This window comes from Carettochelys insculpta, chromosome 5 (genome assembly GCF_033958435.1).
Source record: "Carettochelys insculpta isolate YL-2023 chromosome 5, ASM3395843v1, whole genome shotgun sequence".
NCBI lineage: Eukaryota > Metazoa > Chordata > Testudines > Carettochelyidae > Carettochelys > Carettochelys insculpta.
This window is the reverse complement of record NC_134141.1, coordinates 40,064,542-40,208,720: the sequence shown is the minus strand read 5'-3', so window position 1 is coordinate 40,208,720 and position 144,179 is coordinate 40,064,542.

Sequence of the window (144,179 nt, the reverse complement as noted above, 5' to 3'; positions counted from 1 at the left end):
AGTTCAGATCCTGGCTTGGATGTTAAAGGCAAACTACTGTGGAAATTGATGCCCAGAATGCAGTGCTATACTTAAACAAAAAAAAACCCTAGCTGATTTCCTTTATATGCCAGCCTCAGAAAACAGATAGTCAATAGAAATTAGTAAAGAATTAGCACTTTCCACTCACATGTATAACTGCAGTACAGTAGAGTTCATGATAGCTGTCTAGATAGCAATATTCCCCCAGTGATAACTTGGCAATACTGGAGTTGTTAGTCAGTTCTCCCCAGCTGGAGCCGTGTAGGTATATCTATATTATAGTTTAAAACCCATGGCTAGCTGCTAACCAGTGTTGCCTGGCCCTAGATCCTGGACTTCAGCTTGAGCCTGAACATCTATGCTACAATGAAATAGCCTTTTAGCCTTAGCTCTGCAAGCCTGCACCAGCTGACATGGGCCAGTCACAGGTTTTAATTGCAATGGAGGCATACTGTAATGTAGGGTCTTTGCTTTGTGAGACAATCACATATAAAAAAAAGGAATAGGTTGAATATGAGAAGTCTAAAGGGGAGGAAAAGGTATCTGAAAGCAGCCTACACCTGGGTGAAATGCTGCCCCAGCTGATGCCAATGTCCAAACTACCATTTTTTTCACTGGCTATGGTTGAAAGTATGGCAGGACCCCATGCTCTGTCTACCTGATTGTAAAATACATATTGGGAGAGAAACTGATTTTTCACAAGTATTCAAGCTAGTAAAGCCCTGATGTTCATAGAACAGGAAGTTATGACATAAGGGTTGCAATGTCAATTTGAGATTCACTTTTGAACTTGAATAACTATTGAAACACAGGGTTTTTTTCCTCATTTGTGATAGGATGTACAAATCCCATGCTGGAGAAGAAGGGATTAAGGTCTTGCTCTGAGCCCAGGCGTCTCTACCCTGCCACACCTGCAATGCATGCACAGGGTGGAGGGAGAACTTAAAATGGGAACAGTATAGCTCATGTGGAGTCAGCTAGTGAAGGAGAGAAGACCTACCCTCTGAAGCTCTGCAAAAGAAGCCCTGTGGGAGGCACAGTAGCTGGGACCCCTGACTGCTGATGGTCAAGTGGACCATCTGGGGGAAAGGGAATCTGGATATTTGCAAGGTTGGAGATGACTTCATTGGTATCTTTTTGTTTACATGTCTTTGCTGTTTCTTCTGATTTAGGAAGATTGGAAGGAAACAATCTGGGGAGGCAGGTGTGTAGGAAACAGGACTCACTTCCCTATCTCTGGACATTGGATTGGAAATCAATAGAGGGCGTGGACACAACTTTAGGCTATTAACAAGAAGTGGCAGGCAGAGGTGAAGCTGTCACATCCTTACTTGATTTCTTGATCTGTGGGGAGCAGATATTTTCACACAATTATTCAGATCTCTCTATAGGTCTGTGTGAAATTAACTGAAAGAAATGTATTCTAAAAGGGGTTCATGACTGGCTGAAAAGCCAAAGAGTATTTATCAGTGAGAGGCTGTGTCCTGTAGGGTGTCAGAGAGCCCTGTCCAGGGTCTCATTAATACTTTCATTAAGAGAGTAAAAGAGAGTACAGAATTTGTAGATGACACCATGCTGGGAGAGGTTGGAAGTGGTTGAGGGAACAGGATTAGATGTCAAAGTGACATTGGTAAATGGAAGAGTGAGTCTGAAATCAACAAGATGAAACCCAATAAAGGCAAATGTGAGTTACTCTCATCAGAAAGGATTTTGCAGAGGTACAAAATGGGAAATAACCATCTATGCAGTAATACTGCTGAATATAATCTGGGAGCTATAGTGGATAAAAACTGAGTTTAAGTGAACAGTTTCAGAAAACACCAATATTCTGGGGTATAATAACAGAAGTATCATATGTGAAACATGAAGGTAATTGTTCCACTGTACTTCGCACTGACCTGACCTAAAAGGAAAGGTTGAAACTGGCTATTTCGCCAAAAGATCAAGAGGGGACCTGAAAGTGATCTCCAGATACACTAAGGATTGTTAGAAAGAGGACTATGATAAATTGTTTTCCATGTTCAGTGAAGGTAGGATGAGTAGTAGTGGGGTTGACCCACAGCACGGAAAATTTGAGGCTGCATCTACACTATAAGATAAATTCAAATTTAATTCAGATAGCTCAATTTTGGGTGCACTAATCTTGAGATTACAAAATCTCAGTTACCTGGCGGGTACAGCATCAAGCTCAAATTCAGAAGTTCAATTAAAGGCCAGTGTGGAAGTGACAAATCTTAAAATCAAATTTATTAGCCTCTGGAGGTGTCCTGTATGTAAACCACAATGTCCCTCTCAGTGCTCCACTCTGGCCGCTGCTCTCCAGTAACAGGAGAGCCTGATTTTCCAAGCAGGAGCAGCAAGCCTTTAGCTGTGGGCCCATGTTACTTTATGAGAGCCTGAGAAATGGCTTCTTTCTTTCTATGCTATTAGCACTGTGAGCGCATCTATCCATTCAAATAGCCCCCGCAGGGAGTTCGCAGCTCTGTCTGTACACTTACTATTTTTTTCTGCACTGCCTGGTGCCAGTCCCTACCCCACCGTACCATGTGACAAGGCTGTGCTGGGGGTCATGCTTGCCTAACACGCCGAGAAACTTCTTCTCAGTGGTTTACATTTGTGTGTGAAGCCCCTTTCCTCCCCCACAGCTGCCACTCAGTCTGGGTCTTTTCCGCACTGAGCCACATAACATGGATAGGCCCCATCCCAACCCAATAAAAGGATGTGCCTGCTGTTTGGTGCTGTCAATGCTGACAGTCATGCAGGAAAGTGAAGGCTTTGCTGCCACTGTGGGGAAGTCTCCCCCAGTGGTTAAGACACTGGGGGTTTTGCTGCCACCATGGGGAAGGAACAGCTCAGCTGGTCATCCAGCGACACTACCCCCCGCCACTTGGCCCATACTTGGACTTGCTGGTGTCACTGGGAAAAAGCCTCCCCTGGAGGCTAAGGGGCTTGCTGCTGATGAGGAGAGAATACTTCAACTGGTCATCCAGCAACACCTACCCCTTGGCCCATATCTGGGCTTGCTGTTGCTGGCAGAAAACCAACAATTCTTTTTTCTGTGATGATGGGAGGTGGGATGGATGGCCAGTTGAGAATACAGTTGCTGAACCTGTGTTGGCAATATAATATAGGGGGAAACCAAAAATTCTTTCTTCCTACATTCTTTTCAAACTAAAGAAACATTCCAGGCCCCTGCATTATTTTCAGGGATCACATTTTGGAAATGATGGGAGGCAGGATGGATGGCCAGTTGAGAATACAGTTGTTGCACCTGTGTTGGCAATGCAATGTGTGTGGAAACCAAAAATTCTGTATCCTAATTTTGAGTGTCTTCTGCATTATTTCCAATGGATCAACATATTTTCAGGGACCGGGAGGGGAATGATGAAAATGCAATGGGGGGAAGATGACATCAAGACCAGCGAGCATACCCAGAATGCTATGGGGATAAGGGAACTGTGGGATATCTTCCCACCATGCACTACTGCAACAGTCAATGTTAGCCAATGTGTGTGTGGCAGCAAAGACTCAACTTTGTGGGGAGGAAGGTGTGAAGTGAAGATGGTCAAAATTGAACTTACAAATTCCAAGAAAATCGATATAAGTAAATTTGAGTTTATCTCATAGTGTAGACACAGCCTGAGTTAGCTATTGTGAAAAAAACTTTCTAACTATAAAGATAGTTAAGCTTTGGCATAGTCTTCCAACAGAATTTGTGGAATCTCCATCACTGGAAGTTTTTAAGAACATGTTTGAGAGATACCTGGAAAGCATGGTGTAGTAGGGTGTATTTGTTTCTGCCTCAGAATGAGATGCACAAGCTGACCTCTTAGGCCATGTCTAGATGGTGCCCTAACCCAAAACAGGCTATGCAATTTGTACTACAAATTGCCGTAGCTTATTTTGAGTAGATTTCTGAAAAGGTTATTTCAGTATGTGGCACTGTCTAAACGGCACCACACGCCAAAATAAATCTCTATTTTGAGGTATCCCTCTACTCCTCATGTGATGAGGTTTACAGGGCTGCCAGAATAGCTTGCCCAGAATCACGAAAACTGTTTCAAGACAACAGGTGTATTGCATGGACATGGGCAGCTATTTCGGAATACCTTTGCCATCGAGACATAGCCTTAAGGTCCCATTCAGCCCTACTTTTCTATGATTCTATAATTCTGTAAATTTTGTTATGATCTGAGATGTTTGGAGAACTTCTCCAGTTGGGAAATAAATGCAACCGAAGTGAGTAAAAAGAGGAAAAATCTGTATGTGACAAAATCCCACAGAGAAAATGAAAAGTGGAGGAGGACATGCTAGATAGCAGGTTGATTAAAGCAAACTTTAAAAAATATTTACAAACATGCAAGTATCAGGTGAATGACTAATATTTTTCCCGGTGAACAATTGCTTCTTTCACCTTTGCAAATTAAAACTACGGTACATCAATTAATCACTTGTTTTATTTGGCTGGCCTAATGCAGTGTTTTGCTGAAAGATCTGTACTGTGGTACAGTCCTTCACTCCTGCCCCCGCCCCCAATGCCGAAAGCCAGTTCATTAAACTTAACAGATCTCAACAGAAAAAATAAGTAAAGAAAACTGGAAGAAATTTGACTTGCAATGTTTATTAGAAGCTATATTTGGTTCCAATGAAACAGAGGCACTTGGCTTTCAAGAACCACTGGGAGGGAAGGAAGAATTTTTCTATTGTGTGTTTCTGTAAATCAGAGCTGTTAAAAGGCATGGGGGAGGAAATGCGCAGTGGGGAATGCAAGATGAAGAGAAAAATGTGTACTTTAGAGAAGGATCTGCAGTACATTAATCAAAGCTCACAGAGGATTATCATAGTGACTTCTTTCTAAGAAAGTTTAAAAAAAAAGGTGAGTATAGTAGTTTGATTGTTAAACAAAAATACCTGGAGACTGCAAATGTCAGCTGGTTCTAGTTTTTGAAATTTTTGAACAAAACATACTTTTTTTTTTAAAATGTTTTTTGTTTTTTGGTTTAGGTATTGTTTTTCTTTTTTCACATGCACATTTATCTCTAGCACCAACTGTTTAAACTATTGAGAGGTTTCTTTCATAATATTTTCCACCCATATTTTCCTTTGAACTATAGACAAAATGAAACGGCTTTACAGTAAATACTTAAGTTATCCCATATTGCAGGAAATAGCCTTGTAACTACTATTGTTTATATAAACCTGTAAGATTTTCACTTTCTTTAGTGTGAGATATTCATCACCTTCAAAGCAAAATCTTAATGTGTCAGCTGAAATATGCAGTCTAGATAATACTTCATAGACCAGTGCACAACTGAGATGCTAATAGAGCTTGTACCATCCCATGAGAGCAAAATATAAATCAAGCAACAATTCATTCTTGTATATGAGAGTGGTGTATCAAGTAAAAATAGACTTAAGATCAGACCCATAAAACCATTTTGAAGATATTCAGTTTCATTCTAATGCAAAGTGTTAGTGGATGCTTGTCAGCTCTGTATTGGCACTCTACTTAATGGTACTTCTGGAATTTTAGAACCCTCCCCCAGGCTGTGCAGTTGCTGACAAAAGTAAAACTAAAACATAAAATAAATGTAAAGGAAATTAAATCCATCTTCTGTAAAGCTCCAGAATGGGTCACAACTCGGCACTATTGTAGGAAGTTTCCCAGGAGGCAAATGTCTTCCTCAATTGGCAAGCAGAGTTTTGACTACTAGGAGCTAGAGAGAGAAGGATTTAACACACAACCAAAACCCCAACACCTCACATAGCCAGTAAATATTGTCTTGAGTAAAGAAAGTAGGATACACATACTTACGTATTTAATGCTACTTGAGGTGTTGTGTTGTAAGGTTAATGAGAGTGTCAGATGTCTAGAACCTTTGTGTTAGGAGTCTTAGATTACTATTCCTGAAGGCTACATCTACACTAGAGGATCTTTTTTGATAAAAGAGGCATTTTGTCAACAAAGCCCACGAAGCAGCCACATAAAAAATGCATTCTGTCAACACAGTGTTGACAGAACTCAGCACTTTTGTCGACAGCCTTCTGCCTTTCCCCATGAGGCAGAACACCTTTCTCAACAGAATCTGTCCACAAAAAAGCTGTGTACATGCTCCAGGAAGCCCTCTGTCGACAGTGGCTAGGCAGTCCAGCCACTCTCTGGCTACATGATGATTTGCTTTTGTGATCTATTTTTGTGCGTGGATGCATTCTGTTGACAAAAGTTCTGTGGGAAGATCTCTTCCAAAAGCAACTTCTGTTGACACATCATTGTAGTACAGACATAGCCAAAATAAATTTTTGACCAGGAAAAGAAGACAGTTGTTACAGGGGAACATTACAGAGTATTATGGAACAGTTGGGAGCAAAGGAAAGTTTGCTGTTGACACATAACTAGGTTTATCAGAATTCAATTTTTCTATAGATTGAAATCCTCTACTGTGGCACCTTTGAGATTGATCAGTGCTGAACCAGAGAATTTGCCAGGCCATGGGAGGTCAATGTTGTCTAGCAGCATTACTAATACTTTCACTGCTTACTGGGCTCTTAGAAGACATTTGGGGGAAATTAGAGCTAAATAACAGCATAGAACACTGACAGCCAGGACTGGTGGCTCTAAACAAACTTTATGGGACCCTGGGAAATTTGGCCATACCCAGGATGAGTGCAATCTGACTAACTAAAATCATGCTGGAGCCCAGATGATGCCAGACCAGAGACTGCTGGACTAGAGATGTTAAATCTATAGTAAATTTAATGGTTATCTATGTTTATAACTTTCTTCTGACTTTTAAAGTCATTTTAATTCTTTTTCCACAGTGGACTGCAGGGGCACTTCTGCCTGGTCATGGGATTGATGACAAGGGTCCCTGAAGGTGCAAAGTGCAGGAAGGGCTCCAATCCTAGTGGGGCAGTGCAGAGGTCCCCCAGCTAGGATTAGAAGAAGGAAGGCAAGGTCCTGACAGTGGGAAAAGCCACCCCACAGTGGCTACTGCTCAGGAACAGCAGCGGGGGAATGACTGAGCAGGCATGTAGAGGGATTTTTACAGCCATGGGATTGGGGTAGTGAATCCTGGTGGGTGCAAGGAAGGCAACACTCTTTTTCAGTGGATATTTTTTCCATCAATTTCTGTACACCAGGTGAAATGAACCTTCATCTAATCCTGTCAAGCCTACAGGTAAGTGAATAAATCACAGAAGTATAAGGCGGCTCACTTCAGTGACCATGTGATTATGGTGTAGAACAGTAAGCCACGCTGAAATGAATAGGGCTTTCTGTTTAAAAATCAGTGACATGACACATCTTCCTATTTAATAGGAAGAAGAGAATATGTAATGTGCTATTCTTCTGTAAGAGAAAACCTGTCCCCTCGCTGTGCTAAACCCATCAGTTCCCTCAGCAACAGTCTTCTTCTGACTCAGTACCTCCTAATTCACCATTCCATCCCTGCCTCTTCACAGTATTTCTTTAGGCATCTCTAGTTGGCTGCCCTTGTCTGTAGCTTTTCTTCATAGTAGCAACAGTGGTGTCAGGTGTAGTTCTACCTGCAGCCTCTGCTAGCATGCAATGCTGTCTGGCAAGTCATCCTTGTGGTGCCTAGCTGTGGGATTGTTCATCAGACAGGTAGAAGGTTCCAGCTGGTGTTGCCTGGGTGGTTGGCTAGGGAACGACCATCCCCTCTAACTCCTTAAATAGCTGTATCTTCCCTGACTACTGGAAGTCTTTTCCTGCTGGTATGGATGATGAAAGAGTGGAGTCTTCCTGGCTGAAATGTAGGAACAGGGCTTCAAGCTCTGTCCTATGACAAATCAGCTCTTGGCACTGGGCTGGGGTTAGGTAGGCAGGTACTCTAAAGAAGGAAGGCAAGTGAAAATTTCTACGGTACATCCATCCAGTGCAGCAGTGGCCTCTCCTTATCTTCTCTTCTCCTCTTACGTTGCTAGAAAACTTGTCAGGAGAGCAGGCCGGGAAGGAGGAGTATGTAGTGCATCACCCCCTGGAAACCGAAATACACTGGTGGGGGATGCAAAAAAATACTTGTTGTACTTGCAATACTGGATACACCTTGGCTGGTAGAGCAACCCAGAATATCCGTCTTACTCCAGGATACAGCTAAGGAACCTTCCAATCAGCAGCTAAGGTTTATGCCATTCTGAATCTTGCTTCCTTTTCTGTATCCGGTGGTTTCTCCCTGCCCCCTCCCCTCACCCGTGGCCTGGTTTGACTGTCCAAACTTTTGCCTCCCAGGGAGTAACTCAGACTAAATTCCAAAGCCCCAGACATACTGCTCTCTCCTCAGAAAGAGCCTGCTTCTTTGCAGCCTCCTTTCTGTCACCAGCTTACCCGCTTTATAGGATCCCCAGCTGTTTTCGCACAGGTGAGCTCCCTATAATGAGGCCTTTCCTCTTAGCCTAACTGCCCCCCCGCTAGCAATTTAACTGGCCTACTTTAACCCGTTAGGGCAAATGTGGAGAACATACGCCACACCACACTGGTTTGCTTCCGTTTTATTTCTGGAGACCAAACTTCAAATCACAAGCATTCAGGAATTTAACAGAGATGGGGGCAAAGCTTTCCTTCAAGGTGCTGTAAGGCCCATCAGGGCCTTGCATGCACCAATCCAGTTTCAATGGCTTGTTGGGAATATTGTTGACATGTTGATTCATAACAAAACCCCAAGTAAGGAGAAACGTTTCTGGTTAAGTGTTTTGCTGCAAGCTCCAAACTGAGCTCAAGTTCTCCAAAAGCAGAGAAGATTTAGACTGAATCCGTACTGAATTATGAACCCAGCCCAAATTCTGAACCCAACCCAAATTCTGACTGTGAGTTCCAGGGATGAATGCATCCCAAACTATGAGAAACTTGGCTGCTGCAGCTGTGTTACATTGCAGTTGGAGCTTTTTGGTCCACTTAAACTCGAATGACAAATCAAATTATAAGGGGTTAACCCATGGAACAGACAAAAATATTTGTTTCAAACTCAGGTAAATGGATATTGAATAGTCTCTATAGAGTAGCCATAATTTAGGATTTTAATTATAGTTGGAATCTTTGCCAATATAGTGGTATTATTTTGGTCTTTGAGGAGAAATAGTTGTTTGCATATTCAACTATTTGCTGTGAAAAATAATCTTAAACCATGCTTTTTAGACTCTGTTCCATATGCCCTCTCATACCTTTGCCCAGCACATAAACCTGGCTCACAGAATTTCAGATTGAGACTGAAGTTTACTCTCTTTTGTGTCTGAAGCTGTGGGTCTAGGAATCAATGAAGAATAATAAATAAATTAAATCTGGCCAGCTAGCGTCTCAGGGGAAAATACTTGAGCCCATATCTCCAAGGTTATTTTAGGAGACGGATACCTAACTCTCTTCCCTTTTACCTCTGCATAATATATGGACATTGTCAGCTGTTCATTATATTAGAATAAAAGAATTGACACAAATGTCACTCCATACAATCACACCTATTACTAGTAACAGAGAGATAGCTGTTAGTCTATATTCTATCAAAACAAAATGGCAGTCCAGTAACACTTTAAAGACTAACCAAATAACTTCGAAAATGACCTTTCACTTGCAGAAATGCAGCTCCACAAAGAATTGTTTAGCCATTTTACTCAATGTAAATGTTAACACCTCCCCACCATGAAAATATCTCTGAGAAAATAGGACCTCATTGGGTGCATTAAAGAAGACATATTTTAATAACACTCACAACCTCCAGCATCTGATGAAGTGAGTCTTTGCTCACGAAAGCTGATGCTCAAAACTTTTCTGTTTGTCTATAAGGTGCCACAGGACCCTTCACTGCTGTTACAGATCCAGACTAACATGACTACCCCTCTGATACTTAACCTCAGAAGGTGTGTCTATGAAGATTATACTGGTGTAGACAACAGCTCTGAGCAAAACATAATGTTATAAAGAGTTTGTTAACAATAGTAGGAACTGCTTACTAAGCTGAAAATGTGTAGAATTAAGCAAATCTTTTCTAAACATTTTTTCATTATTACTAAAATTTTAGAAAATTTTGCAAGATTTATATTCTCTGCAACTTTGTGTTCTGTGACAGATTGATTGGATCAGCAGTCAAGCTGCATATTAGCACACCATATATTTCTGGACTAATAAGGGTTATTTTGCAATATTAATAAATCTTAATCATAAACTAGTAAGTAAATACTGAAAAAGCAAATATAACAGAAAACAAATGGCAATGGAAACTTCCTTTGATAATTATACCTGTCTGTGTAAAAAATACCATGATTTATTTTATTAGCATTTACTGGAATTCTCAACTGTAATTGTGCATGTAGCAAGCCACAGAAGATAAATTTTAATAGAATTTCCATATATTTACGTGGAACAAATATGGATGGTGCCTTAAAAATGAAAAGTGTCATGCCAAATGCTTGCTTTAGACACTCAGGACTGGGGGTAATTAATCTTTTTTGAGGTAAAGAAAAAAATTAGTCATTCTTTCTAAACTTTTAAATACTTAATTATTGCTTTCTTGAAGTCTTTTGAAATTTCCTGTGCAGATATGCATCATAACAGGGGTTTCCAAAAGCATACACAGGTTACACCAACATTTTTATGGTAGAATGTGATTTCAGATATGGTAGCCAAAGTATTTCATCATACAGAGGACTCTAAAGGGACTTCTTGGCATACAAAGATGTAAAAATAGAGCAGGTAAAAAGAAATTTGTGAATGAATAATGGTAAACTTTGTGGAAGTTGAAGGACCAGCATTTTACAGTTAATATCTTAAAAATAGATGTACCTTTGTAGAAGCTAGCAGTACATGTGGATTTCCAACATCTCAAAGTACCTGGGCATCAGATTTTCCTTAGTGACTGTTAAAATTCTTTTCAGGTAGATATCGGGCTATTGTTCTTAAATACTTTTATTACAGTTGTGTGTAAGAGCTGCGGTCCTATAACAGGACTCTGCTGTACTAGGCACAATGCAAAACACAGAAAGAAAGAGTCCCAACTTTCATGGAGTTTATAATCTAAGAAAAAGATAAGAGACAGCAGCCAAGAGCAGAGGCTGGAAGGCAGTGGATAAGGGCAGCTTCAGACAGCCATTGCTAAGCACAAGCAACATAGGACATTATTTAATTTGGGGCACAGTGGTGGCCCAAATTAGGTACAGGTTGAAGCTGTCTAGTCTGGCACCCTCTCAACCTGCAAAATTGTAATCCTGCATGATTTTAGTTAGCTGGATGATCACTTATCATGAGCGTGGCCAAGATTCTCATGGTCACAAAGTTTGTTTCCAGCCACAAGTCCTGGCTCTCAGTGCTCTGTGCTCTTATTTATCTGTATTTTACCCCCAAATGTCTTCTAAGAGCCTTGTAAGCAGGGGAAATGTTGGCAATCCTGTTAGACAATATTGACCTCCCGTGGTGTGGCAAATTCTCTCGTTTGGTAGTGGTCCTAAGGATGCCAGAATGGAGAAAACAAGAAGACCCTTAGAAAGGCAATATTTATATGAATGTGCACTAGAAATGTACACATTATGCTGACAGCTCAAATTGTGAGATCAACACTATCTATTGGCCAAATCAAATTTTTTATATATATATACATATATATATATATATATAAAAGTATTTTTTATTTTGACCAGTTTTATTAAATGCAAATATTTGCTAAGCAGTTGTGTGGCAGTCCCTCTCTTGATGTTCAATATGAGATATTAATGAAAACTCCAGTTCAAAGTTTAAATATAATAACCCTGGGTAAATATGGCCTGATGCTTTATGACAACTCTGGTCAGTGCCCCAGAAACTACTGGTAGGCTGATGTGAAGGAAGTGGAGTGGAATATTAGTGGTACATATTTTTCCTCTCAGTTACAGTAAAATTACCTGGCACAAAGCAGTTAAATAGCACTTTAAGGACTAGCAAAATTATGCATAAGGTGAGCTTTCATGGCACAGACCCATTTCTTCAGACCATAGCCACACCAGAACAGACCATACCAGAACTGTTCTGATATGGTTATGGTCTGAAGAAGTGGGTCTATCCCATGAAAGCTCACCTCATACATTATTTTGCTAGTCTTTAAAGTGCTACTTGACTGCTTGTTGTTTTGATAATGTACAGACTAGCACGACTCCCTCTCTGTTTCTATTACCTGGCATGCTTTGCCACCATGCACACATTTTCCTTCTATTGGAAAAAGCGCTTTTGTGCCACTGACAAAAAAAGTGCAATTTGCTAATGATTCCCTTTTCCTGTATTTTTCCATAACTATGTTTTTACTGCTCCTGTGATATCTTGCTGTGTGAAAGAAAGGTAATTACATCTAATTAGGAAAGATTATGACTCAGAAAAATAATGAAACTTGATTATGTTTTGTATAAGGCATAAAATCCCAAACCTGCATTTTACACTTGAAATTAGTCTATAACTTGATCAGCAAATAAATGGCAGTGTTTTGAATATTCATCAGAGTATTTGTTTTCCTAAAAATGTGTTAACAGCCATTCCTAAGTTTAATTATTATGAATAGAAAGTCTTTTATCAAAGTGAAAGTAGGGTTTCATTTTTATCACCTTAATTTATATATAGGCAGATAGATAGATCTATATGTAGATATATAGATACATATTAACACCTTTTTGTGGTAATATAGATTAAATGGCTGTGTTGAGATGAAGGATGACTATTGGGAAACAGTTCTGATAAACTAAAATATAATGCATTTTTAATCTACCCTCTAATAGCATTTTTAAATTTAAGGACCCTTTTCACTTTTATTAACGTTACCATCAAAACGTTGAAATCAAAAATGCTGTTTATTTTGGAATTGGTTCTTTTGCACTGTTGTTCCAGCAGAAATGTTCATTTAAGTTACAAATCCATTCAAAAAGATAATTGCTGCATGCACGGCAGCAGTGCCCTTAAACAGCGTATGCCATTTTATAGCAGGGCAGAGGCAGACATACAGCACAGATAAGGGAGCCTCTCTAGTATTTTGGAAGTTGGTATGCTATATGTAAACTGCAAGCAGATCCTAAATGTCCATGACTGGATTATTTAGATAATGAGAAGAAACACATTTTTTATCAGTATACTCTGAGGGCTTTCTTAGTTATATGTTTTTCCATATAGCATTTAGCAATTTAACTTGAGATCATTATATATTATACATTACATACCAATGTTCTGTGTATAACTTTCAATGGCAATTATGCATAAATATTATTTCAGTGCCATGAATATACTGTCAGAACACAAGATTTGAGAGACAGTGAACATTTTTAGTAGTAGTAATTAATCTGAAGTGCATTTATATGCTTGCACTTTCCCTCATAGATTCCCATGCAGTTAGTTCCATTGGCAATAAATTTTATGTACTGAACTGAGAGTGGGAGACATTAAAAGGACAATGCTTTATTACAGTTAATCCCTGTAGTGGTCAGCTGCCCCACTCTGGCTGGAAAGGGTTAAAGCAGGCTGGAGAAAGCCAATTAAGAAAGGACTCAGAGGGAGTCAACCAGAGGATGGTTTGCTGGGGCAGCTCCATTCATAAGGAGCTACTCAGCAGAGCTGTGGGCAGGGAAGTTGCAAGACTGATTCCCTGAGAAGAAGCACCTTGGACAGAGCAGTGCTGGGCAGGTTGGCTGGCTGGCCCTGGCCCTAGCCCAGTTTTGTCCTGACACCTGTCATGCTGTGGCCTAGATACAAGGGGCAAGAATGTGGAAAGGAAAGTGGCCCAGGGAATGGGAAGCAGTAGAGGAGAGTAAAGGAGGACAGGACAAGGCAGCTGCCAGATGCTCCTGGTGTTGGCACCCAGAGTAGTGGATGCAGTTGTACACTGTGGCAAGTGTGAGACTGAGGGCTGCTGATACCGTGGAGTGGGGAAGAGATTGGAGTAGTTAGTACTGCAGAGGGCAGTGTCCTGAAAGGATGCTTTGTTCCTGGAAGCAACATGGGTACAGAGCAGAGGGGTGGCCATAGTGGAGTGACGACAGGTGAGACACTGTCCAGAAGAGGGAGCCCTGCTGAGGGTCTGAGCTAATTCCAGTATGACCAGCAGGAGGCACTGTGCTGGTAAGTCAAACTCTGATTACAATCCCACATGATAAAATATGTGGGGTCAGAGTTACAACAAGTTCAAACAAGATTTTCAAACTATCTGAGAGTGAGAATGATTCTATAGTGCAGTGGTTGGGTGGAAGACTATATTCCAACCCCCTCACTCTAATGCATATTTTGTTGTTTATACCCAGTGGAATAGCCTCAACAGGAGATGTTGAGATAGATCTGACACAGAATTTCCCACAGTTAAGTTTGGAAAAGAAAAACTCAAGTTTAAATTCCCTCCTTACACAAGAGCATTTAACCCATGTCTCTCGCATCCTGTGGGAGTGCTGTAACCTCTGGGCTAAAATTTTATCAGGGGCCACCATCACGTCCTCTTCTTCCTTTAGAATATTCTGTGGATTTTGAGATGTGCCTTAAGCATACCTACTCAGCTGGACTCACAATAAACAAATAGACTGGGGGGGGAATATCTATTTTGTGAATCCTATGGGAGCTTAGGAGAGTACCACTGGCTGGTGTCAGAAATGAGCCACCTTTGTGCATGCATACCCAGCAGCTAGACTTTAGGTACCTTGAGGACTTTAACAGTGAAAACTTAGGCACCTCTAGGAAAAAGGAGCAACTGAATAGATTTTTTTTTTCAATGAATGCCCATAGTGCCTAATTGTTAGAGTTAGGCCACAAAATGAGAGGTAGGTTCCAAAGTGCACTTGGTGAATCCCTCAGTGATTACTCTGGTGAACATTTGTGATAATCTGTCCCTTTATTCCGGTGGCTAAATGGGAGCTGAGCCAGTCTGAAAATCTAACCCACAGTTTCCATATATTTGTCCAGCTGCACTACATTCCTATGTGCAAGGTATTTAATTTTATGTGCCATAAGGTTTGGTACTAAACTGTGAAATACTTGTGTAACTGGGTGCAGTCATAGAAGACCACTTGGGATGTTCCCCTGTGTGCTGATCATACCACTGACATCTGCCTTCCTGGTCTCTGGGTTCCCCTCCTCCCTTACTGGGTCATCCTTGGACAAGAAACAGAGTTGGGATTATCACCCCTCTGCTGCGCAAAGCAAGCACTGATCCACCTCAGGTCTGGGAAGATGCAGGTTCTAGTTCACAACACCCAGGAAACCAACTTCCAAAAGGGATCAAATCCCCAAATAAAATCTGTGTCTCTGTGCAAAATTTTGTTTTGTTTTGTTTTGTTTTTTTTTCTTTCATAGAGAGGGCTCATCAGGTAAGCCCCCCTTATCAATGAAAGAAAGATATGTGCAGAGGTGCTCCCTTCCCCACCCTGGAAACAATTATTTGTAGTGGGCTTGATCATAAATCAAAAAACTTTTATTAAACATAAAAGGTAGGTTTTACGTAGTTATAAATAAAAGCAGAAGATCTAAGTAGGTTACTGTATTGAAAAGAAAAGAAGACACATAGGTCATTCTAACTTCACTAAGAAATGTGTCATGTCAGGTAAACCAGAGCTGTTCTTTTGATTTGGGTCAACAGCTTTTAATAGTTCTCTTTGGCTGTCAGGCACTTTTCCAAGGTAGGCTGAAGACAAAAACTGATAGCTTCCCGTTGCTTAAATCGTCTTTTTCCCACAACAGGCAATTGTTGTTTTATAAATCCCCCCCAAACCCCATGGATAAACAGTGGATGAAAATGGCTTTCAGTACTAGGTAAAAAGGTCACATTTCTTTCTAGCACCAATCATCTTCTAGACTTACAGGACAAACAAGGCTGTTTACAAGTTTCTCGGGTACTGGGGCATAAGTAATGGTTCTCATCAGCACATTTAAAGCTATAAACAGATGGACATTACATATTTCTAACTTAACACAGAAGAATGACACAGGCACCAAAATAGAATATACAGCTCTAGCAGACTGTAACATTAAAATTGATAGATTGCATGAGGCATTTTGTCTCAAGCACCTCCGAGTAATGCATATTTTTATGCACAAGCCAATTTTCATAAAGCATGGGGACCCATCACAACATATACATTAATAACAAAATAGAAATGGATATATTTAATTTAACAAGATATATTTTATATGAAATAATGACATGCTTCCATCCCTGTCACCTGAAAATATTTGTCTTGATAGTCCTTATGGAACTGAATAACTAGTAGCATAGGTCCAAGCTAGACACTATGTGCTAGATCCTCAGCTGGTGAAAATCAACACAGCTGTATTAAAGGCAGTATCCTACAGCTTTGCATCAGAAGGACTGAGATGCAGCAAAATAGCTAGAACTACGGTATTTAAGTAGTAAAGAAACTAGACCAGAGAATCGGAAACCATGACTAATGAAGTCAGTGAAAAGATTTGCTTTGCCTCAGAGAATTTTGGTTAGGTAAGATATGGATAAGTTTGAGCTTTTTTCCCCTCTGTACTGCTGTTCTAGTGTTTGAAAATCTTTATTTGAAAACTCCTTCCTTATTTACCTGTTGAGCACAGCTATAGCATAGATTGATGGATTATATTTAAGGTCTGGTGATGTGTGACAAATGAGGAAAATTAATGTAGAAAGGTTATTTTCATTGATAATATGCAAAACTCCCATTGACTGATGGCCCATGAGCTATTTTCTAAATGTGGGTAGCAATCTTCTGCTGCTTTCCTTTGATGTCTTGAAGCCACAGTTCCACTGCATCATCTGAAGCCTATTGGGCAGCTCTGATTGACAAGCTTCTTACAAGTAACTTATAATTTAATTTTTCCCATGATGAAAAATTGCGGCTGAGAGAACTCAATATCTTTCACTTTAATATTAATACATAACATAAACTAAAGAGTAACTTACTCTCTGCCATAATTTAGCCCTTTAGATACGAATTTTGAGTGTGTGTCACATAGCGTTAATAACTTAAAATGCTCCCTCCTTATGTTGGCATTGCTGATAACTAGATGTCAGTTTATGCCAATTTTATGCAAAACAGTGGTGAACTGATGACCATTCAGAATATAACATAACTGTCAGGTGCCAACAGGCATTTTAACCAAAGGCTTAACAAGAAATATTTCTTGTTAACGTCACTAAATTTTTACAGCTGTGAAACACTCTTCAGGGCTTAACAGTCTGTGTCTTGAGAGCGGCAACCGTGGTGGAGTCTGTAAAAGATTCTGTATTATATAAAACTTTCCCTGCCCTTGCCTGTCAACAGATTTTGTTAGTGATGCATTTTGCTAACAAGGTGCACAGCTATCAATGAGGTGAGGATGTGCAGATTATGTCTCTCTAGTGGCCTGGTCTGGTCTGTATATAAAGCTGGAACCAATTATGACTTCATGCTACTTGCTCCATCAGGCCAGTGAGTCAATCTTTGAGGCTCCTTGAGGAAATGAAGAGTAACCAGAGAAAGAGGGAGGTTTGTTTGAATGCTCTTGTGCCTGGGCAAACTCTTAGATAATGAGAGTAAGGTGTTGCACTGAGCAATATAGACTATAATGGTGACCCCACTCCATTTGTATTAGATTATATTAATGGAAAACAATGGAGGAATGACAGCAAATCTGACAGGAAAACCTCTATTTATAAAGACATATCTGCTTCCTGGGCAAAATCCTGGAATATGCACAGCACTGTAAGTCAATGTGAGATTTAATTGTCCTGTATTTTAAGATTTGACCTCTTTTGTGCCCAGGTACTGACTATTCTCTACTTCATATGAAGGCACTTCCCTGGGCATCCCCAGGAGACCTTCAGCTTTCTGCAAGATCAGGCTGTCAGGGATTTTTTCGTCCCCTGGGCATTATCATCCCCATGAGTCAGGGGAAACAAGCCTTTGGCCATAAAACATCAATGCAGGCATGTGAAAAATCTAAAGTATCAAAGGCTGCCATTTAGCAGCCCACCACAACGGTCACACTGAGTCAGTTAGTTTCCCCGGTAACCTGAACTCATGAATTATTCATGATCAATGGTTCAAAATCATGACCTCTCCTTGGATAAACACCTGGGTTTCCAGAATTTTCTGAGGGTGAGAGGACCTGACTGAAAACAGGTGAATAGAACTCTTGTATTATAATCAGATCATGAATTATTCATAAGGACACTGTATATAAGCAGGAGCCGCCCGCAGTTCAGGGGCCCTTGGGAGTACAGCAAGGATCTGTGCCCCTGCACAGGGAGGTATGGCTGCGAAAGCGGCGTCCACCAGTCCCTTAGGCCAGCTCTTAAGAGCGAAGAGCCTGAGCTGAAATTACTAGCGGCGCCGCTTAACATCGCGGTGCCAAAGAGCTGAAATCACAATGACGCTCACCACACCTCGGCAGTGCCTGCCAGAGCTGATTAAATCATCACAGTGCCTGGCCTACCTGAGTGGCCTGACTGGCACAGAAGCAGCGCCAGCACACCAGCGCCACACTGGCCCCAAGCAACGCATTGCGTCGAGGAGTGGCAAGCGGGTCCCTCGGCCAGTCCTCCAGGTGGCGAACTGGCCCCCACTCTGGTGAGGGTACTGCATACCTGGCAGCGTAACCAGGGGCCCGCCAATGCGTGACATCATCAACGCTCCCCAACACTGACGCTTGCTACGCCTACAGTGACATCTCATCTGGACGTGACTTCTTTCACTGGACTGACAACAAAACATGTAAACTTGATCATTAGGCCTGTGGCATAGCCCGGAGCCATACTACCAACTTTGACACTACATCTATATTTAAAGACACATACGTCACTTTGGGTACCAGGACCCCTAGTAAGGGGACGGGGTCATTCCCCTGCCATGCCCTCTTCTGGGCCAAGGGGAGGGCAGTGCCTGGGGGCCCAACTTTAGGGCTGGGCCCGAAAACCCACATCTAAAAGAGAAAAATAACCTAACTTGGTACACGCACTTAATAATTTATCTTTATTTCCTTACAATAGTTATCATAGTAGTTAATATGTAAGTGTTTTAAGTTTAGACCTGGTATTACATAATAGGATTGTTGTGGTGAAGGCTTTGCCTCACATCATCCAAACTTACCTTTCAATTTGCCTTTGCTCTTTCCTATCCTTCAAGCTTCAAGTACAGGCTGTGGGGCAATAGTATCCCAGTCTGTAGGTTGGCCTTGAGAGCAAATCCGGTGGGGGCTCCAAGGTTCTTCCATTTAGGCTGGAGTAGCAACCCGGTCAGGGATAGTGGGCAGGGAGTAGCGTCCCTGCCTCGTCCCAAAGAAGCATATAGATAAATATTCACGGGTAGGGACTAGCAACCCTTGCCTGCACCTCTACGGAGGCAGCCATAAAGGCTTAAATACCTCTACCTTTTTCCTCAGATCTTACCTAGCTATAATTAACTATTTTGCCTTCCGGCTTAATAAAGATCATAATGCAGGTCATCACCATGGAACGGTTAATAATAGTAAGTCTTTAAAGCTTTTAGTTGACATAGGATTGGTTTTATTTATTAGTTGTTGTTCTTTGCTATATCCCTAAATAAACTGTTACTCTGTTTTACCTTTTAATCAGTGCCCACTCAGTCTTCGTTCTCCGCGCCGGCCACTGCCTGCCGGCGGGGGAACTAAGAGCGATCTAGGTGGAGGTCACGTGCACTACCCCTGTTTCTCTCACTGGTGGGGGGTGGGGTGGGTCTGAAACACACTCCCTCCTTGAGGGTGGGTCTCCAAGGATCCGGGCAAATACCGCGGGGAGCCTTGTTATCCGGTTGCGCTGGCCGGGCGGCTCAGAGCGGGCCATGAGAGGACTCTTTTTTCCCCGCGACACAGGCCACTTGCTTAGAATATTTATTGCAATGATTAAACTGCCCTTAAACTTTAAGGTCAGTGTATTTGTGCCTCAGGCAAGCAGTCTTAGAATTTTACTTTGATAGTACTGAAAATCTTTGTCTGTTCTAAAGATCAGAGCATTTGTTCCCAATAATACAATGAAAAAGAGATTTTTTCCCTCAGCTTTTAAAATATGCAGAAATTACATCTCCATAGAAAGAAACCATCTTTTATAGTCTTATTCTAATCCTTCAATGGCATATTTCACTTGTCACAGGGCTTTTTTGGCAATTTAAGAAATTTATTAAATTAATCAGTTCTTGACTTATAATTTAATAGATATTTCATATCTTTAAACCACAATTTTATTCTACTATTAAAATAGTGAAATAGTGTTCTCACACACAAACCTTAAATTGAAATATTTTTTCCTTGGTCATGCTGCAGACATGCCTGATAACATTATTGAATGAGCTGAATGAACAGGTTTGAAATTAGAAATGTTTGCGGTAATATGTGAAATGTGTAAGAGTTTTTGAATTCCCTCAAATCCATATTTGTTGGAAGAAGAGCTGAAAGATTGCTATACAAGTTCATATGACTTGTTCATTCCAATTAAAAAAAAATCATTCACTTTTGCTTTTCCTGCACATTGTATTAGTTTACTGGTTGATGTATTTGCAAAAATATATTTCAACCACACTTTGGAAAGAATGTACAGAATGTGAATTTTAAATTGTGAGAGTATATGTATTGAAAATTTCTAAGACTTCTATGTAGCCAATTAGAAATATAACATGGTACATAATCGAAACTAATCCATGAACCCAAAATTTTGAGTATCAATTACTCAAAGAACTCTTCAAAAACAACCTACAGTGCCAAATTTTCAAATATTTAAATGAAATTATTTAGCATATAATCTTGATTAATAAATACATTCAAAATTATTTTCTGTATCTAAACACATCACATAAATTAATCCAATCAATTATTCACTGCCAGTTACTCACATAGATCACTAACTTTAGGGTAAATTTGGGTCAAGTAGGAATCTGAAGGATGTTATGGAAAATGTGTAGATACTTTGCTTTGTATTTGCAGTGGGGCAAAGAGCTAAGCTATGAAACAGAATGACTATATTTTGTCAGTGAAGACACACCATCACATCTGGCCTCTTCTAGTGTATCCTATGCTCTCAGGGAATGCCTGTGCTGATGTTTTGAGATGGAATAAATTGTGGCAGAAGGAAGCAGAACAGCAGGTTGGGGAACAAGCACCAGAAACAGGAAGGGTTACAAAAGATCTGTAATCTTGCCACTGAGCGGCCCAGTTGGCTTGCTGGAAAACACTGGCTGAGTCCTTATGTGCTCAGTACTTAGTCCTTCTGCTGCTGCAGCTGAGTGAGCGTGGAACTGGCTGAAAACTCTTCTGTTGTCTGAGCGAGAGTGGTTCAATTTGTGAAATTCAAAAGGGAAGAAAGGAAGGTCAGGGAGCCAGAACTAGCCTCCTGGATTTTTTAAAATAAATAGCTGAAATGCAATCTTGTCCACTGCAAAATCACAAATTTTCCAGAGAATTAAGGCAGATTTGGGTGGGGTTGTTTAAAGTGATTGAAGGAAGGAGTTGGTTCTCTACCAGAAGCAAAAAATAAGCCCCAAAGCTCCTTTTAGGCTGGTGGTGAAATTTGAACAAGGGGTCTCAGAATCTTCTGAGAGCGTCTTGTTCAGCCATTGCCTCGGTTTTGACTGTTATCTTACTGTACAGGTAAATGTCTGTTCTCAGAGTGGTTTGTGAGAGTCTGAGGTATCCAACACTTTCACATCAGTACCCCGGCTAGATATTTGTGACAGGGCATATGTTACCTTGGTGACATCAGGTGGGGAGGAACTGCATACCTCAGGTTTCTGCTTTGAACCTCTTAGAAGTGTTCTACAGCTTTCACTTTGTGTTGCCAGTGCTTGTTTCCTAGAGGAGGCATGTCAGAGACACCACGATACTGAGCCTTTCTGCTGTGAATCTGAGAATCATTCTCCTTTTGGACAGCCTGGATAGTTCATATCTGAATATGTGCAAAAAGAGGTTTAACGGTGTCTCATGACTGCTAGGGGATAAAAGCGTAGCGAGTTCTTCCTACTGGCAGGCTACATTTCAGTTGTCGTTCCTCTACATCAATAATCCCTTGTCTCTCCTTCATCTCATCCCTACACATGAACTTGGTCAGTGCCTATGCCTGTATCAGAAACAAATAAATGATTATCAGAATGACACTACACTTGCAATTCTAGGATATCAGTATCTTCCATGTGGACAATCTATTCCCCAGAGACACTCTCTGCTTTTCTCTTTGCCCCATTGTATTGGGTATTCAAGCAGCAACACAAGGTCTGGAAACAGGAACTGCTACTTTAGAAAGTATTTACAGATAATGTATATATTCTGCAGCTTCTTGCATCCAGCAGCTGTATCCCATCTCATGCATAGTAACAGAGAGTAAGCTGTGCTAGTCTATACCCTATCAAAACAAAAAGCAGTCAAGTAGCACTTTAAAGACTAGCAAAATAGTTTATTAGGTGAGCTTTTGTGGGACAGACCCACTTCTTCAGACCATCTCATGGACTAATTCTTTTCTTTCTTTTCTTCACTGCTGGTCATGTAGTGCTTTAGTGTATGTAGCCCTGCCATAATAAAACAGAAAAAACAACCAAACATGTAATGCTTTGCTGGGGAATATTTCTCAGGGCTTTGTGTTTCAAATAAAAAGCATAAACAAAATGTGATACTTTAATTATAATGTCAGATGGATCAAAATCTAATCAAAGATGATATAGTCAAAGGGGCCTTACCATGGTTATGGCCTACTTTTTTTACTTGATTGTCAGGCTGCAATCACAGAACACATAGGCTATAGATCTGTATGAACTGAACAGGCAAAATGGAACAAATTCTCAGATCTCAGGCAATGGTTGCCCTTGAGCTACATTATACCATTGTGTGATGAAAAAATATAAAATAATACCAAATGGCAGAAAACGCATCCATTCCTCGTCTTGATAAATCATGAGATAAATTAGGGAAAAATATCCTTGAGGAGTTCAGGTGTCTCTGATCTTTGTCAGAGTCTTTGCTCCTTGTGGGTTTCCCTTGTAAACTGTAAAGCCTTCCAATGATTCTGATTATTAATAACAAATCAGTTCCCAAGTGCAGTAATAAATGATAAACAATTTTCAGCATTTTTATTGTTCTGAAAGGGTAGTAAAAGGAATGATATGACGTTTTCCCCACAGATTTACAGAGAGTAATTTAAGTATAAAACAGAGTCAAAATGGCTTCTGCTGAATCTCCTGGATACATGAGGCCACTTGGAGGAACAGAACTAATACCCATATGATTTAATTTATTTGGCCAGTTCCAATCAATTGCTGAGAACTCAAAAGTACACCACAATATGCTGCCTTGAAGTTCTTCTGGGTATCCAGACAGTGGAAAAAACACTTCAACTAGGGGGAAAAATGGCTTGCTATGAGAATGTGTTACACTGAGAGTTTCACCACAGTTTCATAGGAGAAAAGATTATTGTCTTAATTATTGCAGTAAGTATTCTACAGTTCTAAGTAGTTAGGTTTGAAACGGGACTTACGGCATGAGGTTAGCGACTGTATTTTCATCAGGAAAATCAGTACACACCCTTGTTGTTCATTTAAAATGTGACCTATACCAGGACAGCAAGGTGTATTAAGTTGCTGTGCTCCAGTGCAAATGCATGAATATAATCTTCAGTGAGACTGAATAATAGCCATAATTCTGTGAACTTCACGGAAATACATCTTAAAATCCTTGTGTCACTGGTCCCCTACCTTCAAGAGCATGGGTCAAGTTAAAAACAGTAAAACCAGAGAAACATGTACAACGTTGCAAGGATATCTATTTAACATTAGTATTAAACATCCAAATGGTCCACTTAGATAACTGCTTTCTTCTTTGCCTGTGGTACATCTTCTCACCATGAGTAGGTTTGTGACTGTGTAGCATCGTTTTTATAGAAGAATATTCAAGTTCTAACATGCTTCCCTGATCGGACATAAAATACTCCATTCCTACTCTGTTCTGGATCAAGGAAAATAGTACAAAAACTCCCTCCAATGCAGCTTAATGATGCCAGTAATTCACAAATGAAGGTTTCCCAAGAGTGCAATGAAATACGAGTTATGCTTTCCGAACCTTGATTCAGAAATATGTGTTATAGTGTTCATTAAGAACATTCAATGAATTATTATAATTACTATTGTTAAATCCTAGGAATAAAAATAGTTGGCTTTTTCCAATTAATGTTGTAACTTAGTTAACAAAAAGAAAGCAAGGAAGCTCAGTGCAAATTCCCACTCCAGGCTTGAGTCTTCACAGATACTATGTTACTAAGTGCATGTGGTTTTGTTTTGTTTTGTTTGTTGGCATTCCATGATGTGTCCCTGAAAAAAATCAGAGATTACTTCTTATATGGGAAACAGTGTCAACTGGAAGAGCCACTTAGATACCCGCGAATCTTAGTCATCTGATACGTTATAGGGCCCCAATCTAGCAAACCACTGAAACTCATGGTTAATGTTAAGCACATGGTTAAGAGCTTTGCTGAATCAAGACCTAAGATATAGAGGTGGTTTCAAATCATGATTCAGGACATAAGCTGATATCCAGAAGGGCCATGAAGGAAATTTAACCTTCTTGTATAGATGTTAGTGATGAGGTTTTGTTGAACCCATAGCTCTTGGTAAATTTACTCATTGTGAGGTGGTGGCAGAAAACAAATCAATGAGAATGCAGCTGTCTGGCCAATAGATATTGATAGAAGCAGGCAAACAAAAGTGTTTTCACTAAAAGATTCTACTTTATTTCATCTCCAACACTTGCACACATCCACCACAGGTTAGTAGACTACACCAAATTATTCCCAAAACCATATATACCCAGGTCTCGAAGAGGGCTTGAGTGGTTAACAGTAGAAGTTGAGCCTTTTGTCTGCAGAGGAAATAGAAAGGTGTTCAATAATCCTTCAAACTCAGGTTTCTTCCTTCTCTTATATTTATTTTTTTAGTATTACATAACTTGTTTATCAAGAAAACTGTTGAGCAGAAGATAAAAAAGGAATTTTCCAGCCTGCAGTGTGGATTTGCCCATCAGCTGACCAGCTGTATCTCAGCAATAGTTAACTGTTGCCAGACTTCCCATCTTGCACAACTGCATGCTTCAAGAAAAAGCTTAAGTCAGGAGGCCACATAGTCATGTTTGCTCCAGTAGCCACTCATTCCCCCAACCACCTCTTTTACCCTGTCAGTTGTGTTAATATTTCAGAAAGGCCGTTTTCTAACTGCTTTCAGCAATAAACATAACTGATATCCCAGCTACAGGCAATGGTCCAGGCAGGTTACTGGATTAGCAAAATGTACTTTTTACAGGGGTTAGCACCTTCACCAGCAGCATCAGACATTGGTTTCAACAGGATACCAACCTAACTGGACAAATGGTTGGAAACAGGGAAATTCTATGTTAGTAGTAAAATGGAATGTGTCCCCATGTAGTATGGTATGCAACCATGTATTGACTAAAAGCTGCTAGACTTTCGCTATACATAATCACAAAATTAATGAGTTTAAAAATAGAATATATTTGTGATAGAAACAAGATGATAGATTATCTGGACAAGTGGTTCTCAGACTTCTGCCCAGACTCACTGGTGGCCAACAGCAATTCAGTCCATCTCTTTACCAGTGTAGAACTGCTCCTTACAGTATTTAATTATATTTACATGCATACACTAAAAGAGATCTTCAGTGCATATACTCCAGGGGCCCTTGACATAATTTAAAAATACAAATAATTAAAACCCAGACCTAACTATATGGCAACAGCATGATTCAGGAAAATGCAATACCAGCAGATCAATAAACTCCAAAGCTCAAATTACCCTCTGCCTCCAACAATGTTCCTACTTCTATGGTTCCCTCAACTTACAAATGCATAGGGAGAAAGCGGAGCTTTGTAGTGTGACTAAATACCATTTATAATGCTCTGTTTCATACTGGTGAGGGCAAATTCCAAAGCTAATGTACCTAGGGTTACCATGTTTGACCTTTCAAAAAAAAGGACTCACCTGAGACGGAGTGTATCAGTATCTACCAACTCACTTTTCGCTCATCTACACTAGCCCCCTACTTCAAGGGGGGCATGTAAATGAACCTGATCAGAGAATAGCAATGAGGTGCTGCTCTGCCTATGTAGCACCTCATCAGCATAATTCCTGCTGTGTAAACTTCAAAGTTGCTAACTTTGAAGCGGTGGCAAGCAATGTAGCTGTGGGCACTTTGAAGTACCCATGCAACTTCGAAGTTCACTTACACCCAAAACATTGGTTGCTCGGGTACTTTGATGTGCCCGTGTGTACATGGCTTGTCGGTGCTTCTAAGTTAGCAACACTGAAATTTGCACAGCAGGGATTATGTTAATGAGGGGCTGCATGTGCAGCATGGCATCTCATTGCTATTCTCCAATTGGGCTTTTTTACACGTCCCCCTCTGTAGATGAGCCTTTTGTGTAATGTACTATGTATACTATAATACATTAATAAAAAATGAGTTGGTAGATACTGATACAGCTACCCCCCTCTCAGGGGTGTCCTCTTTTTTATATGGTAACCCTAAATGTACCTTTTCATGAGAACTTTTAACCCATTGCTGTGTTTCATCTAGTTTTGAATAAATAAAGACTTCCACTGCTGACAAAAAATTTCATATAAGTCTCACCTATATAATGTGTCTCTGAAACTCAGTCTAAAGTTTTCCTTTGCCACATTCGTCTATATTTAGAGCAATAATCCTGTGAATCTTTTGCATCCTTGCAGAGAACTTTCATCCCCCTTTTCTCACCCTAACATGCTTGTTTGAATATTGGCTAGTAAGACAAATTTTGTGGTCACTGAGTTGCTGGTGTTGCTTTTCTTCTGAATTCCCTGCAGTTTATTGCTCTTTTCCTGGTATTACAGTTTTTGAACTGAACGCACAGTTCTCGGACATACATTTCTTAAAGAGATGCCACTGAAAATATAATATATAATTGCTCTTAGACTGTGTATATTCAAAATATGATAGAAAATGTCATAAAAACGCCCCTCAGTTATTTTACCAAAATGAAGTACTTAGTATTATGTTATTGGTCAACCGATAGGGAACATTTTCATAAGTAAACTTAGGAAGATCAGTATTTTTATACAATTTAAGTTGACATGCTGCTAGAAAGACCTATTGCTTGTTTGTATGTTGTGCCTAAAAAGTCCATTTTCCTTTTATAGACTCATGGAAGGCAAATGACTTTATGCCACTCAACTCAGAGCAGGGAAGAATTTAAAATACAGTGGTGCTTCGAGTTACGCAAGGGGTCCGGTCTCAGGCTCCCTCGCATACTTTGAATTTGGCGTGAGTCGGGAGGTGGCTTTTTGCCCAGTGGAACACACGTTCTGCAGCTGGGGAAGCAGCAGGAGCACCCAGAGCTCCTTTTGAAAGGTAAGTCCTGGGGCTTGCGGGGGGGCAGTTGGGGAGGGTTAAGCCTGGAGGGGGGTTGGGGCCATGGGAGGGGTGTGGGGGCGTTAAGTCTGGGGTGGGTAACAGCTATGGGGGGATGGGACGGAGCTGAGCCAGAGCTGCATGTGTGGGGGGCAGATGAACTGAAGGGTTGAGCTAGAGCCACGAGTGGGGATGGTGAGCCGCAACTGTGCTCAGGTGGTGAGCCAGGCCATGGGGGGTTTGAACTGGGGTGTGGGGTTGAACCACACATAGGGGTGGTGAGCTGGAGCCACGTGCAGGGGGTTTGAACCAGGGTGGGTGGGGTTGAGCTGCAGCCGTGTGTGTGTGTGGGAGGGGACGGGGGATTGAATCGGAGCCGAATGTGTAAGGGTTTGAACTGGGGAGGGGGCGTTGAGCCAGAGCTGGGTGTGGGGGTGAGGGGTGAGCCACAGCCATGCACGGGTGGTGAGCTGGGTGGGGTGGGGAGTTGAACCGGGGCTGTGTGGGACTGGTGGGGGGCGGGTGTTGAACCAGGGCCGGGGGGAACAGATGTTGAGTCGCACTTAACTTGCATTAATGCCAGTTAAGTGCAGCTCGAAATCGTGCATTTCAAGGGACTACTGTAATGCTATCAACACAGCACAATCATTTTTTGCTTCCATCGGCTCTGATGCCACACTGGATACCAAGCAACTATTTTGTAATCTCTAAAATGAAATGATTGACACACAAATTATCTTTGCTTTGACCCAAGAAAAATTGGAAAATGATAGGCTGATCTAGTAGATTTCTCTTCAGAATGGATCTAAAAATAATCTTTAATGATGCCCTTTTATGTGCTTTTCAATGTGCTAAGAACATTGTGACTTATTATTGTAGCATGAATTATGCTAAAATGTAACACTAATGAAGCATGCAAATTTGCCATCAAAACTGACAGAAGTACATGAGCTAGATTTTCATGTATCTAGCTAATTTGATATAGGTTTTTCCATTGAAAAGTTTTTTATATGGTAGTGCCTCAGGTATTTCAATATTTTTCTGTATTTTTCCACTAAATAACTGTGGTACATTAATTCCCAGTCCTGTGACAGGATCTGGGAGGCAGATCCAGGCATTCCTATTGGATTATTGGGGCTTTCATTAATGCAGCATGTCTGGTGTTAGGAATTGAAAATTTACTGACAGCCATACCATATCTGTCTGTACTGTTTTCCGGTAATGACAGTCTGCACACAAAACTGTTTATAAAAGTGTTGAAGTCACATTGTTTGAGACTGTCCCTCTTAAAAACTTTTTTTTGGGGGGAGGGATTGAGGGGATGAGAGTACTGCAAAAGGACAAATTAGAAGGACTTAGGTTGCTGCTGATTTTGGTTAACAATGTAACACTTTTGCTGCACCTCTTTCTAACTAATGCAGTTTTCTGTGTGAAAAAGCAAACTGAATGGCATCTCAGGTTTAGAGCCCAGGACTGCTAGGTAGCTGGCATCTCTATGCGGCCACCTCACTGCATCTGCAGTCAGCTTGCATTTCACTGCCCATGACCCACTGTGGACAGACCACAGGAAGTCCCACCTCAAAGGGTCCAAAAGGCAGCAGCCACCCAGCTCCTGATTGGCTCCCAAGTAAACCAAAAAGGGTATTTGAGAGAGTGCACAGGCAACATTGTGGATCTCTTGTGGCTGCCAGAACCATTCCTGCTCCTGAGGTCCTAACTCTGACCTCAGCTAGATTTGCACATTGCCTCCTGACACGGACCCTGAAATGTGACGTAGATTCTAATTGATATTGACCCTGGCCTGGAACTTAACTACCCACTACTCCCAGCCTCAGGAATGCCCCCCTGTTTTGATTTTTGGTCCTAACTAAAATTTTAAATGAGTCATAACTAAATATTTTCTAAGCACATTGAGATAAAGTATTCTGTAGATGAAGTACAACCTGCTTCTAATTATGCGGCATATAAGGAATCAGATCACCACAATTTTGCTTCTTCAAATTACATTCTTAAATCAGCTTTTAAATAGATTTATGTTGCCTGTGGATACGAAGCAGCAAAGTAAAACTAAATCTTTCTGATTTCCAGATCAGCATTTAAAGTACTATAATTCACATTTAATGAAGAAAAACAGCAAAATAAGCATCCACAGGCATTTAACTAGAGACTTTAGGCACATAATGTTTTTATCCTCTGATAAAACCTCCTTCACCTTGTCTTTTTATTATATGCTGAGGCAAAATGTTAAAAGGGAGTTGGATATTGTTAGCTTGCTATTAAATTAAACAAAGAATGAATATTAGGAATAAATTTTGCTCTATTTAACTAAGGCATGGCTGGAGATTTTCCGGAGTTGCATGAATCATTTTCCATTTAAAGGAAGAAAGTACTTTATTGCAGACAGAACAAGAAATGTTAATGAGGCCATGTGTCCCTCATATAGGATTATAAAGAATAGATCTTGTCAGACAAACCTGATTTTTTTGATAGAATTTCAGTATTAGTGGGTGAAAAGAAAGATGTGTAAGAGTTGGATTTTAGTAGGCATTTGGTAAAGTGTGCAATCCTTCTCTGAAAGCTGCTTTAGATTAGATTGGCTGTGAACATTGTAATACACATTACAGCCTTACTAAAAAGACTATATATAAAAGTTAATGATGAATAGTGAATTATTGTGCAGGAGTGCCTGATAGGGAATGACTGTGAACTGAATGAGTTTAGTCTTATTTAGAAATGGACCACAGCGGTCTAAAAGAAAGGATGAGACAACATGATAAATGGGGAGAAATTTTGAGTGGTCAGCAAAGACAGAAAAAATATAAAGGAGCCTTGAGAGTTTAGAAATATTGGCAGAAAATTAATCCGTATGTAAATTAATCCATATGGAAGAAAACAATGCTCTTGTAGAGAGAATTGCAATATTTGACTGAACACATTCAATTGGAGGAAGAAACCTAGTGGTCAACAATGCTGACAGGTTATACTAGGAGTGATAGACTGGGTGTTAGACAAGAGTTCGCAATGAAATTGGTTGTAAAAAGAGACAGTGAAATTCGGAGAGGCATCTTATCATAACATACGTCAGGGTGTAGCATAGTCCCTCTCAGTGTGGGTGTTCATCTGGTTACCAGAAAGATTATGATTAATTAGATATTAAATCAGTAATTAAAAAGAAAAATGCTTGAAATACTGACTGATTAATAACAGTGATTACGTGGTTACTGGGACTGATTTCTGAGGAAAGATAGAAAGATGTACATATACGTAGGGTTATGTAGGTTAGATGAGGAATAACTTAGATAAGGGTAGTAGTGGGGAACAGTAGTAGTTTACAAATATGATCGGGAGGACATAAATGCTAGAGCAGGAGAGGAATTATTTAGAGTTAGTACAAAGGGCATAAGTATCAATAAAAATGAAATCAAGACAGAAAATTTAGTCAGAATAGCATGAAACAATTCTGGCAAGGGAATGAGAGAGATTTTTATACTGTGCAAAGAGGAGTAGGGGAAGTCTTATTGCTTTGAAATAGTTACAACTACATTTGTAAAAATAGTAGCAAATGTACAATCAGGGATAACTCTTCATTGGCCAAAGCCTCACATTCTGAGTGTAAATTTGTGTATTTTTGAGAAAACTGACTTCGTTTTGCTACTTGTATAACTGAACAAAGTGAATCTCTTTGAACTAGAGGTCAGCTTACCCACGGTGGCAAGTGGAGACTTAACACTGAAGATTCAGATGAGCTAGACTTATTTGCATATCTAAATAATAATACACATTCTCAGGATTATATCATAATAAATGTGTTCCTTTAAAAAACAAAAACAAATAATGCTACTAGGCTATGGAGCTTTTTACCTGCAGATCAAAAGTAGAATTATACAGTGAATGGAAATTGTATTTCATGATGTATTTCAGCATCTTTCCTCATTCTTGTTAGGAATGAGACTGGTAATTTAAAAATTCCCCCGAAAAATTCAGGGGGAAAATGATTGGATTTTGCCTTTTAAAATTTTAGATTATTCTTTTGAATAATTTTTGTTCTGAAAATGTCAAAATGGAATATTTTGATATTGGAACCTTTTCCCATTTTTATCCAAAAAATTGCAGTTAAGTTAACAGAACTATGTACTCAAAAGGGAAATCATTCTGTCAATGTTTTTCTGATTAGTTTCGATGAGAGCTTGAACTCATCCCAGCACAGCAGTGACTGAAATTCATTGTGCAGTGACTTTTTTTTTTTGGTTATCCCGTATGAAATGAGGTAGTTCTTAATGTACAATGAAACAAAACCACAATTAAAAATGGGAATACATGTTACTTTTGTCGTGGTTATTTTTGTGAAGCAGAAAGGCTAAAAACTGAAAATGATAGAAATGGTGTTTGAAATTCCCTAGCATCTCTAGCTGGGGTCTCTGTTAAATTTGATTTAAGATATTTTTGTGGGAGAGACTTAGGAAGTTTGACTGCTGCTGTTCATGTGGCACCAGTTGTGTAGATAATACTATATCAAAATTTTACTTTTCCAATACCAAATTCATTTGCAAACTAGGAATGGGTATAAGAGTAAAAAAAATCTCAGTTGTACTTGTGCTCTTGGATCCTACTACATACAATATGGATGCACCTAAAATAGAATAGGATGAAGTGATCATGGGGGAAAATGTCCCCTCATTTTAGTTCTTTTAGTTTCACAGGATTCTTGTTTCTTCCTTTTCGTATGATTAGAACAATGAACAGGACATACTCTTTGGGCAAAGCAGTTCATTCTAATCAAGTTGTACTCTGTTTCATGCACTGAATACTAGAATGTTGAAATTGCTAGTGTTTATTATTCAACAGAATGGATAAAATAGATATCTTTACAGAAATATGGACTATTTTTGAACATTGTGGCCATGTCTACACTAGCCCAAAACTTCAAAATGGCCATGAAGTTTACTAATGAAGCACTGACATACATATTCAGCACCTTATTAGCATGCCAGCAGCCGTGGCACTTCAAAATTGCTGCGGCTCGTCCAAATGGGTTTCACTTTCAAAAGGACGGTGGAAACTTCAAAATCCCCTTATTCCTACCAGCAGATAGGAATAAGGGGATTTCAAGTTGGTGGGGTCCTTTCAAAAAGGAGCCCTGTCTGGATGAGCTGCGTGGAGGCGAGCCACAGCAATTTCAAAGTGCTGCGGCTCCCTGCATGCTAATGAGACACTGAATATGTATTTCAGTGCTTCATTAGTAAACTTCAAAATGGCCATTTGCATGGCCATTTCAAAGTTTTGGGCTAGTGTAGACGTAGCCACTATGATTAAATATACAATGAACTAGAGTGCCAAGGTTTTTTCAGGTAATAATTTTTTTACCATAAGTATCTGATCATGGGCAGGCAGTATACTGATTTACAAGAATCTTACTCTGAACAAAATATGTGTATATTTCAAAACAATACAATACACATAATATATAAAAGTGATTGTGGGGAATTCAATAAAAGACGTCAGAACGTCTGTTTTACCTAGTAAATTTGCCTGGTTAGTATTCCTTTAATAAAGATAATTGATATTAGACTCAAAGGCCATTTGTACACAGGCCACTTTCTTCGAAAGTGGCATGGTAATACATGGCCAAAATATGCTAATGAGGCATGGATGCAAATTCCCCGTGCCTCACAGCATAACATCACGTGATTTGGAGTCCGGAAGACTGTTCTTCCAGACTCCACAACGCCGTGTAGAAGCATGGCCCCGGGGGAGCTTCCGGAAGGAAGTCCTTCTTCCGGAAACCCCTTCTTCCCAAAATTTTTTGAGAAGGAGGGGCCTCCAGAAGAAGGACTTCCTTCCGGAAGACCCCCCGGGGGCCGCGCTTCTAAACGCCGTTTTGGAATCCGGAAGAACAGTCTTCCGGACTCCAAATCACGTGACATTGTGCTAATGAGGTGCGGGGAATTTGCATCCATGCCTCATTAGCATATTTTGGGCCGTGTGTTACCACGCCACTTTCAAAGAAAGTGGCCTGTGTAGAAATGGCCAAAGATTCTCTGTTGTCTTTCCCACTCCACACACATACATATCCATGCACCCACTCATTTTGCTTTTATTGCTGCATATCTTAAAAATCAGATAATGGTAGTTGATAACAACATCCAAATACTTTGGGTCAAGTTTTTAGAAGGTGATTTAAGATCCATGAGTGTCTGTCATCGTCTTCGTATGTGCACCGTTAGCAAAAATGCATGTGCAAATTGGACGACTGCGGGAAATCATTTGAAGTCACCCAGACTTAGACACAGCTTTTCAGTAATAGTGCTTGCAAATATAGGCTCATAGTTCCAGGCAGATCTTTAGCTTTCCTTTGTATATTTAGTCCTTCATGTGGCTATTGCAGAATCAAGCAAATCACGTTTCTCACAAAAATCCCTGTTTGTTCCTAGTCCAGGAACTTCCGGATTCATTATTTCCAATCTGAAAGTGCAAGTTCTAGAATTAAATAATTTATCCAAGTTTCTTCAAATAAAATAGTCAGTATAAGGCATTCTTGTCAATAAACTCTGGCAGAACTATTGTTAAAGACTGATTGTTCACTGCAGTTTTTCAAATCATCTCTCTACTAAAAGGTAAAATAGCCCTGCTAAGAATAAGGGGGAATTAGTTATTCCTTTTCCTTTCTGATCCTTGTAAGGGCCGCTGAACTATGTAAAAGGTGCTGCTTCAAAACTATAGAGAAGCTGGAGTCATATTCATTACCTTTCCATTTTTCCTAATTTTCCCAATGAAAATGGCTCTGTAAATGTACTGTACTCTGGCTGTCACTGATGATGCCTAAATCATACAACTGCAAAACTTGTACAATATCACCCTAAAGGCACTAGTGGCTTCCCTGCGGTGTTTTTCTTTAATATGGGCATTTTTACTCGTTCCTTTTACATCTAAAGTTTATCTGCTCTGTAAGCCCTCACACCAGAAAATATTTCTTTTATAATATTTTCTCCAGCAAATCAATTAATATAATAATGCTTAGCACTTGTCGTCTTTTGCTAATATTACCTAGTACAGTCAAGATTCATAATGACATATTGAATATTATGTTCTCAGGTAAGTGAACATGCAGATTGCTCCCACCCTCATTACTACAGAATCTTATGTTTCCTGCCTAGTACCGATGTTGCTGTGACATAGATCCCTGTCATATGGAAGTGAAAAAAAAATTACCTAAATTTCACACCAAAGAATCCTATGCAAATCTAATCTATACGCCAATGCTTCTGGCAGAGACAGGACAGAAGCCCCCTCCCCTGTTCATGTGTAAAGGAATAGTAAAGCAAGAAGAGAATGAAATGTGTTAGCTAAGTTAACTAAAAGCTGCCAATTATACCAAGGCTTTGAAGCCATAAAGATGGACCATGCAAATAAGAACTCCAAACAGTTCCCCATACATTTAATATTTTGTACTCTCTGAGTATTTCTGCACTGCAATTAAAAACTCGCAATTACATTGTTGGGAATAATCATGCAGTAAGAACATAAGAAATAAGAACAGCTCATACTGGCCCAGACCAGAGATCCACTTAGCCCAGTTCCCTGTGGTGGCATTACTGGATTTTTAAAATTAAATGTGAAAGGCATTTCTGTCACCATTATTTATAGTGGCATGAAATCATTGTACAAAGTGATGTGTCAAATGAGAGTTGGTAATGCCCCAAATCTGTTCATGTTACTTACATATCTGTGCCATGTTTGTATGTATAGCTATTGGCTCTATAGCTGTATTAGAAATAAAAAGTGTGATCACCTCCCCAGTCAAATGACCTGGGCTAAACAAAGGGACAAATGCCCAGACATCAAATACACATCTCAGGAATTTGAGCCTTGTCATCTGGGATGCAGCCTATAGCAACATATCACAACAGCCCACTTGGTCAAGTGATACTATAGTGCCTATGGAAGAAGAAATGAGTTTTTCCCTCTGCATGGCAATCAGTAAGATGGCCCTGGCAGTGATCATCTTGGTTCTCCTGTATCCAGGAACTAAGCTATGTGAACTGGGATACCACTCCTAATTAAGTGTGCTATCAGAGACTGCCAACAAATCAGCGTATAACATCAATGGCCTGCATCAGTAGCTGTGACTGATGTATGTAGTGTATCACTTTAACATTTTTTTCTCCCACTCTATTCTTTATTTCTTTATTAATAAACCTTTAGATTGTAGATTCTAAAGCATTGGCACAACATGCTGTTTTGGGTAAGATCCAAGTATATATTCACCTGGTACTGTGGCTGGACCCCTTGGCACCTGGAAGAATCTGTATGGATTTGGTGAAATAGGTTTTAACAACCTCTCACCTGAGTAAAGGGGTTGCTGGTATAGGTGGTTGGAGCAACTGGAGAATCTGTGGGTTTGCTTGTGTGGCTTCTGGCTGACCAGTGGAGCTGGCAGAGGTACATTTGTGGCTGGTTTGGTTTGCCTTAGTGAGAAGAAAATCATAGCCTAGGCTGTAAGTGGACTGGTTTTAAGCAATTTTACCCAGGGTTGGTTCCCTCAGCTGTGGCCAGAACCCCCATCATATGGCACCTGTCTTTCGACAGAGGCCAATGCCATAGGTCCCAGGGGGAATGAACAGAACAGGTAACCATCAACGCATCCCTCTCCTGTCATCCATTTCCAGGCTCTGACAAACAGAGGCTAGGGACACCATTCCTACCCATCCTGGCTAATAGCCATTTATGAACCTAACCTCCATGAATTTATCTAGTTCTTTTTTGATCTGTGTTAAAGTCTTGGTCTTCACAACATCCTCTGGCAAGCAGTTCTACAGGCCTACTGTACTCTGCATGAAGAAAAACTTCCTTTTGTTTGTTTTAAACCTGCAAGGGTAAGGGTATAGCAGATGACATAGGAAGCCTTCCTATATTTACATATTGCCTGGGAATGTTGGATAGAAACATCGCAGTTCTCTTGTTGATAAATAACAACTCCCCTGCAGATAAAATTAACCACCTGTAATTTGTCTGATAGCACCTGAATTGTCCTGGGGACACTCTGAATTTGTTTTCTTTTTTTTTTTAGTTTAATTTAGAAATATATCATTAAACTGCCCCAGACATGGTATCAGCAAAATTTAGGCTCCAATTAAATTTTCATACATGCATGATTACTACAGAAAACGAAACCACTTTCCTGAAAGTAAGTTGTTTGTTTTAATATTTTTTATACCATTTTCTCTTCCATGCTCTGTAAGGCCAGTGGAAAAGAAGGGAATCCAACTAGTTTCTAATTTGTCTGTGGTAGATTTATGGAGCATGGAAGGTTTTTCAAAGGATGAAGAATACTTACGCAGGAAGTGGTGAGGAAAACCTTAATTTTAACACTTGTAACTTTTTAGAGCACAGCCACAAGAAAAGAAGATATTCGGCTGATGGCCTTAACTTGAAAGCACACAGCTTTTCTTTGCTTTTCCAGAGTGCTCAGATCTAATTAGGTTCCACGTGGGCTAAAGGCCAAAGCAGCATCAGATATGCCAATAAATGGCAGCATTGCAGAAGGTATCCTCCCATCTACAGAAATGAGAATCAAATATCCTTAGAAGTATGAGATAATGAGAGGAATTAACAGAAAGCTGTCTCCAGTTCATAGACATCTGTTATAAAGAAATGCTCATAAGTTTTCATTTTAATTCCAGGATTGTCATTATGGCTTAGTATGGAGTTGGAAGCAGCAAATAATAAAGTGGGAAAAAATTCTAAAGAAAGGAAAGCTATTTTATTAGGTGGGGGTGACTGTGTGATTTGTACATTGTTTGGGTCAGGGCATGTGTAGAACTGAGATGCTTTATATGCATGTCTGAAGATTGTGTAACAAGTTTAAAGTGTGACCCTTAGGTAGATGATATATCTGACACTCCTCCAGTGGCCAGTCTAGATGTGTAGGGATAAACTTCTGGATGTAGTGGGGCATACTTTTCATATCAGAACCCCAGACTGAGTTAGAGTGAAAATCAGCTGTGTTTCAAGTGAGCCTGTCCTGAGTTTTGAATAGTGGAGTAGGTTTTGGTTTTGGGATGTTTTGAATACTGCCCATATTTTATGGTATTGGGATAACTGGAGCATTTTTACTTTGTGGCAAATTTGTATTCTGCACCATTGGTTTAGTTGCTGTAAAGTATAGCCTAAAAATGCAAAAGTGTGAAATATGAAGTAGCTGAGAAAGGGAATTAACTTTAAAAGGTATACATACACTGGAGAGCTAAGCTGCACAGTGAGTATTCTAATGACCTTGTATTGTTAGAGAGCCCTGGTCCTTATCAATGAGAGTTAATGTGATTATTTTAACCTTGATTTCATTTTTCACATTCCAAAGCCATAATGCAAGTGTGTTGGGGGGAAACCTCTGGCACATTGATCACCTACTGTTTGTCAGGGTTCAACACTGGAAGGCTGCCAATTTTTTTTTTTAAACATGATATCTAGAGGCATGGAGCCCCACAGCTCCCATGGTCTGGGAATGGCAAACCATGGTCACTGGGAGCTGCTGGGCTCCCTGCCTGCAGATGGTCAGATAAACAAACCATCTGGTGGCCTGCCAGTGGCTAAGTCTCACAAGCCACATTCAGCTCATGGGCTGGAGGTTCTTCTTCTCCACCATAACACATTGCCAATTTCTGTTTAAAAATGGAGTGGGAAAGCAGGAGTTTTGCAGGTGAGGTCAATACTGAAGTATGTTGGTAGAACGATATCAACAAGCTATCCCAAAGCCTGCCAGCACTGTTTGCAATTCCACGTAAACCGTAAAGTAGGATCTCTAGTGCAGGGCCTCTATGCAGGAATTCATTCATCCCTAGACAGAAGGTATCATGCTTACTTGAGTTAAAGGCAGTTCCAGGTGCTCCAGAGTTCTATCAAACTATAGAGGGCAAATGGCTGTTTTAAAACATCTTGCACACTACTGATGTAAATTAGATGTCATGAAAAGAGTTGGAGTTGTAATTTATCTGCCTTTTTCCTGCTAATTTAGAAAGCCGGGAGCAAGATGGAAATTAAATGGACTAAATAAATATTGTTTTCACCTTTTATTGTGGACGTATCTTTCTTATGATGAATTGGAGGACCTGGGGATACCAGGAGTAATTATAATCATTGTGATTTCAAACCACTTTCACTTTGATTTATGGCTTGTAAAGCACTGCAGTTCGAGCAAAATGGCATAGTTTTTTTTTTAAATAGCTGTTTATGCAGAGTATATCAGTATTTGAAACTGATCACCACAAAACTAACTAACTAGCCAGACAATTATTAATTAAATCATTACAGGGAAACATTTATCATATGATTGACTAGCTGGGCAATTTAGATTTAAATGAATTGTAAAAATCATGTGCTTTTTTCTCATTTGAAAAACATATGGATGGGATTCCACTTTGTGTTAGATTTGCCAGCTCTGTCAGTCTCATATATTACAGTTACTTGCATTTCAAAGCCAATTTAAAGAAGTTTGTTTTGCTGATTTGCATGGAAGACTGACAAAAACAATAAGACTTTTCGATTGCCAATAAATAAAGGCCCGGATTGCAACATATGTATTAATAAAGTTTGCACATCAACATTATTAGCTGTGTTTGTGGCAGTCTCCAATGGGAGAGGCGACATTGACAATCTGTGGCAAGCTTTTTGAGGAGTGCTTTGTAGAAATTAAATTTACTTCCTGCAGATCTAAACCTTTTTTATTTTTTTTCCCAAAAAATCCTTTTACCTTTTCAATGACAAACTCTTTGATGTAGATTTCCAACGGTATTAAGAAAAAAAATCTTCCTTGAACATTGCTCTGTCAAAATCTAAGAAATAATGATTACTATTACTTACTTAAATCAATTGATTTGTCTACTGCAAGAGACATGTATTTGGTTTTTATATCTATATATCCAACAGGAGTGGTTGCAAACAAGCTTCATAAATTACCTCCAATGTTTGTACTGCAGTGGAATCAGACAGGGGAACTTAGTTCACAGTATCATCTTTGCTTTTATCTCCAGCAACAAGGTACAGCAGCATTTCTAACATGCATTTCTTCACAAGCTCAGCATCTCGGAAAGGGTTTTTCTTTTTAGCTAGTACCAACATTAACCGAAGAGAAGAAGCTGGTTCTTTTTTTTTTTTTTTTTTTGGTACGGCTGCTGATGTGAAAATGATATCTGAAGCATATTACAAAGACTTCAGTTCTTGAATTGTGTTGAATCTTCCAACACTACCAGGAGCATAGGCCAGGTTAAAGTTACTGTGCTGTGATTCAAAATGGTGCTTCATTTTGATGACCTTACAGATGGATAAATTAGCTTGGCATATTGAATACAAATGATTTTGATTTTCAGCGAGGTGAAATAATAAAAAAGTCCACTGTCCAGTCTGGGTCTAAATAATTTGTTTTTGCTGTCAACTTTGTTCTGTTTATGCCCACTCACATTCACTAATGAAAAACGGGTGGCATCGTAGCTCAGTCATACCTGATGCTAGGAATGCAACACTGCTCCCTAGGCTGAACAAAGACAGCTTCTTTGGGTTACAGTTTTATACACAGATACAAACAAATTACACATTTTTCCTGATGTACCAGGCTGCCATCCTCTGATGTTACCTAGACAACCCCCATTACCTTGTACCTGAGGGTTCAATCACCATGTATTAAGCTGTCAGTCTAGATCCTATCCTGAACCTGGGTAAGTATGTTCTAGGTAGCTGTGGTGTGTATATTGATACCAAGAAGTTTTATAACAAGGAGTTGTATTACAACCCCTCTGGAATGTGTTTACAGCCTGTGCTTAGTTCCTGTTAGGTATGGGTATTTCTGTAATATCAGCTCAGTTCCTACCAATTTTTGTGAGCAGGAGCCTAACTCTTGTTTACAGTTTAATTTACCTTTATATTAGTGATGCCTTGACTATTGTGGCCTCACACCAGGCCTGTGAAACACAGGCTTATGTTTCAGGCCCTCATTTTACTATAGATTCTCACAACCCTGACCATAGCCATCCTTTGTCCTCAAAAGGATTTTTGTAAATTCCTTTGAAGACTGCCCTCTGGTGTAATCTGTCTGCACTCTGCCTCTCTTCACACTGCAGAACTTTACGGTTTATGTTTTATCCTTAATTTGTAAATAGGATGGTCTAAACAGTCACAGAAGATGGGATTCACAAAGGTATTTAGATGACTAACGACTATAGATTTAAATATAGTTAGGAGCCTACATACTTTTGAATCCCACAGAGAGGGATTTCCTTAAACAGCAGCCATGTTGCTAATTCTTCTTGGTGCATATTGTTTATTTATTAAAGGAAGCATTCAGCTCATTAATTAGTTTAAAGTTAGACTGGTTAACGTGACATTCAATGAAAAAAAATTTGGACCCTATAATTAGTGGCATTTAATCCTTTTATGCTCTTTATTAGAAACTGTCAAGGGTGGTGGATATACTTTCTCCTCAACAGAACATGTTCCTAATGAAATCTGTGGGGCTTTATATAGGATCAGGGCCTTTACTAGTTCGCAGATAGGAAGCCACTGGGTAGCATCTGGTATCAAGTTTTATCTTGCGTCTGCTATTTTTCTTGCATTTTTGAGAGACTTTGGAAGTTCTGCACTTTTATGATGATTCTCAAATTAGAGTTTTCATCACCTAATGCTTTCTGACATCATTTCAACCAATATCTCCTCATGATTATTTTAAATATGTTTTTCTTCTCAAGATCCTAAAGCTCTGCCTGTGAAACATGAGGTGGTGCAACTACATGCTAACTTTCCTATGCCAGCAAATCATTACCATTTTGGGATGGCTTCCATTACACTGTATTTTTTTCAACAAAGTATTCAGGTATCTTTTCTGTTTCTTTGTTACAAACCACAAAGAAATGGATATAATTCTCTCTTTCTCTTATTAAAAACTCAAGAATGGTGATAATGGTTTCAAAGTACTTGTACTATAGCCTAACATTCCACTTATGTAATTGCACTGTATGCGTTTCATTCTTGTTGTGATTAGGAAGTGACTAGGCACTGTTCAGATTGTAGTACTTAGTGCAATAAATTGGGCTAGTGTTGAAGTCTTGGAAAAATAAATCAGATTGCTTTTTCTTGAGCTTTCACTAAGTAATATCCCCTGCACCCATGTTTAAAAAGTTATCTGTGGGCTTATATTTTGATCATGGGAAACAGAAGCAGAAACAGTAAGATGGAGCCATGAGCAGTTTTTGCCAGGAGGACATGTGTGCTATACATAACTTACCAGGTACCAAGTTTTGTTACAAAGGCAAAATTCAGATCACGCTCCTCCAAAGGGTTCATCAGCTTTCTGAATGACTTTGTGTCTAGTTTTGAGTAAAGCTGCAAAGACCTCCGAGTTAAGATTGAAACAATGCTAAAATCATGGTTTTGCATAGTTTTGACTCAAAACGTGGTGAAACGCCATAGTATAAATGTGGTTGCTGGATATATTTCAATCTGAAATTCAAATTGAAATTGGGGAGTTTGTAACCCTGAGAGCTGCAAAATAAAATGTATTTGCATAAACTCCAGAGAGGGGAAATATCTGAGTTTCACAGAGACTGTGCTAATGAGTAAAAGTAAAATCAATGCTTTTAATTAGGCCACTTGATAAATCTTTGATTTTTTTTGTTAGGTCTTGGTGGTTGTATGTCTTTGACTCTTCTAATTTGTGAGTCTGCATTTTATAGGGGATTTAGCTTTCATGCTTCAAGATATTAGCCTAACCTCCTTTAGCTGAGGCAGAAGGGAGGTTTCAGGAGTGGGAGTTAGTGAGAAACTTATTCTTTAGGGAGGTTGTTCCATAATTCTCCACTGTGGGGTTTTCCTCTGAAGCACTTGATTCCAGCTGCTTGCCAGAGACAGGATAATGGGCTGGATGGGCCATTACTCTGATTCAATAAGACAATTCCTACATTCCTCTCTTGTAGTTGTTGGTGCGAGCAGAGTCGCGGGCAAAAAACCCCACTGACCCTGCACCAGCATACCGTTCGGATCCCCACGGGGCCCCGGACGAGGGTAAAGAGGAGACGGTAGAGGCCCGACGGCCGGCGGAGGCCGCTCCGTTCCTCTGCAGGCCAACCCCACCCACCTCCGGCAGGGGGTCTAGAGAGTTGCGCACTGACTTTGCGCTGTAGTTGAGGGGGGGGGGGGGGCTGGAGGATGCTTAATTCCCTGGCGGGCAGGAGGCTAATTCGCTCGAAGGAGGAAAGGGTGAGACAAGAAGAGGAAGATTGATTAAACCACAAATGCTTTTATTAACAAAAACACCAACATGCGAACAAGCAACATAACATATAAAATAAACCCATACAACAATTCATTATAACATTTGAATTATAAGAAATATCAGCAACAACTTTAACTAAACCTTATTATCTCTATAGGAGTATGTTATTCAAACACTTACACTAACCAGTAACAGGAAATCCATGTAGGGAGTCTATGTGGGTTTTCTTATTGGACAGAAAGGTAAAATGGTTAAAGAAAGCCTTAAGACTTTAAGGGGTTGAGATAATTTTCTCTGAGCAAGGGAAGGCAGAATGGCCTTTTCTCTTTAGACTCTGGGTGGTTAGCTGAGCCACCCTACTGGAGACCTTGAGGTCCAGCCTGTCAAGATCTCCTCCCAGCTGGGTTAGTAAATGAAGGACTTCCCAGTGGGGTTTGGAGAACAAAAATAGGTAAGAGAAATCAGAACTAGGGAAAGGAAAAGGGAAGTTGGGAGGTTAAACCTCTACCGAAACAACTTTCTTACAAACACAATCAACATTTAACCACTTAAACCTTAACTATGGAACTTATTAACCAAGTACGCAGCTGGAGCGAACAACTTTGGCTCCAGGGTTAAGGCAATACGTAGCCTTTTCTTGGCCCTGTAGGGCCGTGGCCTGAGCTACAATCTTTTTAAGTCCCTTTACAGGATTTGAATTGTCTGAAAGAATTCTAGTTGCTGGTGACAGTACCCCAGGCTATACCCGGGGCTTGTAGGGATATTACGTGTCCAGTAGCAATGGTCCAGTCAGGTTCTGCGGTCGTGTCCGGTGGTCCAATCAGGTGCGGTGGTTGTGTCCGGTCATCCAATCAGGTGCGGAGACGTCACGGAGCAGCAAGAGCGATGGTGTTGCTCCGAGAAGGCAAGATGGCGGCCTCTGGGTTAAGCAGCCGAGCGCGCAGTACCTGCCGAGGCAGGCCAGTTCGACACTCGGCTGCCGCTCCACAGAGGCCTCTTAGCCGCCGGGAAGCAGGCCCTGGGTTCGGCTGTCAGGTACGCAGTACCTCGCCACTAAGGCGAGGCCAGTTCGCCACCTGACCGCCTTGCCTTCGGCCTACTTATTGCCCTAAAAGCTCTTTTAGAAAATAGGGGCTGGCTCTAGGCCAGGCAGGAGCTCTTCGCAAAGCAGGAGCTCTTCGCAAAGCAGGAGCTCTTCGTCCGCAGCCAGACCCCCCAGACTGACTCTGAGTGCTGTGCTGCGCCGCCTTTTATTTGGTGTTCTTATGTTTAATTCATGATTCTATTTTAATATTTATGAGTTTGTCCCTGGTTTTCAATAAGGTCCTCCAGGTTATGGAAGTTACTAGAAGGTTTTCGCCAATGTCCAATCAGAGGCCTAGGTTTGAAGCATTTATGAGTTCAGAGTTACCAGGGAAACCAACTGACTCAGAGAGACTGTTACAAGGGCTGCTAAAGGCAGCCTATGGGGTTTTTAGTTTATACCTGTACTTGTAATGTTGTTAAATGGCCAAAGGCCTGTTTACCCTGACCCACGGGGTCGGTAATGGCCGAGGGATGGAAAATCCCTGACAGTAGTCTTTACAGCCATGTGCTCATGGCTCTAATTTGCTCTTTGGTTTGTGCTGAATTCATATCCTAGGCATGATCTGGACAGATATAGAAGGATATTTGCAGTCCATTGCCGAAGTATGACCATCTTTTTCTAGGCTATTGTTAATGTGGAATCACTTAGTGCCTTATTGTGACATTCCCCCATTTGTGGCTGCTGTAGGAATGCCAGCTTCAGACATAAATTGTGCTTATGGCCAAAACCTTCCTACTTGTGCCCAGATGATGTAGTTTGACTTGACATTGGAATAAGGAATTTTCCTTTGTGAGGGCTGAGGGGAAGGAGTTACCTCATGAACTGGGAGCACAAGTGGATCTGCTGTGTGATCATTGCGGTATTCCTAAAGCTGCAGTAGCACTCATGTCATCAAGCCATTTGGAAGAGAAGGAAATGAACTTGGAGGGAATGAATGGGGAATCTGCATTGCATTGCATCCTTCTGCTCCACTTGATTCTCCCCTGAACCATTAAGGCTCATTCCAAACACCATTGTCCCCAGGAGATTGACTGCCTGTGTGAGGCCCCACAAAACCTCACTTTTTTTCCTCAGTTGGTACTGAAGGAAAGCTCAGTATTTGAAGAGAGTGTAGGGTTTGCCCATTAACTGTAAGCAATTTGACAGAAAGAGCCTAATCTCATTTTTCTTTTGTATACAGTATCAAGTGCAATATCTGCCTTGACTAATGGTGTTGATAGTGCATGACAATGTAATTGTACACCGAACATCACACATGTTCTCCCTTTTCCAAAACTAACGAGTAACACTAGAAATAGATATAACAAAACAAGTTTGTTAAGCTCAGCCCTGCGCTTCCTCCACCCATGCAGAGAGTCCCAGGGTGGGGACCAGACTCACATCCACAGGGCAGAAGCTTGGGCCAGAGCCAGAGTCCTGCCATAGCAGAGCTGGGACAGAGCTTCTGACTGACAGAGCCCCATGGGAGACCCAGCAGCACAGGGCACCCCAGGGAATCTGGAGTCCTGGGGGAGTGGGATGCTGTGGCATCTGTGGGCAGAAACTCTGGACTTCCCATGGTTCAGCAAATTCTCTTGTTTTAGACCTGTTAGGTTCCGACCAGGCTAGACCAGGGAGATGCAACCTCCTGTGGTTGTTTGACACTTGCTACGTAGCTAAGGAAGAGAAATGCAATGCCCTTTGCACATGAACAGCTAACACTCTGCAGTATGCCACAAAACATGGTGTCTTTTTTTTAAGAGTTCTTTGGTGAAATGAACTTGTTACTGAAAGACATTTCCTAATTCCCCTCTCAAAGGGGATTAGTAGTGACTTTAAAAAGTATCACTGGTCCTCAGCCCATACAAAGAGGTCAAAAGATCAAATTCTGGGACTCTGCCTCTGAAAGGTTGCTGACCCCTGCCTGACAACATACGAATGGCCATATTGGGTCAGACCAAAAGTCCAACAGCCCAGTAGCCAGGGCCAGATGCCTCAGTGGGAAAGAAGAGATCAGGCAACCATCTGTGACATTATATAACTAATAGAATATGTGTCACTGAGTTAGTAATACAGATATTGTAAGAGCTAACATCAAGTGAGGTTATAAAGATATATTGCTACAATACAAACTAATAGGACCAAGGTTGCAAACAAGGTCACTACAATTTATTTATTGTATTTACATTGAACTTAGAAACAGCATTTTTCATTCTTTGAATTTATTTTGATAAAAAAAAACTTTTGTTGCTGGTTTCTTCTAAAGTTCCAGGAAATATTGGATGATATTATTTCATTAGGAGGAACATAGTGCAGGAATCTGTCAGGCTATATGTCTGCTTGAGATAGTATTGATCTGACTGCTGTGGGCAATTCTTTTCTGACTATAGATAATGTTGTTCCTCAAATGGTCTGTAAGTCCTCTGTCCTTAAAGGTCATACAGTTCTCAGAATATCGCAGGACAAAGTCCCTCAGTTATTTGCATGACCACTATCCTGTAACTATACTGAAGAGGTCTGTTTCAGGTTGGTGATGGCTCAGTAGAGTTAATGAGCTCTGAAGAAAAGGGGCTTAAACCAAAAAGAAGTGAGACTTGCTTGTATAGTAACATTAATTTGTGCTTTTACATTTATTTTTCATTTTACCCTGTAGAAGCTTTCTTCCTGAAGCATGCTATTACATTCCTCATCTACAACAAGCAGGCACTTTTACTACTGAAAGGTTTGTTGGAGATGTTATTCTGAGGATGAAAATGTCAGATCATCGAAATACTAATATAGCTCTTCTCTGCAGAGTAGGATCCCTGGTTTTCCTTAAAGGATCCCTTGCCTAAAGTGGGGGGGAGGGTTATCACTTGCAAGCTGTGTAGGCCCCTCTCCATGGAGGCTCCTTCTTTAATTCATGAAGGAAGGGTTTCATGATGAAGGGTCAGTGAAACCATGACTATATGTATTCTTCTGCTGTCCCCTCATCATCATAAAAGGGGTACCTGGTCTACAGATGTGACTGCAGCACTGATTAGGGTGGCCATCTAGCCCGCATCCCATATTTTGGGCACCATCCCAGCATCCCAATTTATTTTTCAAAAGGGGCTAATTGTCCTATATTCTGCTTTTTTTTAGCAGGTGGCTGCCCCTGGTTCTGGATCCCTGTGCCCGGAGGAGCTGGGACCCAGACCCCTGTGGTGGTGTGGCTCCCACCTGGCTTCCTGCAGCTGATGGAAGCTAGGAGCTTTACTAGTGGGGTGGCAGCCTTCTTCGCAATGCCCCAAGTCATGAGGCAGCTAAGAACCTCATCTGCCCCCCGCACCCCTGCAGTCCTTGCAGCAGGGTGGCAGCCCCCACAGGGCAGCCACTGCCTGACTCCCAGGTAGGGTGGCCATCCGTCCCATTTTGTCCGGGACAGCCCCAGTGTCACATATTTGGCCGAGGGACATATGGTCATGGTAGTACTGATGTGGTGGCAGTGACTGTAGAATGTTCGTTTTGTTTGCCCACACAGGTTGGGGAGGAGGAACTGTTACCCACAATCTCAAAATCTCCTGGTGCCATGGCCTTTAAGAAGGGGAGGATTTTACTGGGATTGAAATGCCCAGCTCTGTAATGTGAAGATTGTGCTCAACTTCTATAGACCTCATATGACTCAGGAAGTGGGAGATGAAGACACTCATCACCTTTCGTGATCTGATCCTTAATGAGGTATATTTGTGTGTTTTTTTTTAAAGACATTGTCTCAGTTCACCTTTTAAACTAGACATAAAATTTAAATAATTACCAGTGCAGACTCTTTTCTGGTGTTCCTTGAGATGGTTTTATATATGTATATTATCATATCTCTTTTTAAAAATATTCTGGGAGTTCTTTATGACTTTATTAAGCAAACACTTCAAGACAATAGACAAGAAGGATATTGTTCTGAGATGAGGGGAGGAAAATGAGAAAAAGGACAGATGGGCACAGGGGGAACTAACAAAAGACAAGCTGGAGAGAAAGAGGCTCATACTTGGTTTTAACGGCTAGATAAAAGGAGAAGCACCTATTATGTGCTCTGAGACAGTGATTATCTCAAGTCACTGATTCTTTCAGAAACTAATCTACTGCTTCACTTACCTTTTCTCTTCGTGCTTGGAAAAAACCCACCAAAAAGCATTAATATCCATTACGGTCAATATCCACACTAAAGGCGCCATTAACTAATCTGTATTAAAAGATTTGCTGGATAAATTTTGTTTCGCAAACACACATTGAACTGATGATTTACTCATTCCTAATACTTTCCTTTTTTAACTCATTGGTTTGATGAATATTGTGTAAATGAAATGTATCCGGGACTGAAATTCAATGTATTCTGGACTTTGATTAGGATCAAGCTACAGACTAGGATTTTGAAAATGCAGATGTCCAAGTCTTGGCTACCAACAGACAAGATTGTCAGCTGCACTGTGTCGAGGATATCTGCCCTTCCCTGAGGCTATAAACTGAAGTGCCAGAGTTACCTACTCACAACATAAGATCTCTAAATTCAGGCCTCAAAACAGGTCAGTCTGGGATCATTATTATTAACCACTATTATTATTATCAGTGTAAAAACCCTCACCAACTGAATGGTTGTTCAGAAAGAATAAGGCAATTATTAAGTGACAGAGAAATGAGCTCTTGTATCTGACACATAATATCTCACTGACACCCATTTCCTTTGAACATAATAAGATTTTTTTCTCTTCGGCTCAGCATGAAATTAAATGAACTATTGTGTCTTTTCTTGGATGACTATGTACTTAATTAACTTGTTCAATGAACTATTGTAAGTTACAGGTAACAGCACCTGATGTACCACTTGTGTGGCATTATAATGTGTACAATATTCATTTTAGATATTTTTGTTTTTCATGAATATACAGTAGACAGCCCAAGGTCTGCTACAAACATATTCACTGTGTTTCTGTCAAGCACGTGAATGTGCATGTGAATGCCCACACTTTCACACCCCCATGTTTAATAAGCCCCTTCACCTCTTGCTCTGAAGAGTTTATCCTCTTATTTCACCAAATGATCATTCACATCCAAAATGGCCTTTTAGCCCACCCAGAGCAATCAGCTGACATTGGGTCCAAAAGCACAATGCCCTTGTTTCAAATATTAACACCATGACACAAAAAGTAACCATGGAAGCTCTGAGGAAAATGGAAGCTATTGCCTATGACCCTAACCCCTTTTTTTGAGAACAGAGAATTTTGAGGCCCTCTTCTATCAAAGGCTGTTATTACTTCTTGATGAGTGAAATTCACCACCAATTCAGAAACATACAACACTGTAACTAATAATAGTGTAACACTGTGATGTGATAAGAAAAACCATCCTGGCTGGCTATCGGCAACCAGTGTGCTGCATCCCTTTCATTTTGGCTTCACACCAGAGCACAGAGTAGAGAGTGCATGTTGCTCTGGTGGGCTAGCCACAAAGAACAAGGAAATACAACCATACTTATCCTAATGGACTCTCTAGGCTTTGGTAGTCTCTGATTGTTAAAAAAATCCCGACCAACCAAGCAAACAAAAAAACGTCATGTCCTGACTCCAAGAGGCTGGAAAGGAAAATGGAAATTCCTTGAAACAGTTCAAGTGCCTACATGCAACTGATCACTAAAAAAATTGTGGGCAACTGTTCTTATGTTTTCAAATGTCCACAATTCTCTATCACCTCCCCCATATTATTCAGCATCTATTATTATTTCCATTGAGAGAGCTCTGAAATGACCTAGGCCGAAAGGCCAGCAGTACATTGAAGTCTTCCAGCTGTACATCTCCACTATGGCAGATGAAAGTGACGCTATTTCCCATTTTTTCATAAGCTAGACAAAATCCACCCTGGCTAAGGAGTAGCTAGCTAACAGCAAGACAGAAGGGATATTGGCAGGGAAAAAGAAGCTCTCTGAGTAGATTTGCTTTATGTATAATATTCTCCCGCTATGCAGGCATCTGCTCTCAGGTTTCTAATTCATTCTGCAGTCTTTGGGGTCCTTCTGAGCTACCCAATACCCAAGTAACCATGATGACAGAAATGCCCCTCCCCTCCAACTACACACTGCCATTTGCAATTGGACAGAAGATTGTCATCCTACTGGCCATAGGCCTGGTCATAACGATCCAAGCAGTCATGGCTCTAGCCTTATTAGTGTGACACGTTGTGTCTAGTAATGAAGTCAGATGTCCTTCAAGAAGTCTAACTGGCACTCAGTGCAACAGCTGGCCCATCTACTTAGCCACCCAAATGGCCATGATGAGTACATGAACCTGGTTGTCTGTTCTTGGTGCTCACAACCCATTAAATTAATATTCCAGGTCAAAGCTTCTGCCATCATTTTCAGTACTTCCCATGGGCTTTGCTTCTAGCTGAATGAGAGTTTGTCTTTCCATCTATGGTCATGACCTCTCATGACAGCTACATTCCACTGGTTCATTGATTAATTAACTGGGAAGCTCATAAGCACAGGACAGAGATGTTGCTAGAAGCTGATCCCAGACAGTGGAATATATCTTGCAAAATAAGAATGACCGGATAACTTTCAGAAATTAATTTTTCATTTCGTTCCCCTTGGATAAGTTTTTGAACCTACAACCCCACCCCCCTCTACTCATGCACAAACCCACCTTCCACGTATTCATATATACATGCACATATACACCTTTCTCCTTCCCACTCCAACATACACTTATCACTGCTATAAATTAATCAGCCCACTTCTGGAGGCTGAGAAAGAAAAAAAAAGGTTTCTAGACTGTTACTCTTATTCCTAATTTGAAGTATGTGAAAGCTGGTTAGAGTGATGATAATATACATGATAATATACACACCTTCTGATGTGTATATCATATTTGCATCTATAGCCCGTTTGTGTATGGAAAATGCGGTGTCACTTTTTTCATAAATGAACAATAGGTGACCAATGGCAAATTATGTATTGCAAAATTAAGTGCAATTGTAGTATGAATGTCATATCAGATATTTTTCTATTGTTAACTTAAAGTGTGATCATATGGAAGCCTGTTTCTAGGAGAAACAATGTCTTAGTAATAGGTTATATAAAACTCATAGGACACTGCACTGATTGCTCTTTTCTCAGAAAAAAGAGCTAGGTTAGGGGAAAAAAACAAAAATTTCAATTACATTTATAGCAGCAGCTGAAGGGGAACAAAATCAATGAAAGGAGCATACTTATTAGAGACCTGCAGTTGCCATAAAACGGAAACTAAATCACACTGACAGTGTCTGAACTGCAGATAAATTGCTTTGAATTCAGAATGGGAGCCTGGAGAAATAATGGAAATGATATTGCAGTTGTTGAAGAAAGGGATAGAACTTTTTATATCCATTGCTTCTTTGGATCTTGTAGGTATTGTTAGGATCAAACACTGATTTATCTGCATTATGTTTTGTATAGGAACTCCTATTGTTTTTCTAGCAGATAAACACTCTTGTCAATCAGAGTGTCATCTAATAGTAAGGGAATTATGCTCCTTTGAGGGAGGATTGGTTCCATGTGGGAAGATAAACAAAGGTGACCCACCAGTTTATTGAAGAGAGGAACCAGACAGAAGTACAGATGTACTAAGATGCTCGGTTAAACTTACTCTTGCCTACATTGATTCACCTCACCATTCATTTTCTGTGATGATCTGTTCGTCCCTGCAGAATGAAATTTTACATAGTTTCTCATTAGTGTTTCATCCAGAATAGCTGAGCTCTCTGAACTCACTGAATTTTTATTATGGTTTGACTCATGCTCAAAACTTTTTTGAAATTGTAGCTTTTGTCTTTGTTAATTAATAGTGTAAATTTCATGTGGTGCCTTTTGAGGAATGCTTCTGAATATACCAGGGGCCTTTGGGACATCTCTGTGCTTTTCTGGATTGTGTGCTCCTGTGAGGCTCAAATGACTTCCCATGTAAGAGTAGTCTCCCCAGGGAGGTCTATAGGCTGGATAGCAACCCTGAATTTTATTTCTCATCATACTCTGAGTTATTGGCATATCCCTACTGCCCGTCTAGTGAAGCTTGTAATGGGAGAGGGGCTGATGAGCAAGCTGCACAGAATCATTTATACCAGAGTTACATTGCTCCTGAATGACTTGGTACCTTGCAGTTCCTGTATGATCTGCAGAGGCCATTGCAGTTGCACATAGAGGCCAGAGTGTCACTATTAACACACCAATGTTGTGTTGTTTCTCCAAACAAATTATAATCACATTAGGTAACTTTAAGTATATCATAATTTCTATAAATGTAATTCTTTTCAGTTCTAGTCCTCTTTTATCACAGGTCCTCACAATTCTTTAAAGATACTAAGACTCAAAACACATCTATGTTGTAGAAACTAAGAGCTATCCTGAATTTACAGATGTTGAAACTAATGTATAGAGAGGTTGATGCACAGAGAGGATATCCAATATTGTATGGGGAGTCAGTGGCTGCTCAAGTAGAGGAGATGAGGAATCCTCACTCCTTCTCGAACCACTATACAACGAAAGAGATGCTACAGAAAAATTGATTCCAGAAAACAAAATAACTTGGTTTCAAGTTTCTGAAGAGACTTTCATTCCATGAAAACTTGTGAGTATAAAGTGTCTTCATCATTTACAAGCCATGATTTCTTTTTTTATTGAGTGGGATTTATTTATTGGGTGGCAGTTATTTTAAAAAAACAAAAATATTCTAGCATTTATTCTAAGTAGTGCTGCAGTCCCATTTTGCGTGTGTACTGAGTGGACAAGAAAAGAAAAATCTGGAAGTCTGTTCCCCTACTTCATGCCTTATTCCCTCTGTTGTACATTGCATATATTTGTTCAAAGATGTGTGGGAGGGTGGATGCCACCCAGAAAAATAAGTCCTTCACCTTCTTGCACTCCTCCATTTTCAGCCTTAGATTTACTGAATCAATGGCAGATGATCCAGAGTGATTTAGCTCTTCATATGGCTATCTATAGCATATCTGCATTGTGAACTGATTCCACCTTTAAAAACTCTTCTATGGTACTGATAACTTTTCAGAAGAAATGTAACAAGGCAACAGCTTTCATCTGTTAACTGTCATACTTCACTCAAATTTTTACTATAGACAACAGGGAGTGCAGCTTTCCAACAAGCAGAAACTCCCTTACCACCTTGTTCAGGTCAAATTAATAGGTAATGTATGTAAAAGTATTCATATCAATAATTGGTTAGGGAGGTGTTACAGGGATTGTATGCTACCCCACAGGAATAGTTTATACAGATATATTTATAGTTTATTTTCATACATTTTCCTTTTGTAGAATGATTGCTAATTTTTTTCACCTATTCTTTTTGTGCACTGGTTAGCATTGGGTAACTCCCACATTGAGGCTATGTCTACACTACAGCGATCCTTTGAAAGAAGTTCTTCTGGAAGATCTCTTCTGAAAAAACTTCTTTGAAAAGACTGTGTCCACGCACAAAAAAGCAGATTGAAAAAAACTCATCCACTCTTTCAATAGAGAGCATCCACACTGTCCCTGCTCTTTTGAAAGAAAGGGCCAGGGATCCAAAACTCTGGTGTGAGGAGGACTGCTCTTTCAAAAAAAGGGTCCCCGGAGGTATCTACACATTTCTTTTTCTGAAAGATTCTTTCAGAAAAAGGAGTTCTTCCTTATCTGAGAGAAGGCGGCTGTGGCCACACTTGGCCAAAATTTCAAAGGGCCGTGCTAATGGCCAAATCAGAGAATACTAATGAATATTCAGTGCCTCTTTAGCATGCTGCCAGCCGTAGCACTTTGAAAGTGCCGCGTTTTCGCATTTTGATTGTGTGCAGCTCGGCTACACAGGGCCTTATTCCTATCAGCTGATTTCGATGTTTGTGGGGTCCTTTCGAAAAGGGCTCCATGTAGCCGAGCTGCGTGTGATCGAAATGTGGCACTTTCAAAGTGCCACAGTCGGCAGCATGCAAAATAGTTGCTGAATATTCATTTTAGCACCTCATTTGTATTCTCTGATTTGGCCATTAGCATGGTCCATTCTAAATATTGGCCGATTGTGGCCACAGCCAAAGAGGGCCACTGGAAAAAGTGCCACATTCTTCCGATTTAATATTGAAAGAATGCATCTTGTGTGCAGACGTGCCATGGGATTTTTTGAAAAAGTTATGGCTTTTTGGGGGAAAAAAAAGAAAGCCTTCACTAGTGTAGATGTAGCCTGTGAGTTTAGAAACCTCTGAATTTGAAAGAGATTTATATATTCATAGGAGGTAATTTCTTCATATAAGTGACACCAGCATCTCTCAGAGGGGAGAACTATGTCTGAAGCATAGATAAATAGCTACTAGGCTACCATGAGCTGATTAGATAAGTGTGTGTCAATGAGTAATCACAGGATGTGAGAGTTTGCATATGAATACACGTGCTTACACATAAATGTATCAATTTACTGTAAAAACTGCAGATTTCAAGTTTTGGTTACACGATAGAAAAGATACATTTTTCATTAAGGCTATGTCTACACTAGCCCAAAACTTTGAAATGGCCATGCAAATTTACAATGCAAGTTTACTAATGAAGCGCTGAAATACATATTCAGTGCCTCATTAGCATGCCGGCAGCCACGGCACTTCAAAATTGACGCAGCTCACCACCACACTGCTCATCCAGACGGGCTCCTTTTTGAAAGGACCCCAACAACTTTGAAGTCCCCTAATTCCTACCTGCTGTTAGGAATAAGAGGATTTCGAAGTTGCTGGGGTTCTTTTGAAAAGGAGCCCCGTCTGGATAAGCCGTGTGGTGGCGAGCCGCAGCAATTTTGAAGTGCCACAGCTGCCGGCACGCTAATGAGGCACTGAATATGTATTTCAGCGCTTCATTAGTAAACTTCAAAATGGCCATTTGCATGGCCATTTTGAAGTTTTGGGCTAGTGTAGACGGAGCCTAAATGGTTAACAATTTAAAATATTCCTAATCTGTCATTTGGAAATATTTTAAATTCACTGTCTTACATCACTTTACGTCTACACGTGCCCCAAACTTCGAAATGGCCATGCAAATGGCCATTTCGAAGTTTACTAATGAAGCGCTGAAATGCATATTCAGCGCTTCATTAGCATGCGGGCGGCAGCGGCGCTTCGAAATTGACGAGCCTTGCCGCCGCGCAGCGCGTCCAGACGGGGCTCCTTTTCGAAAGGACGCCACCTTCTTCGAAGTCCCCTTATTCCCATGAGCTCACGGGAATAAGGGGACTTCGAAGTAGGTGGCGTGCTCTCGAAAAGGAGCCCCGTCTGGACGCGCCGCACGGTGGCAAGGCGCGTCAATTTCGAAGCGCTGCTGCCGCCCGCATGCTGATGAAGCGCTGAATATGCATTTCAGCGCTTCATTAGTAAACTTCGAAATGGCCATTTGCATGGCCATTTCGAAGTTTGGGGCACGTGTAGACACAGCCTTTGGGTCTTATATAATCTTGAGGAGTGCACCGATAAAAGTTTCTGAAGGCTGAACATTACATTCCAACTACAGTCCAATTCTTAAATTATGAAATAAAATCTGCTTCTGTAATTATGTTCACTCAAGCTTTTAATTTTTGTTTTAGTTCTTGTTTATGTGGTTAAAATTCATCTTTGCATTTACAAATGAATTTCCATGGTAATGAATTTCATCAAAAATTTCCTAAGCAGAAATATATTTATTCCTCTTGAAAAGGAAATAGTTCAAATCTTGACAAGAATTATTATTCAGATGCATATTTTATGAGCCAATATGAAACATTTGCTTGTATTTACAAATTGCTTGGATGGGTAATACAGATAGATGTTTGCCATGAAAGTATTCACATCTCCCCACAGCTGCCAGGATCAATGTTTCTCCTGGGAGCAGGGGATATGTTATCACCATCGGATGTGTTGGTGTCTTTTTTTCCTCCACTTCCACCATCTTCCTCTTTTCAATTTGTTTCTATTTTTCATCTGCAAGTGCTGAGACAGTCCCATTTGTTGTTATTCCTATTTATGCCCCTACACGCTAGCTGTACACTAAAGAGCACAACCACTGAAATTATCTAAGAGTAGTTTTTACTACTGATCCTACACTGAGAACCATTCCTTCTTGTTAATTCATATTGTCTGAGGGGAATGCTTGAATGTTTCTCATCTGGAAGGCATTTCTGAGGTGAGTCTCAACTTTAGTATATTAGGATCCAATGAAAACAATTATTCAGGTCTGTAACTATTTGAAAATTTACTTGGTCTTCTGGGGCTCATAAGCTCCAACATGGATTTCCACCCCACTCCCACCATCATCATTCCCAAGGACCTGGCCTGTTTATGTAGCAATTTAGTGTTTCTGTTCTTGAAAAGAGGATTCATTATTTTTTTTTTCAATTTAAACAGTGTAAAGGCATGTTAGAGGGATATGCTAAGTGTAAAGGCATGTTAGAGGGATATGCTAAGGCTGAGGGGCAATCTTGCAGATTTCCAGGAGCCCCTTTATTATTAATTGTGCCTTCTGCCACCAAATTGAAGGCAGGATTCAAATGATTTCCTGGCTCCTGACAGTTCACCCTGCTCCAGACACTGCTATGTTATTCCTCCCAAGATACTTCATCCCCTAGGATTCATAAACCCTTCTAAAGAGCAAGGTTTTTTTTCCCTTTGAAATGGAATGTAGTGTACCAGATGGCTGGTATTTCTAAAAAAAATGTCCCAGAGGAGAGATGCTTCTGACAGCTCCATAAGATCTTCATATCCAGCCCCCTCTATGAACTGAGCAAGCTGAATGCTGTTGTGCTATTAATATGGTCAGTACAATTTTGATGAACAAAATCTAAATGGTTCTGGCAAACGACAGGTAAGTGTAAGCCTGTTGCCTCCTTCAGTGGCTATCAGAAGGAGTCTCAATTTCATTGAGAAAACAAATGAACAGAATCTCTCTCATTGGTCATCCAACAAGAAAAATGTAGCATTGGTACTTGAGATTTATCACTGACTAAGAGGAAATTTTTTTGTGGGATCCTCATGTTAAAGTATTGGCTACACACCACTGGGATGCTGGGTACTCCACAAAAACATGGAAATGCCTTCCAAAAAAGGAGAGGAATTGTCTGTCACTATGAAAGTGTAAGACTGAGGATTTAACAAGGCATGTGTTTGTGTGAGCCCTAAACATCAATCAGGTTCATCAGAAACAACCTGAGAGGATAGAACTTCAGTGGAATATTCTTGTAAAGAGGACCCAAGATGAATGCTGAATAACTGTCTGTTAGAGAATGTGCATAACATTTGCACAGGATTGATTCACAAATAGATAAGCAGTTTATTGCTATCACGTGCATTTTTCTTCTAAGGACACAACTGAAGTTATCTGCACACTTTAATACTTGATTTGGAGAAGAAGTGGGTTGAACCAAATATATATGTTCATGTGCCTTTCAAGTATGGTCAGATGGAAAACACTTCTGATCAGTCCTGCTGTCCTTTTCAGAGCTCCATGAGTCAAACAGAGATCTAACCATGGTAAAAGGCAGGTAAAGGATCAAGTTCTCTTGCTGCTGCTTTCCAAGAGGGCTCTATCTCACTTACCGCATCCCAGGACAATGAGAACCTGAGAAGAGTTGTGAGAAACTGGTATCAGGGGACTGATTTTTTCCCCCTTCAACTTAACTTTCTGGATGTGTAAAGGAGAGGATTTATTTGGACAAGGTTCTTGAAATCCAAATGAATGGTAGGCCATTGTGTCATTTTGTATTAGTGTAGCTGCCCACTGGCAGACTTGAACCTGGGACCTTTAGAGCTTAGTGGAGATTCCACTGCAGCTTGAACTAACAGCCAGCTGGCTTTCAGCTTAGGCTGTAGAGGACACTTATTTGTTCTCTGTGAAATGGTCTAGGTACCACTACATGGGACAGTTAACCATGCATAGGTGCGTGCGTTACATTTGCAAATGAGATTCTGCTGCTCAGAAGCAACAAATATGAATACTAAGTTGGTAAAACAGCTCCTTGAGAAAAGCAGATGGTCAGTAAGTATATGGAAAAAGAAAAAAAGATTGATAAGTAAAAAATATATGTATAAAAACATATCACACTAACAACTACTTACATCATATTAAAATCTTACTGATAAATGTATTCATCCTCATCCAGTGTTCTTTCTCTTCCTCTCTCTCTTTGGCTACAGTTTACACTACAGCGCGCTATTGACAAAAGTCACTGTCAGAAGAGATTTCCGAACAAAACTTCTGTTGACAGAGTGTGGCCACACAAGAGCCAAGTGGACACATGTTCTGTTTTGTCAACAGAGAAGCTGGATTGCTTGGCTGATCTCTCGACAAAACGGGCACCCGGAAGCACAGCAGACAGGACTGCCCATTGTTGTGGATGCCCTCTCAGTCAAGAGAGGCCCCCTGGGGCTTTTTACACAGCTGTTTTATTGACAGAAATCTGTTGATGAAGGCATTGTGCCTCAAAGCTTTGAGGCAGAATGCTGCTGGCGAAAGTGCTGTGTTTTGTTGACATGCTGTAGACAAAACCCATTTTGTGTATAAACACGTGTCATGTTTTGTGGGTTTTGTTGACACAACTCTAGTGTAACCATAGCTTTCATATATTACACATATAAAATAAGATTAAAAGAACAGTTATGGTGCAAAGTAAAGAGCTCTGAAGTCACAAAATGCCAAAATTAAGATTGCCTTGTGCAACTTTATTTTAGATTCTTTATGTGTATGCTTATGATATGGTCTTTATTTACATGATCAGATATTTTATCTCTTGGATTCCTACCTCACTGAGGACTCGGGCTGGATGGTGCTGACCTAATTAGCAGGTATTCAGTAATTTTTGTAATCTTTATGGTTCAATATGTGGCCCCAGTACATTAGTTACTATACATTATTCAACCTGTGCTCTGAAGAACAACTATTCATTTTCTTATTCTCTTGTCTGTGACACTCATCACTATAATATCTAAGTATTTCACAAACTTTACCTGAGTTTCAAAATATCCCTGTAAAGTGAGCTATGCTGATATGTCAAGGATCCGGCCCACAAATGCAACTGTACATTATTTTGATTTTTTCACCCAAAGGTTAGCACCATAGTGTATATGCAGTTTGGAGGGATTTCTTTGGCCATTTTTGTTTGAGTGGCTGATTGAAATTTTGATAGACAGATAGATATACTTTTCACACACCATAATTCACACAACATTATAGGTTTTTTACTCACAATAAATAAATATAATGTACTTCTCAGCAGAGACAAAACATTGAAAATTTCAGCCTGAAAGATCTTTTTTTCCCCCATATAGTTATTGGCACATAAAAAGTCTCAAGGTAACTTAAATATAGCAGTTGCCACCAGCCAACTACCAGAATGAACGAAAGCCATCATGAAGAGTACATTTGTGCTTAGTCTGACTAGAAAAGGCTTGGAGTCAACATTATTCTTTTTTATGATTTAACATTTTTCTTTTATTTATTTCTAAAGCCAATTTTATATTTCATTGGGCATAACAATGCACCATCAGTCTAACCTACATTTTAACAGCACAAGAAATAATATATAGCACAAAAAGGTTACACACGTAGTAGGGATGTAACAAAAGAGCAAATCACCTTATATATAGGGTCCACCATTGGGATACCATGCCAGTGTGAATCAACGTAAAGCAGAAAATATGTTTATAAAATCATTTCTCAGGTACATATCAAAGAGAACTAAGCATGCAAAGATTGTCGGGCTTATGACAATGATCCAAATTCAGCCACCCAAAGTAGTCCATAGTACAGAACATGTTTCATCAGTTATGGCAGACACACATGTACCCGGTGATAACACATTTCATTTGTTCTGCTTCTCAGTTCCACAGTATTCCAGGCACCTCATGCAAAACAACCCATGTTGACCATGGATCTTATTCATTATTGACAATCTTTACTATCATTAAAAGAATATCATACCAAAAATGTTAGAGAGTAAATAGATTTTAAGTGCCGTTCAAGAGAAGGAAAATCCCTGATAATGGGACAGTTTGGAAGATGAAGCCTTTTAGAGGCCAGATCAAACCATCAGATGTCAGTTTTCACCAACGTCTTAACCTGTTCTAGCCCATTTGGCTAAATGTATCACTCAGACTTTTAATGAGCTGCTGCAGAGCGTAATCATTTTCCTGTCTGTTGGAAAATAAAAGAAAAGCTTTCTCACTTAAACATGTATATGAGCTTAAAAAAAATAGCAAGGACGCCATCACTGCCATAGCAACTAAACTGAAACACTCATCTTTTTAGTTTTCTCACAAACTGTGTCTACACTACAGTTCCCTTTTGAAAGGGGAATGCAAATGAGGCAAATTGGAAATGCAAATGAAATGCCAATTTACATATCTCGGACTCCATTTGAATAATTCCACTTTCGAAAGAGCATCTTTCCGAAGCAAAACAGCAGTGTGGACAGGTTTTTTGAAAGCACCCTACTTCCTGAAAAAAATTAGGAAGAAGGGTGCTTTCGAAAATGGGGTTTTATTTCATAAAAGCCCTGTGTACACTGCTATTTTTCTTCTGAAAGACTTTTTTGAAAATGGAATTATGCAAATTAAGTGTGAGATATGTAAATTGGTGTTTCGTTTGCATTTCCGATTGCCTCATTTGCATTCCCCTCTTGAAAGGGCACTGTAGTGTAGACGCAGCCAAAATGCCTTATAATGAAGAGGTACCCTACAGAATTATATTAAAATAAATGGATCAGAATTTGAGGCTGTGTCTCAAAAACTGAGAATAATGTTCCAATTACTAGTATAGTCAGATTTATCAAATTGTGGAAAAACATTAGACTGATATTTCAGTTCTTTCTATACCAATTTTCAGCTCCCGGCCTATCCCCTGATTTTCCCCTCTTCTTTTTAAGTTCTTACATGGCAAATGGTGTTCTTGATGCACATTCTATTCTTTTCATGTGCAAAAAAGTCAGCTTTACTCAATAACCCCCAGTATTATTTTGTACATTTGGGCTATAAATGCTTTTCTGAATCAGGTGAAAACACTGGTGACTCCTGAGTCAGGTTGCCTTTCAGATTTGAAAATAGTGAAATGTATGAGTCTCTCTAATCACATTGAATAGTATGTTGCTCCATAAATAATCCTATTGACATCAATGGATTTACTCATCATGTTTGGGTACAATTCAAGGTAAGTAAGCTATCACAAACTAGCCTTTAAACCTGTGATTAACTTAAAAATGGGGAAAAGGGGACCCATAACCTTTTACTATTAAATCTGTGATGATGATGATTAATGATTTTTCTTATCATAAGAGGGACTTTGGACCAATTCTCCAAAGATACGTAGGTGCCTAAAGATGCAGATAGTGCCAAGTGGACTTTTTCTTTTTCTTTTTCTTTTTTGCCAAAGCAGGTTAGATGATCTAACATAAATAATAGCACAAAGAAAAGGATTAATACATTCCACTAAGGAAAAAGGAAATACAACAGCAAGTTTATTTCAATATGAATCTAATTAGTGAACTTGAGCATTTAATGAAGAGAAAGATTGTTGCAAGGATAGAAAGTATAGTAAAGAATCAAAATATCCAACAACTTGATTAGCAATAGAATTCCTTGACACAATGGACTTGATGCCTGAACCTCCCATCACATTGATTTGCATGGCTGAGGGAGGACACAGGCTGCTGGAGAACTGCATTAAGGAGACAGTGATGATTTCCCTGATGTGGCATATCACAGAACCAGCGAGACTGGTATGTCGGGGGAAGGCCAGACATAATGTGGTGTTCTTCTCTATTCTTGACTGATGAAGTAGGGCTGATGTAGCTGGTATAAGTTAGAGCATTCCTTATACCAGAGTTGCTCTAAATTAGGCTGGGGGGCTGTTTTGCCTCAACAATAAGGGTGACAAAGCCATTTTCCTGCCTCAGAAGCACTGAGCATAAAGTTGGTTCTGCTGATGATCAAGGCATATACTAAAGAAATTAAGCAAACGGTTTTCCAAAGGCCTAGGCACTGGAGTGTATCCATAGCTCAGAAATCCATTAGCCTTTGACTCCCTGCTGTAGTCTTGTTTTAAATATGTCAGAAATGGGCAGCAAAAATAAGACCTGGCAGCTTCACTGCTTTAATAAGACAGAAAGCCATAAGGAACCAAAGCACACAACACTGCTTTTGCCATCTGCAGAGCTTCCAACCCTCTTGTAATTTTATAGCAGTGGGCTGCCAAAGCCTGCGAAAGCCAAAACCTAAACAGAAAACATGCACACAATAAAAAGAAGCTCGAAAGAGAGAATATTGCAAATAATAATTAGAAAACTGACAACACAAGAAAGAAATGATACAGCAAAGTCAACAATGATAAACAACAAGATTGCCCAACTAAGCTGTGAGGTAAGAATAATAGCAGAGGGAGATTAATGGGACTTACAGAAGAGAGACAAGATGCTATATAATACAAACTGGTATTAAGCAGAAACTCTTCCCAAAGCAGAATTACGTTAGCCTGCTATAAAACTTTAAAATCTTTCCTGCTATGTGTTGCTTCTTCCACTTTCCCAGTACATTGCCAAGAGAGATGAATCATGGGGCACTTATTCCACCTCAAATAAACTTTGAATTTTAAAGCTGCAGTATTCCGGTACTTTTTCTTTCTTGGTTTGTCAGATGGGAATATATTTTCCTGCAGAGATTAATGTGCAAATCAAGCTGAAGAATTAATGAATATGCTGAATATTCTGTCTGGAGAAAAAATGTAAATAATCAGCAAGGCAAATGCACTTATGTAGCTTCACAGGTTAATGGATCTAGTCCTGCCTTTTATTTTAAATAAACAGCAAGCAGATGAGTAATACTAAAATACATGACTATCTCAATGACTATGCTACATTAGGCCATGAATTAATCTCTAATGCAAACTCAGATGAAATGCAGGTAAAAGGTGAACTGATGTCATAAAGTGGTGCAACCTGTCTGACTGAAATCAGAGAGAATTGGAAGGAGGGATTGCAGTGTCAACATGTGAAGAGCAAACAGAATATTGGTGTTATACTTATGTTGGGATGAAAATAAAAGTTAGCAAGGATATTTTGATCAGGAGACCAACTTCATTTAAAATAAAGATACCAGCCCTAATTCACAGTCACTGCTTTGGCAGTCTAAAGTAGCCTAACAAAAGGTATAATCTGTGACAGGGTCATGCCAGTGGGCTAATGAACAGAAGAATACTTCACAGCAGTGAGAAACAGCTGACCTGGGGGATGCAGCTGATGAGGGGCTGCTACAAATAAATTGGGGCCAGCTGAGCTCCCCTGAGGCTGCCCTAGGATGATTGAAAAGGCCTCCTCTGCTCAGAGAGGGAGAGGAGTATGAAAGAGGAAGATGCAAGCTAGGAAGCAGAACTCACCCAGCATCCCACCGTTGCCAGTAGGTGAAGAGGTCTGCAGGGAGGTCGTGTCTACACTTGCATTCCTCTTTTGAAAGAGGTATGCAAACAAGGCAAATCAAAAATGCAAATAGATATAAATTTGCATATTCAGCACATCATTTGCATATTCTAATTTTGAAAGCGCTTCTTTCAAAAGAAGAAAGACAGTGTAGACGCTGCTCTTTCGAAAGTAAACCGATCTTCAGAAGAATCCTTCTTCCCTTTATTTAATGGGAAGAAGGATTCTTTTGAAGATGGGGTTTGCTTTTGAAAGAGCAGAGTCTACACTGGCTTTCTCTTTTTGAAAGAAGTTCTTTTGAAATTAGAATATGCAAACGAGGTGATGAATATGCAAACTTGTACCTCATTTGCATTTTTGATTTGCCTTGTTTGCATACCTCTTTCGAAAGGGGAATGCAAGTGTAGACACAGCTGGAATGTGTGGATTCCCCTCAACCAGGAGATTGGGAGCATCCTACCTCAGACCCCTTCAGTCAAGGAGTATAGGGGCAAACTGCAGCTAGGGCAGGTGGGGGACAGTGAGCAGAAAAAGCAGCCACAGCCCAGGAGTGAGACTGACCGTGCCACAAATTGTACTGCACCACCTGGGTGGAATAAAGGGGCCTCTGTGTATATGCAATGCAGGTCTAATAAAGTATTTTAGAGGGAGGGACCATGTCTTCACATGTACTTGTACAGTGATTAGCATGGAGTCCTTACCCTAATTGTAATGATATTGTACACTTGCTTAACATTAATAAGTAACCCCTCTCATGTCCACAAAGGCAGAAAAACAGAAATAGGAGATGTGAAGGAACCTCCTAAATATCCACAGGGATGAGGGTGAGGGCTCTGCTCCTCACAGAAGAGACTCTGCTCCTGGCAGCCCATAACTGTCAGCTAATGGTAGTATTACAAGGAAACAAGTCCGTTCACTGACAGAACTTAGATCCCACCCTCCATGTGGAGCTGCTTCAGGTAGTATCTATCAAGCTGAAGGAATGAATTTAATTTGTCGATCCGCCTCCCTCAGATCTGTGATTTAGTAAGGATTGGACCATCAGTTTGCGATCCAGCTCAAAGAGAGGGGTGAGACGCTGCTGTGTTGCTCCTGCAGTAACCCAGGAGGAAGACTGTGACTCAGAAATACCCACTACTTCAAAGAGTAGGGGTTTCACTGCTGTACTGACAGAAGAGTAAACTTTGATATACTCACCTCAATACCCTGGTGTAACTAAACTGCTGGATGTGTTGTTAACAAGTGGGGGAAGACGTGAGGCAAAGCTTTGTTTGCTCTGAATGAGAGACATATAATGACTCTGAGATCTTGCTTCCCCTTGTTTGCCACCTGATGGCTCCTCTACTCCTTGTGCTGCTGGTCCACATGAGCCAAAATCTGGCTGTATAAAATTAGTCTGAAAGAAACCTGAGTCTGACTCTAAACATCTGTACCAAGCTACAGGAAACCTATGTAGTTCAGAACACAGAGAGAGGCAAAACAGGATTATTAACTTTCTTGTGCAAGAGATCTTGAAACAGAACACATTTCTTCAGTTCAGCTCCAAATTTGCACACACCAATTAATCATTTGATATTTAACTTTAACTAACATAGCAATCAATGTAAAGGTTGTAGATGGTTAAGATTGTATCAGTCTTTTTATTTCCTACTGCCCATGTGGTGTGCAAGGCAGGGAAGTTTGTTCTAAAAGCTGAATGAGTGAAGTAAAATAAATTAGATGTACTGTAATCTCTGTACATGAGAATTGTACTCTCCTTTCTAGATTTCCTAGGGTGGGCTTCTGTTTTTGGGATTAGTGTGAAATTGAATATCTGTGATGTTAAACAAGGTGTTTTAATAGTAGTCTATGGAAGTGCAATTACAACTAGCTCCCAATTGTCTGGTTATATTAATGTCTATGATTAAGTGTTGTTGTTTTTTCCAGTTACTGTTCTTAGATCACTGAGATGTGCTGAGTTCACACAATCCAGGTGAGGACAGGAGTGCTGGAACAATTTTCACAGGTGAGGTGTTGAGATTCATACCACTGAGCTGTAAATCCTGTATGTAATGGAAATACTTTCAAGATGGGGTTAGGGCAGCACCCCTGATTGTAGCACCTCTGGATGAAGCCAATAATAATGTCAAAGGCACACAGTGCATTGCGGGATTTTGCCCTAGATGGAATTCTCATGAAACGAATTGCTGTTTAGTGGTAATTTTATGATGGCACCTCAACTGCAGCAAGCAGGTTGTAAATTCCATGACACAGTTCAGATTTTAGTCATCCTAGGAGCAGGAAGTTACTGGAGCACCAATCTACTGGGTTCGCTTATGGATTTTAGACAGAATAAGCTGTGGTGTAATGTTGTGTTATCCAGCGGGTCTACTGCATAACCCCTTATGAAATCCCACTGTAATTCACACACTTTATACTATCCAGCATTTGGACCAAAGAAAAGGAGAAAAGAAGTGAGGAGGTGATATGAATTGTTATACTACTCATAGAAGACTAGGGTACGCAGAGATCTCTGCAGGTTGTCTAGTCCAACTTCATGCTCAAAGCAGGACCAACTCCAGCTGAATCATCCCAGTCAGGGCTTTGTTAAGTCTGCCCTTAAAAGACTCTAAGGATGGAGATTCCACCACCTTCCTACGTAACTCATTCCAGTGCTTCACCACCCTCCTAGTGAAATATTTTTTTCTCATATACAGTCTAGATCTTGCCCAGTGCAACATGTAACCATTGTTCCTTGTTCATTCAGCACTAAGAGCAGACTGGCTCCATCCTCTTTGGAACCCCACTTGAGGTAGATGAAGATTGCCATCAGATTCCCTCATCACCTTTCTCTTCTGCATAAGTGCAGAGGATAGGGAAGGAGAACTCAACAGGGAGGACCTATAAACATCCAGAAAATAGTCTGTGGCCGTCACTACACATGCTCAGTAGATGTTTATGAGGTTGTAGAGGGAATTTCTGAATCTGTACAGGATCTTTTCTTTGTGATCAATCCACTTAGAGAACATGCTCAGTCATTTTCTAAGAGTGGAGCCAACTAGAGCATGGGGGAGGGGGATGGATGGAGATGCAGGTTGTAAGTACAGCATTCAAAATCTGCTCTATGGACTCAGCCATTGATTCACATTCAGCCAATGCATGTCTCTGCTATGAAGCTATACCTGAACCACTTTGGATATAGGTGAGTGTTATGCCAGCTTTACTACATAGGAAAGCGCTCCATTGGGATTCACATTTGGTCTGCCATGGTTTATGTTATAGATCTAGAGGGAGAGCTGAGACCTGCTCTCAAAGGTACAGAACCTATGGAACTCTCATGCTAGTTGCTTTATATTGGGATTCTTTCAGAGAGAGAATGGAGCAGAGCTTTGGAGGCATGAGTTTGTAAGTTCTTGCCTGTCTTAGCTATACTTATGGGGAAAAGAGAGTTCTCTATAGACTGACAACTTTGTAGAGGTTCAGGGAATGGATATTTATATGCTGATCCTGATATCTGGAGCACTTTGGCAAAGGCTATTGTTAAATTCTACTAGCCATACAGATCCCCAGAATACTTGCTTGCTGACAAGGCTTAGAATGTTTAAAAGGAGTGGAACGCTGCCATTTTTCTGAAGCTCTGAAGAGCCCAGGTGGCACTCATTACACATCATAGTCCCACTATAAAGACTGAGAAATCAAATTTGAAAGATGCTCAAGGGGGGAGATGTGTTTTGATAGGCAAAATTAAGTATAAACATGTATATTGTATGGTGGATACAGTAAACTCTTTCATACCCAGCATTCTATTTTCTGGAACTCTCAGATAAACAGCATTGTAACCATAAGTAAATTTTAGTTATGATTTCCATAAATACAGTATAGTGAAAGTAAATACAAATAAATACAGCAAATACAGTATAAATTGATAGTGTGCACTACTACTGTTGTTGGTAAATAAAGTACTTTTGATATATTTTTGCTTGTTTCTTAATATCTAATCTTGTTTTTGTTTAGTGTTATGTATTGCTAGGTATACCTCTCCATTATCCAGAATATTTGACACTCTCCCAGTCCTGGGTCTGCTGGATATGAAAGTGTTTACTGTATTATAGTTGAATACATGTAACAGCAAAGTGGGGAAATGTGTGAAAGGAACACTAGGGGCTTGTCTACACTTGACACCAACTTCAAAGGGCACACGTTAATCTGGGCGATGGGACATTACTAATGAAGTGCTGTGGTGAATATGCAGCACTTCATTAGGCTAATTCTCCCCTGTGGCAACTTTGAAGTGTCAAACTTCAAAGTGCCAGCATGCCTGTAGCCGTGGGCACTTTGACGTGCCTGTGCTACTTCGAAGTCCCTTTACTTCTCCCAAATTTTGAGGAGTAAAGGGACTTCTAAGTAGTGCGGCACTTTGGAGTGCCCATGGCTACATGTATGCTGGCACTTTGAAGTTTGACGCTTTGTAGTTGCCATGGGGGAGAATTAGCCTAATGAAGTGCTGCATATTCACTGCAGCACTTCATTAGTAATCTCCCATCACCCTGATTACTATGCCCTCTTTGAAGTTGGCGGCAAGTGTAGACCCAGCCTAGTAGATTTACTACCAAAGTTTTTGTTTCAAAGTTAATGATTGTTTTCCAAACACTAGTTACAATGTTTTATACAATTTATAATGCTTTTGTGTGTACTAAATATTTGTTTTACTAAGAAAGTGTATGCTGCTTGGTCTAACTCTGATGTTGATTGGGCGATATTAACTGCTACTTATCAAGACTTTACATGCATATACGGCCACTTTTGTCTCAAGAGACGGTGGTTAGCAGCTCTGATGAGGATCTATGGGCAGTGTTTGAGTCTGCAGCTTCTCTTGTGGCTTATTCATCCAATATTGGATTTGCTTGGTTGATTGCAATAACTGCATGTCAGTCTATTTCCAAATTCTTGAGTCTGAGAGTTTTTCGTTCTAAGGTGATATGCCCTGTTGTAACAATCGTCACCAGGTATTTCTATCTGATTATGTAGATTCCCAGGATTTTGGATCAATGTTGAATTTTTTCATGACGTTTTTGCTTGTGTCTTTGAATCTTAGCTTTGGTCTTCCTCTTGTTCTCAACCCGCATGACAGTTCACCCGAGAGGATTTCTTTGGGAAGATGTTCGTCACCCATTCTTCTCACATGACCTAGCCATCGTAGTCTTCTGCTGTTGAGGATCACAATTAGGCTGGGTATGCCAGATCTTGACAGGACATCTGCATTTGAAACTTCATCTTGCCAGTTGATATTCATAATTCTGTGGAGGCAGCGAAGATGGAAACGGTTCAGTTTTTTCTCCTGCTTTGAGTAGGTGGTCAATGCCTCAGAACTATATAGCAGGATACTCAATACACATGCCTGGTAGATTAGTAGCTTTGTTTTCACTGTCATCTTAGGACTGGTCCATGCTGGTTTCATAAATCTGCCAAAAATAGTAGCTGCCTTCCCAATTCTGATGTTCAGTTCTTCATCCATGGATAGGTTTGTGGTGATGTTCATCCATCATATTGCACTGTTGCTTTAATGTTTCTGTGAAAGGATGTTATGAGCTTGAGTAGGGTCAGTGGGCAGCCAATCTTGGTTAATACTCTGTATAATCCTGATCTCCTAAGTGTGTCAAACACCTTTGTTAAGTCCACAAAGCTATGAATAATGGCTTTCCTGTATTTGTCGTAGTGAGAAAATCAAGTCCATTGTTGACTTGCCAGCCGTGAAGCCACATTGCATTTCTGGATAGACTCGATCTGTGAGTTTTTGCAAGAGTTTGAGAGTAACACGGGCAAATGCTTTGCCTGTAATGCTCAGTAATGAGATGCTTCTATAGTTGTTGCACTCACCCTTTGTTTTTATAGCGAGTGATGATGTTTGCATCCTTAATGTCATTTGGGACATCTCCTGCTCTCCAATATTTTAGGAGTAAATCATAGAGGAAGGGGAAGAGGACAACCTTGTTTGCCTTCAGGTCTTCAGCTGGAATTCTGTTGTTTTCTGGTGCTTTTCCATTGGAGAAAGCATCAAGAGCTTGGGAAATTTCCTCCTCTGTAGACTCTGCAGCTAGGTCAGACATTTCTGGAAGAGTTGGGATGAGGTAGTCAAATTCAGAGTGTGTTGTACGCTCATGGGAATAAAGACCTGAGTAGTGTTCCACTCATCTGAACATCTGCAGCTTTTTGTCTGTGATCACCTGTCCATTTAAATGCTTCAGTGGTGAGACTTTGATAATGTTTGGTCTGAGTGCTTTCTTCAATCCATCATACATGGTTTTCAGGTCACCCAAATTAGATGCCTTTTGAATATTAGAACATAGATCGTCCCAATACTTGTTCTCACAGGGCCTGGATTCTCTCTGAAGAACAGACCTTGCCTATTGAAGTTGATCTCTTATGCTTTGCGATGGGTTCTTTATGTTATTTAGATGTGCCTTGTGCTTTTCTTCAAGAAGAGGCCCAGCATTTTCAGCAGTCTAGCCTTTGTTAGAGAATTTACATGTTCCAAAGGCAGATTTGGCATATTCATATATTGCATCTCTCACCATGGACTAAGTGTGTTGGTCAGGTTTGTATTTCATTTTGCAAGTGAGATCATCTGTGAAGACAGAGCATTTCAGCACTTCTCTGGTATTGATTTTTGTCTTATTGCATTCCGTTCTCATATAGAGTTTCTTTTGGATGATTTTCAATCTGCTGATGATCGAGGAGTGATCAGTGTCACAATTTGCGCTGTGATATGTGTGTGTAATTTTGGTGGCATTGAGATGTTTCCTGTGTACCAGTACAAGGTCAAGTTGATGCCAGTGACCGGATCGGGTGGCACCATGAAAACTTGTGGCACTCTTTCAAGTTAAAGAAAGTATTAGTGATGCAGAGCTGATTCTGAGACCTGAATTAGAGAAGCCTGTAACCATTTTTGTTCATTTCCCAATACCATGATAACCAAGGCAGATGAGCCAGGACTGATGGTTATGTCCAACTCTTACTTCAAAGTCACCAAGATGTACCTTTTTTTACCAGTTGGAAAAGAGTCAATAACTTTTTGAAGATAATAATAAAAGCAGTCCTTGTCTTTGGCACATGTTGGCAATGTGAGTGCATAAGCACTGATGATGTTGACATATCCAGGCTTGGTACAGAGCTTCAGGGATATAGTACATTCCAATTCAACTCTGGGAGTACTGATAGATTTCAGCAGATTGTTCCAAACAGCAAATCCAACTCTGTAGAGGTGGTGTTCCTCTGAACTCAAGCCCTTCCAGAAGAAAGCGTAGTTGGTTTCTTTTCACTGACCCAGCATCTGCCAGCCTAATTTCCTTGACAGCAATGATGTCAAAGTTCTGTTTGTGTAGCTGGTGATCTATGTCTGCTGTTTTGCATATTCTGTCAATGTTCGTAAGTTCATGGGCAGATTCAAGTCCCAGACACATGGTCCACGCATTCCAGCTATTGAGCCAGAGGCAAGTTTATTTATTATTTAATTTTTGGCAGACATGTCATTTACATCTACTTTTCAATTTTTGGTCTATCCCCATGCACCCAATGAGGAAGGCAGATGTGGTAGGTCAGCACCTTACTGAACAGGGGCTTCCCAGCTTGAGGCAGGTGGTAGCTGACCAGTGGAGTGCAATGACTCCTCCCACTGATGAAAGCGACCCATGGTGTCCTCCTCTTCGCCAGTTGCGGAGGGTTTATAACCTGTAACTGTTACTTCCTGTTTTGTTTCTATGTTATCAGTAAGGATGGAATGTCTTCTCCATTTCGCACCCTTTTACACACTGCATTGCCTGGGCTAGTGTTTGGATCAAGTGCGTTGCCCAAGCAGCACTGTCCCCACCTTGGTTGCTCCAGTTGAATCCAAAAGAAAGACAGAAGTCTGAGGTGACTGCAAGGAGATGCCATAAAGCAGGTTTGACGAGTCTTCCCTGCTAACCACCATAGGGTCTCCACTCTGGATTTTCTGCCTGCATTTACACCCATAGACTTTGGATCTCCTGGACCTACTCACAAGGCAGTGGGGAATTTTCTAACAGGGTTGTCTTCCCTGGGGTGATGAAAGAAGTCACGCTTTCGTAGATACTGGTGACCATATCATGGTTCATATACCATTTGGATTACTTAAAATAATCCAGGGACCCAAGTATCCCGGACCCTTGTCTCATGCAGAATGAGGGCGCAGAAGCTGCTCAGTCTGCCCACCCACCATCATGCTTGGAGTCTATGCTGCCTTCTGAAAAGTTCTTGAAAGAGAATTCTAGCAGGTGCTGCAACAAAGGAGAAGCTGAGGTTCTGGAAAAGGGGCATGTAATGGAGATATATATGTATTGCCTCAACAAGAGGATGCTAGGAAAGACACAGAGGCTGCGTCTACACTACGGCGATCTTGTCAAGGAAGTTCTTCTGGAAGATCTCTTCTGAAAAAACTTCTTTCAAAAGAACTTCTTTCAGAAGAACTGGGGCTGTGTGAACACTCTCTATTGAAAGAGCAGATCGATCTACTTTTTTGCATATTGACACAATCTTTTGAAAGAAGTTTTTTTCGGAAGAGATTGTGTAAGTACACAAAAAAGTAGATCGAAAGATTGATCCACTCTTTTGATAGAGAGTGTTCACACAGGCCCAGCTCTTTTGAAAGAATGGGCCAAAGATTGAAAAATCCAGTGCCATGAGGACTGCTCTTTCGAAAGAAGGTCCCACAGACCGTCTACACACTTTTCTTTTTTTTTCAAAAGAAGCTTTGGAAAAAAAGGATTCTTCTTGATCCAGGTGCAGATTGAAAGAGCACATTTTGTCTGCAGATGCTCTGTGTGGGGTTTTTTTGAAAAAAGGGTTTTGGAGAGAATTTGCTAGTGTAGGTGCAGCCAGATTGTGATGAGAGAGATTAACAGAGGAAATATAGGTAGGAGGCTCCTTTTCCCTTAATCCCAGTTCCTGCACACCTACTCAAGCTCTAATCGTAATGTGGCTGGACTAGGAAGAGTTGGAAGGGCAAGAAAATATCTCTCCTTCATCCTATAAACTGTTTCTAACTCATGATACTGCTGTAAAGTCATAGTTATAGTCACCTAAGGCTAGATTCATAAAGGCAGCATAGTTGCAATCCCTAACTTTCATTGCTGCACAGTGAAATTCAGTACCTCACATTAAGTGCAAAGGCTTCCTGTATGATGCAGAGGGAGAAGAAAGTGGCCCTCAGAAGCTGGTCAGCAAGCTGAGTGGAGAGCTACCTAAACTAGACTGCAGTAAAACACAGAGGAGGAAAGATGGAATTTAGGGCTCAGATTCAGAATTGTACTTAGTGCTTGGCTAAAAGGTAAAACAAAGCAAGCAATGCCGTAGCACCTTAAAGACTAACAATTTCATTTATTAGGTGATGAGTTTTCCTGGGTAAGACCCACTTCCATGAAAGTTCATTACGTAATAACGTAAAGTATTAGTCTTTAAGGTGCTTCAGGATTGCTTGCTTTGTTCTGTGAAGATACAGACAAACATGGCAACCCCTCTGTGACTAAACGGGCGGAGAGATGTGCTTCTCTTCACTTAGCATTCTCAGCTGCAGCCTCCAGCTCTCCTAGAATTCAGTGACTAAGACAGGTCAGCCCATTCTCATGTGAAGAACAGAGACCACACATAAACACACACACAAATGCCGCATCTTTTCAAACAATGCCATAGTAGTCATGCTGCCCGATGCTCTAAGAGGCATTGTGCCACCTACAGATCCTGCCGCCTACCAGGGGTTGTGGTTTAAAGCCATAACTTAGCCTCAAGTATTTAAAAACCATCTCATTCTAAGCATTCAGAAATGCTGCTCTTAATACAATTCTTTGCATTGTTACCTCAGTTTAAAAAAATGTTCAGATAATCTTAACCAAGTCATGACAAATATCTGTGGTCTTTGTTCACTCCTGCAGATGTTTATACATATTATGTATAAAAATCTAATTTGAGGCGAAACCCCAATTTAATTCTACAGGGAAAATTCCTCTTGTGAGGGCACATTGTTCTAATAATGCCATTTCCCCCTATAATAATTCTGGACTTTGTTTCTGCAACAATCCCATACAATGTGGAATTTGATTTTGTATTATCTATGCAACAATTATATGCTTTCATGCAGGAAACACCCACTTAGAATAGTTCCATAGTGAAATCCTAAAACCAGCCAGTTTATATAATCCGCTTCACTGAAAACCTTTGGTACAAAGGCTATTGTATGAAATACAACAATAAAATATTAATGGCCTATGCCTCAGTCTCAAGCAGCAGGTGTGCACACTTTCAAATAGCTCACTTTCTATGTCTCATAAAGAGTGACACAGCACGACTGCTTCTACACACTGTAATTATATAAACTATTTTATTTACAGTTAAATTACAACACAGACTACAGTGGGATGCCCTGGTTATTAATAATAGCATTTCTTCCTGATCTGAAACAAAGTAACACTTGCACTACAAACTAACCAAAGTATCAACATAGCACACCAGCTTAATGCAGGGGAAAATGAATGTATAGTACAGTGGCTTTAGGAATTTCAGATTAGTTATATTCTTGTTCATTGTAAATGGTACTGGGTAAAACTTGACTTTCAGGATGATTACCATTCTTGTTCTGACAGTTTACTTAAGTACTGTGTCTCAGAGTATGAGTAGCAAACACCAGAGCTAATGACAGTCTGATATCTGGACAGTAAAATGCAATGCCTTATATTTTAAGAATAAACCCTTTTAGGTATCCTTATTTTCATACCAGCTGAGTATTTGCAGCACTTACAATGTTAATGGATTATCAGTTAAGGCCGTGCCTATCAATGCTTTCAAGTTATGTCAAATCCTTTGCATGTGTGGGGACAGAAGGCAAGTCCCTCTGGCTTGCTCAAATTGCAGAGAACAAGTGGATGATGGTGGGCAAAGGTGACTAAGATCTCCTTTTTTAATGGTGCTGTGATCATGGTGATCTCCCTGTGACATTATAGAGCAGCAGGGAAACTGCTATGGTTTACAGTGGATTGCATCAGCCAGAAGACATGACGACACAGCTGGAGATTGGCATGCAGTAGGGGCACCCTGACTGACCCTCCTCTCTTCTAGCCATGCACTCCACAACTTGCTGTTGTAGCAACAGGGAAGATGAGAGATCAAAGATCCCCTTTGTGAGCACTACACCATTGGAAGGACCCCCCATATCCTGGGTAATTCTCTACAGGATTGTTAGATTGGTTTCTGGACAGATTATGCTGGTGGTGCAGCACAAAATGGCCTCCTGGGAGGATCTGTTTCAGTTGAGGATACTGCTGCATAGTAAGCTGAAACAGAAAATTTAAATTGAACTGAGTGGAACATCCCAGAAAAAAAATGATTGGACCCCAGCAAAGCAGCTTCCACATCCATCAAGCTGATGTGGAGCTGAGGAATGTGATGTTGAAGTCATGAAGAACTGATCATCTGCATGGATTCGAAGCTAGGATGAAAGTAGCAGACACAAATTGCTGGTCTCCTATATGTGGACATACGGGTCATTTTAGTTGAACAGTAAGGAAACTGTCCCTCCACCAAAGTCTATTCCTATTACCATCCTTCCCTTTCTGTTCCTCACATGGAACTAACACTAACCATTCCCACACAGTTCTGAGCCTCAGGCAATGCACATGCAGTGACTGGTTTGTGTCTCAGCTCTTGAATATGCACATTAGGGGCAAGGATGTCATACCTACTTAGCTGCCTCTGGCATTACATGGCGATTTAAGAAAGATCAGGATATTTTAAACAAGTCTTGGCTCAAACTAATCCAGAGACTTTACAGTTTTTCCAAGCAGTTTTGAAGACTTCTTATTCTCACACAGTCAGTGGGAAATATGTCCACATTTATTTTACTGCTATATCAATTCAAGAATAAGGAAAAGCACAGATAATTTAAGGTGAAAGAATCAATGTAATAACAACACACTGAATCTGATTCTCATTTACTTTAAGGCCCCTTTTTGCCATGTTAACAGTAAAAATGGGTCTTAGCATAAAGTTAAATAGTTGCATCCACTTCAGGCCCCTCTGCGTTGCCAGAGCATCTCTCAGAATCAGATCCCTGTTGTAGATACATCACTAACTCTAAATATGTATATGTATTGCAGGTTATGATTTTATTTCATTTTTGCCAGTCAGCTAGCAGTGATCTCTAAAAACAAGAGTCCGACTTTGTAGACTCAAGCTATGGAATAACTTGGCCAGAGGAATCTGAACCAACAGGAAACCAACATTACTACTTTTAGTGTGGGTGACATATTTCAAGAGCAACTTCATGTAAGGTGGGTGGGCCAGAGAAACCAACTCCTCCCAAAACAACCACCCAGATGCCTTTGGCGTCTCATGTAGGACCCAACATTATGATAATATGCTTCACATTTTCATCAATTTTGACAAGCTGGCAATTATATAATTGGTTTCAGAGTCAGAGGCATCAGTCTGTCCAATCTTAAGAGGGTTAGAATGTAACTCTAGAATGAGAGCTGGAGAATTGCCTCCCTTACCTTGCCATGCAAACTCCTTAGATATGGTCAGAGAATTAAAATAAATGGTTTTGTATAGGAAATAAGCAAGCTGCACGCTTTCAAACTTCATAACTATAATTAAATGTTATCTATAACACGCAAACACATGCACACAGTGGTTTCCCTTAAAACTTTGCCTTTTCTATTGTAATCATTAGAACACTGAGGCTGGGTCTACATGTGCCCCTTCCTTTCGAAAGGGGCATGTTAATAAAGGGTTTGAAAGATGCTAATGAGGTGCTGCAATGAATATGCAGTGCCTCATTAGCATAATGGTGGGCACAGTGATTCAAAAGTGCGGCTTTTCGAATTGCGCGCCGCCCATGGAGACAGGACCTTCTGAAAGGACCCCCCCAAATTTTTGAAAGCCCCTTCTTCCCATCACCAGATAGGAAGAAGGGCTTTGAAAAACTGGGGGGCAGGTCCTTTTGGAAGGTCCCATCTTCACGGGCAGCGTGCGATTTGAAAAGCCACACTTTCGAATTTCCGCAGCCGCCATTATGCTGATGAGGCACCTCATTCATTCATTCATTGCAGCACCTCATTAGCATCTTTTGAACATGCTCATTAACATGCCCCTTTCGAAAGGAAGGGGCATGTGTAGACACAAGGTCACAGTGGGCCAGACTGCTGGCTGTCTCATGTGACCCTGGATGCATGTGAAGATGTGCATTTCTCGCCCTTGTACTGTTTTGCACTGGCTACCCACAATGTAGGGTAGAAGCTCAGTGATGGCTGCCTTCCTTTACATATGGGCAGAGTCAGGGAGTGGGTGGAGCACTCATTCTGCACTGGTACCCCAGAGGAAATAATCTCTCTACTAGGAGTTGGATTGGCTCACATTGTTTGGCAAGGAAGGGGAACTAGTTACCAGCTGGTCACTGGAGTAATGCAACTAATTGCTGCCCATCATTCTGAGCTTGTGGCAAAGCCATAATTCAGTCCCTATAATTTGAATAATTTTGTTTTCTAAGTGCAGGTGGGGCCTTCCTGGTCTGATGCCATCAGGAGCTCACCAGTTGTGAATGAGGGAACTGCCAGACCAGAGCTGGCCTCCAGGCTCTCACCTGGGCTACCCATAACACAGGGTAGAAGCACTTGCCAACCTCTTGGCTGCCAGCTCACTTCCTCACTGGCTCCCAACAATGCTCCCGGCTCTAACCCTGGCTGTGTTCCCAGCCCCAGCTCTGGCCCCAGCAGCACTCTTGACCATTGGCACTGGCCACAATCCCCAGCAATGCTCCAGGCCCAGGCCATGCTCCTGCTCCTGGCCCCAGTTACCAGCCCAATTCTGCTCCTGACCACTGGCCACTCAGCTGCTGGACTCCCAGTTGGCTCCTGCTCCCAGCCACTGAACTCTCTGGTCTGGCAACATTCATTGTGTTACTGGACCATGGATTTTGCCAGACCAGAGAGGTCCTATCTGCATAAGGCATACAAATAAGGCCACAGAAACTGTGAATAATAGCAAAAACAATAAACAGAAGCTTCATAGGTGCCCTTTGTCATGGTTACCCAATCTCTGGGGCTATCCTACTGAAGTCATTGGTGTTACACCAGGGCAGAATTTGGCCCTTGATTTTAAAAATAGATGAGATGGCTCAAATTAAATGTACACCACATGCTTTAAAACCATGTTACATAAGATACACAGTCAAAGCTAATCTCATTACAGTACAATGGTATCTGAAGAAGTACATCATATCAAATTTAATTTTGTTCCTGTGTGTCTGATTGAGGTGTCCATTATCTCCAAGGTCTGTTTGGGAGAAATGGAATGGAAGCTAAAAGCATCCTGAATTGCATCTGCTTCTGCAGTTTACTCTTGATTTTGATAACTAAAAATGGACAAGTGTAATCAATAAGCAACTTGCATGATGCAATTTTCCTAAACAAGTCCTCCTCCTATGAGAATAAAGAAAATGTAAAAAGACTGAAATGAATGAACACTTAAAATGCCAACGGGTTAAAAAAAATCAGTTAATATATGCCATCTATAGCCAATCTCCACATAAACTTGGATACCGAAGGAAAATGTTTAAGGTATGTAGAGGATAGTGGAATCAGCGTTCCCTGTAAATGGAGCACTCGGGTGGCTGCTCAGGAGAGATTCAGGTGCCAGATAGCTGATTAGCTGAGCACCCACAGCCACTATGGGTGATGCTCATCCACGTGTGCCTTGGTTCACAGAACAAAATTTGTTTTGCCCATAGATGGAAAAAATAAAGGGAAAAATGAGTGGAATTTATCTATTTAAAATAAGATGACCTTTTCCCTTCTGAAAGAGGAAACCATGAGTGAATAAAGTGGGCGGGCCAGACAACACTCTCAATTCCAAATTCTGAGAGCAGTTATTATGGTAGTTAGGTATATAGTTAATGTACTCACCTTTTATAAAGGCTCTTGGTTTTAAACACACTCATACATGTTGCTGCTTTGGTCTCTTCTCTGTGCCATGAATGCACTGTTATGAATTGGGTCGTTAAAGGTTATCCTTCTTTCCACTGAATATGAGAAGAAACACAAAGAAAGGCTGTGGACCAGAAAAACCTGAAGTGTGGGAAAACAGATGATTCCTGCAGGAAGGATTTTTTAAAAAAATACCTTGTTATATATTTTAACAGCTAAATGACATAGTTGCATTGGGAATACTAAGATACTGAAGGACAAGTATAAACATGGGCATTCATACTAAGGGTGAAATCCTAACTCCATTCTAGCAAATGAGAGTATTGGCACTAATTTCAAGATTTTAACTATAGATTTCTAACATACATGAGAGTTTCTGATGTGTCTGAAAGAAGGATGGTCCAGTGAATGGAGCTGTAGTTTAGATCCCGGGAGACCAAGATCCATTTCCCTTCTTCGCTACAGGCTTCCTGTGTGGACTTGCGCAAATTATGTAGTGTCTCTGGGATAGATGTACAAAGAAACATAGGTATGTAACTTAGATTTCTGCATCTCAAACCAACATTTAGAAGCCAGAATTTTGTGCTCACCTGCAACTTAGCCACTGAGGGATTTTAGATGTCAGAGTGCCCTGGGTGCCTATTTTTGATATGTGAGCATGTGCATGGTTGCAATCAGTTCTGATCCCTCCCAGCATGCCTAAGTTCTAATGGGATTCTTAACCTAGGAATTGCCCTGCCTATCAGACCTGTGAGACCCAAGCTAGTAAACGTGTTCTCCTTTTCCTCAGGGCGTGGACCCACGATCTGGAGACCTTGAGTCAATTCCTCCATCTGCCTGAAGGGGAGAATGGTTTTGAACAGAAGTGAGTGCTTACTGGGCTACAGAACCATTCTCACTGGAGTGGCACATATTTAAGTATTTTGTACAAAGTGGCTTCATCAGGGGAAATAAGAGAAATCCTTACCAGACTGTTCCATAAGGGAGACTACCTGCCTTTTACTTCTCACTCTGCCACTGGGTCTTTTTCTGTGCCTTTTGGCTGCCGCCTTTCTTTTAAGAAGTGGTTTAGCTACTTGAGCCAGGAAGGGGGCTCATAGTTGTTGATTCCAAATAGATACATCTCTCCAGAGTAAATTGAGGTGCTGAATCCCTGAGAGGGGTAGGACTTAAGAAACTATATAAACCCTGAAAAAAAAAGAAAATATTTGTATTTCAAAATTCTGTGACAGCCTACTATTTACTGACCAGTGCTGTCAGGCACCTCCAGAGCAATGAATCCTCGGTTAAGACAGCACTCACACTGGTATCAGCTTACCTCTGTCTGCTCACAGCCGCATATAATGAGTTCTACAGAAAGGGCAGCATTGTAGCAGAACACAAGTGGAAGAAGATGACGTGAGTTTCTGTGACAGACTGTCATCAACCTGTCAATAATTTATGTTTAGCACCCAGTACTAGTTTGGGTAGGGAAAAATGCAAGAATGACATGTGTCTTGTTGTCCTGAGCTCAGATGGAAGGCAGAAATTAAATTGGAGTATGGATAACACTTCCAGACAGGACAGTTTACCTAAGAAATCCTGAAAAAGAGATCTGTCACTCAAAAACTTGTTGCTTTTACCAAGAGAAGTTGGTCCAGTAAAAGATATTACTTCACCCACCTTATTTCTCTAAGAAAACATGATCACTGAGCTAGAACAAAGAGCCAGCTGGGACTATGGGACAGCTATGTCTCCCAATCTCTCCAGCCTGGGTTGTCTATTGTAACACTTTGCTAGTGACAAGCAGCAAACCCCTCCAGGTTAAGTGGTCACTTGGCACAATTTCATGTGGAGCCCCCTAAACCACACTTGATTGCTTGAATGCTCCCAGAGCCACTCATGAATCAAAGAGGCTATGTCTATGCGAGGAGGTTTTGTCGACATCCAGTTTCTCAAAGCGTTCTGTCAACAGTAAGTTGACAGAATGCAGCACTTTTGTTGACAGCTGTACCCCACTTCCCAGGAGGAATAATGCCTCTGTTGATAGAGATCTGTCAACAGAAAGCTGGTCTGGACATTCTGGGGGACCCTCTGTCGACAGACAGGGCTTCCAGGACACTGGGCAGCTCGGTCTGCTGTGTTTCATGTTGGCCATTTTGCCATTAAAATGGCTAGGCAGTCCAGCCGCTTTCTGTTGATAGAGTAGATCACTCTTGCGACCTGCTTGGCAGTTTGGTCAAAATCGGTCAACAGAAGTTTGTCTTCTGACAAAACTTCTGTCAACAAATTGCTCTGATCAAGACATAGCCACAGAGAAAAGCACCAACCAAATCTCCTTATCTCCCAGCCTTGCACTTCAGGAATAGCCCACCTTACACTGCCCAAGATAAGCAGTGTTAATTTATTAATTGGTTTACCACTTTATGAATGGAAAGTGGCCATAAACTAGCTTTTGTATACTAAAGCAATTTACCAGACTCTTCAGGCAAGCTCACTGGTGAAGTTAAACAGTTAAACAAATCTATTGATATCAAAAGATTGATTTTTAAATGATAAGTGACAGGCCAAAAGTCTGAGTTAGTTGCAAAAAGAAAGAAAGTATAAACATGCAGTCTAATCTCTCAACCTTAACAGACTGAGAAAGAACTTTCTTTTCTTACCCTGGTGGATATTGCAGTCCTTAATATACAAGTTTGTCCCTTAAACATGGGTCAGTCTCCTCTGTTGTAGTCTTAATTTTTCTCAGTGACCTTGTTGCTTGCAGCGTGGATGGTGGCAAAGGAACGGCCAAACATGGGGCCCCAGTGTTTTATTGTATTATACCTTCCGTCCATATGCCTGGAAAATACAAGTCTAGGAATGTCTGCTGATCCCCAGACAAGGCTGAGCAATTCTCTTGCTGTGGTGAGTTTGTAACTGAGACTACATTTACTCTTACCATAGAAGACTGATTGCTCCAGGTCGATCTTCTGGGGTGCCGTTTCACGCATTCGCGCTATGGCACATTCTGTGATCAGCAGTGACCCTGGAACTCCTCGTGAGCTGCAAAGATTAAGGAAGAGCAATAGGAGGAGCACTTCCGTCGACCTTCTGTTGTGAAGACAGTCACCAAAGTCAATGGCTGCAAAGTCACTTTTTGGTATTCAGTTGGCATACCAAAACTTGCATCTCAGCTGTCGAGCTTCAAGGTCAATGTAGATGTAGCCTGAGTCCTTGTATTGTAGCTTCCTTGCTGATCAATGGCTGTCAATGAGACTTTTCTTGATATTAGCTGGGAAGCTACTGTCCAGCGGATTACCCAGTTTATAGCATCTTTTTCTGACAACCGCTGTGGTTTCAGCAGAGCTGTGTACTACTTGGCGTTTCTCCAGATGGTGGGTAGGAGGGGGCCTCTCCTGAGAGGTTTGCTGCAAAAGAAGTGTGCTGTGTCATGTGAATATGCAGCCGCGGACCAGCAGCAGCAACATTACCAGGGTGTGATGAGGGACTGTTTGGCATCCGATGTCCCAACTAAAAATCACAAGTGCCCAAGGACAATATTGTGGCATAGTTAATGTAGCCCGCCATCAAATAAGTCTACTGCCCCCTCATTCTGCATGAGATGAGGGTCTGTGATACTTGGGTCCCTGGATTATTGTGGATAATCCAAATGGCATATGAACCATGATTTGGTCACTGGCTACCAAGGGAGAGTGACTCCTTATGTCACTCCAGGGCAGACCACTCTGTCAGAAAATTCCCCACTAGCTCGTGGGTAGGTTTGGGAGATCCAAAGAGTAAACCCAAAGAGAACATCCGGAGTGGAGACCCTAAGGCAGTTAGTAGGAAGGATTCATGCAACCTGCTTTCCGGCATCTCCTTGTAGTCACTTCAGTTCCAAATATATTGATTTCTGTCTTTCCTTTGGATTCAACTGGGGTGACTGAGAGGGGGATACTGCCGCTCGGGCAATGCACTTGATCCAAACACTAGCCCAGGCAATGCAGCGTGTTAGAGGGGCAAGCACAGAACAGTCTTCTAACTTCATATGCACTTAAGACACACATATTTAGATAGAATAATGGGAATTAGCAGTTCACAATGTTTCCCCTGACACCTCACATGGCAGGCTTTATATGTGATATCACAAGTATATGCGAGTGAGGAATGTGGGGTGTTCCAGGGTGCTCCCTCAAGGTATGCCGTGTCAAAATATCTATTAGGTGTCATCAAGATTGGTTAAGGCCACCTTTGTCCCTACTCTTCCCCCCTCATTGGGAAAGAACAGCTTCAATGTACTGGAGAGCTGCACCTAATATATATTTAGATTTCTCTTATGTGTACAGTACCTAGCACAATGTAGCTCAGTCTAATACTGGGGCCAATGCCAGGGGATATCAGGTCTTATTTCCTCTGCTGGAATCATCAGTGCTCTAACCATTTGCCTAGGATCCTTCCCTCTCCCCACCCCAAAACCCACTCAGGTCTGTGTACCAATAAGATTTAACCTTCCATGAGATTAGAAGGACTAGAAAGATATATTAACCAATTAAAAATAGACAAGTTAAGATGAATTGACTGCTTCCTCTCCAGAACATGATGGGTGGACCTCCTTAATCCTGTTTTAGAATTCTGACGAGTCAGGGCCATTGTTTAAGCACGTGGGTGGATACTTTTTGTTTGGTTACAAGTTTCAATGCAAATCTAAAATTTAATTAAATATGAAAGGATTGATGCAGAATTCATCATACAAGTCATCTTGCTCTGACTGGGCTGTCAAAGAGCTTGTAAGTGCCACTGCAAAACAAAATGTGAATACAAACTACATAGAACAGTATAGATTATATTTTGTGATTGGAACTATTAGAGACTTTCATAATAAATATTTATTCTGTCAGGAAAACCATAAAAATAGCCTGCAATTGTGAAGCTTCATAGGCTTTTCTGGGCATCTTCTAAATAACTTTAAATGCTAGGGTGTGTGTGTGTGACAGCATCAGGCCAGAACAGAAGGGGAGAAAGGCAGTACTGAATAAGCAGATACAGCCTGGCTAATTAACAGAGGTCCTGCAGGGCAGCGAGGAGCAGCTGACCTGGGGAAGCTGCCAAAGAGGGGCTGCTGTCAATCGGTTAGGGCCAGCTGAGCTCACTTGAGGCTGCCACGGGACTATTTAAAAGCCCTCCCTGGGGGAGAAGGAGGAGGAGTTGAAGTGTGGTGAGAGCAGAGAAGGTGAGCGTGAGTTAGAGAGTGGAGAAAGAATGCTAGTATTGCCAGAGACAGCAGGGGAGGTGAGGAGATCTCACAAGGGCTGTTTGGACTCTCCTTCCTGCTGGGTGACCAGTGGGTTCTTACTCCAGCCTGCTTTGGCCAAGTGGTATTGAGGCAAACTGTGGCTTGAACACAATGAGCCTGAGCTGACTGTGAGCAGATCAAGGGGCTGGGGCCCAAGAGGAAGGCTGACCCTGCCAAAGGAGAAACAGAGCACTAGCTGCATGTACTTCACTACTTCAGGCAGGGAGTTAAATATTGGAATATAGTCACTTATAGCCTCAGATTATTTGGGGAAATAAAATTCTCTTTAAATTTTAGAAAGATATGGGGATAGTAGGAAAGAATTAGAAGCTGTACATCTATGGGGGGAAAAATGCATGACAAAATTAGAGAACTGGTTAGTTACTTGCTAGAGAGCTAAGCAAATGGGGAAAAAAAACTGCAGGAAAAAAAGTACAGTTGGGGGAAAATACAGGGTAGTGGGATGCCTGCTGACACCTTAAGTTCTGCAGTATTACACTGTGTCTGAGAGAGATTCTTCATATGTCCTCCACCTACAGACACATTAAGAAATGCTGTTTTGAATATAGCTGTTATGTGTAAATCATCCTATGAATATTTATGTATTAAACAAATCTGAGGCTACTCTTGAAGAAATAAGCTTCTCACAAAGCTCAGATTGACCCCTGCCACCATATGCAAACACACTGTAGGCTGGTCCTATTACTACAGCATGACATTTTTTCTATGGACTACTGTAACGTGTCTTATGAAGTTGGTTCTGTAGAGATATTCTTATTGAAAGTTTCTAGGGTCTGCTATATATGTGAGGGAGACTGTCCATCTGCCTGGCTGTTCACTTATTCAAGAAATCTTACTGAATGGTAAGAGCTAGGACCACCAAATTTGGTATACAGCTTCCTCTTACCACAGCTTGAAGCAAGGTAAGGGTTTGGCTGCACCAGGAAAGTGGGATGTGCTTGGATGGGACTGCTTCTCATAAAATCATACAGAAAAGAGAAAATAATCAGGCAGGTGACAGCTGGGGCACCCTCCTCCTTCCTGCCTTCCAGAACTACCCCAGCACAGAGCCTCTGACCTTCAGGCACTCTTTGGGGAGAATTGGGAGTTTACTGCATTCCTTGCTCTGGCTGGGGAGTGCCAGGGCAGATAACTCTGGATGTGCCATAGCCAGGAGATATGCACCCCTCCCCTGGCTGTGCCTGCTGGAGCTGAATCAGCTATGGAGAGGCTCTTCTCACCTGGCCCCAAGCTGCTGCTGCAGAGAGGGAGGGCTGGGGGTAGTCCTCCCTTCCCAGAGCAAGTTGCCTACTGAACCCTCATTTCCAGCTCCACTCCAGAGCAAGGATTTAAATGAAGCATGCACATTTTAAATTTTTAAAGAACAAAAATGAATGAAATTAAGGACCCAAGCAACAGTGTGTATATCTTCTAGTTACAAATAACTAAGTAAAACAAACCAACCCTTTAGAGCCAAACTGAGAAGTTGTTCTGAGTAAAATATAGGTAGAACCTTCCACTATTCCACAAGAGGACTTGAGAAGTAAAGTATATTAATATTTTTAAAGATACTTAAGAGGTGCAGTAATTAGCATTTTCTCAGTTTCAGGATTCTGCCATAGGAAACCCTTCTATATGATCCTACTGAGAAAGAGATGCTGCATCTCAGCTGTAGTTTCCTGAGATTTTTAAAAGGAAATAAATGCAAAGCTGAAGGCAAGGACATGCTGCAAAACCACAATTGCAGCAAAATAGTACCTTTATAGTGTTAGTTGATTGTCTTAAGAAAAGATTAAGCGGTTCACTTTCATGATTTTCATGTTACAAACTATACAGTACTCAGGGGATCAAGTCTCATTGTGATATAAACTTATTGTTAAGTAGTCAAAATGTTTGCTCTGGTATGGATGAACATTCAAGGTTATATTCACTTGTACTAATTGGGAAGGAAATGACACAAAAAAAGAAAAAACAAAACAAAACAAAACACCCCAAATGCTGAGCTTTCCCATGTGTCGTCTTGTATTTCCTAGTGCTTGATGGATTGCAAATGCTGCAGCAATAAACATTTTTGTGGCATTTCATTAATTTCACTTCCAACCCAAAATGAGGAACTATAGAGGCACATGAAAGTAGCATAAACAATGTCATTTTTGGCACCCAAAAAGAGGTTCTAATTTTGAGTGTTCTTATTTAGTCTCATATGTTCTGTCTTTTCCTATATGGAAAACTTATGCCAGCATTGCTTTGTGTACTGTGTTTAAATCATGCATGGCCATGAGATAGTCTCATATGTTTTGAAACAGAGAGATGCAGAGCACAAAAATTGTGATGCTAGTTGAATGGATTTAGTTGCTGTAGAAATGTGGCTATGGGGGCCTTCAGGCCTTTCCCACGTGAATAATTCTGATTCAGGTGGTTAGGTCCATTGAAGTGAAAGGTACTGTGTATACAACAAAAGAGAACTGATGTGAGTTAGGGCTACAAGATCAGACCTTTCATTTTTGCCCAGTTTAAACTGCTGTAGTGCTAGGAAGACCTGACAGACTGATTACACTACATGCTTTTAGTTCAAGAAGTACTTACTGCACAGAACACAGAGAGCCTCAAGTGTTAAGCTATTTGTAGTGACCCAAAGAAAAATGTTAAGTCTATTGATCAACAGTTGGTAACTAGAAAATGCTATTACATATATAGTGTTTCCATCCCCAGCAACTGCTCAACTGTCATTGGGATGAATCTTTACCACAATGCAACTCCAGAATTTTTTTCCAGTGTTTCAAGGAAGTGGTTTATATTTTATCAAATTCTTAATGAGTTATATGTCAATTAAATTGATTTGACTTTGTCAGGAAATGCAGTTGTCCACACGTAGGAAGGAGAGAAGTGCCACAGGACACCAGAAAGTAAAATGTTTAGCTCTGTCTTCAAAAGGGAGCAGTCTTGTATGCTGCAGAAGAATGTTCAAGGTGTGTGGCAGCAGGTAGCTCTTCAGAAAATGGCAGATTCATGGAACTGCCCAATGAGACATTGAAGGAGCAAAAACAGGAGCCAGAGAAAATCCTGAGAGAATGTTACAAAACCTAAGACATTGAGAAAGGTATGACGGACAGTGACAAAAGTGTTAGGTGTGTAGAGCTGGTTGGAAACATGCTGATTTGTCAAACTTATATTGTTTTATTAAAACATGTCAGGTTTGTTGAACTTAAAATGCTACAGGCAGAGTTGCACAGGTAGGGGTTCTGAGGGCATTCACATTTTCTGCCATGGAACCAGCAGCTTTAAAGTACTAACATGAGCTTCCAGGGTCTGCAGCTCTGAGCAGTCCTGTTTTGTTGGTTGCCTCTATCCAGGGTCTCAAGGGCTTCCAGATTCCTTGGACAGCTGATTCCCTGGGCTGCCTGACTTTAGAAGCACAGTGAGACAGCTGTTCTGAAGCCTTGAAACCATTGCAATTGCTAACTGAATTCAACATGATTCATATCATGCCAGCTTCAGTTACCAACAGCTGAGGTCCTAGGAAGCATCTTTTGTTTTAGTGATACAGTGTGTTGGTGTTTAACTTTTTTTAAAATTCTCATTCACAAGAAATTCTGAACTATTGAGGGAATTGGGACTGTTCAGTCTGCAGAAGAGAAGACTGAGGGGGAACTTGATAACAGCCTTCAACTTACTGAAGGGAGGCTGCAAAGAGGCTGGAGAGAGGCTGTTCAGTGGTCATGGATGGCAGAACACGGAACAATGGTCTCACAGTGTGGTTGGAAAGGTCCAGATTGAACATTAGGAAAACTTTTTCACTAGGAGGGTGGTGAAGCATTGGAATGGCCCACCCAGGGAAGTAGTGGAGTCTCCATCCCTGGAGGTGTTTAAGTCTCTCCTCGACAAAGCCCCAGTGGGGCTGATCTGATGGGTTTGGTTCTGCTTAGAGCAGGGGGCTGGATTTGATAGCTTTTTTAGGTCTCTTCCAACTCTATTGTTCTATGATTCTGTGAAATGAAAATATTGATTGTTGTCCAGGTTTAGTGGAATAGTCAAAGAAAATGAAGATGAAGCACAGACCTTGAGATATGACCATGAAGAGCTTAGCAGAAACCTTGGTGAGATCAATTTGACTGCAGTGCAAAAGGTGGAAATCAGGCTGGACAGAATCCAAGGTAACGTTGAAGGAAACAAATCATAATTTCCCATATTGTTTAGTTGGAAGCAATAATCACTTTGCTTTGACTTGTTTCTTACTTTCTTCCAGTGGAAAGCTGACATAAATTGGACACACAGTTCCCTCAGCAGCAGGGAATCTGTGGCTAATGTAGAGTTGGCCAGGTCTTTTCACATCTTGTTAGCCTCCTAGTAACTAAAGGGAGAAGAGTGGGGCTTAGCTGCAATGTATTTCAGTAATGCCCAGATAAGTGTGTTTTGGTGACTGTTACAAATGGAAATGTTGTAGAGTGGGCACAGGGCTATTGTAATCTACACAAAGCTGTGCCCTAGGATCAGAGGACAGCAGGAACTGGTGCATGATAAATAGGCTGCTAACTTGTTAGGTAATTTTGAAAATCCTACTATAGGTTGGATTTCCCCGGTCTGGCACCCTCAGGATCTGACTGGTCCTCAACAAGGGAATTTGTCAGACGGGGAGGTCTTTTGCCCCCCACACCCCAGCTGGCCACCTTTCCCTGCCACTGGCTTTGATTCTGCCCAGGCTGGCCCCTGGCCTACTGAGTCTTCGCTTCCAGCCCCTGGCAACCCCCATATTGCCAGTTATACCCCATGCCAGGTTTCTGACAGCTCCAGATGGATGCTTGCTCCAGCCCCAGGCGTGCTACCAGATGCCAGCCCCACGAACACCTGCCCTGTCAGGCTCCTGGTTTTGCAGGGCCACCAGCCCCCATGCCATCAGGCTCCTGGACCTTCCCAGCTGCCAGTAGTCTTGCCACTTGGCTCCCAGCTCCGGGTGTCTCTTGTCTAGGAACATCTGTGGTCCTCCTGAACCATGGATATTGCCAGGCCAGACAGTCCTGGTTTTAGGAAGTGCAACCTGTAGGTGTCCGTTTACCTCTTTATGTGTATAAATGACTTAGAAAATCTGACCTAACGTCTTAGGGGGCATTCAGAGTCAAAGCTGTTAAATGTAAATTATAAATCTAACATAGAAGTAGTAGAAAAGATGTGTCCAGGCCAGACTCCCAAATCCAAATATCTTCAAACGTTGGAGTTTTTGAAAATCAGATCTTGACTTTACATGGACCCACAGCTAATGAGTAGTCTCTAGAATGTGTCAATATGGAAACGGAAATAAAGTGAAAATCTATTTAAAATGTTATAATATGAATATTTGAATACATTCTTCTTATAGTCAGCAAATAACATCAATATGGAATTCCTGAGATATCTTTTGCAAAGAAATAAAACTATTTTTCTTTCAGTGCAGCTTTGTATTGCTAATTTGATTAAATGGAAACCAGCTGAGCAAGTCCCTGTCCCCTGTCATTAGACACCTGATCTATTTTAATTGATTAAGCTTTTGGTGCTTTCACTATAATGTGTGCAACTAATGTTCAGTGTGCTCTGAAGTCTATAGAGTGACTGAAGGTGCAGATAACTGATCTGCATTAACTTTAGATATATAATGATTGGCTTGACAAAATATTACTTCAAAAGATTCACTATCAAGCTTCCTGCATTACATTTAACAATAGCATTTAGAATATTTACAAACTGAATATGTTTTCACCCTGGGGCACAAGTTATCCTGTCTTGTGATCCTATTTTGGTTGGTTGTGTCAGGGATTTTTATCCCTTGGGCATTATCGTCCCCGTGGGCCAGGGGAAACAAGCCTTTGGCCATTAAACATCAATGCAGGTACAGGTAGAATCTAAAGATACATAGGCTGCCATTTAGCAGCCCCCTGCAACGGTCACTCTTTGTCCGTTGGTTTCCCCGGTAACCTGAACTCATGAATGATTCATGATCATGGATTTGAATTCTGGGCTCCTGATTGGACACAGGTGGGCAGTTTCTGGAAACTTCCCAGCCCGGAGGACCTGTTTGAAAACAGGTGCTCAGAATTTTCGTATGATAATTACCTCATGAATCATGCATGAACTCTGTCTATATAAGTCAGGCTGGTCCTGGCATTCAGGGCCCTTGGGTACTACAGGCAAGGATCCTGCAGACCCTACACGGGAGAAGTGTGGCCAGTAGGCGTCCGCTGGTCCCGAGGCCAGGTGCAAAGCCAAAGAGGAGCTGAATCACAGCCGCACTTGCGGCCACTGAGCTGAATCACAGCCGCACTTGCAGCCACTGAGCTGAATCACTGCCGCGCTGGCGATACTTAGCAGCGCCGGCCATCTCTGATTGGAGCCCGTGCTGCCCTGCGGCCTGAAGCAGCGTCATCGCACCAGCATGCCCCACCTCATGCTAGCTCATGCTTGCATCTAGGAGCGGCAAGCAGACCCTTTGGCCAGGCCGCCGGGTGGCGAACTGTCCCCCCACTTCGGTGGGGGGTACTGCGTACCCGGCGGCACAACCAGGGGTCTGCCAACACCACCATCGTCGCTCCGGCCTTAACATTGCCCACGCCGCTTCATGCACTGAGACAACCTATCTGCTACGTCACCACTGGATTGGACTCACACACCCGACTGGACATCAACTCACCTAATTGTTACACGTAAACCTACCTTAAAATACACACACCTCTTTATATATATATACACACACACACACACACACACCTGGGACACCGGGACCCTCTGTGAGGGAGCGGGGGGTTGCTCCTCCATTGTTCATCCTCCCTGATGGGGGAGGGGAAGTACCTGGGGGCCTGACCCCTGAGGCCGGGCCTGAAGGCCCAGGCTAGGATACTATTCTGAATTCTCCTAAAGCACATTTAATTAATAATTTCGTTAATTGTTAGGTATACATTTCTTTAATAACTAGTATTAATAGTAATCATTAGGTTCCTAGTTATTGTAATTGTTGTTTTAAAATAAGGTGAAGGTTTAACCTCCCTTATCCTTTTCTTTTACCTACCCACCTCTATTAAAATAAATTGCAGGAGAAGGCACTGCCTCCCTGCCTTCCCTAGTTGTCCATCCTCCCTTAGTGACCTGAGGAAGAGCACAGGCCTCCCAGGTACACTTAGTTGAACCCACAAGGGAGTACCGGGGGGCCCCCAGAAGAGGGACAGCCCCGACCAACTCTCGGGAATCAACCCCTTGGATCAGGCTAGCAACCTGACCCCATGCGGAGGTGGGGCTTAGCACTCACACCCCGGCCTTGGAAGGAGACAGCGGGCATTTTTAAAACCCTTTAACCTTTGTTCCTAATCCCATCTGCCCTTTTTATCTCCATTCAAATAATTAGTTCTTTGCCTTGCGGATCAATAAAACAAATTCAAGGACTACAATACAGGAAACATAATAGATACTGTTTTAACTGTAAGTTATGGATGCTATTAGTAGTGTTTAGTTAAGTTTGCCCTTTAGCACTGTTACTTATTATAGTTTGATCTTGTTGTGTTGCTTAATAAAACTTTAGTTACTTTCTTTCAACTTTAACCCTTGTCCTGATCTCGTTGTCTCTGCCAGCCACTTCTTTCCAGGAGGCCTTAGTGGGGACCAGAGCGTACCAGGGTGGTACTCTCCTGTCTTGGGGCTGCAGCAGGGTTCTGGTTCGGGTCCTGGGATCTGTGCACATGAGGTTTATGCCCTCCTTATTCAGGGACTCATTTAGATATTTGAATACCTTATCAATAACCTGTCCGTCAAGAGAGTCCTGTCAGGTTGGTTATTTTTACATTATGACAGTGAATTTAGTAATAATAATTGATGGACTGACAACCTAGGACTCTGAAATCTTTCCTTTTATCCACATGTGGTACGTGATAACATAAGATTCTGGTACTGAAAGCTCCCAGGGACCTCACCAGCCTTACTCTGGAGAGACAAAGGGGAGAATGTATTTCATTCTTGATGTAGATTTAGTTAAGAACCATTATTGCCTTTTGTGGTAATGCTTAAATTTGTCTATTAATATTTCTCATTCATACACACACTCAGTTGTAATACACAGAGTTAAATTCACAAAAGTGAAAACAAAAACCTGAGCAGGATAAAAATTGTATCTCACCTCTCCCCACCTGTTGTCAAAATGCTTGTTGGATCAGTCTCAAATGTTATGGCCTGTTTCAAATGCATGCAATGGGACGTAACTGCCTTCCCAAATTCTCCAGCAAAATCTGGCACAATAAAGGTTTTGAATACAAAATGCAGAGAAAATGAAAACCTTCTTAGCTGATGGAGATCTTAAAATATACAGTCGAGCAAGCTATATGCCTCTATTTAAGTAACTGGCTTTGTGTCAGTAATAATACTGCTGTCTAGTGGCTGGCCCATGGGAAAGATACGGACATAAGAATTTATGAATTACCTTACTGCATCAGGCAAGGTCTGGCTAGTTTCATGTTCTGTTACTGAAGATGACCATTAATAGATGCTTCAGAGGAAGATGCAAAAAGGGTACCATTTCCTTCAACCTCCCACACCCCCACACATAGGAGATTGACAATGACTAACTATGATTAGCTGTTATGGGAGTTCGCCTTTAGATGGAATTGTAGATGTCTGCATTCTTTCAGCTGAAGACTCCAGATCTAGTCTTAGCTGTTTGTGTGAGGTAATATATAAGAAATAATTGTCTACTGTCAGTAGCACATAAATTATTTACCTTATCGGTACAAAATGGCCTAGTATATGAGTGCGTAACTATTAAATTACATCTTTCTTTTTTTCTAATTTTTTCTAACTCTAGATTTTATCGTCCTTGCTGGCATGAAAAATGTAAGAGGCAGGTTTTATACAATTATATCTGTTCTTGTGCTGAGCCTGTACAAGTTTACCACTACAAAGCACAAGGTTATAAGCCTTGTGAGGTCGGCTGGAGAATAGGCAGGGCAGAAGTTGGAGAAGGCCATGAAGGTCAGCCTGTACAAAGGGGCATTGATTGGGTTGATTAAGATTTGGGCCATACCTGGACTTTCAGTATTATCCAACTTGACGTCAAACACTTTTTGGGGCTTTGTCCATTACAGTTTTTAAATTAGTATTTACTCAAGGCTGAACTTACTGCCCAGTGTTATCAACTATTATCAATGAAAGCCTTGTCATTGACTTCACCAGGAACAGGACTGGTGACTTAATTTTTGAGGGCTGAGCTTAAAACTGCTTTTTTGGTGCCATCATATAGTTGGACAAAAGCGCTTGCAAATGCTTGTGACTTCTATTCATGTACAAGGGGGCTGTGTAACAGAGAAGAATTCCCTTGTGTGTGTTGCATTGAGATACAGATCTCAGCTACTGGGTACATTACTTTTAAAGTGCCTCATCAGTGAAATATGGCTCAATTGCCAGAGCAGCAGCACATGGAAATTGCTAGGGCACTTTTCCTTCCCACATAAATGGCTTTGTGCAATGTGAAGGGTTCAAATTTGCTGCAGTGGTGGGAACGGAAGGAAAATGAAATGTTTACCTTGTGATTCCTGAGAAACACTTATCACAGTGGGAGGTGACACTGGCAATTGCCCTCTGAATTTCTTTGGAGCAATATCGAACCGTTGCATAATGATGACTATTTGGGTAACATAGCCCATACTCTGACTCCAGAAGGTGCAGAGTAAATGTGGCTTCAGTATATGCGTAGGTAGCTTGCTGTTCAAACAGCACATTTATAAGTGACCTTAACAGTTTGCATTAGCTAACTTTATGAAAAAATAAATAAAATTGACAACATGCTACTGCAGTGAACACCAAAGCACATGGCCAAATAATAAACCTTAAAAGCAAACGGTTTTATAATGCTGAACATACGCACTGTACAAGGAAGAATACCTTATAAAGTTTTAAATGAATTGTGAAAAGTTTATATCATCATATTCCTACTGTTCTCTAACTCAAATACTGACTCAGGGTCAACCACAAACGTGCTATAGGAGGTACCCTAGTGTATAACAGGCTTTCTCAGTTCAGGTTTAGAACAAGAAATTTAGCTTGGCTATGTCTGTACATAACATAGGAATTCCAGACTTTTCAGCCAAACAAGTCCTTCAAAATTAAATTACATAAATGTACTATATGAAAATAACATTCAAGATGTTAATTAAAAGACCACAGAAAACTGTGATATTCATGAATGCCTAGCAAATAGCATTATTTTTATCACGTAGGTTTTCCAGGTCACCCCACACCTTGGTATGAGGTATCTTTGTCCAACGCTTTATCTGAAGTTATGATAAAGATAGTAGCAGTGGAGGGGCCTCCTTGCTCCAGCTAGCCCTTCAGAAACCACTACTATATTGTTGGCAATGTGCCTTACCAAGCTGAAGCTGAGACCCTGCAGCAAGGGGGTTAGCAAGCCACCAGCAGCCTCCATGAAGAGATTATAGGGTTTATCTGCAAGGAAGGAGATTTAGGTTCACCAAATCCAGGACAAGAAGCAAACTCAAGTGCTAAAATTGCTGCCAAATTTGCAAGTCCCACAAAGTGACCTTAGAATAGTGTGATTCACAAGTACCACATTAATTAATACTTTAAGTAACTGACCACAATTTATTACAAGATCTCAAAACAACGCATTTTTCTTTGGGGGTGTTTTTTCTCTTCCTTCTTTCCAAATCCACAGTTTATCCTTTCTTCCAGGAATATTGCCTATTTTGCTCTCACTCCTCTCATATGCAGACTATGTCCCTGTTCTCCTTCCTGCCTTTGCTCCATCTGAGACCATAGGCACAAGAACCATAGTGACATTAGTAGATCTATATTTTGGCTCATTTCACAAACAGATTAAAGTTATACAGATTTGTTGTATGCCAGATCTACCCAATTTTTGTTTCTTCTTTGGCTCATTCCACTCACTGTTCTGCCATACTGTTTCATCAGTAACACCATTCATCTGGGGTTGAGGTTTATTCAATACCAGTTTCAGCCTGCTATTAGAATGATTTTCTTTAGTACCAATACAGCTAGTGTCAGGTAGGAGATGGGTGCCCCTACCAATTTTGGTGCCCTGCCCAGCTTCTGCCCCTGCAACTCCCCATGGGGGATGGCAGCCATGCCCTGAGGGCGGCTGCTGCCACGTTGAGGCCTGTGGGGGGCAGAAGCTGTGGGGAGCAGACCCAGAACTTCAGGAGGCAGGTGTGAGCAGGGCAGGGAGGCTTTTTTTAGTTGACAATCATGAGCCCGCAGGTCAGAGGATTCAGGAGAAGCATGGGCAGCTCTGTCTCTTCCTGTCCTAACCAACTGCATGCCTGAGGCTGGTCTGGAGGAGTGAACAGTGCAGGGCCTCCTCTCCCTATCTGAACCAATATCTGGTGGTCTAAGCCAACATCCTCAGCTCCAGTAAAGTTTTCACAGCCATTTGGGCTCCCTGGATGCTGCTCCACTTTGCGCCCCCAGGGAAGGAGGGGAGACCAGGGTAGGAGAGTTACAGATGACACTGAGGCAGGGATGGGCGCCCAATCTTGGGAAAGCAACTCCCTCCCCTTGGGAGCTGGGCAGCAGCTTGGGCAGAGTAGGCTGGACATTGTCTCCTTTGCTAGATTAAACATCGAGGGGGGAACAGACGCTGGGTGCAGCTGGGGAAGAGGCTGGCCATGGTGCCAAAATGTGACATGCAGATGCCTTAGGCATCATGAAATTTGGAGCACTTTGGTGTTCCACATTTCATGGTGTCCTACGCAGCTGTGAATTTTGCGTATCAGTAGGGATGGCCCTGGATAGGAGTATCGGTGCCACCCAAAATGCAAAAGGAGTGCAGAGTTGGATCAGTGGGTAGATTTCAGACTATGAAGCAACTTCTGCTTTGTTCGAAATTCTTCCAGCTGCCTTGTCAATGTCAGTGGAGAGAAGTAAAATATATAAAGTTGCCATTGCCTATTTACTGACATATTCCAGAAAACAGGCTGAATTTCAGAACAGAATTCATGTGTGTTTTTAGAAAAGGAAGTAAGTAAGACTGAGACAGCCCTATTAAGAGTAACTGATACATTGATGAGGGGGGTTACAGTTTACTGTTATCTCTTCATTCCTTCATCTACCATCTGACTTTGGCACCCTTGGACATTCAGTATGGGGTGCCTTCCCAGAGCTAAATTTTACTGTCGAGCAGTGATTGCCCTTGTATTGACAGCTGCTAAACCATCAATTACTAAGGCTCTTTCTCATTGCCCTCATCTGTAATTTATGGAGTTCCTAGGTTTAGTACTAGACCTAGTCAACTACGTTTCAATTAATAATTTAACACAAGGATATGTAACCAGTAAATCTGGTCAAAAATTGAAAATGAATGTCAGAAATATATTGGAGAGAGTTTGTCTGCATGTGAGTCTGTATGTTCAAGAATTCTGCCGAAATGGTGAAGGCTAGGAACATCAAATTTGGTATGCAGCTTCCTCTTAACACAGCTTAAAGCAAGGCGAGGGTTTGATTGTGCCAGAAAAACAGGATGTGCCTGGAATGGGATTGCTTCTCTTAAAACCACACAGAAGAATCACCAGGCTAGTGAAAGGGGCTGGCTGGAAGTGTGCATCACCACCTGAAGCTGCCATAGGTCCCAGCCCCCCACCTCTCAGAGTTCCCTTTTGGGAGGACTGAAGGAGCTGAAGCTTGCCCCCAGTTTGTACTAGAACATTGCCGGCAGTTCCCTTTCATCAGGGAGTGAGAGGAAAGTGCACAGTTTGCTGCATTCCTCACTCTGCCTGGGGAGTGCAGGAGGGCAGATGAATCTGGACCTGCCCCAGCAAGGGGACATGTACCCCTCCCCCAGCTGTGCCTGATGGAGCTCCAGTGGCTGTGGAGAGGCACTTCTCACTTGGTCACAAGCTGATACAGTGAGAGCACACTGGGGTAGTCCTCTCTCTCCCCAGAGCATCTGCATACGGAAAGACTCATCTTCCCTGCCCCAGCCCAGAACAATGATTTATATGAAGCACACTCATTTTATTTAAAAAAAAAAATAGAGTTAGGGACCTGTGCAACACTGGGTAAGTCTTCTAATATACTGTCTCTCTGCATTATATGTGTTTAGCTTGGTACAGGTCGAACCTCTCTACCCTGGAACTCTTTCATCCAACACCATCCATAATCCAGCATGATTTTAGGTAGCTGGATGACCACTTATCTTGCCTATGGCTGAGTTTTCCGCAGCCTCATAAACTTTGTTTAAAGCCACCAGTCGTGACTCTCAGTGTTCTGTGTTGTTATTTAGCTTTAATTTACTCCTAACTGTTTTCTAAGAGCCCAGTGAGTAGTGGAAGTGTTCATAATGCTGCTAAACAATATTGACCTGTGGTCTAGCAAATTCTCTCATTCAGCAGCAGTCAGAACCTGAGGGTGCCGGACTGGAAAGGTTCACCTTGTACTTTAAGTGAAGTTCTCTGAATGTGTTGCTGCCATAGAATCATACAGCGTGGCATATAAATCTTGGAATCATTAAATTGATCTAACACTTGTTGGAGCCACTTCTTGCCACCTACCAACAGCTCAGCCCCAGAAGTAAGATTTTAAAGATGCATATAGCTCCTTTTTCAGTATGGAAAACACAATGCCTCCATAGAAGCAGCAATGGGGAAGTATTTTGTATGGTTCTGAGAGGGCAATATTTTCGGAATCTCCTATTAAGTAAGCAAGCAAGCAAGATGTGTAGATCCCAGCAGTAATCCATCCTAGGAAGGGGGTTTAGGAGTTTTAAGGCAACTCTGAAAAAGTACTTATGATCTAGCCTTAGATTTTGACGATTATTTTGGATGAAAGTTTATATTAAGCCCTAACTAGTCTCTGTGCTAGTATCAGAGATCTGATGCTGGCAGGTTGTAGAATACATGCCTGTAAAGGCAGCTGTATACATTTTTCACATGCACAACTTGATCACCACTCTCTTTAACATAGCATGGACTCTATAATGCACCTTTTTAAAATCTTACTTTTGGTAAAATCTTCTTGTGTACCAATCCCTAGAGCAAAGATGAATGTGAATCTATAGGAAAGATGAACTTTAAGGGAACACAGGAACAAGCCCAACTTCCCCAACATATAGTATTTGACAGCTGGTACAAAACAAGGATAAGTAACCAGTAAAACTGGACCAAAAATAGAAAACAAATTTCAGAAAATTTCAAAAGTTTTTTCTTTATTTCATGAGATTCACATTTGAACTTCTTTAAGTTTTCAAAATATTTAAAAAAAAATCAAAAAATTCAATTTTGACTAAAAACTGGAAAAATCTAGACAACCATTTTTTGCAAGATATAATTTCTAAAAATACGCCTTGTTTTGCCAAAAACAACCCATTACTTCAAACATCTCCTGTAACCAGAGCATAGCTGGAAGATCAAATGGAGACAAACATTCACTGTATGAGAACAAAAAAGCAGCACTTTAAAGACTACCAAAATAATTTATTAAGTTAGCTTTCGTGGGACAGACCCACTTCAGATTCACTGTATTGGTAACCTTCCCTTTTGAAATAGATACCAGCATAGATTTCAGTGTATTTGAATAATGTTGTTACTCTTAAGAGCCAGATTCTCGCTGCCATCAGCAATAATGTGCTGAAGACAAGTTTAAAAACAAACAAACAAACAAGTTTCTATGGTAAAACAGTCTAAAGAAAAAAATACTGCTTAATGAATGAAGATGAGGAATTTGTCCCTGGGCTTTTGGAATCTGCACATTGTGTCACATCCCACAGCCATCCCTTTTAAGACAGTTCAGTGGTTTTTGAGATTAATCAATGAATATTAAAAAGCAAATAAAAAGAAAGAGAATAGTGTCTGAATTTACTTCTGTTTAGCACAGAAGAATACATTCTTTCTACCAATGAAATCTGTTTGCTGAGAGGCACATGTAAGATAGGACACAGCCATTTTTAGAGCTAAGTATTTTCTGTGCTTTCAAAGGTTGTGTGACTTCTGTGATGTGTTGCTCAGGATATCCAACACTGTAAGCTACTGGATTACCATTTTCCTCAGCAAATATGAGCTGTGCTGCTATCAAGCGGTGTGCCAGTTCCTGACTAAAGAGCTTGTTTGCCAGCAAACTCTTCAGTTCTCTACCAGTTCAAGCCTTCCCTTGCAGGTAACATTCAGCAAACCCCAGTTCCCCAGAGACATCTCTCTGCAGTGTCCAGTCTCTCTCTGATTTTGTTAAGTTCTCTATCTCTGAAGATACATTGTACATACCCACCAGTTAGGTTAGCTGAGAATTCACCTTCCATAATTAATACGTGCCTGTGGGTGAGTTCAATAAAACAGGAGTAATTTCATTCAGAAAAAATGGAGATTTAAGTGATACAAAGCAAGAGCAAAACAGAGAGGCATGGTTACAAAGAAAACAGAAGAAAACATTTTTGTAGTGACTATTTATCAAGTTACAATCATTGCCTAAACTGTTTTCTGACTTACATCAAGTAATCAGCATCTTTCCAGTCAAGAGGATCCAGCTTTCATACACTCAAAGGGTGCTCTGCCCTATGTTCCCCTCAGAGATGGCTAACAAATGTCACATTGTCCCACTGGTATTACTCAGTCTATTGTGTCTGTGTTAAGAGGCAAGAACACTCCTGGAGTCTAGATTTTATCCTCTGGCCTGATTGTTAAACTGTTTTCTTTCCTTCTTGTCTAACTTGACAGCTTTGTTTAGCTTACATGTAAATGTACTTCTGTTGCCCTCTGCCTGTAACCAGGTGGGCAAGATGATAAATACGCATTCCTATGTCAAGGGCAGGTTGTGTTTAGGTTGTGTCTCCTAGACACACTTTAAAGACAATGCACATCTCTAATTCCTTGATGCAGTCTGTACATATAGCAGGGAAAGATTTTCAGGACCATTGTGTCACCAGTTTACATACCATCCACAGATTTACAAAGAGGAGGGTGTTAGGAAGACGTACTACTCATTACCGAGTGACTGCCAAGAGAATACCTTACATGACACTTTTGGAATATATGTTACAACCCCAAAGGAAGGACCTGTGCAGGCAACTCACATTGTGACTCAAAGCCTATTGAATTTTGCTAGCCAGTCAGTCCATTCATACTTTTCTTTTTGGTTCCTTTAACTGAATGAAATTGAAGTCAGTGGAAATTTTCTAACTGATTTCACTGGGCGGTGTATCAGACCTTTGGTGGGGAGAACTCCAGAGTTTGATGCTGTCTTCTAGCACACATGACTCTCCAAATATATTTACTTTATTATAATCACACTTCTGTTTATCCTTTAGCATATTTATCTGCATTGGAACTGCTGTGCAATGGATGTGGCTTGTAGTATATATTTACAACTTTTCCATGGTTTTAATAAGCTGGGTCTCCTTGTGTTTCTTGGTTGGGAAATGAAATGCTGTCTTATTTTTATTGCTGCTATGCAGATCTTCTGAGCTGACTGCTGATTTTCAGAGTCAGCTTCTCTAAATCTGCATTAGAGACTGGAACTATTAATCTCTGTAAGAGTTAAGGAAGATGGGGCAAGTTTTCAATTTTACACTTGCTGCCAAGGAGAGGAGAAAAATGGAAAAAAGAAAATTGTTGCACTGAATCAAGAGTTGATTTCTGTCCCACTCTGAAACTCCTCCAAGCAATATTAGGTCTGTCAGCATGCACTGTGTGTGGGGGGGGAGGGAACGGGTGTGCATGTGTGCATGCACACTCAACTTAATGTAATTTATAAATGCCTTCGCTGGCATAGAGGCTAATTGCTGTTCCACTTTGAAAATGTTATTTTCACCACTTTAGGAATTAATTCACTGCTTCCTGTCCTTGAAAGTTTTGAATAAAAAAAAATCTTCAAAGCAAACTTGATCTTTAAAATATTCTGAGTGTACATTATTTTAGGCAATGATAGTCATGTGGGGACTGTTTGTATTTAATCCTTTACTTTGAATTCGATGGTAACTGTTTCTCTGAAATGAGCTTTTGCCAGTTTTTAAAGAGAAACCCAAGGCAGTGAGTAGCAGCAGTTTCCATTTAATATGATTGAAATATGCCTCTTAAGGGATTTTAAATGAATGAAAAGCAGGTGCTTTGATTTTACTGTAGATTGATGGGCTGATTAGCTTGGAAATTAAAGCAAGATATGAACTAGAAATGCTGAAAACCCAAATCGAAATTAGAAGGAAAAAAAATCAAAACTTTGTAAAGCAATATTTATGATGAAAAGGGAATTATTTCACTTAATGCGAATACAAACAGTAAATAATCTGCTTATCTGTGGAGGTGAATGTGTTGATTCTATTTTGGCTTAATACATGTTTATTAATCTTATCTTCTCTGTGCTTTATTACTGTAGAGGGTAATGGACAATAAGGTCCTCCGTACTACGCACTTGGCCACTATGCTTTTGTGGATCAGATGTTGTGCCTGCTTTAACACATTAATCTATATACCAGCATGGACTGATGGTTAATTTAAAAATTTAGGTGGGCAAATTATCCTCTGTATTTTTAATTGTAGCGTATATTTTTGTCAAATTTCTGGATATAGACATGCAGTGGAATTCAATACTAGATCATATAATATGAATTCTATTACTCTGGACAATCCCTCTTTTGACTTTTAAAGGATCACTACCAGCAGATCCATTTAACATAGAGCTTCTCTATGCAGGCATGTGCGTAGTACTGAAGTTTTCATTTTAGAAAAAACAGTGAATTCAACTAGTCAGTTTACAATTGCTTTAACTGACTCCTGTAATTCAAGTTGCACATTAAAAAATTGTACAATTATTTTCCAAGTGAATCGTATCCAGTCTGATCTTTATAATGGAACACTCCAATTATCAATAGCAACTCAATTACTATAAGTGGATTAAGTGGGAACTGACTTTCGTAAAATGCAGTGAGATCTTTATATCAGAGTAATCGCTACAAATAATATTCAGCACGTAATCCATGAGTCTAATGTGTCTGAACACTATGCCAATGTAAATTGCAGTTGACTTCAAAGTTTTTAAAATTATTACAGGCCTCTTATGGCATACAGTGTGTTTATGAAGTCCTTTCCAAATTGCAAATTTCAAAGATATAGAAACAGACTTCAGCTACTTGCATGGTAGAGTACCTCATACGATGACAACAGGAGCGCTGATATATGAGCTACCTATTATACCATCATTTAAGTAAATGGCATTTCCCATAAACTGATGCCATCTCTGTTGATCTGTGTGCTTTGTGTGTTTCAGTTCACAATATCAGTGCCTATTTAAATTAAAAATCACTGTCTTCTTTCAGATTGTAATCCACATAGGTTACATCTACGTGGGCAGCTTCTCTCAACAAAACATGGTTAAAGTGCTCTGTAGACAGTTTGTCAACAAAACCCAGCTTCCTCCCCTGATCAGCTATAGCACCTTTATCAACAGTGTTTTATTGACAGAAGGCACATGTAGACAGATAGATAGAGAGGCATTCCAGTTTCCCGGTGAAGCCTTATTTGTAGAAATTCCAGTCCACCGTTCTGTTGAGAGACAGCAGTCTGGCTATTCTCTGTCAACAGACTAAATTGCTCTTTTGAGCTGCTTTTATGTATAGATGCAATCTGTTGACAGAGGTACTGCCAAGGTTTCTCTATTGACAGTGACTTCAGTCGACGGAGGCTGCCTGTGTATACGTAGCCATACTTCCAGGGAGTAAGAACCCCTGAGCATTCCTCATTGCACTAGCTGGAGCTGGAGGCAAAAGTTGTGCAGGTATGTCACGGAAGAGCAAGATTTTGAGGAGTGGAAGAGGAGTCACAGGGAAAGGGCAATTGCATGATTCTACTCATGACTAGCATGGAATGTTATAATTTGCTGCTGACCTAGGTGAAGGACCAATTGCTTTGCAATGGAACCAGGGGAAAGCAGGGAGGGAATTATATATCAAATGAGTCTATCCAGATCACAGAGCTTCCCAGGGCCATTGTAGGAACAATTTAACTTTTGATTTTCAGAAAAAAAACAAACTTTCTATACATATTGTTTTGTAAGGCATGGAAGGATAGCTCAGCGGTTTGAGCACTGGTCTGCTGAATCCCATGTTGTGAATTTAGTCCTTGAGAAGGCCATTTAGGGATCTGGGGCAAATAGATTAAAAAAAATTCTGTCAGGGATGGTGGTAAGTCCTGCTGTGAATGCAGGGGATTGGACTCAATAACCTCTGGAGATACCTTCCACATCAATGAGATAGGTCTATTGCCATTTGTATAAGTCCTCCAAATCCTCTTTTTAATGACTATAAACTATATCTGCATTACGCAACACCCTCTTTACAAAATCTTGCATCTTCTGCCTAAATTAAGTTGATAGTGCTCTTAACCTGTTCTTCTTTAAACAACAATAATAATTTCATTTTCAGTCCCTTATTTTCTTCTGCCAGTTATGGTGCTAATTTACCCTAGAATTTAAGCACATGCTTAAAATTAAGCATAAGACTTGTACTAAGGCTAATTATCTGCCTATGATGTTTATTATATCAAGGCTTATAACATTTTCAGTTAGCAATATAGGGGTATGTCTACACACCAAAGTTATTTCAAAATAATTTTCCTAGCATCTGCACAACACAAGCACTATTTTGGAATAATTTCAAAATAGCTTGTGGCTTATTTCAAATGAGGTAAACCTCATTGCGCAAGGAATAGAGCCTATTTTGAAATAGGGGCTGTTTGGACAGGGCATAGAGCCTATTGCATCCAATGACTCTATTTTGAAATAGGCTCTATTGTGTGTAGATGCTAAATTTTGAAATAGCTTAAGTGATATTTCAAATTGTATTTTGTGTGTAGCAGCATTATTTCAAAACAAACTAATCCGGAATATCTTTACTAGAACAGCTTATTTCGGAATAATGCTGCTGTGTAGATATACCCTATGGCTGCAGCTACACTTGCAAGTTCTTTCGAAGTATCCAGTGGAGTGTCTACACACAAAAAACATTCTTTTGAACTTACATTGAAAGAATGAGGTGCTCCTTTCGAAAGCGCTCTTCCACTCCTGTTTCAGGAAGAGCACCTTCTTTCAAAATCTTCTTTCTTTCCATGGTCCCTTTTTTTGGAAGAGCAGTCCTCGTGGCACCTGATTTTTTTGATCCCTGGCCCATTCTTTTGAAAGAGTGGGGGCTATGTAGACGTTCTCTTTCAAAACAGGAGATCACTCTTTTGATTCGCTTTTTTGTGTGGACACACAATTTTGAAAGAAGTTCTTTCAGAAGAGATCTTCCAGAAGGACTTCTTTTGAAAGATCTTTGTAGTGCTGTAGTGTAGCTGTAGCCTATGCGAGTAATTCAGAACAATGTACAATTCAGGAAAAAAAATGCATTCAATATCCCTAGTAAGTTTTCTGTTAGCAGACATTTTCTGTTCAAACTGTGAGTGAACATAGCGGTCCTGAAAGCAAAGGACTAATAAGTCATCCATCCTGTATATATGAGCTGCTGTGCAAACTTCTCCATAAAATTATTCTAAAACATAAATGTGTGCTAAACCTGCAACATCTCTGCTAATCTAATCTTAGGCCTCTCTTATGCAGAGTGTAAACTCTACAAGTTATGTGGTCATTTTGTGGAGTGAACAAATGAAATGATACTATACGTCAAGAACACCAAATTAATTTTCACTAGTTGTGACCAATGAAGGATGAGGAAGGCAAGATATTTCACTAACACACTGTCTCTGATCTCTGTAATTCTTTTGTCATACTCCCCAGACAGAAGTAGCCATTTATAACAATTACACTTACAAAGTACTTTTAATATTAAAATTAATATCAACTTTCTAGCCTCCAGAAAACAGAAATAAAAAACCTAGTTGGGGAATTATATCCATGTTTGAAGTTTAAAAGAGCTGAAGCTGTCTCATTCCTTTTGGATAGAGTCATTATTATTCTTAGAAACTCTGCAATATCTGTTTATAAGAAGAGATGTATATTGTACATCTGGTCTCCACAGGAAACTCTCATCCTGTAACGACAAAGTCAAATATATTTCAGATTTATAGCCAGATCCTTAGTGGGTATAAACAGGTATAATGCTACTGTTTATTTTACAGTCATAAATGCTCTCTAAATAATTGGAAAGAACTAAAGGCTTGAAATCCAGATAATACAAAACTTGGAACTTTAAAAACTAGACTTACATGAGAGGTTTAACATTAGCTGCCTCGTAGTTTCAGTGGCATATTCTTCTGGTCTTATGCAGGCTGTTGCACAAGTGGGCTTCGCAAAATTATGCTGCTTATTTCACTTCAGAAAAAAAAATCCAAAATTGTAGAAATCCTCCTCAGTCTTGATAATTTAATTAAAAACAAAACAAAAAACAAAAAAAGGAAAGAGGAAAAATTGTGTGTGAGAGAGACTGTGCTTTCCACCATCTCATGGAAACCTAAATAGTAGCCTTTATGTATTTTTGCATCTCAGCAGATGGCTCAGGTGTCTGCACTCTGTTGGCCTGTTGGTATCCATGTTTAGACTTTCAGGACTCAGTGTAAGAAAATTACTTTGTTAGCCAGGTTCTTTCTTGACTTTTTAAGTAGTAAAACACTAAGAATTGGTAAGGACAAAGGTATGTGGGTAGGCCTTGTCTTTTTGTTCTGTGTTTGTATAGCTTCCTGCACATAGGCGTCCTTGGCCATAAGTGATGCTCATGGATAATGCACTAATACACATGTTAGATCATCATCATCAATAACAACAATAATGAATAACAATGTAAATATATTCTGCTCTTTTTAACTAATTTCTAAATTGATGGTCCTGGATGATGAGCAACAAATATATATGTATAAATCTGATTTTATAACTAATTGCCAATTCAGCTTCTCATGGTCCTTATGCATAGCCTCTGGTTAAGTACCACCATGTGCATTGATTTGTCCATTATGCAAAGTTATGACACAGAGTATAGAGTTTTCTTAGTCCTCATGTTGCTTTTCAGTCTTGCCCTCCTTAAATCAACAGCTTTTCCATTATATCTAGAATGTGTCCAAACTTTTTTGAAGTATTATTATTTATATAGAAACTAAATTATGCTGTATGCGTTAGAGAACAAATACAACATAATTCTTGCTCCCAGGAAATTATAAGCTCAAGTTAAGATATGATTCAGTGACAGAAAGGGAAAGTGTGCAGTACTTGGAGAGGCAGAAAAGAGAAAAGGAAGGAGGGAATGAAGAAGACAGATTTATCACATTCATGTGATGAAGTTACCGCTGTTTCTCCTTTTACATCTTCTGACTCCATTTATTTTCCCTCTTGTATAATGTTGGAGGTGAAGGGGACATCCCAAATACGTCGGCCAATGTTTGTGTGCCTTAAAGAAGATTTGAATAATGAAGGGGGATTTGAATAAGGAGGGAACCTGGCATTCTGGGGTTGTGAGATAATTCCAAATATAGAAGAAATTTGGAAGATAGGAGTGGAAGAACATGATGGGTGCATTGGGAATGTCATCAGTGTGTGGCCTGATTAGATGTGAAATTCAAGATACAGGTTGATGTTAGTCAAGCTATTGAAGGTCTGAGTATAAGTTTGAGTAGAATATGTGTAGAAATTGTTTCAGAGCCAGGGACTTTATGTATTAAGTTGTCTTCCCCAAAACTATTATTATATAATAACATACTCAAAACAGCCAAATGTCCAGCTAAAACAGCGCAAATGAAAGCCGCACACTTCAGAAGTCTGTCACTTCTCCTCTTTCATGCCAAGCTTATTCTGCCATTGCTTTTTATTCTATTAATGTAACAGTCTGTTGTTGTGTAACGTTTCAAAAAATTGTGTTGTTTCTTTTTAAAAATAGAAGTTTTACACCTTTGTCCTAAATGGATGGGGGAGAAAAGAATAGATATGATACAAACAAGAAACAACACTTCATCGCTTTGGTGACTAGATGTTATATTGTGCTGTTCAGGTAGCAGTTCAGACAGCATTGTTTTAAACTCTGAGAGAGAACTCTTTATACTTACTACTCATAGTTACAATGATGCATTAGATTTCCCTTAGCACACGGCTGTCAGGAGTCCAATTATATTTTTTTTCCAAGACCCTGACTGTGATTTACAAAGTCGAGTAAACAAAGGCTGATCTCTTATCTCCAGAGCAGCCTCTCAAGGTCCATGATGCTGCAAGATTTTGTAGGATGTGTGTGTAGGATGTTTGCTACAGGTGCACCACTGTCTCACCCAGCCCCAAATTGTCTAGGATCAAATTGTGCTTTACAGGTGCTGACTCAAGAAGAGGGCATTGCAGTCACAACACCCCAGCGGGCATAGGGAGCACTGGGAGAGTTCATGCTGTGGGATACATTTTTCCCTGAGCTTCACAGGATATGTGCAGGCTGTACAATTCATTAAGGTGGGGGCTCTCAAAAGTCTCTGCACTGCAGCTCCCTTCTGGCCACAAAATTACCATGCAACCCCAGGAAAGTGGGAGGTGCTGAAGTTTGAGCCTGCCCAAGCCCTGCTGCCCCAGGTTGGTGAGAAGCGGCAAAGTCAAGTGCTTCAGTGCCAGGTGGGAGACCCGCCATCCAGAGCTGAAGTCCTTGGGATTTAGCTTTGGCCCAGGCCCAGGGAGTCTAAGTCTAAGAACCACTGCACTAAAGCTATTTCTGCACCAGAGACCTTACACTGGCACATTGTCTCTTACATAGGTGCTCTAAGTTAGTGGGAGAGAGCTCTCCCATCAACAAAATTAAATCATCCCTAGTGACTGTCTGTAGTTATATTGGTGGGAGAAGCTCTTCTGCTGACATAATGCTGTGCAAGCTACCGTGTATGCCAGTGAAACATATGTCACTTGGGGATGCTTTTCATACGCCTGAGTACCACTTGTGTTGGTAAAAATTATGTCAATGTGGACATGACTTAATATGCACTTTCAACTTGCATCCACAGTGCTCCCAACGTACGCGACACCACCCTGGCCCTCTTGGGACATCCAGCTGTTTAGATATAGGGTGGAAACTGCTACACTGGAAGACTGTATCAGCTCATGTCAGGCCCAAGATATTAATTGGACACTGAAAAATGTCTGTTTAGAAACCAGTCCACTTGGCTTGTATGTTAGGATTATTACATTTATTAAAAATGTGTTCAGACTTTATGAAATGCTTGTAAATTTCTGCATGTATTAATCTCACTTACAATACTGGTATCCCAGGTTGTAAAGTAATATTTAAATGTTTGCTCTGTAACTGTAAAATGTTTTTCTGAAACTGGAAACTAGCAGTCAGGATGCAAACTAGCATGCATTACTTTGGCTGTGTCTACACGAGCCAAAAACTTCGAAATGGCCATGCAAATGGCCATTTCAAAGTTTACTAATGAAGTGCTGAAATACATATTCAGCGCCTCATTAGCATGCGGGTGGCCACGGCACTTCGAAATTGATGCGGCTCGCCACCACGCAGCTCGTCCAGACGGGGCTCCTTTTCGAAAGGACCCCGGCTACTTCGAAGTCCCCTTATTCACATCTGCTCATAGGAATAATGGGACTTCGAAGTAGCTGGGGTCCTTTCGAAAAGGAGCCGTGCGGCGGCGAGCCGCGTCAATTTCGAAGTGCCACAGCCACCCACGTGCTAATGAAGCGCTGAATACATATTTCAGTGCTTCATTAGTAAACTTCGAAATGACCATTTGCATGGCCGTTTCAAAGTTTTTGGCTAGTGTAGACATAGCCTTACTTATTTAAATCCTTGTGTTCCAGATGGAGCATAGGTCATCTACCAGTTTCCTCCACTTTAGGTGTAAAATATTTCTTTGCCACAGGGTGTGTTTTCTCTTGCCCAACAATAGAAAGCCCATAGTCTCTAGACAGCCTCTTGTAGAACATCAGAGGACACAGGACTTTGTGTGGGCAGGGGACTAATACACCAATGAAGAGGACACAAGTAGGTGGATTTGTCCCAATAACTTCAACTGTAGGAGCAGGGAATAAAAATCCTTGACTAGAAGGAAACGAATCTCTCTATACTATTTGGACTTTAGGAAGACAAGATTTCAAAGGGATCCCCAGCTACTTTGCCTCGGTTAGTGCTACGTGTATGTGTGTATATACATATATATGTATATACATGCATGCATATGCATTATATGTCATGGCTCATGTGAGTTTGTTTACCTGATTTAAGCTTGTAAACAACGTATTTATTTTTCTTAAGTAATTAATTATAGCACTGACTGCAAGTGCTGCCTTTGGTGTGGGATCTGTGGTGCAATAGACATGGGTAAGTGACTGGTCCTTTGGGACTCAGAGTAGTCTGAACATTGCTGTGATTATTTTTTTTTTATAAGAGACCATCAATCCCACAGATAGGCCTGCCTAGATGGCAAGATAGGCCAGAGTACACAAGGATGCTGTCTGTGACTCCACGTTAAAGCTGTTACATCATCTCAGTTCATAATTAATGCTTGGTTGGTGAAACCGAAGTGCAGAACTCACAACCAATTTGGAGTTTGTGCCCTGCTTCTTAAGTGTTGTCAGACATTGATACTGGCTGTGTCTATACTACAGTCCCTTTTCAAAAGGGGAATGCAAATCAGAAATGGAAATGAAGAGCCAATTTACATATCTCATGCTTCATTTGCATAATCACATTTTTGAAAACCTTTCAAAAGAAGAATAGCAGAGTAGATGGGATTCTTTTGAAATAAAACCCCATTTTTTGAAAGCACCACCTCTGAAAAAGATTGGGAAGAAGGGTGCTTTCATAAATGGGGTTTCATTTCAAAAGAACTCTGTCTACATGGCTGTTTTTCTTTTGAAAATATGATTATGGGAATTAAGTGATATGTAAATCAGCACTGCATTTGCATTTCCAATTTGCCTCATTTGCATTCCCCCTTTGAAAGGGGACTGTAGTGTAGATGCAGCCACTATGTTCTTTAGCCGTTGCATACAGCTTGACAGAAGCAAACCACCATGTCTCAATCACCCCATATTCAGTAAAGAGAGGTTCCAGATCCAATCTCTGTAGCTTGGGACCAATTCCCTAAAAGAACATCACTACAGGGGGTCCCTCAGGCATACTGCAGCTCAATGATATCGAGTTGCTACTGAGTACCTCTGAGTTACAGCTAAGCAATTTCAGGGCAGGAGGTGAAGGTCAAATTCAATCTTGTGTGAGGTGCAGTGCTAGATTGTATAGCTTTATTATTCTGCGAAATGTATAATTATGGTCCCTGCTGCATATGTGGTTTGGAAAAAAATATAGTCCTAAATGATGCTTGTATAACTGAGGGATCTAGAAATGCCATGGGGTTAGTGGTTCATAATGGGACTCGGCTGCATTTGAGGCAGGAGAATTCTGTCCTCTTGAGGGTGCCTCAGAACCAGTGCCAAGAAAGGTCCAGTAAAGGCTGGTGAATTATGGGAAACTTAAGAAATTAAAATCAGTTCATTGCATTACTCCACCCCTTTACTTACTGGGTGTGTTTGATTTTATAAATTTCCACCTCCCAGATTAAAGACATAAAGGGTAGTGTAATGACACAAAATGTAAAGATCTGTGAGGTTTTTAAAATGGGAATGTAATGCTCTCCCTGCCTCCATTTGCTTTTAAGGAATCAGTATGCACACTGAAGGAATATGGATATTGTTTTAATTGTCAATGTTCAGTAGCATGCACTTCTTTAGCAGAGACCCACAAACATCATCACTGTAAACATTTGCCTTTCCTTTCATATGTCAGAAGAAAACATTCATACTTCATAAGGTTTCCCACTCTGCAGAGGAGATCATAAAACCCACACTCCTTTCATTATTTAAATTAACATTCTGTGCTTGTATGTGCTGAGCACAGCACTCAGGCATTTGCTGCACACAGAAAAGAAATTTGAAAATTCATAACATCTCCTCAGCAGTGTCATGTACAGTACAGGAAAGCCAAGGCCATTTTATTTAGAGGTCTATATTTCTTAGAATAAAAAGATGTAAAATACTAACAAAACCAGATGTATTCTAGTGCTCCTGGACTTTATTTTAAAGGCTGTGCCAAGCCCTTAGTTTTACATGCAGAAAAAATGTTTCAGTATTTTTTTTCCCCTTAAAAAGACTTTGGCTAGTACTAGATTGATATTTGTGCTAAAATAAGGTAATATTTTCAGAATTCTAACTGGACAAAAGAGCTGGGTTAGCTGTTAAAACTTGATGCATAACTGCATGCAAAAGTAGCAATATTTGGAGGGTGTTACTTGCTTCATGAGTCATTTTAGTCCATTTCACAGTCACAGAATTTTAAAAATTATGAATTTCAAGACTTCAGCTGTTCAGATCTGAAATTTGACAATGTTATAATAGTAGGACTCCTAACCTATAAGGGAGTTTTAGGGTGATCACAAGGTTATTATGGGGTGGGGTGGAGGGTTGTGGTACTGTTATCCTCACTTCTGCACTGTTGCTGATGGCTGCTCTGCCTTCAGAGCTGGGCAGGTGAAGAGCAGCAACTGCGGGCCAGCAGCCGCAGAGAGGTAAGGTTGACATAGTATGGCTTATTTCACTGTTGCAGCTTGCAGATTTGAAATGTCAGTCAGCAGCCACCACTATCTGGCCACTCAGCTCTGAAGGTAGCACTGAAAAATTAAGGATGATGTTACCTGCACAAGTTTCTTTATCCCTTACAAACTCGAGGGACACACACACATTTACCCAATCTGTAGGGCTCAAGGTATGACCCTGTTTATTTAAAACTCCCACCCTTACCCAAAACCGTGGGCTCAGGATGTAATTCCCTGCAGGTAATGCAGGATCTGTGGCACTGAAAAAGCCTTACACAGCAATATTCTTACACTCTATTTATTTTTAATTACAGTAGGGTCACAACATTCGTGAGGGTTTGGTGTGCAGAACCCTTGCGAATGTTGATTTTCACGAATAGCGGAAGGGGTGAGGGGAGGCGGAGTCCCAGGGAAGTGGCAGCAGCTGCTGGCACTTCCAGCCCTGGAGCTGCTTGTGAATAATTGAATTTGTGACCATTAAGTTCGTGAATGTGGGGACCTTACAGTCCCAAGAAAGCAGAATACATGCTAAGCACACAGTATCATGTTCACCAATCCTGATAAGCCAGGCAGACTTCCCCTCTTGGGACAAAGTCACTCTCTGGATGCTGGTTGCTGCACCTGTGTCTTGGGGGTTGAGTCCTCCTTAAGGTGTTCCTTCTCCCATCTTTCTTGCTTGACGTTCTGTTCTTCCTGCTTTTTCCTTCTTGGACCCCAGTTCAAGTAGTGAAACTTGAGTCCTGCTTACCGAAACCTTGACCAGTTATTTTAGTATAATTTTACTAACCAGTCATAACATACTTCAACAGAATTACCTAACCGATCATAACCTACCCCTTGACTGATTTACACCAAGCAAAACTAATTATGCAGCAGACGGGAGAAATTACAAACCAGACAGAGATTATACAGAAAAGAGTAGGAAAGTGAAGACAATCACCATAGAATGGTGATTCTACAACCTCAGCTATTGGTAAGTCACTGCTTGCCAGACAAAATGCTAACTAAGTTTTCTTTACCCATCTTGAAATCTGTTTCTTTATCTAGTAACAGTGGGTGGCATTAGGATGTGTTCTTCTTAACAGCCCAATGTGACACTATTGTACTGTTGAGTAGATGGAATGTGGATATCTGACCTACAGCTTCACAGTTAATGGCTGCAGCTCTTTATCCTGGCTGCAGGAGAGCTCTAGGCCCCTCAGTATGGCTATAGAGAAACCATATTTGTTATACTGTTATGGTATGATATGGTATTGCTACCCTTGCTTAAGAACTGCTATCAATGGGATGCTGAGTTCAGAGCTGGATGCCCAGGCATAAGGTGCTGCTCTCTGCCCACTCAGCTCCAAATGCAGAACAGAAGTAAGGATAGCAATCCTGTGCCTCCCCCGAAACTCCCCCAAATAACTTGAACACCCCTGTACAAGTTCATTTGGATCAGGACCTGCAATCTGAGATATGTTGGTCTCCTCCCATTACATTTACATAATGCAGGGTAAAAGCAACCAAAAGGCCAGATTTCATGGGAGGAGGACTGAATTTCACAGTCTGATGCATTTTTCATGGCATAAATTTAGTAGAAGTTAATTTTATGCTGTGTATGTCTCGGTAGTTCAAGTATAATTCACAGTTATGGGTACTCCATGAATTTGGCTCAAAATAAGAAAACACGTACAGGTGAAACCTCTCTAGTCTGGCACCCTCAGGACCTGACCAGTGCCAAATGAGAGAATTTGCTGGACTATGGGAGACTATTCCTGCAGCCTTTTTCTGCACTAAACTTCCTTGTTATAGTAACCCCTCTGCTCCTACCACACTGTGCTTCATGATCAGTTAATCCTGGGTCCCCTTCCAGGGTTAGCCTGGTATGTTAAATGGACCACCTTAGCTTGTGAGTTACACTACCGTAACTGGAGCATATAAATATCTAGGATAGATAACCTTAATGGCATTTAAATCTCAATGGTTAATCTTGGAAAAAAGTTTGGTTTGGGATAAATGGTTAAATCTGCACTCTAGAGCAGTGTTTCTTGCAATTATTTCAACCTATTGCCTCTAAAAATTAGGCTGGATATCCAACAGAGCAATTTCTGTTTCTAATTATTCCAAAACTACGTAGAGAAGGTCTCACCTCTTTGCATTTTAGCACTTTGTTTCATATCCTGGTTGGAAGATAGAGATACAAATAAATGAACAATGATAGGGGAAAAGGAATCAAATATCAGGAAAAGTTAATTTGATGGTGTGCTTTAAGTTGGGATAAATGTTTAAGAGTAGGGAGGGAGGGAGGGAGGGAGGTTCATTCAGCCTTACAGCCCTGCAGTCTAATATCCAGGGTGGGAGCCCTGGCCCCAGTGGCTATATGGACTAATAGCTCAAGTCAGTAACTCAGCCCTTCCTTCCATGGCAGCATGGCCTAGTGGCCAGAGTGAAGGAGACTGTCACTTGAAGGCTTGAAGACCCCGTGCAGGAATACTACCTTGTCTGTGCAACCCCTGGCCATGCCTGCATGTGACCATGTTCTCAATGCATTGCTCTTCTCATCTTACAAATGAAAAAAACTGAGGAAGAGAAAGGGATGTCACTTGTCCAACAAGTTTACACAGCTATTCAGTGGTGGGGAATAAACCATAGCATGAGAGAGTCTCCACAATCCCAATCCATTGCCATCTCCACTGGGTTGTGTGGTCTTTTCATATGGAATTAATATGTGTAATTTAATCTTAGATAAAGGAAAACCTAATTGTGGCATCCAAGGAGCAACTCTGGAAACCACTGTTTTTCAATAAACCACTGTGCCTCCTGAATCTTCTCCTCTTTCAGAGTACAATTGGAAAGATACCCTTCATTATCTGGTATGCACATTGCCCGTCTCACACCTAGCCATGGCTCTAGTTCCACCTAGTCACTGTCCAGTCCTCACTTTCCCTGTTCCGGTCCAGTCCCATGTTTCCCTGCTCAGGGATTGTACACAGCTCTTGTTTTCTTTCTCTGGCTCAGAACAAAGATTCAGGCTGTCCTATCAAAGTCACAAAGTAAAGCAGAACTTCATTCCCTGTGTGTCCATATTGTGGCAAGCCCAACACGGAAAACAATGAACCTCCCTCCTACTCACTAGAAGATGGGGGAGGTGAGGCAGCAGACCCAGTAGGTGGGCTTGGGCCCACCCTACTCTATCAGGCCTTGACCCAGTAGCTCAGTAGGGAATTACACTGAAACATGACAAGCTCACTCAGGTGGGAAATGCCATTCACATACCCTGCCTGGGTTACTTCCTACCTTCCCTAATGGCAGGGTACTCTGGTAAGCTTCAGGTTGCTCAGACTCAACCACGCAAGTCGCTTCTCACAGTTCTCCTGGATACTGAGGCTTGTCCCAGTCTTCTGGACCTCCTGCTGTTTGGACAGGCAGCTGGTCCACCTTTGGTGTGCCTAGTGCAGGTCCTCCCTCTCCAGTGTCCAGGCCAAACTGAGCTGAGATGATTCCCTTTATACTGAGTCAGGACTTTGAGCATACCTGGTACAGCCACAGAGGTGGGACTTCCTCCGCCCAAAGTGCGGGGTTAACTCCTTCTGGCCCATTGCAGGGTATGCACACCCACTCACCAGCAGTTGAAATGTCTGTGTGTAAGTAGCAAAGATTACTTTATTTTACGTAAGTGCTGCCATGACTGAGACTTGAAAGCAACAAAAGCAGAGTTTTTAGTTGATCTTTCAAGATTACATGATTACCATGCCAGCCATTCATAGTTTTTCATTACATCTGTTAATGCAGTATAAATAAATCTTCTGTAGAAGGAGCCTTTGTACTGGTAAATCTGATGAAGAATTGTAGAAAGAAGCTATGTGGATTTTCTTAGGCATGGTACCATGAACCCCTGGAGATAAATCCCTCAAAATTATGGCTTGGTATGAAAAGCTCACTCATCCGTTTGAAGGAAAAGGTAATATAAATAAAGTACAGAAAGTCAGCCTTGGCTGAATCCTTCTGTCCTGGTTTATTTCACTTTTTAATCATCATCTGAAGATAGTTTCCTAAAAAATTCAGTATCCTAAAGGAACAAATTGGGAAAAAATCTGCACTACATTGATTATAAAATACATTTTACTTGACACTGAACTTCAATCTGAATTTAGTGTTTATGGCCAAAGTATAAAACTCTGAAAGTAGGCTGATGGTGGAAGTACCAGTGAAGACCTAAAGCAATTGTGCCTCTACAATGAGTTCTGAAAAAGCAAAGATATTCATTTCATAGAATCCCACATTGCTCTGTATTTGTAACAATAAAGGGTTACTTATTTTCATCATAACCAGCACAAAATCAGAGGAATAGAACTGCAATATATGAAGGGCTGTTTAAAAAGAGAGAATTACAAATCCTGTCTATCAAAGGTGCTGCGTAATTCATTTAATGGTAATATTGTGATGTATTTACTTCTGTTCTTTAATGTCTAAGTATTTGGGAAAACAGGGCAGTCTTGGATTATTCTAGATTATCTTTTTTTTCCTTGGAGACCAATACTCATTTTGTTTCTGAAGAGAATGTGCAATCAAAATGTTAAAAAAAACAAACAAAAAAGAAATAAACAAACTTAACCCTCCTTTTCTTCACTCTTCCCCCATTAATATGGTCATTGGAATCTAACCTACCCATTGTTTTATGGATTAGGAGAAAATAGATATGGATTTTTCAACAAAATGGAATCATCCGTATTGAATGAGATTTGATAGAATAATAGAAGAATGGTATGTTCTGTTTTAACAATTAATTTAGCAGTTTGTGGTCAAATTTTATTTACAAAGTAATTAAAAAGAAAGCTTGCTCAAGAATATGTTCTTATAACACTGAACTAAGATTTCCTTACTCTAAAATATTATTCTATATGCATGTAACATTCAGTCTCCCAACCATACTGTGAGACTCACTAGTTAATACTGAGGGCTGTGGGTTTGTGATGCATTTTTTTGTTTCTCCACTTCACTCTTACATGTTACATATGTCTATTTGAGAGACCTTGAATAACCAATTGTCCACACAGGTGAGGGATTTTGGCAGATTATAGAGCTAAACAAAAAATGAATCACATTCAATAATAAAAATCAGCAACAGCCTGGGAAAGATGTTTTTAATAGCATCAAACCATAGGCAATTTCTGTTTGCACCTAAATACAAGGTATCATTCTCTTTAGACCCACCTTAGAGAGTCATTTTATTTTTAATTAAGAATGGATGCAAAACCTGTTCCATTCAGAATGATTGATAGTGTGATGGGATGCATAGACCCCACATCGATAAAGAAGGTACTACAAAAGCTTTGGGAGCAGAGCAAGCCCTATCCTGCCAGATCTCTCAGTCATGTATGGTAGGAAGGAAGCCTTCAAAAAGAGGAAACTACACTCAGCTGTTGGAGGAGTGTTTGAAGCGGAGCTTGTTTCCAGGAACTCCTGGAGCCACAGAGGGAATTTCTAGCCGGGAGACTTGCACATGACCCTACAGAGAGTGCTGTGAACTCTCAGGGTAAGCCAAAGAGATCTGAAAAGGCCTGTAAGGGTAATTGGCAGGTTGTAAGACGCTTGGAGCCTGTGCTGGAGATATGTAGTGCCAGTAATTGATGTGGTTAGGTTTCCCCACCATCTGGGTAAGGAACCTCTGGGGTCTCTCATACAGGTATGTTTTGTACTTGCTTTGTACACGTATAGATGACTGAATGAGGTAAGGGCACTGGATAGTCAGGTCATCAAGGCCTGAGCTGAACCTGCAGAATCACAGGAAATCCTTCCATTTCTTTCAGTAGGCATTGGGCAATACCTTCAGCACATAAGCGACTTTCTTCCACTTAGGAAGGAGAGCAACTCAAAGGAAGGAGTTAAATGCTTTCACTCTGAGAGGAAACAGCTTTGCCTGATAAAGAAATCTCTGAATCTAATTTCAATTTAGAATACATTGTGAAAATGGTTTAGGAGATAACAAGAAATTTATACCTTGCCAATGTAAGGTCCCAATCAGGACTCTCACTGTAACACCTGAGTGAATTTTGTATGGTTTCCCTAAGAGGGGAAAAAGTTATTTTTTGATTGACAATTAAATCAGCAAACATTAAGATGTAAGCATGTGTTAGTTAGTAACATGTACTATTTGTAACCTGCTTTGCAATAAGAGCAGAATTCCATACTTCTTATTTAAGCTTGAGAACCAGCTGCCCTATCTGTACAGGCCTTGTGAACAAATGGAAGAAAGCTGACATAGCCCTAGAGCTTTTTCCTATGTTCACAACTCTGGAAAATGGTTCTCTGCAGGCTTACTGAGGCTTTATCTACACTTGCAATTGATAGACGAAACTTTTGTTGTTCACAGGTGCTTAAACTGCCTCCCCGTGCCACAGTATGTTACCATAGAGAGTGCCAATGTAAACGATCCTTTGTTGGAAGGAGTGCTGTCCTGCTAACAAACCGAAAGCTGTTCATGGGGTCTAGAGTATTTTGTCAGCAGAAGTGCCAACAAACAGCATTCACACATGGTGACTTTTAGCAGTAGGGCTGTGTCATCCCAGTCTTGAAGCTAAAAGCTGTGTAGTGTAGAGATAACCTTAGATTTATTCTTGCCGTTTATGAAAATAAGGGTTCTGGATTCTAACTTCTCTTACTCCACTTTTACATGATGCGGTTTTATTGAATCTGTCTGAGTTACGCCTGATGTTTAAAGTGTATTTGAAACCATAATCCATGTCAATGTTTTCCAATGTGCAGAATGTATTATTTGTTAAATGTGCAGTAACAACCACTGGAACATAATACACTGCTGTTGTAACAGATACACTATTCTTTCTTATCAACTAAACAGAGAATACCAGTGGAAAATATAAGAGGATGGCTCGGGGATTGTCAATGACTTACAGAGCCTTTCATCCACAGATCAGTTATGTGATAACAGCGCACAAAGGTCCTTATGAAGTAATAGTTGATGACTGTGAAACCTGCTGTCTGCTTATTCTCCTTTGCCAAGATGGCATCTCTCCTCATCACAAAACTAAGCACTGCTACTACTGGTATTAATTGGCACTCTAACTGTCTCAACAAGGAGGCAGAAATGGAAGTGAAATCTGAACAAATTATCAAACCGACAGACATCTTCATCTTTCAGATGAGATTATGATATGTAAAATTGGTTTGGGTTATATTTACCAGAAAATTTTAAAGAATCCTGGGAGCTGAAGATTAACTTCAGCCAAACAGTCATTTGTTGTGATAAACTTGGCCTGGAATTCTGCTTATCAATGACAGCTAACGTTTTGTGTGTGTGTGAGAGTGTGAATAAAGTGTACAGGTATCTATGGTTTAATATTTGTATGCATGAAAAAAATACCTTGAACATTTTCTGTGTGAAACCCAAAATCTAGTCTCAATTCCTGTACTATTGTGATAATTAATGAACAAATGAGTAGTATTTTATCTGAAAAATGCTACTTGTTCTGTGTGAATGGGCAAGTTGGGATTCTTAAAAGCTGAGTGGTTGAATATGCGTCCTGGTTTTGATCTCACACCATTATACATTATACTTATATCAGTGTAAGTGAGAGGAGAATAAAGGCATGACACACCTAGATTACAAGTAATAATTGTAATCAAGTTGTATTAGCTTTTGCATTTATCCTGCTGTTTCCCACCTGTAAGAAGGAAAAATAGGCTTTCAGACAATGCATCTGTTTTACTTTCTGTGAGACTGACTTGTAGCATGAGTGGATGTATCTGTGGGTCACGTTTGCCATTTCTGCTCTGCATGGTGTGGTAGTATGACAATATTGCATGGATTACGGTGGCGAGGGATGTTACTGGGTTAGACATTATAAGGAGGAAAAATTTTCCATTGCATCTCCATCTGGGATTCTTTGTACTGCAATACATATAATAATACATAATGTAGCACATCACTCTCTCCTTGCCTATAGTAATTCACCATCCCTTTTTTATATACTTACATTTCCTTTGATCCTTTTAATTGAAACATAAACATAAACATCCCAGTATAAGTATAATTAGACTATAATTTTGGATTATTTAAACTGGTTCAGTAGAAGGGGCCCCTGCTTTGTATTTCATTGAAAGTGAGAAACTAGATTAACCTTCCAAAACTGCTTTAGAAACACATATGATAAAGTTGTCAAAGGCAGTACACCGCAGTTTGTGAATCTCTAGATTCTTTGAACTGTTAAAGCGCAGATGACATTTTGAAGGTCATGTTGCCAATAAGGTGTTATGTTTTCCATACACTTGTGTGATCCTGATGTTTGCAGAGTTTCAGAAGTGCACATTAATTTTTTAAGAAAGCTAATCCCTTCTTTATAATCACCCCTTTCCCCCCAAATCCCTGTTTGAAGACAATGGTAAAGAAGGACACAGATTTGGCGGTGTATTTTTTTTTTTTTAAATACAAATCCTCCACGGTATTCCTTTGAACTGCCAAGACATGGCTGCTTACTCTTTCTTGTTTTTACTAGGTTAGCACAAACCTCATTGCTCCATGTAACGGCTTGTTCAAAGCAAAACATAAAATTGTGTAGTTCTAAAAGACTCATTAATTTTCTTTGTACTCAGATGCAGCAGCATTAAAAACTGTAATATGCATATTTCAAATGCAAACTCATTCCTCCTTTAGTGCTATTTACTTCAAAGGGGTCCTCGAAAGGATTGCAAGAGAATTACATTCTTGTGTTGAAAAATTAATACATCACTGACACTGACCCATTTTCTGGTTTCTCTGCTTTATGAATTTTTAATTTTTTTTCTATTTGTAAGACAGACATAGTTCCTAGAACTAGAGGTTCTGGGGATGCTTCTGCACCCCCTGGTTTGAAGTGGTTTGCATTGTATAAAAGAGTTTACAGTTTAGTTCAATACCTCTCAGCACCTCTATGTTAAAAGTTGTCCCAGCACCCCACAGATATTCTAAGAGTAGTTGAACCATTTGTTGCTGACTGAAAGACTGAAGAGGAAACCCTTTTTCCTATTGAGGGTTGATATTATATGACATAAAAATGTGGATTTTTTGTGGTCTCAGTTGCAATGATTCCTCTACTGATAACCAAATACTTGTATTATTGGCCAGCATCTTGTGTGTTAACAGCTAATGGATCTGATCCTGCACACATTTGCTGAGGTGAGTTGTCCTACTCAGTGGCCACTTTTAGTGCAATTGAGTGCCCTTAAAATGACACTGCTAATAAAGCTAGCGGTTGGTATATTGGAAGCAGAGGCAGTTACAATAGGACAAGCTAACAGTCTGCATCTTAAACATGAAGAGGGTTTCAAGGCTTAAGAGTGATTGTAATGCCCCCTAACTCTGCTGTCAATATAGGACTGGCTATTGTGAATCTCTGCTGTAGGCCCCAGGGCTTGCCAGTGCAGCCCAGAAAAGAGCTACATCACACCGATGTGCAGATAGGGCCGCACGTGGAAGATGCCCTTCAGTAAGTGCATGTTCTGGGAAGTCTCCACAGTCTGGGCTCAGGTAGATTCTCTTCAGAACGTAGAGCTACCTTTCTGAAGTGCACCCTGGCAAAGGCCAGTGACACAGAAAGCCAGATGGGTGAATGGCCCAGCTGACTGAACTTCCAAAAGCTATTACAAGCACACGTGTTGCTCGCTGAAGCATCGGTTGGAGTTAACTGAATGTAGTGCTACTTACGGTAAGTATCTCGACTGCCTCTCACCTTTTTCTGCACTGGGGCAGACTAAGGAAATGTTTAGATGGGCGGGTTTAGTCAACAAAATCCACAGAGTGTCCAGATTGTGACGCACATTCTGTAAGTTAGCAGAACAGAGCACTTTTGTTGACAGCTGTACCCTGCACACCATGAGGAGAAACTCTGCTGACATAACATGGGTCTGGACGTTTATGGTGACTTTCTGTCGACAGAAAAGGCCTCCAGGATGCCACGCTGGTGCCCTGGTGGACACCATGGCCACACCAATCAGCGCTCTGTGGTTGTTTCTTCTGGCCTTCTTAAAGCTGCAGCAAGCCCAGGGAACCCTGTGGCAGGAAGCTGAGAATGTGGAAGCACCAAAGCTACAGGCTGCTCAGTGCAGTTCCCTCATAGCTACAGCCAGATGTGATGGCAGAAGCCCACTGGGCCCTCCCAGGAGCTGCCTCAGGGCTCCCAGGACCCTCCCTGGGGCTTGAAGAGGAAGGTCTCATTGTGGCACTGAGATCAAGGCCTTCCTGGATCTTTAGGCTGAGAAAGAAACCCTCCAAGATCCTGGTGCTGGGTGCATCAATGCAGAAATCTATGGCTGCATGGCCACAGCCCTGGATGAATGGGGCTTCCCCCGCTGTACCCTTGGGCAGGTGCAGGCCAAAGTTGAGGAGTTGTGTCAGGGGGATATGTGGGCCTGGGGTGCTTGGGGGAGGGACGGCCCTCCTGACCCTACTATGGGGAGCTGCAACACATCCTGGGCGGGGAGACCACCTCACCCCTTTTCCTGAGCCTTGACACAGGGCAGGAGCCCTCAGAGGAGAAGGAGGTGGCAGAAGCCCAACCCCCACAGGAGCTGGATTCCAAGGCCAGCAGCTTAGTCCTGGTGCTGGACCCAGTCCCCTGCAGCAGGCCCCGTCCCTGGCATCCTCCAAGCTCAGACAGCGTTTTTCCAGTGAGTATCCTGTGTGTCACCGCTCAGGATGTGGGAGGCAGGTGCAGATGTGGTGTGGTGCAAGCATCGTTCTGCTGGCTGAGGCGTGATCTCATGCTGGAACCACATGCAACGGGAGTATGCACCAGCCAGACACAGTGGACAGCCCCAGGGCATGGGTTGCATCCTGCTGCTAGGATCATGGGAGGCCAGATGAGCCTCAGGCTCTGGGGGAGGGGTGTGTCAGCCCTTCCAGCTTCTGCCACAGCTGGAAGCAGGCGAGCCACAAGGGTGCCTGGCTGACCGCAGACACACTGAGGAGTATGGCAGCTGGCACATGGACATGCCCACAGGCAGTGCTGTGAGCGGCAGGTGTGTGAGTGGGCCCTGGAGAAGGCTAGGCTGCTCCTGGCTCACCCAGCACCCATGAGCGGACCCCTCTGTGGGTGGATATCCCCCTTGGCTGCTAGTACAGCAGTTGGCACAGTCCTGGGGGCACTGCAGAGCCCCCATGTGGCAGGGCCTGCTATGTAGGCCACAAGTGGCATTGCTTTTGGGATATGCCTGTCTCTTGGCCCAGGAGGTGTTGGTCACTGCTCATGATGTGGGGCAGGGCCTTAGGGGCTGCTTTGCATGACTGACTCACGGTCTCTCCTCCTTCTCTTCTGCACAGCTGGACCTACAAGCTGCGTCTACACGTGCACGCTACTTCGAAGTAACGGCACCAACTTCGAAATAGCGCCCGTCACGTCTACACGCGTCGGGCGCTATTTCGAAGTTAACTTCGACGTTAGGCGGTGAGACGTCGAAGCCGCTAACCTCATGAAGAGATAGGAATAGTGCCCTACTTCGACGTTCAACGTTGAAGTAGGGACAGTGTAGATGATCCGCGTCCCGCAATGTCGAAATTGCCGGGTCCTCCATGGCGGCCATCAGCTGGGGGGTTGAGAGACGCTCTCTCCAGCCCCTCAGCTCACTGGTGGCCGCGTGGAGCGGCCCCTTAAAGGTCCCCTCCCCCGCCCTGACTGCAGGAGGCTGAGGCAACGTGCAGGCTCCTGCCTGCACACGCGGCGAGCCTGCACAGCCCTCAGCCCCTGACACCGGCCATGGCTGCCCAGCAGCCCCCCCAGCGCCCCCAGGGGACCCCCCCCAAGGGGAGCCAGGGCAGCCAGCCAAGCCAGAGGACCAGCCAGTCTGGGAAGCGGCAGCGGGTCCCCTCCTGGACGGAGGCCGAGCTGCGGGACCTGCTGGGGCTCTGGAGCGAGGAGGAGGTGCTCCAGGTAATGGGGAGCAAGAGGCGGAACACGGATGTGTTTGCTCGGCTGGCCGACGGCCTGGCTGCCCGGGGTCACCCTGCCCGCACTCCTGACCATGTGCGCAGTAAGGTCAAGGAGCTGCGGCAGAGTTATGCCCGGGCCCGGGATGCGGCCAGCCGATCTGGGGCCGCCCCCGTCACTTGCCCCTTTTACAGGGAGCTCAGGGACATCCTGGGCTCCCGGCACACCTCCTCCCCTCCGGCTACCCTTGACACCTCGGCTGACGAGCCCCAGCAGGCCCTGCAGCTGGAGTCCGACCCGGAGGCAAGCTCCGCACCCCGGGGGCCCCCCCCCGGAGGCCATCCCCGGGACATCGCGGCAGGAGGAAGAGGAGGAGGAGGAGGGGGGCTCCTCCTCCGCAGAATCCAGCCTGCAGATCCTCCTCCTGCCATCCCGGAGCAGCAGCAGGGCCTCCGACCCCCGGGGATCTCCGGACCATGGGAGCGGACCCACAGGTAGGTACCCCTCTCTGGTGGACACCCCGGGGCTGGAGGGGTGGGGGTAACAGAGATGTGTCCAGGGCCCCCCACACGCTCACATGGCCATGGCCCCAAGGACACCAGGGCCATGGCCCTCACACCACTGCAGCCATCAGCCCCTGCCCCCCCCCCACCCTGCATGACAGTGCCATGCCCCATCCCTGGGCCAGGGGGGAGCGGAACCTCGAGGGGCCCCCGGGCGGAGGGGGTGGGACACCCCGCAGCAGCAGCATGTGATGGAGTGGGGGGAGTGCCAAAGGGAGACTCAGGCTACATATGAGCCACCCGAGCCGAGGAGCTCCCAGGGCCAAAGGAGGATCCTGGCGCTACAGCTGGCAGGTGACACCTCTGCCCTGAGCAAACAGGAGGGAGGAGCCGAGCTGGCTTGGAATTGGGGGGCGAGGGCGGGGGCCACAGGTAGAGGCTAGGGGAAGAGAGAGCTGGTAGGCAGCCAGCCTGAGGAGGGGGAAAGCTGCATCCCAGAGGGGCCCCCCTTGGGGTCTTCTCCCCACGACGGGTTGGAAGGACTGTCTCTTCCGACAGCTGGTGCTGTCACTCCTTCCAGAAACTGGCCATCTGTGGCCTAAGAAACCTCTCCTGCTCTCAGACCCTGCGGGGTGAAGTGAGAGTCGCTCCCACCAGGGGACGGGGTGCAGGGCAGGGGGACCCCTGAACCCCATCCGTCACAGCAGCATCTCCCGGGGACGGGGATGGGGAATCTGCAGCACAGGGCGGGGGGGACAAAGGCCACGGCTCGGGGCCCACACTAACGCCTGTCTCCATTCTTCTTTCCCCCCTCCTCTCCTGTGTCCTGCACCTGCACCTGCACCATCCGAAGGACCGGAAGAGAGCGCCGGCGAGGCCTCGGTTGTCCCGGAGAGCCCTCCGGGACCCTCGCTCCAGGGCAGCCCCTCGGCCGAGGAATGACCAGCCCCGCGGAGGGCCAGATGGCGGACCCCGCGCCTGCTACCGGCGGCGGCCACGGACCCCCAGCTGCTGGCCATCCTCCGCCGGCAGCTGGAGGTGTCGCAGCAGCACCTCCAGCTGCAGGAGCAGGCGCTGGCCTGGCGCAGGGAGGCATGGGGGGCCTATATGCAGACCATCAACCGGCTGGTTGACTACCTGGCCCCCCATGCCGCGCCGGCCGAGCCACCGCCCGCCATGCCCGCTCCTGCAGCCCCACCACCAGCTGCTCCAGCCGTCGCTGGGCCATCCGCCATCGCCCCACCACCTCCCCGCGAGGGCCACCGCGCCGAGGGACCCCTGGAGCCACCCGAGACTCGCCGGCGCCGTTACCTTCCAGTCCAGCCCGCTTCCACCCAGCCGCGGACCAGACTGCAGGCCCGGCGGAGCTCCCGGCCGGGCACACCCACTGCTGGGCTGTAGGGGCGAGGGGCCCGGGACGTGGCCCCCCCCCTTGTTGGACAGACTTTGGGGACTGGTTTATTTTGGGTTCCCCTGTTTGCCCCGTCCCCCCTCTGTAAATAGTTCGCCCCGTTCTCCTCCCTGCTTTTGTTTTTTGTTGATGGTGCACACTTTTATTTGCTTTGTGGTTGTATTGTTTTATTTTTGCCCATCTTGATTTGGTTGAATGTTTGTCCCTCCTTTTTGGTTTCTGTGTCAGATATTTATTTATGTACAAAAAAAAAATATTCGTTAAGACAAAAAAGACTTTTACGTTCACCCACAAGTTCGTGCTGTCATTTCTCCTGGACAAGTGGGCGGGGGGGCGGTGGGGTGCTCCATGGTGTGGGCGTTGGGGCAGGAGTGTGGGGGAGGAAGGGGCGGGCAGTAGGGGGCCTGGGCAGAGTTCACCCCGCGGCCTGTTGCTCGAAGTGGGCACGCAGGGCCTCCCGGACCCGGGTCCCCTCTGGGTCCACCTGCCGACTGGGGGCAGCAGGTGGCTGCACGTGTGCCCTGCCGGCCTCCGCGGCCCAGCCCTGAAGAAAGCTCTCCCCCTTGCTCTCCACGAGGTTGTGCAGGGCGCAGCAGGCACCCACAATCTGGGGGATGTTGTTGGGGCTGGCATCCAGGCGGGTCAGGAGACATTGCCAGCGTCCCTTGAGGTGGCCAAATGAGCGCTCCACCACCTGGCGCGCACGGTTCAGGCGCTTGTTGAAGCACTCCTGGCTGGCGGAGAGGTGGCCCGTGTAGGGGCGCATGAGCCACGGCCGGAGGGGGTAGGCCGCATCCGCGATGATGCAGAAGGGCATGGTGGTGTCCCCCAGAGGGATCTCCCGCTGGGGGATGTAGGTCCCCGCCTCCAGCCGGCGGCACAGGCCCGAGTTCCGGAAAACCCGGGCGTCGTGGGTGCTGCCAGGCCAGCCCACGTAAATGTCTTGGAACCGTCCCCGGCTGTCCACCAAGGCCTGCAGGATGACTGAATGGTAGCCCTTCCGATTGAGGTATCGGCCTCCACTGTGGTCCGGGGCGCGGATGGGGATGTGAGTCCCATCCAGAGCCCCGAAGCAGTTGGGGAAGCCCAGGGTGGCAAAGGCGGCGACAGTGGCATGTGGGTCCCCCAGCCTCACGAGCCTGTGCAGGAGCATGGCGTTGATGGCACGCACGACCTGCAGAGAAAGCACATGGGACAGCCCCAATGAGGGGTGAGCAGGGTGTGCGTGGCCCTGCCCTGCCCTGGCCTGCCCTGCCCCCCCTGCCCTGCCCTGCCCTGCCCTGCCCTACCCTGGCCTGGCCAGCCCTGGCCTGCCCTGGCCCCCCTGCTTTGCCCTGCCCTGGCCTGCCCTGGCCCCCCTGCCCTGCCCTGCCCTGCCCTGCCCTGGCCCCCCTGCCCTGCTCTGGCCTCCCCCTGTGGGTTCTCTTACCTCCATGAAGACAGCCCCGACGGTGGCCTTTCCGACACCAAACTGCTGTCCCACAGATCGGTAGCTGTCTGGAGTGGCCAGCTTCCAGACAGCGATGCCGACCCGTTTCTCCATAGGGAGGGCACGCCGCATGGCAGTGTCCCGGTGCCTGAGTACGGGGGTGAGCCACTGGCACAGCTCCAGGAATGTCTGGCGGGTCATCCTGAAGTTCCTGAGCCAGTGGTCGTCGTCCCACTCCCCAAGCACCAGCCGCTCCCACCAGTCGGTGCTGGTGGGGTAGCTCCACAGCCGCCGGCGTGTGAGGCGGGGGGGGGCGGGGTGCTGCAGGGGTAGGAGCTGAGCCCTGCTGCCCTGGGGGCATCTCCTCCCCTGGGGCAAGAAGGTGCTCAGCTGCCCCCAACATGGCATGAGCCAGGGCAAGCCCTGCTCCTGCCGGGAGGGCTGGGTGGACCTCTAGCTGCTGCTGCTGCTGCTGCTGCTGCTGGGGGTCCATGACTGCGGCGCTCGGGGTTTGTGTGCCTATATGGCTCCTCAGACCGCGTGCTGTGCAGGCTGAGTGTATGTGGGAGGGGCCCTTTAAGGGAGCAGCTAGCTGTTGCCCCGGAAGCGCTAGTCCGCCTGTTGACCCTGTCTGCAGCTGTGCCTGGCATCCCTATTTCGATGTGTGCTACTTGGGCGTGTAGACGTTCCCTCGCTGCACCTATTTCGATGTTGGGCTGAGCAACGTCGAAGTTGAACATCGACATTGCCGGCCCTGGAGGACGTGTAGACGTTATTCATCGAAATAGGCTATTTCGATGTCGCTACTTCGAAATAAGCTATTTCGATGTTGGCTGCACGTGTAGACGTAGCCACAATGACTAAAAGCTGGACCACCATAACGATGTTACCAGCCTGCCCCTGTTTTTCAAAATGCAAAACAGCCATGGAGATGGGGTTCTTTTGAAAGGAAGCCCCCCGCCTTTCTGGAAGCACCCTTCTTCCTAATTTTTTTCAGGAAAAAGTGTGCTTTTGAAAGGGGGGCTTCCTTTCAAAGGAACCCACTCTCACATGGTTGTTTGTGATTTTGAAAACACCACTTCTGGAATGGCAAGTGGCTGCCATTATGCAAATGAGGTGCTGAATATGCAAGTTAGCATCTCATTTGCATTTTAATTGGCCATATTTGCATTCCCCTTCCAAAAGGGAGGAGCAGTTTAGACGCGGCCAGTGTGCTTGGGGGAGGAGGGGAGAGGTAGTTTCAGGATTTGCACCTGTTATTTGTCAAGAAAATCTAAACCTTCAATCAGGCAGAGAATTGTGTGAAGCAGTTATTGGCCTGCTCTATTATATCCCTGTGCAGGCTTAAACAAACAAAAATATCTCACCAAATCCAGAACAAACAATAAAGAACTCGGCTTTACTGAGTAATTTCTAACCAGGAATGTTTAGTGTTTGCTTGTAAAACTCCATCAAAGTCATTTTTTTGGAAACGTGTTTTTGATCTGTTGAAATTGATTAGATTATTTTGACAGCTTTAGCTTTACTTGGAGAGTCCTGCAGTTGCTTTTCTACAGCAATCAATCTCTACTATGAAAAATAGGAAGAAATACAGCATGCCAATAAGAATTTGAACAACAATGAAACACGCTGTGGTAGCCTGCTAGGCTCTCCACAGTCAGTGCTATCTGAAGAGATGCTTGGTTTACTGTAAAATCAGTAGCTCTGAATATGTGATCTCTAGCTGGTTCAGAAGGCTAACGACTACAGTGAAATTAGAAAAGTCAAGATTTTAAAACTGTCACTATTACTACACCTTCCAATTTAACATCTAGTAGTTTCAAGAAGAAATTATCAGTGTGATTTCCAAATTAACAAAGGAATTGCAGACATCTACAGTACTTTACAACATATACTTGAACAAATTAAAAACATACATAGTCATGTACATGTTTTTTGTTCAGTGATATTACTGGGTGAAGCCTGGGGGTATGCACACATTGCAAATAATTCATTACCAATGCCTCTCTCACCAACAAGGATGGCCTGAAAGCAAAACCCAAATAGTTATATTGAGTTGCTATGAAATAAATATGTCAGAAATGCATTTGTGTCAAATGCCCACCACACCCCCCAGTTGGATGGATAGAGCCCAATCTTGAACAATAGCCGAAGAGAATTTGCCACAGCTAAGAATTACGAACTAGTTTAGCCCCTAATATGTATTTGAGCAACGTAAAGGTGGCTCTAAATTTTGCTGACTGGCAACTTCCTCCAGGAACCTGCACTTGGGTAATGCTGTGCCAGCACAGTGCCCTGGCCACACCTTCCCACACCCTGCTGGTTATACTACAACTCCAGAATTGGAGGTAGGCTTTTGTATAGGAGCCATTACAGCAGCCAGGTTTTCCAGTTTGTAAAACACTCATGAACATCATTTGATGGAAGATATTTCATCTTTTTCTAAATGAGCAATATTTTTTCTCTACATCATCACTGCTCAGACCCCACATCTTTAATTTTTTCCAGGGACAGCCCATCCAGGGCTACATTGGGCTGTGCAATCCACCTGGGCCAGGTCCTCTTGCCGTATTGCCTGTACTGAAGTCCCTTTACCTATGTTAATATTAATGATTGAAACACCTTAAGGCACTCTGGATGTGTGTCAGGATGCACAATGACAGCTAATCTGTTCCAGGACACATACACATGGGGTAGCTCATACCCTAGCTTGCTGTGATACTGCCACCATGGACAGCTACGCCTCCCTGGACAACTGCCTACCTTACCTATTTCTATAGAATTGTCTGACTGCATAATATTCTTGAGATGATGTTATGCAAACGCCAAAAAGCTGGCGAGGGTAAAGGACAGCAGAGTCCAATCTTCATGCTTTGAGGAGCTCAACCACCGATCTGTTCCTCCTCCAATTTTAAGTCAACTCCACTGAGTGACAGTGTGCAAACTAACTGCATTTGATCAGCCACAGCACTTGTTCTCTTACCTTTTCGGTAGGTTAAAATAGTGTTTCTGTGACAATCTATTTCTGTACCATGGACATTGTGTCAATTCAGCTCTTAGGAGTGCTTGATATAATGCACCCATCAGGATATGTAGGAAATTAAAGCAACAAACAAGAAGAGATGCCAGGTCAACTCCACTGTGTCGTTTCCATGTAATGAGATGCATTCTTCTTTTTCCCCTCTGAAATGAAATCTACCTTTAATGGAAACTAGCAGGGTAGGACTTGTTTTACTGTAGGCATGCTGGAGCATGATGCAGAAGTTCCTTATGCAGTAGACCCCTGACTTATGCAGGGTGGTGCAAGAACACGACCTCCACATAAGTCAAGTTTCATGTAACAGGGGGAGCCAGGAAACTGACCAGCACAGAAGCAGTTGTCAGTTTCCTGTCTCCTGTGAGTGGTGGGTAGCTGAGAGCCTGCGCTTAACTGGTCAATCTTCCAGCCCCTCAGTGGTGGCAGCAGCACTGGTCAGTTTCCTTGCTCCTGTGAGTGGCGTGGAGCTGGCGCCTGGCTTTGGGCTGCCCGCCGTGCGTGGGAGCCAGGAAAGTTTCCCAGCTCCCCTGAGTGGCAGGCAGCCAGGACTCAGCTCCCCACCACTCAGTCTCATAAACTCGAGATACATGCACCATGAGTGTGCATATCTCAGGATTCTACTGTACTCCCCTTCTAAAAAGTCAAAACAAATGAAAAAAGAGATTCTGTCTTGGAGGAAGAGAATTCACTATGATCCAGAATAAGGCAGTCCAATACAAAAGCTCAAAGCTTTCATGCTCTTTCTAATGTAGCTGCGAATTAGATAGTAATTGCGTCCATCTTGAATAGTTCCATCATTCGTTTCAGCTCATCTTGAACTGAACTGGCAGCAGGTGTTATCAACTATATAGGGTGACACACAGTTCATATTCAGGCTGTTTTCTTCTTTAATGTTTGAAATGAGCAAAAACAATAGAAAATTACAATTACAGGGAAAAGTCTTTACTCATCAGATAGAGGAAATGCATTCCAATTAGCACTAATTCCAGATCATTAGCTAAGGTTGCTGTGGTTTTGTTGCTAAAACATTTTCTGTAATTCTAGATACTTTTGTATGTTCACAAGACATTTTTTCCCAATCCTGGATAGAGTCAGATCTGTGGAAGTAACTTGTAGAAAGCCTCTACGTGTTGTAGAAAGCCTCTTCTCAATCTGTACTTGAAATGCTATTGATCTGAAGAAGTGGGTCTGTCCCATGAAAGCTCATCCCTGATAAATTATTTTGTTAGTCTTTAAAGTGCTACATGACTGCTGCTTTGTTTTGCTCAATCCAGTAAAATACAGTTGTAAGTTCTGTTAACTTTCAGTCATTGCTGATTTTAAGTCCTGTAACTTTCTGTAAGCTTTGTAACAATCATTGCCTGTATAATCTTGGAGCTGCGTAATAGGGAGTGTGAATTCCTGTAAGAAATAATGTAGCTAAGATGTGGTATTTTAACATTTACATAAGGATATAAGTTTGTTAGTAAAAAGTCTTGTAGCTTTGTTTTATAGATTTAGCTTTGTTTTATATAGCTATATTTTGTTTGTGAGTGAGGAAAATCTGCATGTGGGTGTGTGTGCAATGGAATCAGTCCCTGAAGCCAGCCTGTCTGGACAACTAGCTCCCAGCAGTACCTGGATGTCCAGAGAATATTAGGAGCTGAGCCCAACAAAAGAACCCACTCAGGAAAGAGATGGAGGCCCCATCAAGAGAAGATCAAAGTCCTATCTGCTGTTCACTGATGCTCATACAGGGTCTTGGGCAGGACAAGAGCTATGGACAGAAACATGATGGGTGAAAAAGCTATAACATTGGTAATTCTTGCCATCACCACTCTGCAGGATGAATAGTTTAGCAGAAATGTAGCAGTTTAAAGACTAACAAAATGATTTATTTGGTGATGAGCTTTTGTTGGACAGAACCACTTCTTCAGATCAATTTCATTTTCAAAGTCTATCCTATTTGATTTGACAGTTTTATTTGTCATTTTTTTCTTTTTGGTCCTCTGTATGCATATAAGTCAGTCTGTATTGAAAATAAATATCGGAGAGGTAGCCATGTGAGTCTGTATCTTCCAAAACAACAAAAAGTCCTGTGGCACCTTATAGACTACCAGATATTTTGGAGCATAAACTTTCATGGGCAAAGACCCGCCATGTCTTTGCCCACGAAAGCTTATGCTCCAAAATATGTTTTGTCTATAGGGTGTCACAGGATTTCTTGTTTGTATTGGAAATGAAATTGATCTGAAGAAGTGGGTCTGTCCCACAAAAGCTCATCACCAAATAAATCATTTTGTTAGTCTTTAAAGTGCTATGTTTCTGCTGGTTCACTCTGCAGGAGTTAGTATTGGCAAACTGAGAAAGCAGGAGGAGGCTCAGGGTCCCTCCCCCTCTTCCCAGGATGGATGATATTGACTGCTTCTGAGTACTACACTGATGAGAGAGCAAGCTGACTGGAGGGGACAGAGGTGGGTGTCGTACGATCAACTTGCTGCCCCAGATTCCTGACTGCAGGCAGACACACCAGACCCTCTCTGCCTTGGCTTCCTCCACTATCTATGCCACTCTTCAGTTGTGTAACAGTATGGAAGTAGGAGGGTGTGGGTGTGTGCTTAAAATGTAGTTCCCCCTTTTTCCTTTAATCCAGTGGTGGTATTTAATTAAATACATATGAGTATAACCCTGGAGTAGTCTCTAGTGAAAGTAAGGTAACAGTTACCACAGTCTTGACTAACCTAAAGGATGAATCACTCTATAGGAAACCTTTTCCTATTTCTTCAGTTGCCACTCGATTTTTTTTCCTGAGTTGTTCCTTTTTTTTTTCAACTTCTGTGGGATTTTTTTTAAAAGTAAGATATAATTTGAGGTGTTGACATTTGATTTTTTTCATAGCATCTTTGAGTTTTGTTCATTCAGCACGAATGGCAATGACTCTTCTTCCTTTGTATTAAATAGAAAGTGCTTGATACAGAACACATTCAAAATCAGCTCATCTGCTAAGTAAGCCCCCACCCCTTTTTTATTGTATTCCAGGACCTTACACCAGTCAGCATGATAAGTGTAATCATACGTTCCTTTTCACAGTGCCTTCAGAGCTGTTATGGAAGAGATTCCACAAAATCATCCATTTTGAAAAATGGGTCTGTTCCTTTTTCAAAATGCTGTTATTGTCTGTGAGCCAGAATTATGTTTCATCACTGAGACAATGCTGACTTGACTTTAGAGACTTTACAAGTAGCACTAGCTAAATAACAGTAAGATGGCTGCAAAAAGGCCAGTGTGTGGCGGCTTGATATTTCAAACACTGGTTGGTGTTAAGAGTCTCCAGTCTTGCATGAAACTCACAAGAAGTTGATGAGATAAATCTGAATCACCATTCAATATTCATTTTGAGAATTCCCTACCATTTTGTTCTCCCAGGTTTCTCACAACAATCTCCAGGGCTGAGTTTACACTATAGAATTTTGTCAATAGAAGTTAATGTTGGGATGTATTTCTGTCGACAGAACACATCCACACCTAATAGAGGCTCCCCCTGTCAACAACCTCTGTCAACCGAGAGCGGCCAGAGTGCTCAGCCCTCTGTCGACAGAACAGCCAACTGGAAGCTCTGCACACAGGGCTGCCCGGTGAACTGGAAGCCCTCTCTGTCAACAGAGAGCCTCCCGGAGCATCTATTTTTTTCTTGACAAAATCTGTCGACAGAGCCATTATGCATCATATGGGAGTGACTTAAATCTCCCAAGAAAACTGCTGCATTCTGTCAATAGTTTCTCAACAGAACACATTCATAGCGTGGACGGACCATGAGTTGTGTCACCAAAACCCTCATTTTGCTGACAAAACTCTATAGTGTAGCCACAGCCCAGGAGATTAATAGTTAAAATCTGGAGACTCCAGGACAAACCTGGAGAGTTGGAAACCCTAAAATAAAAGGGACAGAAACACATGCATGTGTAGCTGATCTGTGTTGTGGTAAGATAGCAACAGTTTTACAATGACATCTCCTGGAGACTTATGTTTTGGCAGGTCTCTCCATTTATAGATAGAACTCCACCAAACCTTAATTTGCCCTCTTCAAATCAGGTTTATCTGACTATGCTTACTTTCACCCACTAAAGTGGTATTCTTCCCTTGTATTCAAGGGCCCAGTCTTCTCCCCATTCCTCACTAGCTGAACTACTCTTCCCGCCCCCATGCCTTCCAGGTTCACTCTTTTGCTTCTGTCTATTCTCCTCCTTTCCAGAATAGCCTGGCTGGTCTACCGGACCAAAAAACCCACAACTGACATCTCACCTAATATTTCAGGTTGGAACTAGACCTTTCATTTGACTTTCCCTTGAACTGAAGAGGCCATTTAAAATTATTGCAAATGTCCTTCTAGCATTCTACACTCACCAGGCTCATCAAATATGGAACCCCATTCTTGCACAGTCCTATGAAGGTAGAGCTATTGTGACATCTTGCAACCATCTTAAATAGGTATGATATAATCAAAAGACAGGGTCAGAATGCATCATAAATGGAAAGTCGTGGTTCAGTGTGATAGATAGGAGTCTTGTTAGTTCCAAGTGTTTTGTGGAGTGGGTATTTTATTTTAAGGGACCAAGGAAGGAAATAAACAACCACAGTATTACATAGATTGCTTCACATTACATGAAAAAATGTTCACACTGAGAATTGTCACGTTGCATATTGTTTACTGGGGAGGAGGGATTGCTGGAAAGGGATTCAAATTTGTAAATCATCCAGATAGCCATCTGCTACCTCTCCTCCAATCTTTATGGAGATTGACTGTTAACTCTTCACTGAAATCTTGGCCCTACTGAAGTCAATGAGAGTTCTTCCACTGAGCTCAGTCATCACAATTCTACCCTGACCCATTACTAATGTTAGTTTGCAGCTCGATTCACCGATGATTGGCACTTAGTCCTTCGTACCTTCCTACCTTGGCTGTTTTAGGAATATTCCTGTTTGAACACATTTACATTTAAAGTGTCTGTTTCTATGCCCAGATTCAATTAAACACAATTTGAAACAGACACGCTGTAAAAGAAATAAAACCCAAGGTTTATAATAAAAATGCTGCCAAATTTGTAATTTTAGTGTTGTGACTGGTGGGCAATTCCTTAATAAAACATATAATATGTGTTCTAGGCACCAGAAGTGCAGTTGTCCTCAGCCAGTTCATTTAAACTTTTATAAAGTGTACTTTAGTGTAAATACTTGATGATAGTATGTGGGTGATGTAGCAAGATAGTAAATTAACACTTTGTCTCTGGGGTCTTAAGTGACAGGCAATGTCCTGGAAATGTTGCTGTATTGATTAAACATAAAGCAAACTATTTTTTCCATGTGGACATATAAAAATGTTCAATATTTATGAATAAAATGGCATTTTCTGCCATGTTAAGGCACTTTTCTTTTCTCGGAGAGAGTGGAAAAGCCTTTGCACAGAACCATGTATAAAAGTGAATATCTCTAATTGGGAAACAATATTAAATGCTACAGTGTTTTCAAACCAAACATTTGAAATTTAATAGTTGCAGAGCCCCACCCCTTCTAACCAGATATCTTCCACTCCACAGGTGGAACAACTGTGCCAGGCCTACACTGTGTAGACTTGGTAAGCTGGCTCTAAGTTTTTTTATTTTTAATCTATGTGGGGGAAAACGGTCACTTGCTCAGCAATGAATATGTTTACCTTGGGACATTTCCCCCCATTTTAACCTCAGCCCAGCAAAGCACTTAAGCACATGGGAAATTTCAACTACATGAGGAGGCTCATTGATCCATCCTGCACCCATTTACTTTAGTGGTACAGGACAGACCTAATGAGACAACTACCATATTTGAAGTTAGAAAGTTGAGTGAGGCAATATCTCTTAGAGGACCAACCTCAGGTGGGAAGAGAAACATGCTTCTGAGGGGAACAAAACCTCATCACACAAACAAAAGTTGGTCTCCAAGAGATATATTTACCCACCTTTCTCTGAAATCTCATGCAAGTCTACAACAAATCCGTATGCATAAAATAATACACATCCTTAAGGGCTTTGATGCTTAATCACATTCATTTGTTTGTAGATCTTTTTCATCTCCCATTGACACATCACCATAATATATAAATCAACAGGTATATTGAAGAGCCTAGCGGTCTTAAAAATTCCCAAACGTTCTTCCCAATTTAAAATAAAAATTAAATTCTGTTTTGGGTTTGACTTATTATATTCAATGTTGACTTCTTCATGTCTGGCTTCTGTATTTTCACATTTTCATTTCTGTTTTGGGGGGAAGGAATGTTGGGCAGGTGAGATGTCCAAGTTGATGTCATTCTTGTAGTTGAAAATCTTTTGTGTAGAAGAGTGTTTTGCAGTGGCTCCTAAACTGGTTAGCTGAAGGAGAATTGGCTTTCATCTTTATTTTAACGTACTTGTGGCACACACTCATGGTAATTATTTTGGCAAAATTCAGCATAATTACCGTAAGCCAGGAGTGAAATCATAGGTTGAAAGTCAAAATTGAGATGCAAAGGCAGAGCTCGTGGTAAAATTATGCCCAGCTTATGCTCGTACAATTATTTCCTCATATTTATTCATTGGCATTAAATTTCTTCACAACCAACATTTTAACTTTTTAATTAAAAAAACTCATTGAAATAATGTAGTTTCCAAATTACCTTTACTACTTCTGTTCTCTCTTAGATTACTTTTATGTTCCTTAATGTCACGCTAGAGGAGAGTTTATATAACCGTATGAAAAATGGGGTTCAAACAAGTTTTGCATTTAATTTGTTGTTGATATTTGTTTGTTTATATGAATTTCCTGTCATAACTTTGTTTGATGAAATTTGTGGGAAATGGAACTACATTTATTTGTTTAGGTCAGTTCTCTGTGCCCCATCAAAAATTAATGAAAAACAAATGATTTAGCTCAAATGTCAAAATGGGACCATCTTATATCCCTTGTGTCTTTTGTACAGCATTTGCAGTGATAACTTTGCATTGATAAGCATCTTTTTGTTTTGTTTTGTTTACTGACAGCTTCTTTCATGCTGTTCTTTATAAAAGCTATTTGAAGTGAAATAGAACAAAGAGCTTTACTGGGTCTCCGGAACCCAGGAATACTAGTGAATATTCTTCAATGCCATCTACAGGCAGACATTTTTTTAACCAGTTATTTACTCATATAGAGGCATAAAGCACTCTTGTCACACATCTTCCTATAATGGAAGCTATATAGTGTCAGTGTACCCCATTGTAAAATGAGTGTAAAATGTTTCTAAATAGGATGGAAACAGTCTCACTATGCATGGGTGTAAACTGCTGAAAGATTAAATGTAGTTCAAAATCAAATTCTGGAGTTATTTGTGGGGAAAAATAAACTACACTGAATTAAAAACCAATATAAGTCAACAAATTCTGCTCATAATAACACCGTTGCAACTCCATTGACTTCTGGGAGCATAATCTGTGTTTGTATCAGTGAGGAAAGAAAAGAGACAGCAATGAGAATCATGGGGAAACCGTAATAAGCACAATTGTTGGAAACCAGTGTCTAATGAATGCAAAAGGGGAAAATGAGAATACTAATGAATTGCACATGATAAAGTATTTCTGTCTAATGAATATCCTTACTCAGTAAATGGAAATATGTAAGCACTTTATAGTTCTAGCATGTTACTTGCTTCCAGTGAAAGTTATATTAATGTTGCATTACATAATTCATCCTATTATCCTGACAAAAGGTTTTCCCATTTTGCTAAAGCAGACAGACTCATAGGGGAGAGTAGTAAGGGGTTGTCTGTTAAATACACTATGCAAGTAACACAAAATGTGGGCTCTTATGTTACCTCTCATATTATTAAAAATGAAAGCCTTTGAAATGGGGCCATAACTAGCAGTTCTTCTCTGTAGTAGAATACCTATTATTCCTAGGGAGAACTAGTAAAATGGTGTCATGTAATCTATGGAGCATTAACCCACAATATGTGGCTATGTCTACTGTCTACCTGTGGATTCTTTAGATTATCCTTTGTCTTGAGCCCTGGGTAGCTGGAGTCTTCATGCTTTGGAAAAAGAGGTAGCATCTTAGTTTTACATGATGATAATATAGTTACGGTGGTTTGTATCACCAGCTGGTAATACCTTTTCAGCTTGATCATATTCCCGGCATCAAATACTTGTTGAGGCAGAAAAATTGGAATACAGGCCTAATATGGGCCAGGATGTTACCTTGACTCTACTATGAACTGAATTTACTGGAACACACTGCTGGGTGTGGCTTTAACAGCCCGTCCTACTTTCTCAATTCCTCCAGCACTCTTGAAAGGGTTATAACTGGAATAAAAAGGGTGGTTGTCATTTAAGAGATTGGCCTTTGTCAACAGTTACCACATGGTGGTATTAGAAATACTACAGTGCCCTCCTATGTGTAGAAAAAGAAGCTATTGTGGTAACTTTGTGGTGTTTGCTTGCATATACTGACCCTTTAATAATGACCAGTGATATATTCTTTCTGGAACTATTCCTGAATTATACTAGGAAAACATCCTGCTTCCACAACCACACTGATCCAAACTTTTGGTTATTGTTACGCAAAACCAATATCAGAGAAGTAGATAGCTATTTTACTATACAGAAGAACAAGACATGGTGGCCTTACACTTACATTTTTGAAGTGCTGCAATGTATGCGTTGCAGTATGGATTATAGTGTCTTCTAGTATAGGTTGAACCTCTCCAGTCTGGCATTCTCTGGTCTGGCATCATTCATGGTCCAGCATGATTTTAATTAGTGGGATGTCCACTTATTATGGATGTGCACAAGTTTTCTAGGGTCTCATAAAGTATGAGAGCCAGAACTGGTGTCTGTAAACAGTGCTGTCGTGCCAGCAATGCCCATCCACTGTATAAATTGGGCAAACTGCAAATACGCTTCGCCAAAGAATGAATGGACACAGAGCAGACATCAGAAATCTCCAAGTACACAAACCTGTCAGCCAGCACTTTAATGGAGTGGGCCCTTCTGTTAAATACCTGAGAGTTTGTGTTCTGAAGAAAACAGACTTATAACAACTGTCTACAGAGGGTATGTTTGTAACTAACATTCATATTCAAATTTGACACATTAACACTTGGTTTGAACAGAAACAGCAGTTACCTGACCCATTATAAGGACTCTTTCACATACTTTGGTCAAACATCAAACACTTAACTTGCCCCTCTCTCCTCCCCTGCTTTCTGCTTTCTGATTTCCAAGACCAGCATCTGATGAAGTGAGTCTGTGCTCACGAAAGCTCATGCTCAAAACTTTTCTGTTAGTCTATAAGGTGCCACAGGACCCTTCGTTACCCTTTCTGCTTGTTTGTTTGATTAGCAAACCTTGATAACAATTTTTCTGATTTGTCAACCTTGATAACATTTTTTGGACCCCTGTGCTTTAAGTATCGAGTCTATTCTGGTAAGGCTATAGATCTGAACAAGCCAATCTGTCCCATGAAAGCTCATCACTTAATACATTATTTTGTTTGTCTTTAAAGTGCTACATGACTGCTGGTTTGTTCTGATAGAATACACACTATCACAGCTAACTCTCTGTTAGTGTTCTGTGCTGTTCTTTAGCTCTAATTTACCTTCTAAATGTCTGAGTCCAGTAAGCAGTGGAAGTGTTGGTAATGCTGCTACATAATATTGACCTCTGATAGTTCGGCAAATTCTGTGGTTCAGCATGGGTAAGGTCCCATTGGTGACAGATTAGAGAGGTTTTAATGAAGTTCTGTGAAGAATGATTTGGGACCTACTATAGTACAAAAACCAGTGATCTGAGCTAAGATAAAATACAAAAACAGATCGAAATTGTATACTTTTAAATGGAGTACTTGAACACAGCAGTGCTTGTTTCCTGTGTCTTATGTGATCCAAAATAATATAGCACTAATTGGTTGGCTTATGGTCCCGTTGCCCTGGTTTGCATGGAAGTTTGGACGAAGGCTGCCATCTTCCACTCTTTTATTACTGTTAGGAGCTGCAAACTCATGAGCTGAAAAGCATGTGTGAAAGATTGCTGAATTCATCTCTGCATTTGTGCTGTTTTTCTTTTAGTAGTAGAAAGAAAAAAAATTATTCTTGAAAATGACAGCTCACCTGAATTAGAAAGTCTTCAAACAGTGAACTTTAGCAGGGACTCCTTGTTATAAAAAAGAAAAAGCATCAGAAATACAGTTAACTGCTAGGAAAACATCCTTCCATAAGACATTCTAATAGAAGTCAAAGGTACGCATAATGAATCTGCCTGTACTGGCCCCTAAGATACAGTAATACCTTTCCAGAATCCTTTCATTTCTCAGAGGATTCTATTTATAGATATGTGAAATTTAACTGCTGTTTCATCCATCTTAAACTGCATAACAAATTGAACACTTGTCATCAAACTGTGGAATACTGGTTATTCTAAAGTCTGAGTTAAAAATTGGTGTGCTCAGGGATTCATGTGGAAACTAATCTATCCAGGTTAAGAACTTAGGGCTCTGTTCACAAGAAAATGGATTATGCAGACCTAAGTCCCCCAAATGCACATTTGATTTTGCCCAAGAGAGAGGCTGCATATGGTATTACTTTGTCACACAGCAATTTCAGAATATTTAGCATGCAGCAATCTTAGCCACCATGAGGGGTTGAGACCACCACACAGATGAATTCAGTGAACAGTGAGGTTTTATGCAGAATGCTAACTTCAGTGAAGTGCCATATTGTGAACCTTGTGCAGTTACTCACCCACCTGATTCTATTTAGGTCGCAGGTGCTGCTGGGGTAAGTTGCTGCTCACCAGTGTGAAAGAAGTTCATGAGCTGTCTCCATATTCTTATGTTACAATTCAGTGCCATGTGACACAGGGTACCGGTCATATTCTGGGAGAGTTCTGAACATGAATGCTCATGAGTTTATGATGAATGGCTTGGTGACCAGCTTTTGGGATATTGTAAACACTCTATTTTCCTGCCGTGCAATTAATTTGTATTCCTGCTTTTTCTATGTGCTTCTTTTCAAGCAAATTGTAACTTGAAAATTGAGCAGAAAACTCTGTTTTTTTTTAAACTCTAATTTGTATTTACTTATTCTGTTTCTTGGAGCACTTCACACCATTCAGTCCATGCATGATTAAGCTATTTGAATAGTCAATATGATAAACTGCTCTAAAACACAACTAAGATCAATCAATAAGGATATTTTAACGTACATCCTGTAATATGAAAACAATTCAGCCTTGGGTTAGGATAGAAGAATAACACATGCTTAATTTTTTTGCTCATTCTAATGTAAAAATTTAAGCAAATTAAGTTGATTTTTTTTATGGCAGAATGTGCTTCCTTTTTTCAGCCAAGAAGTCTCATGTGTCAAACTTAAAAGACTAAAAAACTGCTGAGAGAAGAAATATTATATGCAGTACACAACTGTACAGCTCTGAAGATCATTTGCACACTAGGAAAACTTAAAACAAAAGGGCACTTATATTGCATAAACAATGATTTACTTTGAATTGAGTTTTCAATATTACTCTTTAAATTACTGATTGTGCAGCTCATAAAATATTGTTTCTTTTTACTCAGGTTGTCCTCCTTTCTGATCCTGCAGTGACAGAGTAAGTCTGTGTTTATGTTATGACACTTTATTGTCGTGATAATGGTTGTCATTGAATTATTGTTTTGGCATGTCAGCAGGATGTAAGAGAACCATTAAGTTTTAAAAAAAATATAGCTAATTGTCTAAATTGGCAAGAAAATTCTGAAAAACATGTTACAGGTTTTAGTATTCAGGTATGCTATAACTGAATGCTTTTTGTAGTAGGATAGTTTATCTTAAAAATTAGAATAATATACCTAAACCTATTTTCCCAAATACCCTTTGTAAGCATCAGATTGGTTTTGTTGTGTTTCTAGTAAAAGCAGGACTTTATCTTGATAAGATGTATGCATATCCTAAAATTGAGCACTTGTCTTTAAGGAGCCTCCAGTCTTATGATCTTTAATAAAAAATGCATCTTATGGAACATTGTAAACACTATTGGCCATAGAAACACTGACCCATATCCATCTTTTCAAGAAACAGAGGATATATGTACAAGGATATTCTAGGGAATAAGCAAGTCATCTTTTTACAACCCAGGTAAATAGTCTTTTAATTGAATTTGTGAAAACAATTACTGTTGCAATTTCATTTCCTTTAATATATTTTGTACATTATGTAGTTATGCTAGGTAGGCCATTAGCATGTGGTGTTTTCCTTGGAAGTCACAGGGGACTTAGAGGCAAACTACAAAATTTGAGCTTAGAGAAAAATGTCTGTAGCTGCACCTGACCATGTAAAGAAGTTATCATCTACATCATGACAGTCATTTAATTGGTTTTGCATATCATGCACTGACAGGGCCAGATCACTTTTAATGTGAATCGATGTAGCCCTTTATTTCAGGGTATGTTATACTAATTTACACCAGATGAAGTTCTGTCTCTATATTTTAAAACACTTAGTTCAGGTATAGCGGAAAGCCCAAGCCCTGCTCCTGTGAAGGTGGTGGGGGAAGCTAATGTATTACTTATCTTTCTCATTACAGTTCAGCATGTATTTTTACATTTTTCTATATTAGTCTTTGGTTAAAAAAAAGAACTTCAGAATGCTATAGATAATAGCATGTGTTTTGTTATCTGACTTTAGCATTTGATGTATTTTGATTACACAACCATTCTCCTTCCTCCTCACTGGCAATGAAGTAGTAGAAAACCAATCACAATTCAGAATATTGTAAAGGTCAGAGCATTACACTTTATAAAATGGATGTGGCAGTATAATTTTTGATATCTCATTTTCATGTCTAGCACAGCATTAATCTTATCTCATGGGCTGATCTCCTTAATACGAATAGAAAGTAGAACAAAGCTGACAAGTTAATTCCCCTTACACATATTAGATGGTTTTGTGAGGTTCAGCTAGAACAAATGCCTTTGTTTTCATTTCTTCATTTAAAGTGGTTCCAAAGCTAAATATTTGGAAATTCGTTCTAGAATCCAGTTTGCCATCAAGTTAAAAACTGCATATTGTAACAACTGTAAAACAAGATCGTACTTCAGCTGAGGAATATGGAGGTAATGCTGCAAATAGAGATGCTACAGCTGAAGTCACTAGACATGATTCAGATATTTCTTCCTAGTTTGCAGCAGGTAATTGCCTTTTAAAACTAGCCATTTGCTCTCTTTTGTTTTCAGAAGTAAGTGCTACCCTTCTAATATAAATTGTGGTAATGGTTATGTTTTTTCGATCTTGATGAATCATGATTTAAAAAAAAACAGCACTGTTTTTTGTGATCCTTCTGCTCCCTCCTTCAGGTAGTCATAAGGAGTGGATATTTCTCACCCAGATCTATTGAAATTCAGCCATAGGTCAGTCCTGTGTGGAAGTGATACAGGATTAATGTGTCAGTAATTGTTCATCACTAGCTGACATGAGAAATCACTGGACTGATGGAGAGCTGGCAGATGAGCCTTCAGCTAAAGGAGCTTTCAGTTAAAAGGGATTAGGCTAGTGCTAAGCCTTGGGAGCCTTTGACTATGCCAACCTGAGAGAGAACGAAAACCACACATCCTTTGTGTGCATTTGCATAAGATTTTTCTTAAACCCCAACTTATTTTGATGAGTTCTAGTACTCAAGGATATTTCTAGTGAAGAAAATTTAGACATATGAAGTTTTCCCAGTGCATGAATACCTGAGCTCAACTGACTGTCTGTTACCTGCCACATTAAAGGGAATTCTTGATCTTCCTGAACTCACGCTGTCAATTAGCCTGTTGTCATAGCAGCATCATTGCTTTGCGAGCAAAGGTGCAGGTGAAACTGGTCATGGGCATTTTTACTTTTCTATTTAAAATTTATATTTTTCTATGAGAATGATGATCCTCCTGTGCTTTACCCAGTATCACGTGTAACTCTATCCATTAATTGATAGGGCAACAGCTATTCAGTTGCTGTCCTTATGCTCCTTCTATTGCGGCTCCTGCGCCATAGGTAATGTGACCAAGGCAATGAATAGACTGATAATCCTGACCTGTGGGTATCTCTCCTAATTTGGTTCTCTGTTGCATTAGGCAATAAAAATAAAGTTGTAAAATGGCTAAAGATGCCCATATATTAAAACATTGTCTGAGTCAAGGAGTCATAAAATCATCATGTCATTTGTTATAGTTTATATGTTAAGTGCTCCTGTATGTTACTTAGGTTTCTATTAATCATAAAAATAATACATACATGATATAATTAATCCTCACCACTTCCTCCTCCTTTGGGAGAAAAGGGGCAGTGGACACTGGTCATCAGAGATAAGTCAGCAAACATTTTACATAAGGGAATACTAAATTGGATATATGCAATTACTGAGCTAAGGTCACACAAGTCAGTACAAGAGAGCTGGGATTAAATCTAAGTAATTGAATCCTAACTGTGTATTTTCTTCATGCCTCTACCATTGCTGATATGTGCCCAAAACAAGGGAAATGTTATTAGGTTGTTACTTTATATTTTACACACAATCTAAAAAGCTTGTAAATTGTGACAAAATAAAACATGTATTTAACATAAAAAGCTTTTCAGAGGGAGCAAATGACATGGATGATGACTTTGTAGAGACCACATATATCATAAATGTAATTCCATGTTGTAATTCCTATTACATGTCTGCTCATAGTTTAAGAATTGCTCTGTTTAAACTCCATTTAGTTATTAATAAAGGAGTCAAAGTATCTGAAATTAAGTGTGATATTATAAATCTCATTGCATAAACTGACAAGTATCAGAGAGGTAGCTGAGTTAGTCTGTATTTTCAAAAACAACAATTCCTGTGGCATCTTATAGACTAACAGATATTTTGGAGCATAAGGTTTGGTGGGCAAAGACCCACTTTGTCAGCTGCATGAGTGGGGGTATTCCAGAGGAGGTTTAAATACGTGGGCTTATGAAAAGGAGGAGCTGATGTATGCAAACCCTCTTCTGGAACCCTTCCCATTCAAGCATCTGACAAAGCAG